At 47.6% G+C, this 139,260-nt stretch overlaps 8 protein-coding genes and 1 pseudogene across 14 annotated transcripts; 5 read left to right on the forward strand and 4 right to left on the reverse strand.

Moving 5' to 3' along the window:
• Positions 1-654: 654 nt before the first annotated feature.
• On the reverse strand, positions 655-1,187 carry PMIS2 (PMIS2 transmembrane protein). Its single transcript, XM_066350214.1, has 2 exons — positions 960-1,187; positions 655-783 (listed from the first exon to the last, which is right to left on the reverse strand). The coding sequence occupies exons 1-2, from the start codon at positions 1,185-1,187 to the stop codon at positions 655-657; spliced, it is 357 nt and encodes a 118-aa protein (XP_066206311.1).
• Positions 1,188-28,514: 27,327 nt separating this feature from the next.
• ATP4A (ATPase H+/K+ transporting subunit alpha) lies at positions 28,515-41,952 on the forward strand. The gene is made up of 22 exons (XM_066348360.1): positions 28,515-28,543; positions 28,644-28,784; positions 28,872-28,931; positions 29,373-29,576; positions 30,715-30,828; positions 31,067-31,319; positions 31,611-31,879; positions 32,477-32,675; positions 33,090-33,199; positions 33,279-33,413; positions 33,889-34,081; positions 35,313-35,488; positions 36,595-36,731; positions 36,807-36,957; positions 37,043-37,211; positions 37,302-37,456; positions 38,603-38,726; positions 39,181-39,326; positions 40,585-40,718; positions 41,124-41,225; positions 41,315-41,406; positions 41,564-41,952. Exons 1-22 carry the CDS (start codon positions 28,532-28,534, stop codon positions 41,590-41,592), a joined length of 3,105 nt encoding a protein of 1,034 aa, XP_066204457.1. The 5' UTR covers positions 28,515-28,531; the 3' UTR covers positions 41,593-41,952.
• Positions 41,953-44,912: 2,960 nt separating this feature from the next.
• On the reverse strand, positions 44,913-46,526 carry TMEM147 (transmembrane protein 147). Its single transcript, XM_066349078.1, has 7 exons — positions 46,330-46,526; positions 46,185-46,254; positions 45,828-45,887; positions 45,606-45,742; positions 45,403-45,487; positions 45,192-45,313; positions 44,913-45,108 (listed from the first exon to the last, which is right to left on the reverse strand). Exons 1-7 carry the CDS (start codon positions 46,404-46,406, stop codon positions 44,985-44,987), a joined length of 675 nt encoding a protein of 224 aa, XP_066205175.1. The 5' UTR covers positions 46,407-46,526; the 3' UTR covers positions 44,913-44,984.
• Positions 46,527-46,701: 175 nt separating this feature from the next.
• Positions 46,702-58,111, reverse strand: GAPDHS (glyceraldehyde-3-phosphate dehydrogenase, spermatogenic). The gene is made up of 11 exons (XM_066349080.1): positions 57,240-58,111; positions 54,619-54,781; positions 53,020-53,116; positions 52,777-52,883; positions 49,805-49,895; positions 49,593-49,711; positions 49,118-49,199; positions 48,680-48,831; positions 48,360-48,522; positions 47,006-47,103; positions 46,702-46,922 (listed from the first exon to the last, which is right to left on the reverse strand). The coding sequence occupies exons 1-11, from the start codon at positions 57,304-57,306 to the stop codon at positions 46,850-46,852; spliced, it is 1,212 nt and encodes a 403-aa protein (XP_066205177.1). The 5' UTR covers positions 57,307-58,111; the 3' UTR covers positions 46,702-46,849.
• Positions 57,699-57,811, forward strand: LOC136381568 (U2 spliceosomal RNA; annotated as a pseudogene).
• A 3,193-nt stretch (positions 58,112-61,304) lies between the features above and the next one.
• SBSN (suprabasin) lies at positions 61,305-65,789 on the forward strand. 2 transcript variants are annotated; one of them, XM_066349313.1, is made up of 5 exons: positions 61,306-61,713; positions 62,845-63,090; positions 64,471-64,536; positions 64,644-64,688; positions 65,613-65,789. In XM_066349313.1, the coding sequence occupies exons 1-5, from the start codon at positions 61,348-61,350 to the stop codon at positions 65,634-65,636; spliced, it is 747 nt and encodes a 248-aa protein (XP_066205410.1). In that variant the 5' UTR covers positions 61,306-61,347; the 3' UTR covers positions 65,637-65,789. The 2 variants fall into 2 exon arrangements, with proteins under 2 accessions (XP_066205409.1, XP_066205410.1); XM_066349312.1 differs by having other exon boundaries at positions 61,305-63,090.
• Positions 65,790-73,681: 7,892 nt separating this feature from the next.
• Positions 73,682-89,812, forward strand: DMKN (dermokine). Of its 3 annotated transcripts, none has more exons than XM_066348559.1 (20): positions 73,682-74,273; positions 74,550-74,765; positions 74,875-74,934; positions 75,224-75,274; positions 75,427-75,705; positions 76,860-76,922; positions 77,151-77,201; positions 78,505-78,549; positions 79,225-79,278; positions 80,132-80,182; positions 80,303-80,350; positions 80,549-80,596; positions 83,607-83,663; positions 84,395-84,442; positions 86,454-86,504; positions 86,618-86,659; positions 86,989-87,060; positions 88,069-88,092; positions 88,201-88,248; positions 89,504-89,812. In XM_066348559.1, exons 1-19 carry the CDS (start codon positions 73,872-73,874, stop codon positions 88,246-88,248), a joined length of 1,710 nt encoding a protein of 569 aa, XP_066204656.1. In that variant the 5' UTR covers positions 73,682-73,871; the 3' UTR covers positions 89,504-89,812. The 3 variants fall into 3 exon arrangements, with proteins under 3 accessions (XP_066204656.1, XP_066204657.1, XP_066204658.1); XM_066348560.1 differs by having other exon boundaries at positions 88,201-88,244; XM_066348561.1 differs by lacking the exon at positions 88,069-88,092.
• Positions 89,813-98,811: 8,999 nt separating this feature from the next.
• KRTDAP (keratinocyte differentiation associated protein) lies at positions 98,812-102,023 on the forward strand. 2 transcript variants are annotated; one of them, XM_066349231.1, is made up of 6 exons: positions 98,812-98,937; positions 100,291-100,329; positions 100,431-100,472; positions 100,824-100,868; positions 101,551-101,598; positions 101,866-102,023. In XM_066349231.1, the coding sequence occupies exons 1-6, from the start codon at positions 98,851-98,853 to the stop codon at positions 101,902-101,904; spliced, it is 300 nt and encodes a 99-aa protein (XP_066205328.1). In that variant the 5' UTR covers positions 98,812-98,850; the 3' UTR covers positions 101,905-102,023. The 2 variants fall into 2 exon arrangements, with proteins under 2 accessions (XP_066205328.1, XP_066205329.1); XM_066349232.1 differs by lacking the exon at positions 100,431-100,472.
• Positions 102,024-127,890: 25,867 nt separating this feature from the next.
• Positions 127,891-130,863, reverse strand: FFAR2 (free fatty acid receptor 2). 3 transcript variants are annotated; one of them, XM_066348594.1, is made up of 2 exons: positions 130,765-130,863; positions 127,891-129,815 (listed from the first exon to the last, which is right to left on the reverse strand). In XM_066348594.1, exon 2 carries the CDS (start codon positions 129,806-129,808, stop codon positions 128,840-128,842), a length of 969 nt encoding a protein of 322 aa, XP_066204691.1. In that variant the 5' UTR covers positions 129,809-129,815; positions 130,765-130,863; the 3' UTR covers positions 127,891-128,839. The 3 variants fall into 3 exon arrangements, with proteins under 3 accessions (XP_066204691.1, XP_066204693.1, XP_066204690.1); XM_066348596.1 differs by lacking the exon at positions 130,765-130,863 and adding an exon at positions 130,102-130,279; XM_066348593.1 differs by lacking the exon at positions 130,765-130,863 and adding an exon at positions 130,102-130,277 and having other exon boundaries at positions 127,891-129,971.
• Between the last annotated feature and the right edge of the window lie 8,397 nt (positions 130,864-139,260).

Here is a 139,260-nt window from a genome sequence, read left to right on the forward strand (position 1 = left end):
GAGACAGCAGAATTTCAGCTCAAATTGAGGAAATGCCTGGAGAGCAGTAATTCAAGTTTCTAAGTATCACCTCACATTGGCAATGCATATGTATATTTTACAGATAAAGGAACCAGGCTCAAGAAAATTATCTTTTTAAGGATACAGTTTTTAAGTGTTAGAGGTAAGATGCAAATCCACAATCTGCCTGATTTCTATGTCCCTGACTTCACCATTAGGATATTCTGATTATCATATGGTATAGTAAACAGGTAATCCCAGTGAAACACAGATACTGACTCAGAAACACACACACACACTCACATGTGTCTACATAAAAAGCTGAAACATTCCCTTTGATTTTATTGGTTTATTTTTTTTTGTTGTTCTGAAAAAGCAATCCAGTATCAAGGAGCTAAGAGCATTAAGGGTGTGAAAGTGAGGACCCCCCCCCCCCCCCAGGTAGATGGAAACAGCTCTGGAGGCCAAGAGGATGAAGTAGTTTGGTGTTACTGGGCTATTAAATTGCTTAGATGTTGAGTTCCTTGGCTGGTGGCTTTCCAGGATAGGGGTGTCTCAGTAGTTGGTCTCTTGCACTGTGGATGATTTGGCTTATTAATGTCTTGGTGGTGGGTCTTGTTGGGAGGTGGACCCATAGGCTACTGGGCCTGGTCTTCATGAAAATAGAAGAGCGTAATAAATGATGCCTAAACCGATGAGTATGGCGAATACATTCAGCCAACCAGTTCGGCCTGAGTTGACGTAAGCTGCTTCCCAACTGCTCTGCTTGTTATCCTGCATGGTCTGTAAGGGTAGGAGCTTTAGAGGTGGGTTTCTGAATTCAGCTTTGTGAAAACCACTGGGGAATGGCTGGAGACTTGCTGTCACTGAGGGAAAACCCCTTCCTAGGTCCCAGGATGGGAGTAGATGCCTGGGGCAAGTAGAGGACAAGATGGGTCATGGTTTAGGAATTATTTTACCTTGTAACTGAAGTATGCAGCTACTAATCCCAGGGGAAAGAAAAGAATTACGGCCAGGATGGTCAGACATAAGTACTCTGGTGCGTAAAATGCTAGTTCTTCAGGTGTCTGTTTAGTCTCTTGCCAGAATTCAATCACCTCAGGTGGGGTTTTGGTGGTGGGTGGGGCATCTAGGGCGTCTGGGGCGTCTGGGGCGGCTGGAGCACCTGGGTCCTGTTTCGGGGGCATGATCTTTCCACCCAGGCAAAGACAGACCTTGCGTGTCTTGAAATCAGAGAGCCAAACCCACTAAGCCTCCCCTTGTTCTAGCCAGAATCTCAAGACCCAAACCGTCAAAAGCCAGTTTTTCACAATGGAGAAAGCAACACCTCGAGTCCTGATTGGCTGCCCCCATAAGGGGGCGTGGTCCTGCGGTTCTCAGCTCCTCCCAGACTCAGAGCATGGAGCCAGGCTCCTCTCTCCATCCGGACATTGACTCCGCCCACCCTAGTAGCGATTGGTTGGAAGCCGTAAAGTTGGATCCTGGCTCTTTCCTCTTCCCTTGTCCCCGCCCCACATGCAGGTGGGACTGAAAGGCAGTACCAGGGACGGCTCCCAGAGACGCAGGAGAGACAAAGTAGACAAAACCAATAAGAAAAAACTATGGTAATAGGGCCCTGGCCGGTTGGTTGCTCAGTCCATTAGAGCGTCATCCCGAGAAACACCAAGATCAGGGCACACAAGGGAAGCAAGCGATCACTGAGTGCACGATTAAGTGGAACAAGTGAATGCTCCCCCCCATAGCTATCAAATAAATAAGAAATTTACAGAGGGAAGAAATGAATTATGTCGGTAGATTATGAAATGTTAAAAAATAATTCTTTCGTCTATTCTGCCAGAAAGAACAGAGAAAGGTAAAAAGGGGGAAGGTTTTTAATCTTAAAGTAGAATGTCATCTAATAAATGTGAATGGAATGATGCAAATGGTTATCACATTGTGGTAGGCATAATTCTAAGATAGTCTCAAGATTTCTACTTCCTGGTACACACACCTTCTCCCAGTTAGTCACGTAAGTACTAATATATGTGCAGCTGTGAAGGGATTTTGCAGATGTACAAAGGTTCTAAATCAGTTAACTTTAAGAAAAAGAGGGTATCCTCAGTGGGCCTAACCTAATCAGAGGAGTTCTTAAATAGGACTGGGTCCAACTGACAAAAAAGATTTAAAGCATAAGACAGATTGCAGGCAAGGAAGTTTCTCCATTGCTGGCTTGAAGATGAAGGGGGCTATGTGGCAAGAAATGCAGGCAGCCTCTTGCTGAGAGTGGTTCCCAGCTGACAGCAAGGCAATGGGGACATTAGTTCTACAACAATAAAGATCTGAATCCTGCCTGACCTATGGTGGCACAGTGGATAAAGTGTTGACCTGGAATGGTGAGGTCACGGGTTCAAAAAAACCCTGGGCTTGCCTGGTCAAGGTACATACAGGAAGCAACTACTATGAGTTGATGCTTCCTGACTCCCCCTAAAAATCAATAATAATAATAATAAAAGATCTAAATCCTGACATAACCATATTTTTTTGGAAGAGGATTCTAACTCCAAATGAGAATGCAGGCTGGCCAACACCTTGATTTCAGCCTTTTGAGATCCTGAGCAGAGAACCCAGCCATTCTGACATACAACTGTGACTTAACAACTAATTTTGTGGGAATTTGTTATGTGTTATTAGAAAACTAACAAACATTTCAAATACTGTAGTAATTAGTGGTTCAGGTAAGAATCATTAGTGGATGCTAATACCACTGGGTTTTAGGTGGCAGATCCCTAAAGCTAGAGGTTTTAGGGGAATGGAGAGTGTGAGGGCCAAATTTGCAGGGAGTTGTAAGTGAGTAGGAGGTGACACAAAGAAGTCCACAAATACAGACTCCAGTGTGGTTTGCCAAAGATCCAACTGCATTTAAGCACAAAGACCTTTTTCACCCAGCCCCCAGTTCTCTTTCCTTCTGACAGCTGCCAGTCTATTCCCTGTCTCTATGAGTCTGTTTCTATTTTGTTTATTAGTTTATTTTGTTCATTTGATTCCACATATAAGTGAAATCATATGGTACTTGTCTTTGACTGGCTTATTTAATTTAGCATAATGCTCTCCAGGAGTATCCATGCTGTTGTAAAACATAATATTTCCTATTTTTCTATGGCTGAATAGTATTCCATTGTGTAAATGTACCACAGCTTTTTTATCCACTCACCTACTGATGGGCACTTGAGCTGCTTCCAAATATTGGCTATTGTAAATAATGCTGCAATGAACATAGGGGTGCATATATAATATATTCTTTCAGATTAGTGTTTAGAGTTTCTTTGGAAATATTTCCAGAAGTGGAATCACTGAGTCATAAGGCAGTTCAATTTTTATTTTTTTTGAAGTAACTAAAAAAACTGCTTCCCACAGTGGCCTCACCAATTGGCATTCCCACCAGAAGTACATGATATCTTTACCAACACCTGTTTATTGATTTATTGATGATAGCCATTTTGACAGGCATAAGGTGATATCTCATTGTGGTTTTAATTTGTATTTCTCTGCTAATTAGTGGCATTGAGCATTATTTCACATGTCTATTACCACCTGTACATCCTCTTTGGAGAAGTGTCTATTTAGGTTCTTTGCCCATTTTTTTTAAAATTTATTCATTTTAGAGAGGAGGGGGAGAGAGAGAGAGAGAGAGAGAGAGAGAGAGAGAGAGAGAGAGAAGGGGGAAGAGCAGGAAGCATCAACTCCCATATGTGCCTTGACTAGGCAAGCTGGGGTTTTGAACTGGCAACCTCAGTGTTTCCAGGTTGACACTTTATCCACTGCGCCACCACAGGTCAGGCCTTTGCCCATTTTTAATTGGATTGTTTGTTTTCTTGGTGTCGAGTTGTATAAGTTCTTTATAAATTTCTGATATTAACCCCTTATAAAATGTATCATTGACAAATATGTTCTCCCACTCAGTGTGTTGTGTTTCATTTTGTTGATTGTTTCCTTTGCTGTACAAAAGTTTTTTAATTTTTGTTTGTTTTTGTAGCAAGAGATGGGTGAGGGACAGGAAAAGAGAGAGATTAGAAGCATCAGCTCAGAGTTGTGACACTTTAGTTGTTCATTGATTGCTTCTTATATGTGTCTTGACCTGGGGCCTCCAAGTGAGCCAGTGACCCCTTGCTCAAGCCAGCAACCTGGGGGTCAAGCTAGCAACCTTGGGCTTCAATCAGTCAACCATGGGATCATGTCTATAATCCCATGCTCAAGCCAGCAACCCCATGCTCAAGCCAAATGAGCCCATGCTCAAGCTGGTGACCTTGGGGTTTTGAACCTCGGAGCTCAGTGTCCCAGGTCGATGCTTTATCAACTGTGCCACCACTACTAGTCAGGCAGCTTTTTAGTTTGATGTAGTCCCATATATATATATATATATATATATATATATATATATTTTTTTTTTTTTTTTCTTTTGTTTCCCTTGCCCTTAGAAAAAATATTGCCAAGAAAAGTGTCTGAAATTTTACTGCCTATGTTTTCTTTTAAAATTTTTATGGTTTTGAGACATATTTAATCCATTTGGAGTTTATTGTATATGTTTTAAGGAGGTGGTCTAGTTTCATTTTTTTTTGCATACATCTGTCCACTTTTTCTAACATCATTTATTGAATAGACTGTCTTTATACCGTGGTATGTTCTTGCCTTCTTTTTTTTTTTTTTTTTTTTTTTTTTTGTATTTTTCTGAAGCTGGAAATGGGGAGAGACAGTCAGACAGACTCCCGCATGCGCCCGACTGGGATCCACCCGGCACGCCCACCAGGGGGCGACGCTCTGCCCACCAGGGGGCGATGCTCTGCCCCTCCGGGGTGTCGCTCTGCTGCGACCAGAGCCACTCTAGCACCTGGGGCAGAGGCCAAGGAGCCATCCCCAGTGCCCGGGCCATCTTTGCTCCAATGGAGCTTCGGCTGTGGGAGGGGAAGAGAGAGACAGAGAGGAAGGAGAGGGGGAGGGGTGGAGAAGCAGATGGGCGCTTCTCCTGTGTGCCCTGGCCGGGAATCGAACCCGGGACCTCTGCACGCCAAGCCGACGCTCTACCACTGAGCCAACCGGCCAGGGCTGTTGCTGTTCTTACCATCTTTGTCAAATATTAAATAACCATAAAGGTGTGGGTTTATTCTGGGCTCTCTATTCTGTTCCATTGATTTATATGTCTGTTTTTATGTCAGTGCCATGCTGTTCTGCTCACTACAGCCTTGTAGTGTAGTTTGATACCAGGTAGCACGAGTCCGTCACCTGTTCTTTCTTAAGATTCCTGAGGCTATTCAGGATCTTTGTGATTCCATATGAATTTTTATGCCATTGAATTTTAATAAGAATTGTGTTGAGTCTATAGATTGCTTTAGGTAGTATGGACATTTTAATGAAATTATTTTCCTAAACATGGCATATGCTTCCACTTATTTATATCTTCCTCAATTTGTTTCTCTAGTATCTTGTATTTTTCCAAATACAATCTTTTTACCTTCTTGGTTAAATTTATTACTAGGTATTTTATTTTATTTTTTAGTGCATTTGTAAAGGGGATTGTTTTCTTAGTTTCTCTTTCTAATAGTTTACTATTGGTGTATATAAATGTCATAAATTTCTGAATATTAATTTTGTATCCTGCTATTTTACTGAATTTATTTATCAGTTCTAGTAGTTTTCTGGTAGAGTCTTTAGGGTTTTCTATATACATTATCATGTCATCTGCAAATAATGACAATTTTACATCTTCCTTTCCAAGTAGATCCCTTTCATTTCTTCTTATCTGATTGCTATGACTAGACCTCTTAGAACTATGTTGAATAAGAGTGGAGAAAGCAAACACCTCTGTATTTTTTTAAATCAGTTTTTATTTTTCAATTACAGCTGACACACAATATTATATTAGTTTCAGGTGTACACCCCAGTAATTAGACATTACATAACCTACTAAGTGATCATCCCAATAAATCTCACACCCATCTGACACCATACATCAGGGGTCCCCAAACTATGGCCCGCGGGCCGCATGTGGCCCCCTGAGGCCATTTATTCGGCCCCCACTGCACTTCCGGAAGGGGTACCTCTTTCATTGGTGGTCAGTGAGAGGAGCACAGTATGTGGCGGCACTGCAAAGTGGGCATCGCTCACGTACAGTACTACTTCCGGTGACGCGGGACGCACCCATCACAGCTCTGGAAGCACATCACGGCTCTGGAAGCGTGTCATATCACTTGTTACGGCTAGCAGTGACAAATATGGAACCGGACATTGACCATCTCATTAGCCAAAAGCAAGCTCATAGTTCCCATTGAAATACTGGTCAGTTGTTGATTTAAATTTACTTGTTCTTTATTTTAAATATTGTATTTGTTTCCGTTTTGTTTTTTTACTTTAAAATAAGATATGTGCAGTGTGCATAGGGATTTGTTCATAGTTTTTTTTATAGTCCGGCCCTCTAGTGGTCTGAGGGACAGTGAACTGGCCCCCTGTGTAAAAAGTTTGGGGACCCCTGTCATACATAATTATTAGAATATTATTGACTATATTCCTTATGCTGTCTGTACTTTACAACCCCATGACTATTTTGTAAGTACCAATTCATACTTCTCTTTTTTTATATATATTAATTGAGAGGCAGGGGGCAGGGAGACAGTGACAGACGCCCATATGCACCCTGACCAGGATTCACCCAGCAAGCTCCCTACAGGGGGATGCTTTGCTCATCTGGGGTGGCTGCTCTGTTGCTTAGCAACTGAGCTATTTTAGCACCTGAGGAGAGGCCATGGAGATACCCTCAGTGCCCAGGACCAATTTGCTTGAATCATTCACGTCGTGGCTGCAGGAGGAGAGGAGAGAGAAAGAGGGAGGAGGTTGGAGAAGTGGAGAAGCAGATGGTCACTTCTCCTGTGTGCCCTGACTGGGAATTGAACCCAGGACTTCCATATACCAGGCTGATGCTCTACTGCTGAGCCAACCAGCCAGGGCCCAATTTATACTTAATTTTTTCCCCTTTTTCACCCATTCCTCCTAGCCCCCTCTCATCTGGCAACCATCAAATTGTTCTCTGTATCTATGAGCTGTTTTTGCTCTGCTTGTTCATTTATTTATTTTTAAAAATTTATTTATTGATTTTAGAGAGAGAGGAAGGGAGAGAGAGACAGAAACACCTATCTGTTTCTGTAATGTGCCCTGACCAAAGATCAAACCTGCAGCCTCTGTGTATTAATATGATGCTCTAACCCAGTGGTCCCCAACCTTTTTTGGGCCACGGACTGGTTTAATGTCAGAAAATATTTTCACGGACCAGCCTTTAGGGTGGGATGGATAAATGCACAAAATAAAATTATGCAACCGGCATAAAAACTGTCATATTTTTAAATATAATTGTCGAACTTACGAGACAAGCGTCAAGAGTGAGTCTCAGATGGATATAACAGAGGGAATCTGGTCATTTTTTAAAAATAAAACATCGTTCAGACTTAAATATAAATAAAACGGAAATAATATAAGTTATTTACTCTTTCTCTGCGGACCGGTACCAAATGGCCCACGGACCGGTACCGGTCTGCGGCCCAGGGGGTTGGGGACCACTGCTCTAACCAACTGAGCAATCTGGCCAGGGCTTATTTTATTTTTTAGATTCAATTGTTTATTGATATGTATTGCTATTTTATTTATGTTTTTAATCTTTTTTCTCCTTTTTAAAGAAAACCTTTAACATTTGATGTAAAATCAAATGGTTGGTGTTTTGGTGGTGATGAACTTTTAGCTTTTTCTTGTCTGGGAAGCTTTTATCTGTCCTTCAATTCTAAATGATGGCTTTGCTGGGTAGAGTTATTTCAGTTATAGGTCCTTGCTTTTCATCACTTTGAATGTTAATTGCCACTTTTATTTTGGCCTGCAAAGCTTCTGCTCTGAAATCAGCTAACAGTTTTATGGGGGCTCCCTTGTAGGTAAATAACTGCTTTCCTCTTTCTGCTTTTAAGAGTCTCTCTTTTCTTTAATCTTTTGCATTTTAATTATGATGTGTCTTGGTTGGGCTTCTTTGGGTTTATCTTGTTAAGGAAGTTTTCTGTCATTATTTTTCAGATAAATTTTTAATTGCTTGCTCTGTCTCTTCTCCTGGCACCCTCATGATGTGAACATTGCTACCCTTGAAGTTGTCCCAGAGGCTCCTTATACTACCTTAATTTTAGGGGATTCTTTTTTTACTTTTTGCTGTTCTGATTGGATAATTTATTATTATTATTATTATTATTAAGTGAGAGGCAGGGGGCAGGGAGACAGAGACAGACGCCCATATGCACCCTGACCAGGATTTGTCCATCTGGGGCGTTGCTCAGTTGCTCAGCAGCTGAGCTATTTCAGCACCTGATGAGAGGGCATGGAGCCATCCTCAGTGCCTGGGGCCAAATTGCTGGAAGCATTCGAGCCATGGCTGCAGGAAAGGAGGAGAAAGAGAGAGAGAAGGAAGAAGGGTGGAGAAGCAGATGGTTGCTTCTCCTGTGTGCCCTGACTGGGAATCACATTTCGGACTTCCACACACCCAGCTGACGCTCTACTGCTGAGTCAATCGGTCAGGGCCTGATTGGGTGATTTTTTGCTTCCTTGTATTCCAAATCACTACTACTGTTGATTCCCTTTAAGTTACTCTTCATTTTAGTTAATGTATCTTTCATTTCTGACTGGTTCTTTTTTATGGTTTCTGTGTTGTTGTTCTTTATTTATGCTGTTGAAGTTCTAAATTCATGATTATTAAAGAAGTGGGATCTGAATAAGACCCCCAATAACTATGAGGCTGGTGAACAAACAGTTGCTGGCACCCACAGAGCCCACTGAGCTCACTGCTTTCTCACCATCCTGGAGTTTGAAGGTAACTATCCTCTAGAATGCTGAGCTTTAAGACTTTATTCAGGATCTGTTCAAGGACTTCATTTATTTGTTTTGTTAAAGAGGTGCCACCTGTGCTAGAGCGCATGATACCCAACCTAGACATAATACTTGACCTAACTACAGTTTTAACATTCACTGGAATTGTAATCTTAATAAGCCACTCTGGAACTTTCTGGTCAACACCAGTGAGGTACTCTTTTATGTAGGTGCTCTTCATTCTCCATAGCAAGAAGTCATCTGCATGATAAAACCCTTGCAATTACTCCCCCATCCCTACCCCCAAAGAGTATGTCCTGGTATAAAAATTTATTCATTCATTCATCTATTTATTTATTTATTTTACTAATAACCCCCTTGCTTCACCCTTCTGATTATAAAAACTTACATTTTGTACAACTCCTTAGAGGGCGTTTTTGTTGCTAGATGGGATGCTGTCTGATTCATGAATTACTTAATAAAGCCAATTGGACCTTCAAATTTACTCAGTCGAATTTTGTTCTTTAACAATTTAAAGGTTTTATCCTTTTGAGACAGCATAGAAACCTGGGCCCAGAACCGAAGGACACTAGGTAAAAAAAACAAACAAACAAACCTCAGAGCTGGTGCACCCTGTTAGTCCTTATTGGGATCCCAATAATTCCAAATGACCTGGAAAAGAACACACTAGATAAGTCCAACACAAAATACAATCACCCCTCCACTCCCAACAAAATAATGTCTTATCTCCCTTTTAACTATTTGCTTCCTGACAGATATTAAAGCCACCACTGCATGTGGTTAAACAAAAGGGCAAGAACAGGGATTGTTACCAAGCAACCCAACAGAATAAAAGTTCACGTAAGTCCTCCCCTCCCTCACCAATGGTAGCCAAGTAGTTGCCTGTTTTCAGAGGCAAGAGGAAGAAAGATGGCTTTATCATACCAGTTATACAGCTCCCTTCCCAATTCCTGGGAAGGTGGATATAGGCCCTGTTCCGCAGATCCAGTCAAGTCGATGTGGTGCTATCCAGTGTCCGCCTTGCTGGGGTTATGCCAGGCTCCACCTGACTCTGGGAACCTGGCCAATGGATTTTTTTCTCTGTCTAAAGGTGGCATTATAATACTATTGGCCAAGGAAAGTTAAATCCCCAACTGATTCAATGAAATTTCCTCCATCTCTGGCCAAGCAATATTGTTCTATAATAGTACGTTTTTTATTATTAATTTTAATGGGGTGACATTAGTAAATCAGGGTACATATGTTCAAAGAAAACATCTCCAGGTTATCCTGTCATTCAATTATGTTGCATACCCGTCACCCAAAGTCAAATTGTCCTTCATCACCTTCTATCTGGTTTTCTTTCTTTTTTTTTTTGTATTTTTCTGAAGCTGGAAACGGGGAGAGACAGTCAGACAGACTCCCGCATGCGCCCGACCGGGATCCACCCGGCATGCCCACCAGGGGGCGACGCTCTGCCCACCAGGGGGCGTCGCTCTGCCTCGACCAGAGCCACTCTAGCACCTGGGGCAGAGGCCAAGGAGCCATCCCCAGTGCCCGGGCCATCCTTGCTCCAATGGAGCCTTGACTGCAGGAGGGGAAGAGAGAGACAGAGAGGAAAAGGAGGGGGGGGGGTGGAGAAGCAAATGGGCGCTTCTCCTATGTGCCCTGGCCGGGAATTGAACCCGGGTCCCCCACACGCCAGGCCAACGCTCTACCACTGAGCCAACCGGCCAGGGCCCTATTTGGTTTTCTTTATGCCCCTCCCCTTGCCCCTCTCCCTCCCTCTCCTCCCCCCTTCCCCATTTTTTAACTGAATTGTTTACTTGTTTGTTGTTGAGCTTTGTGAGTTCTTTATAGATTTTGGATATTAACCCTTAACAGAGCTATTGTTTGTGAAAGTCATCTCCCATTTGATTGGCTGCTTTTTGTTTTGTTGTCAGTTTCTTCTGCTGTGCAGAAGCTTTTTAGTTTGATATAGTCCCATTCTTTTATTTTTGCCTTTACTTCCCTTGCTTTTGGGGTCAAATTCATAAAATGTTCTCTACAGCCCAGGTCTATAAGTTTAGGACTTCTGTTTTCTCTATGCAATTTATTGTTTCAGATCTTATATTTAGGTCTTTGATCCACTTTGAATTAATTTTTGTGCAAAGGGGCAAACTGTAGTCATTTCATTCTTTTGAATGTGGCTTTCCAATTTTCCCAGCATCATTTATTGAAAGAGGCTTTCTTTTCTCCATTGTGTATTTTTGGCTCCTTTGTCAAAGATTATTTGTCCATATATATGTGGTTTTATTTCTGGGCTCTTGATTCTATTTCATTGGTCTGTCTGTTTATATGCCAGTACCATGCTGTTTTGATTATTGTGGCCCTGTAGTATAATTTGAAGTCAGGTATTGTGATACCTCTGAATTCATTCTTTTTCCTCAGGATTGCTTGGGCTATTCAGGGTCTTTTATGGTTCCATACAGACATGGTGATTTTTGTTCTGTTTCTTTAAAAAATGACATTAGGCCTGACAGGTGGTAGCACAGTGCGTAGAGTGTTGACCTGGGATGCTGAGGTCCCAGGTTCAAAACCCTGTGGTCACTGGCTTGAGTGCAGGCTCACCAGCTTAAATGTGAGGTCACCGGCTTCAGCATGGGATCATTGGAATCACCCCATGATCGCTAGCTTGAGCCCAAAGGTTGTTGGTTTGAAGCCCAAGGTTGGTGGCTTGAAGTCACTGACTTAAGCAAGGGGTCACTGGGTCAGTTTGAGCCCCCTAGTCAAGGCATGTATGAGAATTAATCAATGAGCATTTAAAGTGATGCAATTACGAGTTGATGTTTCTCATCTCTCTCCCTTCTTCTTCTCTCTCTCTCCCTCTCCCCATCACACACACACACACACACACACACACACACACACACACACACACACAAATGACTTTAGGATTTTAATAGGGGTTATACTAAATTTGTGTAGTGCTTTGGGTAATATGGCCATTTTAAGGTTTTCTTATTGTTGTTTTACAAAACTACTAGAAATAATAAAGATGAAAGAAAATGTATATAAAGAGTAGGCAAAGAAAATAAGATATGTGTATTTAGTGAGAGAAAGTATGAGTAATAGAGATATACTTTTGAGAAGGAAAAGAAGTAATTTTGCCCTAAAGTAAAAAGATTGTTCTAGAATAAAAAAGGAAAAAGACAAAAGCTAATGGATATAAAAAGTTGCAGAAAAGAAAGAAGTCTTGAGAAAAAAAATTGTCTTATCTTCTCACCAATCTTAAAAGATTGTATAGAGGTCTTAACTGTTGCAGTCACAGATATAGTCCAGATAGTCTCAACATCACATTACTATCTCGAGGCTATGTCTTTGGGTAGGTCCTGTGGTGGGGAAGACAAGTGGGATGCACATGACAAGGATGGGGGTGGGGGCTGAGAACCCTCTAATTGTTTAGGTACAACTTAAGGGTCTTAACTAAGGTTAAAATTAAGATTTATTTTCGTAAAGACACCACTCTCCACGTTCATTGCAACATTAATTCACAGTGGCCAAGACATGGAAACAACCAAAGTGCCCTTCAATAGAGGATTGGATAAAGAAGATGTGGTACATCTATACAGTGAAATACTATGCAGCCATAAGAAATGATGACATAATATCATTTATGACAACATAGATGGACCTTAATAACATTATACTGAGTGAAATAAGTAAATCATAAAAAGCTAAAAACTGTATGATTCCACACATAGGTGGAATACAAAATTGAGACTCATGGACATAGATAAGAGTGCAGTGGTTACCAGGGGGAGAAGGATGGGGGGAGGGGGAAGGGGGTTAGGGAAAGGGTATAAAGAGGAAAAAATATAAGGTGACGGAGGATGATTTGACTTTGGTTGATGAATATACAACATAATCTATTGTCCATATAATGTGGAAATGTGTGCCCAAAATCTATGTACTCTTACCCTGTTAAATTTAATTAAAAAAATTAAGATTTAGCCTGACCTGTGGTTAAGCAGTGGATAAAGCATCAACCTGGAAACACAAAGGTCGCCAGTTCAAATCCCTGGGCTTGCCTGGTCAAGGCACATATGGGAGTTGATGCTCCCTGCTCCTCCTCCCTCCTCTCTCTCTCTCCTCTCTAAAATGAATAAATAAAAAAAAATTAAGATTTATTTAAATAAAATATAATATCAAAAGTACAGTGGTATAAAATTAGAATTTGATTTTATCTCATTAAATAGACAAAAATAAGAAATTATAAACGAAAAATTTTCTTTACTTTTAATGTAATCTGCTTAAAAACTAAAGACTGATTTTTCTTTAACAGGTCTTTTTTGTTGTTGTTAGGTGAGAGGAGGGGAGATAGTGAGGCATACTCCTGCATGCAACCCAACCAGGATCCACCTGGCAACCTCATCTTGGGCAGATGTTCAAATACCAAACTATTTTTAGCACCTGAGCTGATGCTCGTGGACCATCCTCAGCACCTGGGATGATGCTCAAACCAATCTAGCCACTGGCTGCAGGAGGGAAAGAAGGAGAGAAGGGCAAGAGGAAAGGGGTGAGAAGCAGATGGTTGCTTCTTCCATGTGCCTTGCCCAGAAATTGAACCTGGGACATCCACATGCTGGGCTGATGCTCTATCCACTGAGCCACTGGCCAGGGTCTTTTTAATAGGCCTTTTATTACTTAAGAAAACTGAGAGCTAAGTTTCTTTTCTCAATTATATAACTTTCTGTATTTTCCTGTGAAGTCTTATTACTATGGTTTAATGGAAAACTATTGTTTCACAGTGATCTATGATCCTATTTAATCAAATATTTTAAAACTTTGATTGTTTTTTAACAAACTTTCCCCAAATTAACTTTTAAGTAAAGTCTGTTGACCTTGGACTAACTTGGTATTTTTAGAGAATCCCTGGAACGTTTCAAATATTTAGTATTTTCTCCTTATAAAATAGTTTATTAAACTCATTAAGTTTATTTTATTTTATTTTATTATTATTATTTTTTTTCATTTTTCTGAAGCTGGAAACGGGGAGAAACAGTCAGACAGACTCCCGCATGCGCCCGACCGGGATCCACCCGGCACGCCCACCATGGGGCGATGCTCTGCCCATCAGGGGGCGATGCTCTGCCCATCCTGGGCGTCGCCATATTGCGACCAGAGCCACTCTAGCGCCTGGGGCAGAGGCCACAGAGCCATCCCCAGCGGCCGGGCCATCTTTGCTCCAATGGAGCCTTGGCTGTGGGAGGGGAAGAGAGAGACAGAGAGGAAAGTGCGGCGGAGGGGTGGAGAAGCAAATGGGCGCTTCTCCTGTGTGCCCTGGCCGGGAATCGAACCCGGGTCCTCCGCACGCTAGGCCGACGCTCTACCGCTGAGCCAACCGGCCAGGGCCTCATTAAGTTTATTTGATGTTTAAAAATACATGGGAAGCATTATCAAATAAGAAACGATGCCAAAATTTCTTTAGGAAATATTTTTATAAAAGTTATTAATATAAATGTTTCAGAAGTTATATAAAAATCCTAAATATCTGATACATCCTGATATAATGTTATCAGTCATGTTTTAAAATATATGTCACAAAAATAACCAAATTTACTTGTCAATTACATCTATTTTATTTTATTTTTTTCTTTTCCAAGTGAGAGTAGGGGAGATAGAGACAGACACCCGCATGCACCTTGACTGGGATCCACCTGGCAACCCCGGTCTGTGCTGATGTTGCCCATCTGGGGCCATGCTTGTAACTGAGTTACTTTTAGTGCCAGATCTTTTTTAATTTTTGAGAGAGAGACAGGAATGGAGAGATATGAGAAGTCTTAATTTGTAGTTGCTTCACTTTAGTTGTTCATTGATTGTTTCTCATATTGACTTGATGGGGTGGGGGTGAGGCTCAAGCTGAGCCAGTGATGCCTTGCTCAAGCCAGCAACCTTGGGCTTCAGGCCAGCAACCTTTAGGCTCAAATCAAGCCAGTGACCTTGGGATCATGTTGATGGTCCCGTGCTCAAGCCAGTGACCCCTCGCTCTAGCCAGTGACCTTGGGCTTCAAGCCAGTGGTCATGGGGTCATGTCTGTGATCCCACACTCAAACCAGCAACCCCATGCTTAAGCTGGTGAGCCTGTACTCAAGCCAGCAACCTCAGGGTTTCAAACCTGGGTCCTCTGCTTCCCAGGTGATGCCCTAGCCACTGCGCCACCACCTGGTTGGGCTCCAGGCAACATTTTATGCCTCTAAAATGTGAAAAAAAAATGCCCTGGCTGGATAGCTCAATTGGTTAGAGCATTGTTTCAAAGCACAGAGGTTGCTGGTTCGATCCCCAATCAAGGCACATACAGGAACAGCTTGATGTTCCTGTCTCTCTCTCCATCTCTCTCTCTCTCTCTCTTCCTTCCTCTCACTGAAATCAATAAATTAAAAAAAATTTAAATGTAAAGAAAAAGTAATTTAGGAAAATCCTTAATATATAAAGCATAGAGTTCTAAACAAAGAAATGCAAAGGAAGCAAAAGAGGGAGTGAAAGAGCAAATGAATATGAGAATGAATGATGCAGAAGGCAGAAAAGGATATATTTTTTAAAAGGACAATATAATACAGTACTAACTTTAGTTTGCCAAACATCTCAACTCATATACAGCTAGTGCTCAACTTACGACCATGATTGGTTCTGACAGACTGGTCGTAACATGGTTTGGTTGTAAGTTGAGTAGGCTATGTGTACAGTACTGTGAAATGATGTTATAAAAATCTTTAAGTCATATTTTATCATAATTTTCTTTCATTATTGTTATGTATCATAATTTTCTTTGTTCATTTTATGCCATTTGTATCATCTCTACACCATTTTGTTTCTTATTTTTATATTTGTCAGGTTTAAGTAAAACACTGCATTACCAGTACAACTGGTTTAATATTTGCAAAGATAATTTCCTCCTGGTAGACATCTTGGGAGGGGTTTGATGAAAAATATCCAAGACACAAAACACAAATTGCTGTACCGCGTCTGGGATAACAGTTGAAATGGTGCACGTGAAGATGGTAGTGCTGCCAGAAGTTGGTCCACACTGTCGTACGCCCAGCTGGGCAACGCTTGCGCTGCCAGACGCAGAGCAGTCGTGGCTAGCGATTGTGGTCGTAAAGTCGAATGGTTGTAAGTTGCATAGGTCGTAAGTTGATCAATATTTGTATTTAGCTTTGTCCTTGGTTTTGTTTTACTCTAGGTTGCTAGTAATTTACGCCCTTAATTTCTGAATAAATTTCTTGTATAATTTCTTTGATAATTTCTGGTACTTCTCTCTTTTTTTCCTTTCTGCAATTCCTATTCCTCCTGGGATGATTTTCTAATGTTCTTAGATATTCCTTACTCCCTGCCTTTCTTGTTCCATTTTCTGGGAAATATTTTCAACCATTTTCCAAAATTCCTTCTTGAAAATTTTATTTCTGCTATCATATTTATCATTCCACTGAGATCTTCTTGTTTCTGTGTGTTCCATTTCTATGGCCTCCTATTTTTTATTCATGAATGCAATATCGGCTCTTCCTTTTTTGAGAATACAGTATAAAAATCTTGGTCCTAATCCCAGCTTCATTACCTATTTTTAACAAGTTCTGGTGTTTGTATTTGCTAAATGGAGTTAATAGTGCCTACTAATTCAACTTTTTCATCAAACCTTTGGTGATATTTACCAAAGGTCTTAAAAATATTCAGCTACTTTCACCAGAAATGTTTTTCTAGAATGTGTCAATTTCATTAGGAAACTCTTGGCTGCAAGAAAATGGTCTCAAAGCAGCTTAAACAAAAAGGAAATCTCTTCTGTCACAGAACAAGTTTTGAAATAGGGGGGCTCCCAGGAGACCACATCAGGGATCCAGCTCTGTTCTCATACATTTTCTGGGTTATGTCATTAGTTATGGCCTGGGTGCTGAACAACAGCCATTTTGTGTTTTTTTGTTATTTGTAGCTAAGCCTGATCTTAACTAGTCCTGACTCTGTCATAGCCTAGGAGTCTGACCCCAGGGTATGACTTCTGTACTCTCTAGAGAGGGTGACCCGTTGGACATGGACTTTCTGCAGTGAGACCTATATTCGTGTACATAGCTGGATCTTCCCAGCTAAACTTCAAAAGCATCCATAATTTTGAGGACTAGATATTTTATTGTCACTCTCATATGAGCTTGCAATGGGTGGATTGGGAGGAGGTGGCCCACGGATATCATAAACCATGAAATGAAAGGATAGCTGAGAACTAAACCTGGGGGCTCATGGATATTTCAAGGTATAAACAAAATAGATCTGTGGAAGACACTGGTGTGGGGCAGCTGGAGAGCAGAGAGAATAACCAGGTGGAACTGGCCATAATTTAATAGTACAGTTTTGTCTTTCCTGTATTTTTTTTTTTTTACAGAGACAGAGAGAGAGTCAGAGAGAGGGACAGATAGGGGCAGACAGGCAAGAATGGAGATGAGAAACATCAATCATCAGTTTTTCGTGGCGACACCTTAGTTGTTATTGATTCCTTTCTCATTTGTGCCTTGACTGTGGGCCTTCAGCAGACTGAGTAACCCCTTGCTCAAGCCAGCGACCTTGGGTCCAAGCTGGTGAGCTTTGCTCAAACCAGATGAGCCCACGCTCAAACTGGCAACCTCGGGGTCTCAAATCTGGGTCTTCTGCATCCCAGTCTGATGCTCTATTCACTGCGCTACCGCCTGGTCAGGCTCCTGTATTTATTTTTATGGTTATTTTCTCTTTATGGCAAAAGATACTCCCCCCCCCCATTACTCAGTGCTTTAAAGTTCCCTTTAAAAAGCAATTTATTTAAGTTGTTTTAAAAAGTGAGTTAATTTAAAATAAAGAGATACTACAGTACATACATAATAGTTCAGATGGGAATAGTGTCAACTTAGACAAGATTGTTCTGCCCCATTCTATTGTCTGCATTAATCTGGCAAACACAAGCATTCATACCCAAATAAAGGCAGAAATAACCACAGTAGAAATAACAATGAAATCACAACAAGACACATTTTCCCCCACCACACCCACAGTGCGGCTACACACACACACACACACACACACTAAAGAAGTCAGGAAGTAGGTGTATTTAGTCAAAAACTTTCTTGATGTTTTTCTTAATCACCAGCCTTGTACTGTGGGGCCGCAGGAGCACAGAGCAGGGGAATGTGAAGGCCAAAGATGGAGGAAGACAAACCTGCAGGTGAGGAGTGACTAAGAGGTCAGGATGGTGACTGGGATGTCCCCCAGCAGGTGAGTCTCTTGAGTGTTGAATCCCTGGAGTCTTTAGTGTGGGCCAAGGCTGGAAAATCCCTTGGCTGGTCTGTGCCTTGGCTACACAGCCCTTTGTTATGCCCTCAGCTGGCAATCCAGGCATTAAGAGCATAACATGATAAGAAAATATAGACAGTGGCTATGTTCATAGTGACGGCAGCAAAAATAAAAGCCAGTGGCATCCTTGGTTTGTGGGAGTAAGAGGATAGAAATGGTTTCAGAATGTAGGGGGAAGGGGAAAGTCAGGGGTCTCCAGGGCTGGAGCCACTGAGGGAAAGCCACCTACCCCAAACTCAGTATATTATCTGATGAAGGGGGTGGGAAGAAAAGGGGGCAGGCAGCGGCTGGGCCTTGACACTTTCTAAACTTGAAAGTGAAGGGGTGCTTCCAGATCTTGGCTATTATAAATAGAGCTGCACTGAACATAGGGATGCATATAATCTTTCGAATCAGTGTTTCAGGTTTCTTTGGCTATATTCCCAGAAGTGGAATCACTGGGTCATAAGGCAGTTCCAGTTTTAATTTTTTGAGGTAACTCAGTACTGTATTTTCACAGTGGCTGCACCAGTCTGCATTCCCACCAACAGTGCACGAGGGTTCCTTTTTCTCCACATCTTCACCAACACTTGTTGTTTGTTGATTTATTGATGATAGCCATTCTGACAGGTGTGAGATAATATAATTTTATTAACCAATATTACTCCAATGAATTCAATAAAGAAAAAAAATTTAAAGGTATTCCCTTGAAAAACACTGCTTAGGTTGCTAGATGCTGTATAAAAAATTAATTAGGGAATTTTCAACCAAAAAAAGTATAGTAAAAATATATAGTATAAATGTATCAAGCGGCCTGAACAGGTGGTGGTGCAGTGGATAGAGCGTCAGACTGGGACACAGAGGATCCGGGTTCAAGACCCCGAGGTCACCAGCTTGAGTGCAGGCTCATCTGGTTTGATCAAGGCTCACTACCTTGAGCCCAAGGTTGCTGCCTTGAGCAAGAGGTCACTCCGTCTGCTGTAGCCCCCCAGTCAAGGCACATATGAGAAAGCAATCAATGAACAACTAAGGTGCTGCAACAAAGAGTTGATGATTCTCATCTCCCTTCCTGTCTGTCTGTCCCTATCTGTCTCTCTCTCTGACTCTCTGTCTCTGTCACACACACACAAAAAGTATCAAGCAGTTAATTAATATAATTATTTAAATTTTGGAGGGGAAAAAAAAGTGAAGCAGTGCTAGCATTCCAAAGGGGAGGAATGCAAGCAAAGAAAGCAAACACAGGCTGATGCGCTGCCAATTTCTCAAAATCGTATTCAGGATCTCTGGAGGTGCCTGTGTCTGTGGAGGTGGTTTGGTGCCACTTCCCAAACCTAGAATCCCCTCCCTGCAAGGCTCCATGCCCCAGACACCTGGCGGCTTCCATACTCTCCAAGGTCCAGCTTGGACCCAGGAAAAATAAAGCCCTTCCCCCACTTCTGCTCCTGGTTGGCTAGAGAGCCAAGGGGGTGTGCCTAGCAATTTCCTCTGGCTATAGATGCTGGTCCAGCCCCATCATTTTACTTTCTTGTCATGATTGGCTGACAGTGCACAAACTGTGTCCTGGTTGGTCCTGCCATCCTGATTATGCAGGCCTGCCCCACCTCTCTTCTCTTTACCAATTGGCTGACAGTCGGTAGGGTCCATCTTACTTTTTCTGTTAGGCTGGTTCAGTCACACTTATTGACTGTCCTCTTCTAATTGGCAGGAAGTTGGAAGAAGCCTTGACTGAAGAAGTCCCATCCTCCCACTCACACCTCACCCAAAATTTCAGCTCCCAGACTGGATGACTGGATCAAGAGGCCTACCCCTCAACCTTGGTTTTTGAACCCCATTCTGAATCTGCATACTCTTCCATCCCAGAATACTTTTTTCCAACGCTCCGATTTTATCAAGCCTCCTTGTCAGGGTTGAGAAATGAGGTGTCAGCCTGCCCTATGAACAAATGCTGCCCTTGAGTTCTCATTGTTTGTATGAAAAATCTATGTGGGTTTTGCCTTTGACTCCTCCATCCGTACCTTCATTCAGCAAATATGGAACTATGTGCTGTGTGTCGTGCACTCTGCTGGGCACTGGGGGCATTCAGAACGCGGGGCACTGCTGAACCTGCCCTCCTTCACGAGGCTTCCTTTTTCTCTGCATCCAGAGCCACCCTGGGTGCCTCTTGATTCTCTTCACACCTCTAACTGTACTTTCATGTTTAACAGTGTGACTTCCAGCGCTGTGTCCTGGTCCTGCCCTTACCTGCTTGTTCTCCTCACTCTTGACAGAGGCTGTTTCAGACTCCTGTCGCTTCACTTGAACTTTCTGCACTGACAAGGGCCTCATCTCAGTTCCCGGTTCCAGCCTTTCCTGTAAGATCCAAGCCCCAGTTGTCCCACAGTCTTCTGGCTGTCTGCAAGTCCCTTGGTTCCTACAGTGGCCTCAGAACTCCCTCAGACCTGCCTCTCTTCTACGGTCTTATGTCAGGAGAAGTCTCACTACCCCCAGGCTGAAGTCCTGGGTCTCCCCTGGGTACCTCCTCCCCCAGCCTATGTCCTCATGAGATCAGACAGTATGTACTCTTTCCAGCTCTGCTCCTCCTCTCCCGGAGGTCCCTTTTCCAATCTCCTCCCTGGGTTTCTAATCTAAGTCTCTTCTGATCCACCCTCCTGTGGCTGCCAGGGGCATCTTCCTAAAGCTCAGTACTGACTATGCCCGTGTCCTGATCAAATCTCAAATGCTTTCAGTTGCTCTTAGACTGAAATCCTAACCCTTTACCCTGGCCTACAAGGCCCAGCACAAACTCCTGTCCTCAACTTCTGTCACCTTTCTCTCACTAACCTTACCCCAGCCTCTTGCCCTCCCACACGCCAACCCTGACGCAGCTTATCCTGCATCCACCAAAGGCCGTTTGCTCCTTCTTCATCTATATCATTCCTGCTGTCTTCTCATCTTTAAAGACCCAGCTCAAATGTTCCTCCCTCAAACATTCTCCTCTGATGATACCTCACTCCTCATTCAGGATCCTCCCCTCTGCCTTTCTCCTCAAGTTTCCTGTTATTTTTCTTCACCTTCTTCTCACAATTTGCAATTAAATATTCATTTCTCTGATTACTTAGTAATGCCTGTCTCTCTCCCTAGCATGCAAGCACTGTGGGTAGGACCATGACTGTTTTGTTCACTGCAAATCCCAGTGTTCAGTACAAAGCTTGGCACATAATAGATGCTCAATAAACATTCAGTAAATAATTAAATGAAGGACAGTTTTAATGAGGAACCTGTTTGTCAAATAGTGCCTGGTGTGAGCCAGTGTATCCAAAGGTTTGTGAGGACTCCCTAGCCAGGTTGCATTGCTTCCAATCCTGGCTCTGCCACTTATTAGCTATGTAATCTTGGGCAAGTTATTTAACTTCTCTGAACCTGTTTCTTCACAGTGAAACAGAAATAAAAACAGTACCTTTCTTGTGAGGTTATTGTAAGGATGAAACATGCTCAGACATATAAAGCATGGAAGACAGGAGTTTTATGCATGAGCACGAGGAGTTTTAATGAGTGTCAGCTGTTATCATCAGTTTCTTGTCATTTTATCTGTCCCTCTATTTATGTTGGGGTTGTGTTGGACAAAGAACATCATTCCAAGTTAGGGCCATATGTTCATATTAGTTTTTTTGTGGCCATGAGAGCTGCTGCATGCTGTTGAGTGTCTCAGGGACCCTGAGGTTTATCCAGTCAACAAAAGTTTATTAAGCACTTACTATTTGCCATTTTAGGCAATAGGGATACATCAGTCCAAAAACCAAAAACAAACAAAATAATCACACAACATCCCTGCCCTCATGGAGTTCACATTCTATTGGGGATTCAGAAAATATACAAGCAATTCAATAAGAAAAAGCATATAGTAAGTCAGAGGGTGGTAAGTGTTATAGGAGGCAAGTGAAGAAGGTAATGGAGATGGATAGAGTTGGAGGGGGATTGTGGGCTACAGTTTTAATTAGTCAAGGAGGTCTCACTAGGAAGGCAACTTTTGTGCAAAGACCTGATAGAGGAAGAGAAGGAACCATGGAGATATCTGGAGGAAGAACATTCCAGGGAGAGGAAAAAGCATATGCAAAAGCCAGGAGGCAGGAGGCTGTTTGCTATGTCTGCGGCACAGCAGGGAGCCAGTGTGGCTGGAAAGGAACTGGTCAAATGAAGATTGGGATGGGAGGTTAGGGAGGCAACTGGGCAGACCACTAAGAAGTCAGGCAACAATGTGGGGACTTAGCTTTTACCAGGAGTGAGTTGTAGCCCAGAGGGCCCTGACCTGATTCTGCATTCATAAGCTACCTCTGTCTTCATATGGGGAGCAGACTGTGAGTACAGGGACTAGAGAAGGAGACTGGGGAGGAGGCAAGCTGCAATATCCATGAGAGAGAGGATGGAGGTTATATCAGAGTGGGAACAGAGGCAAAGGAGAGATGGTTGCATTCTGGATATGATTTTAAGATCCTAGTCTGACCAGGCAGTGGCACAGTGGATAGAGCGTCAAACTGGGATGCAGAAGACCCAGGTTCAAAACTCCAAGGTCGCTGGCTTGAGTGTGGGCTCATCCGGCTTGAGCACAGGCTCACCAGCTTGAGTGTAGGATTGCTGGCTTGAGCGTGGAATCATAGACATGACCCCATGGTCGCTGTCGTGAGCCCAAAGGTCACTGACTTGAGCAAGGGGTCATTTGCTCTGCTGTAGCCCCTCGGTCAAGGCACATATGAGAAAGCAGTTAATGAAAACTAAGGTGCCACAACGAAGAACTGATGCTTCTCATCTCTCTCCCTTCCTGTCTGTCTGTCCCTATCTTTTCCTCTCTCTTTCTCTCTCTCTGTTTCTGTCACAAATAATGACAATAATAATAATTATTATTTTAAGATCCTAGATAAGGACAGCCTGGCAATTTTCTAAGAGTAGTTGACCTTTCAGCATCTGAACAAAAGTGGGAGAGGAACAGAACACAGGAGACCTGGCTGCCAGCTTAGCTAGGCTGGGGCTAGACGTTGCCCCCACTTGTCAACCCCTTGTCTGCTCCTATGCTAGCTTAAGGAGGAGGAAAAAGGTCCCTGCTTGCCCAGCCACTAGCTTCAGTCTTCTCAACATATGGGGGTGTGGTGGGGGTGACCTGCCCAGGAGGTGAAGGGCACTGTTAACTCCACTATCTTATCAGAGAAACCAAACACATACCAAAACTCACGTCACAATGAGTTCTTTTACCCAGCAAACACTCCCTAAGGACAGCCTGGGCAATGCAGGGCACTGTGGGAACTGAGACATCCTGGATCCTGTCCTCATGAGTCCAAGCAGGAGCTGTAATGTCACCAAATAGTGACAGCCAGAGTGGTCAGGCTTGTGATGGAGAAATTATAGATTAGAGAGGTCAGAGCTGGGATGGGGAACCTGGGGTCTGTAACAGCCCAGGGGAGGTACCCGATCCAGCCCAGTGGGTGGTCCGAGAAGGCTTCCTGGAGGAAGGAACATCTGCACTAGAACAGGAAAGAGGGGGAGCAGCTGAACATGGAGAGGGTGCAGGGTGAATGTTTCAGGCAGAGGAAACTGCATGTGCCAAGGTCTTGACATGCTATTTTTGACAAGCACAAAGCCTGGGTGGGCGGGGGTACACTGAGGCTTACAGCATGAAAGGGAAACGTTGCGTCAGGTCTTCTAGGGGCTGAATCCCTAAAGTATGTTTCATCATGATTGCAGGAGACTTGTTCAAATTCCCCTGAAAACCCACTCAATGCTAACCTCTTAATAACATGTCTTCTGCCTTATCTATCTTAGGAAAAAATTAAAAAAATTGTTTTTGACTGTTGTTCTCAAAAGTCTCCAGTGAGCCATGTGGCCTGGCTCAGAGAAATCTTGCAGTACTGTGCTAAATGGGTCAAGTCACACTTACAACGTTCTTGCGAGAAGCCTCTGGCCCCAGGTCATTTGGCCCGAAACTACATGATACATTCTACCCAGGTTCCACTGCAGAGTGCCAAAGACGTTGGCGCCCCCCCTCCCCATTTTACCCAGGTCCTGCCTGTGGGCAATAGCCTATGTCGACCCCCAGACATAGCTTAGGATTGTTTGGACACATAATGAAAGAATGAATGCACAGGGGTCCTGGCTGGTTAGCTCAGTCGGTCGGTTAAGAGCGCTGTTCCAAAACAATAAGGTTGTGGGTTCGATCACCGGTCAGGGCACATATGGGAAGCAACCAAAAAAAAAAGTACAACTCAGTAGAACAACAAATGTTTCCCCTTCCTCTCCCCTCTCTCTCCCTTCCTCTTTCTGTCTCTCTAAAAATAAATAAAAATTAAGCCCTGCCCGGATAGCATGGTTGGTTGGAGCATCCTCCCGAAGTGTGGAGATTGCCAGTTTGACTTCCCGGTCAGGGCCCATACAGGAGCAACTCGATGTTCCGATGTGCCTGTCTCTTTCCCTCTCTCTCCCTGCCTCTCAAAAGAAAAAAAAAAGGAACTCACAGGAAAATAAATCCCCCACCCCAAAGACACAGAACTTGAGGAGCATCAAAGGCTGTGTAATCAAAGGGGCTGGTAAAAATATCTAACCGTCAACAGGGCTGGGCACTGACCAGTCAGAATGGACAAGGCTGTGGGGCTGGCGCAGGGTCGAGCTGGGCCAGCAGCCTCTTGAGGTGGTCAGGTGAGGGGGTCTGGGGGCTCAGGCAGTAGCTATTTCCTTTACTTTAATCATCAGTACAGCTGAGTGGCAGCATGGCTGTGACAATATTTTCAATAGAAAATAAAGAGATCATAGAATAGCCCTCTGGTCATTCCCTAAGCCTCTTGATATCCCCAAATGTCCACCTTCTTCCAAACTCAAAAATGAGGTTTGTCCTAACAAGATGCTCTGTGAAGGGTTCAGGGGTCTCCAAACTTTTTACACAGGGGGCCAGTTCACTGTCCCTCAGACCATTGGAGGGCTGCCAAATACAGTGGTCCTCTCACTGATCACCAATGAAAGAGGTGCCCCTTCCAGAAGTGCAGTGGGGGCCGGATAAATGGCCTCAGGGGGCCGCATTGCGGCCCGCGGGCCGTAGTTTGGGGACGCCTGGTACATCATGGTACGTTCTGGCCAAAAGTGCACAACCTGAATCTCATCACGAGGAATCATCAACAGACCCCAACTGAGGGAAATTCTACATAATAACCGATACTCTTTCAAAATGTCAAGGTCATAAAAGACAGGAATGACTGAGAAAATCACAGATTGGAGGAGACTCAGGAGACATGACAACTAAATGCAAAGTGCAATCCTGGATTGGATGCTGGGCCAAGAAAAGAACCTGAGTGGGAAACATGGTAAATTCAAATAAATTCTCTAGATTCGTTAGTCATGTCATATCAATGTTAATTTCTGAATTTGGTCATTGGACTGTGGTTATGTAAGGAGCGTCTTTATTCACCAGAGATACATGCCAAAGTATTTATGGATAAGCATCCTGTCTCCAACTTGCTCTCAAATGATTCAGCCAAAACTTAAAATCATCCTATCTATCTATCTATCTATCTATCTATCTATCTATCTATCTATCATCTATCTATCTATCTATCTATCTATCATCCAGTGTAAATGTAGCAAAATCATTAAATTTAGGTGAAGGGTAGGTAAGTAGTCATTTTACTATTTCTGTAAATTGTAGATTTGAAATATTTAAAATAAAAGGATGGAAATTAAAATAATAAAACCGAGAAATGAAAACAAATGAGGCAGAGCCCAGAGAAGGGCAGTCCCTGAGTTTTTTTTTTTTTTAAGATTTTATTTATTCATTATAGAGAGGAGAGAGAGAGAGAGAGAGAGAAAGAAAGGGGGAGGAGCAGGAAGCATCAACTCTCATATGTGCCTTGACCAGGCAAGCCCAGGGTTTCGAACCGGCAACCTCAGCGTTTCCAGGTTGACGCTTTATCCACTGCGCCACCACAGGTCAGGCCCAGTCCCTGAGTTTTGACAAAGGTTTGCACAATATTGCAGGTCAGCCATCTGCTGCCAGTGACAGTGCCTCAGTCTCTGCACCTGTGATGTAGGTCATGTGGTCCTTAATCTGTGCAGACATATCCCCATATCTGCCCCAGGCCCTGGATACTCTGAGGGGTAGTGGGCTAGGGTGGGAGGATTGGAGACAGTTAGGGGTGCCTGAGGAATTCCCCAATAACTAAGACTTCCTGAAGGCTTTCCCAGTGGACTAGGGAGAAATGATGAAATTCCCCACCAATGATAGAGCCTGTCCAACACTCAAGAATGTTTATGGAGCATCTACTGTGTGTCTGGGGCAATATTCTGGGTGCTAAGCAGACATCAGTAAACACAGCCTAGTCTCAGTCTTCCTTCTAGTGCAACAAGATTGTCACCAAACAAAAATCGAATACAATGTCACATTGGGATAAGGGGTGTTAGTAAAGCAGGGCCAGTGAATGGACTCTGATGGGGTGCATTATACAGTTGAGGACTTTCTGAAGAGGTAACATTTGAGCTGAGACCTGGAGGTAAGAGAGCCATGCAGATATCTAAGGAAGAGAGTACTAGGCAGAAAAAGCTGCAAGTGCAAAAGCCCTGGGGCATGAAGGACTATGGTCTATACAAAGCACAGCAAGGAGGCCAGAAGAGGCCAGTGCTAGTGGGACCATAGTAGAAACTGAACCAGGAGAGGTGAGCTGGAAAGAGATCTTGCAGGGATGATTGTGGTGTTTATTCTGAGGAAAAAAGAGAAGGCCCCAGAGGGTTATAAGCAGAGAAGTGACACAAGCTAGTTTACATGTGTGAGCCAGAGAGATGAAATCCCAGTGAACAAGTGGACACATTGTAAGGGCAGTCTGTGACTGCGGCCCCACCTGCCTCTCTTTTGGGGTTTCCTGTAACAGGCAGGGGATGACCAGCTGGGTGGCCTGTGCGGAGGAGCTGGGACTACTCACATGCTTTGACTTTCCCAGGTGGCCTGCCCCACAGGAGAAGGACATCACCAAGGCAATTATCTTATCAGATATACCCACACCTGCTCCTGGAGACATGTCCACCCTTGAGGCCCAAGCAGGAAATAGCAAGGTCCCCCTATTCCACCAGTGCAGCCACTCACTGCTGCCTGCAGAGGCACCATCCCCCTTGACTGTGGGATTGGGATGAGGCCCCCAGACCTCAAACCCAGCACCAAGCACCAAGTACCAAGATTGAGCCAGGACCCTTGGACACACCTTTTCCCTACTTTGTACCTTGGTTTCCCCATCTGGGCAGGTTGGGGTGGAGACAGGGGAGTGATTGAGAGTTGTGATGGCTATAGCTGGATGTATGGAGTACCTCTAGGAATCCTCCTTGAACCTCTCTAAGCCTCAGTATTCCCTTCTGCACAATGGGAATGATAGTGCCACCCTCACAGGGTTTTGTTGCAAGGATCCATGAGGTTATATACGTGCAGTACCTGGACATACTTGGCACTGCAGCTGTGACGTGTTGGGTTTTCTATTGGTGAGCCCTTATGAGAGCCAGGCTCCTAGGTCCAACCTGGGCTGGAATCCTGCCCCTGATGCTTGTTCATTACAACCTTAGGCAATGTTCTTAACCTAGCTGTGCCTCAGTTTCCTCATTTGTAGTGGAACATCACTTTACAGGGATGTTATGAGGAGCTAATGAGATATTTTCACAAAGCACACAGGGAAGACCCAGCACGTGGCAAGTACCCCTTAAACACTGGCCGTTCCAGCGACTGTGGGGAGCGCCCTCCCTCTCCCTCCCCCTCTCCCCCTCTCCCCTCCCTCCCCCTCCCCCTCCCTCCCTCCCCCTCTCCCCTCCCTCCCCCTCCCTCTCCCTCTCCCCTCCCTCCCCCTCCCCCTCCCTCCCCCTCCCCCTCCCCCTCCCTCTCCCTTTCCGGGTGCGGCATGTGCAGTGTGGTCTAAAAATGGACACTCTGCAGCCAACCCAGCCGGTTCTGAGTTTTGACTCTTTCACATCCTATCTTGGGGGCATGAGCAAGTGACTGCACCTCTTTGTGCCTCAGTTTCTCCATCTGTAAGGCAAGGCAAGGACAGTAGTCACCTCAAAGGGTTGCTGTGAGGTTCTATACGTTAACACATGGACATTCTCAGCACAGTGCCTAGCACATAATGGCACATGTTTACCTCTTTTCTTGTTTCTATGGGTAGTGCCACCTGTTCCCTCCTAGGTTGCAATGGGGTCTGGGCAGGTTGGGTAGACCAGTCAGGAATGCCTAAGCTGCCCAGCCCTAGAGGTCATCCCAAGGAGCCATGTAATCAGCTATAATCAGGCCAGTCCCGCCCCACCTCCTCTTCCCTGGGTATATCAGGGCTGGTCCAGACAAAGGAGGGAAGCTGCGCTGGGAACCATGGGGAAGGCAGTGAGTATAGCCTGGGGCCACGGGTTAGGGGGAGGGAGATTGGAGGTTGGAGCAGGGGTTCCGGTGGGATGTGATGCCTTTCCTCTACCCCTGTCCCCAGGAGAATTACGAGCTGTACTCAGTGGAGCTGGGTCCTGGGCCTGGTGGGGACATGGCAGCCAAGCTGAGCAAGAAGAAGGCAGGCTCTGGAGGGGGCAAGAGGAAGGATAAGCTGGAGAACATGAAGAAGGAGATGGAGATTGTGAGCTTGGGGCTGGGGGGCTTGGTGGGGGGCAGGGTGGGAACCAGCGAGAGCTGGACAGTGAATGTCCTGCCCCCCTCCCCACAGAATGACCACCAGCTGTCAGTGTCGGAGCTGGAACAGAAATACCAGACCAGTGTGACCAAGGTGAGCTCTGGGCAGAGGGAAAAGTGGTAGACAGAGGGAAAAGGTGGTGAGGGGTGAGGGGTGAGGGGGGGAAGGCGGGAAACGCATTAGAGAGAAAGGGCCAAGCACACACACAAAGACAGAGATGGAGGGAGGAGGAAGGAAGAGGGAGGAAAAGAAGAGAGGCAGATAGAAACAGAAAGAGAGGCAGGGAGATGGGCAAGAAATAGGGGCAGAGACAACAGGAAGACAGAGATAGAAAGATAAGAGAGAAGAATGGAAGGGGGAAGGGGCAGGAACAGAGACAAAGACGGAGAAAGAAATGAAGAGGCGCAAGACAGATGGGGGAGCAGAGAGAGAAAGAAAGGGGGAGAGACAGGAAAGTACCCCAAACCCCCAAGGAGTGTATCAGGAGAGGAAAGCCCTTAGCAGCCACCGACACCCACCCCACTCTGTCCCCAGGGCCTGTCTGCCAGCTTGGCTGCGGAACTGCTGCTGCGGGATGGGCCCAATGCTCTGCGGCCACCCAAGGGTACCCCGGAGTATGTCAAGTTTGCACGGCAGTTGGCAGGTGGTCTGCAGTGCCTCATGTGGGTAGCTGCTGCCATCTGCCTCATTGCGTTTGGCATCCAGGCCAGTGAGGATGACCTCACCACCAATGACAATGTGAGTGGTGGGTATTGGAGGACAGACACAGGTATCTGGAGTGCAGAGAAAATTAAGCATGGGGATTCAAGATACCAGGAACATAGGGTGGGGATACAGAGACACAAAACTGCAGTTCCAAGACATGGTCATGGGGGGGGGGGTGAAGGACATTTGGATAGGAACAGACTCAAGGTCACAGGAGACACTGGAGAATGTATCGCCACCTGGAGATACAAAGACAAATAAATGCAATACTTAAGATATGAGACTTGGGCAGCAGAGGACACGGGGCAGATCAAGGACAGAGGGCACAGGGGACATTGAGACTCAGGCATGGGACACAAGGGGATAGGGACATAAGGTACACAGAACTCAGGACACAGTGCATGGAGAGAAATAAGACATTAGACACAGAGCATAGAGACACAGAAAATATCAAGGGGCAGGAAAGAGGGCATTAGATGTATAACAGAGGTCAGACAAGAGACATGGGGACTAAGGGACATTTGACATTGAATGTGACATAGAGTGGGGACTCAGAAGTACATAGACATGGAAGACACAGGGACTTGTAATTTGGAACCTGAGACACTGATCATGGAGATCACAGAATATGAAGCATAATAAGATCAACAGCGTATAGATAAATGGAAATGGGGACACGAGGGCACAGGAACTATTGGGGACACAGAGAAAGGCAGGCAAATTATGAAAACAGAATATGAAACTCGGAGCACAGGAAATATAGGACATGGGAACACGAGGAGACAAATGGCAGTGGACACGTGGAAACCAAGACTTGGAGGACACAGGAAAAGGGAACACATATGGATCAAGATGCATGGTGGCATGGGGCACAAGTCGGGATATGAGAATATGGGAGACCTAGGATTAGGGGCCAGAGAATATGTGATACAGGGACACAAGGACACAGACTCTTGAGAATACAGTGCAGTTGAATGTGGGATATGAAGACTATAAGGATAGGAGACGAAGGCCACAGGGAATAGTGCATGAAGCTTCTTAGTAGAGTGGGGAAAATTATGGTGGAAGTTTAACCCTGAGAATATCAGGGGACTAGGAAGCAGGCAGGTGGCCGTATACAGGGAGTTTCCAGCCTGTACTCACCAGCCATCCTCCACCTATCTGCCCCCAGCTGTACCTGGCAGTGGCCCTAATTGCAGTGGTTGTGGTCACTGGTTGCTTTGGCTACTATCAGGAATTTAAGAGCACCAACATCATTGCCAGCTTCAAGAATCTTGTGCCCCAGGTGGGTCCTCCAGTACCCCACTTCAGATCCAGAGACCCCATACCAGCTCAGGCAGGCTCCTGGCATCTCTGTGTGGCCCCCTCCGTTCAGGCCGAGCCTGCCCTTTGTCCTTGGCCTCCATCTCTCCCCTCAGGTCCTCAGCTTGTCTCCCTGTCCACCTCCCCACATCCCCATTGCACTTAGCAACTTCCGCGCCCCACCTGCTGCCCACCTCAACTCAGTTGTCCCTGCCCCACAGCAAGCAACTGTGATCCGAGACGGGGACAAGTTCCAGATCAATGCAGATCAGCTTGTGGTGGGTGACCTGGTGGAGATGAAAGGTGGGGATCGCGTGCCGGCCGACATCCGCATCCTCCAGGCCCAGGGCTGCAAGGTGGACAACTCCTCGCTGACTGGAGAGTCTGAGCCACAGACCCGCTCACCTGAGTGTACACACGAGAGCCCACTGGAGACCCGCAACATCGCCTTCTTCTCTACCATGTGCCTTGAGGGTCTGTGAGGCCCCTGTCTGCCCACCCAGCTGACCCCACTGCCTCAGCACTTACCATCTCTGCCTCCGCTGACCCTCTTCTGCTACATTCTGAGACACAGTGCCTCCACTGCACATGACTGCCACTTATTTAGGTCATACTACCTCTCTAGCTCCTGTTATTGCTACCCTCTTCCCAGGTCACACTGCCTCCACTGTCTCACCTTACTGTGTGCCCCTTCCGTTCACACTGCTGTGCACATCCCCTCTACTGCCCTTCCAGCTCTGAGTCACCCTTTTGGCCCCACTGCAGGCACAGCACAGGGCCTGGTGGTGAGCACAGGTGACCGCACCATCATCGGGCGCATCGCATCACTGGCATCTGGAGTAGAAAATGAGAAAACACCCATTGCTATCGAGATTGAACATTTTGTGGACATCATCGCAGGCCTGGCTATCCTCTTTGGTGCCACATTTTTTGTGGTGGCCATGTGTATCGGCTACACCTTCCTGCGGGCCATGGTCTTCTTCATGGCCATTGTGGTAGCCTATGTGCCCGAGGGGCTGCTGGCCACTGTCACAGTGAGTTGGAAAGGTAGAAGAGGGGTGGAAAAAGCTTATAGGGCTGTCCATCTGCACATTCATCCAGGCTTCCCTCCACCCTCTATCTGTCCATCCCCTCCTCCTACCCACCTTCTCAATGTCCCTCTTTCACCCCCACTCCCATCTCTCCATCTGCTAAGCAAACATTCACTGAGGCTACTGTGGGCCATGGTCTGTGCTGCATGCTGAGGACGCAGATGAACAGGCAGGGTCCTTGACTGGAGGAGGCTGAGGCTTGATGGTGTGGACAACCTTCAATTACCAGCTCAGAGGAGGCTGAGGGAATGTTGATTTTTTTCATTTTGATTCTGTTGATAGGAGAATTTACAGAACCTCAGCTAGGCAGATTAGAGAGGTGCCCGGCTATGTTTATCTCGGTGAATTGAGGAGGCATCCCAAGTAGAAAGCTCAGTCTGGACAAAAGCATAGACGCAAGAAAAAGCCTGGGTTTTGTGAAGAAATGCTGCATACTCAGTTCTGTGTGGCTGGGGTTAAGATTTCCAACGCTGAGCGGAGGGAGATGGAACTGAAAGCAAGGGGTGGTCCCTGCGTTGGTTTTTCTCTCCCTTTCCCCAGGTCTGTCTGTCTCTGACAGCCAAGAGGCTGGCCAGTAAGAACTGTGTAGTCAAGAACCTGGAAGCAGTGGAGACCCTCGGCTCCACATCAGTGATCTGCTCTGACAAGACGGGAACCCTCACTCAGAACCGCATGACTGTGTCCCATCTATGGTTTGACAACCACATCCACTCAGCTGACACTACGGAAGATCAGTCAGGTTTGGAAGTGGGAGGAGACAGGGGCTGCTGCAGAAACTGGTAGATGGTGGAGTATTAGATGGGAGCTCAGGGGCTACAGAAGGGAATCTGGGGAAGGCTTTGCATTAATGGAGAGGAACTCCATCCTCTAGGTCCAGGGTCCAGGGTCCAGGGAGGGGGCTAAGATCTAGGTTTGTAAAGGACTTGGTATGGAGTCTCGTAGGACCCTCATAGCAGACTCAATAGTGGGTCTGGAGAGCAGGCTCTGTCTCGGGGTATGAAGCAAGGGTTTAGGTTCCACTCAAGTCTGGGGAGGGGAATCCTGCCCCAAATCTAGGCGGAGGGGCTCAGTTGTGGTGTGGTTAAACTGCCGCTCTGGGTCTAGTGCAGAGTCTAGTCCCCTCGCGGGCCCAGCATGGACGTCTGTTCTCCAGGGCAGACATTTGACCAGTCCTCAGAGACATGGAGGGCGCTGTGCCGCGTGCTCACCCTGTGCAACCGTGCTGCCTTCAAGTCGGGCCAGGACGCGGTGCCCGTGCCAAAGGTGAGAGTCGAGGGAACACGGCGGATACCCGGAGCCTGGTGCAGCCCGGCTCGCACCTGACACCAGCCCCCGCTTCCAGCGCATCGTGATCGGGGACGCATCTGAGACAGCGCTGCTAAAATTCTCGGAGCTGACGCTGGGCAACGCTATGGGCTACCGGGAGCGCTTCCCCAAAGTCTGCGAGATCCCTTTCAACTCCACCAACAAGTTCCAGGTGTGAGCCCCGCCCGGCCCGGCTCAGCCCGAGGCCCGGTCCCGCCCACAGCAAGCCCCTCACTGTAGGCCCCGCCCACAGCAAGCCCCTCACTGTAGGTCCCGCCCACAGCAAGCCCCTCACTGTAGGCCCCGCCCACATCCGGGCACGCCTGCCGCGGGGCTTCGCTCCTTAGCGTCCTCTGTCTCACCCACTTCTCGGGCCTCGCCCACAGCCCCTTACTCCTTACTTCACAGCCTCTTCTGCTCTCGGCTGTCAGATCTGCGGTGGGTGGTAGCTCGCAATTCAAATCCCAACCCCCGCGTTAATTCGGTCCATTCCCCGTGTCCAGGCCCCTAACTACAGCCCAGCCCCAAACCTCGGCCCCCAGCGAGGACCTGCCCGACCCCAACCTTATGCTCCCAAGACTCTTCCTGCGTCAGCCCGCCCCTTCGCGTGACCTCCCCCACAACACCGTCCGCTACCCCGCCCACAGCTGTCCATTCACACCCTGGAGGATCCGCGGGATCCGCGGCACGTGCTGGTGATGAAGGGCGCCCCCGAGCGCGTGCTGGAGCGCTGTAGCTCCATCCTCATCAAGGGCCAGGAGCTGCCCCTGGACGAGCAATGGCGTGAGGCCTTTCAGACTGCCTATCTCAGCCTGGGAGGCCTGGGCGAGCGCGTGCTGGGTGAGAACCCTAGGGCGGGGCAGCGGGTAAACCGGTGTGGGAGGAGGAGCTAGAGCAGACCGAGGCCGTCCTTCTGGGACAGCCCTGACCCGCCCTTCCCCATCCCTGATTGACAGCTGACCTGCCCCAATCTACACACTCACCTTTGTCTTTCCCTATCTCACTCCTGACCCCTGTCTATTTTCAGTTCCACCTTTACCCATTCTCTTCAGACCTGTCCTCCTCACCTGGACCTTACCTATCGTGACCTGACCTATGACCCCTTGGTTTTCCCAACTCTTGTCCCAGTTGATGCCCTACCTTTGCGTTCACCTCCAACTTTCAGTCTTCCTCTTTTATTTATTTATTTATTTATTTATTTTCATTTTTCTGAAGCTGGAAACAGGGAGAGACAGACAGACTCCCGCATGCGCCCGACCGGGATCCACCCGGCACGCCCACCAGGGGTGACGCTCTGCCCACCAGGGGGCGATGCTCTGCCCATCCTGGGCATCGCCATGTTGCGACCAGAGCCACTCTAGCGCCTGGGGCAGAGGCCACAGAGCCATCCCCAGCGCCCGGGCCATCTTTGCTCCAATGGAGCCTTGGCTGCGGGAGGGGAAGAGAGAGACAGAGAGGGAAAGCGCGGCGGAGGGGTGGAGAAGCAAATGGGCGCTTCTCCTGTGTGCCCTGGCCGGAATCGAACCCGGGTCCTCCGCATGCTAGGCCGATTCTCTACCGCTGAGCCAACCGGCCAGGGCTCAGTCTTCCTCTTGACTCTTTGACCTTCCGCAATCCCTGCCTCAAGACTTTCCTTAATCCTTGTCCTGACTGCTGACCTCCTCCAATTTTGTCTTGACTCCTTAAACTTCCCTAACCCCTGCCTCAATTATGGAAGGCACAGACCTGTGGTTCAGTTCTGGAGTTGTCATTTTACTTGCTGTGTGACCACTGGCAAGAACTGTCCACTCTCTAAGCCTCAGGTTTTTCATCTGTAAGGTGAGGATACTAGTAGGTTCATAGAGTGGGTGTGAGGATGAATTCAGATAATATGAATGAAGGATTCAGCACAGGGTTAGGCATCCACGGGTGCTTGGTGCAAGGGACCTGGTTATTTTGCTCAATACCTGGCCTTGCTAGCGAAGGGTACACCCAGGGTTCCTCTCTGACTTTCCTGTTTTGTGTGTGTGTGTGTGTGTGTGTGTGTGTTTTGTTTTGTTTTTTGTTTGTTTGTTTGTTTGTTTTTTGTCAGGCTTCTGCCAGCTCTACCTGAGTGAGAAGGACTACCCACCCGGCTATGCCTTTGACGTGGATGCCATGAACTTTCCAACTAGCGGCCTGTGCTTTGCAGGACTTGTATCCATGATAGATCCACCCCGGGCCACCGTCCCTGATGCTGTGCTCAAGTGCCGTACAGCGGGCATCCGGGTATGCCACTTGGGAAAGGACCAGGCAGGGGCGAGAACAGAGAACGGAAGTATTTGGGGATGAGGAACCCTGTGATATCTGAAAATAGCTTGAGCCAAAAAGGGAACATATTGGTTCATGAAAATAAGGTTATGAGGAATGAAGCTTCAGATAAAGCTAGATCCCAGTGTTCATTGTCATTAAGAATTTGCCTTTCTTCATGTGTCAGCTCTGTTTTTCTCTCTGCTGGCTTTATTCTCAAGCATTCCCTCCATTTTGGTAGACAAAGGTGACCACCACCCAGCAGCTCCAACTTACCTGTTTAGCCACCCACAGAAAGAGTGCCTCTTTTGCAGTTACACTAGACTGGGTCACATGTTTATCCTTGAACCAGTTGCTGTGGCTAGTGGATGAAATACCTTGTGTAGCCAGGTCTGGGCTTACTTGCCCACTCTTGGCCGGGGACTTCAACTTCAAGCCTGTCGGAGGGGTGATTCCCCAAAGACAAAAATAAGGGTTGAGGACCCAGTGCTGAGTAAGCATTACCCAAGTCTTTCCAATGGCCTGTAAGACCCTATAAGATCTGGGCACCGTTACTTTTCTAAGCTCAGTCCTTAGCCCTCTACCTCTTGTTCACTCCTCTCCAGTTATGTTGGTCTGCCCGCTGTTCCTCCAATAGTTCAGGCACATTCTCACCCCTCTCATTTTGCACTGGCTGTTTCTTCTGTCAGGAACACTCTTCCTCCAGATTTCCATGTGGCCAACTCTCACCTTTCAGGTGTCTGCTCACATGTCACCTTCTTGAAGAGGCTTTCTCTGAACATAATTAAAATTGAACTATCACTTTTTTTAAAATCTAATACTTGCATCCCCTATACCCAGTTTAATTTTCCCCTTCCTTCTAACATGCTATATCATTCATTTCTAATTTAAAATTTTTTCTGTTTCCCACATCAGAATGTCATCTCCATGATCACAGGAATTTTTATCCGTTTTGTCCCAGCTATTTCCTAGGCACATAGAAGGTGGTCACAATTGGTTGAATAAATGAATGAGTGTATCACCAGGGAAGACTGGGAGATTGGGCTGATCCAAAGGGGTCAAAGGTCTGCTGGTCCTCCGCACAGGTGATCATGGTGACAGGTGACCATCCCATCACTGCCAAGGCCATTGCGGCCAGCGTGGGCATCATCTCAGAAGGCAGTGAGACAGTGGAGGACATTGCTGCCCGCCTCCGTGTGCCCGTGGACCAGGTTAATCGGAAGTAAGCCACCTTCAGCCTTCCCCATGGTTCCTCCCATAGCTTATGCAGACTATGCCCTCCCATCTTCTTCCCCAGGGATGCCCGTGCCTGCGTGATCAATGGCATGCAGTTGAAGGACATGGACCCATCAGAGCTGGTCGAGGTGCTGCGCACCCACCCTGAGATGGTGTTTGCTCGCACCAGTCCCCAGCAGAAGCTAGTGATTGTGGAGAGCTGCCAGCGACTGGTGCGACCCTGCTGATGAAGATGGGCAGATGGGCTGGGCTGGGCTGGCCCGGGGATGGCCTTTCACTTACCACCATTCCCTGCAGGGTGCAATAGTGGCTGTGACAGGGGATGGTGTGAATGACTCCCCAGCCCTGAAGAAGGCAGACATTGGCGTGGCCATGGGCATTGCTGGCTCGGATGCTGCCAAAAATGCAGCTGACATGATCCTGCTGGATGACAACTTCGCCTCCATTGTGACGGGCGTGGAGCAGGGTCTGGGCTGGGTCAGAGACAGGGGCAGGCAGTGTGGGTACAGAGGAAGTGGGCTGTGAGGAGGCTAAGGTGCCTGCTGTATTCCCATAGGCCGACTGATCTTTGACAACCTGAAGAAGTCCATTGCCTACACACTGACCAAGAACATTCCTGAACTAACGCCATACCTCATTTACATCACTGTCAGTGTGCCTTTGCCCCTCGGGTGCATCACCATCCTCTTCATAGAACTCTGCACTGACATTGTGAGTCTATAGTCCCAATGCCCCCACCCACACATGCCCATAGGCAGTGCACATAGACAGAAACCACCATGGGTACTCTTGGACACAGGTCAACAGATAAGATATGTATAACAGATGTGGAAGCACAGGCAAGCAGACAGGTAGACACAGAACTATGGACGTGGATACACGGATGGACACTCGGGTATGGATAAAACCCATGGATTCAGATAAACAAAGATATTACCAGATACAGATGTCTGGCTATACTTGGAGTAAGACAGACATCTCTCAAAGGGTAAAACAAATAGATACCATCAGATAGACCCCAAAGCAGACAGATGGGAAATAGCCACAGATACAGGCACCAACGTAGCCAATGCTGGCCATGTTGACATGTTTATTCAACAACTTACACAATGCATAGTCTGGGCCAGGCACACATTAATTTGTGTACTTTTGTCCTTATAACCACTCGGTGTCATGGGCTTTATTTATCATCTTTATTTCACTCATGAGCTCATTGAGGCATAGGTAGGTTGAGTAGTTTGCCCCAGGACACAGCTAATAAGTGGCACAGCTGGGATTTGAGGCCAGGCAATCAGATGGCCCAGAGCTTGTGCTCTCCATCAGTACACTCTGCTGCCACTCCGTAGTCACATACACACAGGGTGGGAGGTGGGGGAGAATATAGAGAGACAGAAGGGATACGGAGAACCAGAGATGGTGACAGAGACGTACAGACAGGGATAAAGACACAAAAGCAGAGACACTGTCACAGAGAAAGAGGCCAGAGGTAGACAAAGAAACAAAGGGAGAGAAAGAGAAGGGCCAAGACCAGAGTACTCCAGAGAAAGACAGGGAGGAGGAAGTGCAGGAGGCAGCAACAAGGAAGAGACAGGGAGAGAACATGCAGTAGTGTAGATAAATGCAGATGTTCTGATGGACCTGGACACCAGGACAGATGTGGAGTAGATATGACAACACCACTGATAGGCCAGCTGGACCCAGGCTGTCCAGGCAGGTGTAGCTGTGTGGTCCCTGTATGTCCTGCCTCCTAGCCTCAGCCCTATCCCTGCCCACTGGCAGTAGAGAGGAGAGATCTGGAGAGTAGGGGATAGGAGCCCAGGCAAACGCTTAACCCAGGCTCCTTCCACTCCTGGCAAGTTCCCATCTGTGTCCCTGGCATATGAGAAGGCTGAGAGTGACATCATGCACCTGCGTCCACGAAACCCGAAGCGTGACCGATTGGTCAATGAGCCCCTGGCTGCCTATTCCTACTTCCAGATCGGTGAGTGTTCATGGGAAGCTTGTGGCTCTCCTGCAGGGCTGCTCATCTGCCTTGAGGGTCTCTAACTGGGGCTCTAGCTTGTTCAGGATCTTAAGTGTCTGCATTTGATCCTGAGTCTCTGTCATTCTGAGTCCTAATGTGCACATAATGGTCTCTATGGTCCCCTGTGTTCTTTCTCCGTTTCTGACTCTGTTATCCGTGATCCTGTCTCTGAGTTATTGCCTTCCATCATTCTTAAGTTCTCCAGGTGTCTCTGTCACTCTCTGTGCCTGTTGTTTGTGTCACCAGTCTCTCTTGGGGCCCTTGTCTGTCTCTCCCTGTCTGCCACTATGTTTCTGTCATTGTTATGTCACCATTTCTGTGTCCCTCTCTGCTTATGTCTGTCTTTCCATGTGCCCACTTCTCTCCCCGTGTCCCTGTTTGTCTTCCATTTTTGTCTCCCTGCTTCTTCCAGGTGCCATCCAGTCATTTGCCGGCTTCACTGACTACTTCACAGCCATGGCCCAGGAGGGCTGGTTCCCACTGCTGTGTGTGGGGCTGCGGCCGCAATGGGAGAACCACCACCTACAAGATCTGCAGGACAGCTATGGTCAAGAGTGGGTGAGTTCCAGGACTCCCTCATTTCTAATGCCGCCTATCTAGTGTGTGGTATGCATGCAACTGAGCTCAGCCAGAGCATCCCGGACACCAAATTCTCTGCCAGTTCTGGGGTAAAAGTCCTTTCCCATAAATGTATCAAGCTCTAAACTCCTGATTCTGATGACCCTAGCTATAAATGGGTCCTCTCCCTGCCCTGATAGTAACACAACATCTCAGATGTGGAACCAGGCTGTACTCTGTTATTTTTCCTGCATCACCTCAAAATACATGCATGTGTGGCCAACTGTAATGAAGGTTTGTAGCACAGAGAGGCCAGAGCTGGTTTGCAGGCCCTGTAGAGTTACAGATCAGGATATTCCCCTTAAACCTTTACTGTCATGGTGAAGAATGTAGACCTTGGAGCCAGACTGCCTTGGATTCATGGTGTGCTATTGTTCCTCACTGTTGTGTAACTGGGCAAGTCGCTTTGCCTCACTGTGCCTCACCTGTAGAGAGTGCACTGATGTCTATCTCAGTGACGTTCAGGTGGCCCTCAGACCAGCAGCATCAGCATCACATTGGAACTTATTTGATTGATGCATATTCTCAGTCCCCACCCCAGAGCTCTGCGGTAAGAAACTCTGAGGGTGGGGCCTGAAATCTGTGTTTTAACAAGCCCTTCTGGGGTTCTGACGCACACGAAGTTTGGCTATCACCAATCTACCCCTTGGGAATATTGGGAGGGTTAAGTAAGATAATACATGTGAAGCACTTGGTAGCTGGAACATAGGAAGAGTTCCCTACACAATTAGCTGGTATTAAAAATAGCTACAATAAAGAAATGGACTGAATAGTGACTACCCTTTCAAGTGCCCTGTTCCCTCATATGCCCACTTGGTCCACTTATTTTTGCCATCTGCCTGTGTCCTGGAGCCACTGGACTTTGCAAATCCTGCTTTGGGATTCCAGTTCCTTTTTCCCAGGTCCCTTCTTTTGGATGCCCAGGAAAGTCTACCTCCCTTCTTTCACTGTGAAAGCGACTGGCCCGACCTGTCATTTACCCATGCACTGACATCCAAGCTCTGCTAGACCAAGGTTTCTGGGCCTCACCTTGTGGGGTCCCACAAACTGGTGGATCCCGTACGTCTCATTTCCCCCCACCCTAGACTCTGATGTAGGAGAAAGAGCATTAAGGGTTCCTGGCCCCAGGCCCTGAGTGCCCAGCTGGCTAGAGGCTCTCCGCCTGGGCTCAGGCTGCTTTGTTTCCTCTGGCCCACAGACGTTTGGGCAGCGCTTGTACCAGCAGTACACTTGCTACACGGTGTTCTTCATCAGCATCGAGATGTGCCAGATCGCTGACGTTCTCATTCGCAAGACGCGCCGCCTCTCTACCTTCCAGCAGGGCTTCTTCAGGTGTCCCCAGCTGGCCCGGGCCCTGCCCTCAAGCCCTAGTCCCAAATCCCACTAGGTCCTGACTAGGGCTTCCTGCAGCCAGCAAACACCAGCACCGAATGCGCAATGTGCCAGTGCCAGGTGCTAACATCGATAATATTGGTAGATGGTCAGTAGCTTCCCCCACATGCCTCTCAGCTGGCCCTCCCATGTTTCATTACTAAAGGGGCGACGCTGACAGGGCCAGCAGCCACTGTTGCAGAGGTGCGGGCCACTCTGGTGCTAAATGTTTATTTAGACCATCTCTCTGCTGCTAATGACTGACCTCCTCTGACCCAGTACCTTATTTCTATCAGGCCCCCACTTCCTGGTGGCTTTGTCCTGAGCCTGGCAGTCTGAACCTGTTCCACCCTGTCCCACCTGCAGGAACAAGATACTGGTGACTGCCATTGTGTTCCAGGTCTGCATCGGCTGCTTCCTGTGCTACTGCCCTGGAATGCCCAACATCTTCAACTTCATGCCTATTCGGTAAGGCATGAGGCCTGAGTAGAGGGATGGGCATGCAGGACACAGATCTGGAGATAGCCTTCACCATGCCATCTCCCTTGTGCCTTCAGGTTCCAGTGGTGGCTGGTCCCCATGCCTTTTGGCCTCCTCATCTTCGTCTATGATGAGCTCCGGAAACTTGGAGTTCGCTGTTGCCCAGGGAGTGAGTGTGGAGACTGGGGGCCTGAAATGTTCTCAGAGCAGCTGTCCTGACCTTTGTTTGATCTTCAACACTGGACCTCCAAATCAAACTGCCATAACCTCTGAGCCCCTGCCCCCTCCAACCCCCCAGTACTGAGTCTTTGTTTTCTCTCCGCCAGGCTGGTGGGACAAGGAGCTCTATTATTAGAGGGACTGCTGCTTTTAAGTCATCCCTGCCTCTACCACAGCCAGGTATGAACAAGACTCATCGTGTCTGGACAGCCACCAAGACATCTGAGCAACCGAGTCCTAGCCTGACCTGTGTCTGCTCCTGTAGACCATGGCACCCGAATCTTGGAGGGACCCTCTGTACTCCCCTTCCCATCCAAAGGGGCCAACTTCCTGGAGCAGTCCTTAGGCCCAGTCCTCTGTGCTGGACTGGGGAAGCCCCCACCCGCAGGGGGGTTTTGATGGGGAGTAGAAGCTACAGCCCCCTGTGAGGTGGGGTGCCTGGGGGCTCTTTTTGAAACACACTTGTGTCTGCGTAACAGTAATAAACCAGCTCACAGTGACTGCTTTTTAATTTGGTGTGGCACCATCTTAATTGGTTTTCATGAGCCCCTTTGGTCCTATATTCCTGACTTAGGGACTAATTTGTTCAGGACTACTATCTCCAGTTCCTAAAATACACCGTGGTACATAGTAGGCACTCAAAATCTCTCCTTGGGGGAATGAATTCCCATTTCTTTCCCTAGGGTTACAGCATTTAAAGGCAACATGGAGGTGATCATAGGCAACCTCCAGAGCACTGCTTTAATCACTACCCTACCCTCTGGGCTCTCTCCTTCCTCAGCACCCATTCATTCTCTTGCTAGGTCCTTGACACAGCTGTCAAAAATCTTTTCCACCTCAGACAGTCGCACCTTCCACCCTTCACAGAGTCTCCACTCTTTTACTTGTTCATTCCTTTGCCCCAGTAATGGGCATCCCAGACAACTCCTGGAAATCACCCACAGACTCGTTACACCCTTACCTGAAAAGCTTCCAACTGCTAGAAACTCCCTGTCCCTGGGCCTACTTCCCTCTGATCACAGCGTTTCCTTACATTCTTTCTTGTCTCCCCTTTTCTTTCATGAGTCTGGCTGGGCCCCTGGCTTCTCCCTCCTCTTCACCACAGTACCTCCTGTGCCACCTCAGTTCTCTGCAGTTATACCATGTCTCCAGCCTGCTCAGGAACATCCACAGGGACCCACACTGGTCTCTGCACTGTTCTCAAACCTGCTCCCACCCACTGTTCCATCAATGGGTTTCTTTTCCCTGGAAAATGTCTTTGGGAAGGGCTGACTCCTTCCTCACCTGTCATCTCCCCAGTGTTCCCACCCCCTGGGGGAAATAAAACAGCCTAATGGTCACTACCATCTCTACTCTGCTTATAGCTACTCTCCTCCTACTTCCACCACCCTTGTCCTGGTCCAGTCCTGGTCTTCCAGCCTGTCTCCCCACCCACAGTGATCTTCCCAGTCAAACTGGACCCTATCTTTCCCCTACCTAGAACTCTCTGTGGTTCTCCACTGCTCCTGGTCAGCTCCTCAGCCCAACCCTCAGAGCCTTCTGGGATCCAGCACCTGCTGACATCTGTCTTACAAGCCCCCTTGAACTTGTTCTAACCAGTTTTGCTGAAAAGGGAAGGCCCTGACTTCAAGGCCCTTATACAGGCTTGACTCCTGCTCTTTTCCTTTCTGCCCCACTAACTCATCTTTCAGGTCTCAGCTCATACATCTCTCTTCCAGGGAGTCTAGCCTGCCCCCCAGTCTGGGTCACCTGGTTCCTCCGGGCCACCACAGCCCGAATCATTGTAGTCCTATCACTGACCAGGCTTCACCCATCACATCCCTGGTCCCTGTGGCCTGTGTTTCCTGTGCCCCTTACTCCTGCCCCTGCCACCCCACCTCAGCCCCAACCACTCTGGTCTGTCTGTCCATGTCCCATGGGGTTAGTTCACAGACAGTTGGCTACCAGCAAGGGGCCTGGATCAGAGTCCCTGCTCAGCAAGCAGTTGTTGAATAATTTCTGACTTCACTTGTCCCAGTATGTATCAAGAACTAGGTGGTGGCCCTGGCTGGGCGGCTCAGTGGATAAGATGATGTCTCAGTGGATAAGAGGTTCAATCCCCAGTTAGGGCACATATGAGAAGCAATCAATGAATGCACAAATAAAGGAGTTGATTCCTCTCTCTAATCAATGGAAAAAAAACCCCAACTAGGTGGTACATGGGACAGGGGTATGGGAGAAAAAGACTCCATTCCATATTCACCCACCTGGGCTGGGGAAGTGTCTGCTCTAACCCCTTTCAAGTCAAAGTCAAGACACCTGGGGAACCTGTCTTCACTAGGGGCAAGGAAGGGGAGGGCTGGATGGGGTTGTACGTTCCCTCTGAAAACACCAAACTGGCATAGCAGAGCTGTGCATAGTGCTTTTCTAGGCCTGCAGTTTAATAACATTAGGACAGGACCTAATGTTGCAGAGTGAGGCCTATCCCAGGCCCTAGGGCAGTGGTCGGCAAACTCATTAGTCAACAGAGCCAAATATCAACAGTACAATTGAAATTCCTTTTGAGAGCCACATTTTTTAAACTTAAACTAGGTAGGTACATTGTTATTAACTTAACTAGGGCACTCCTAAGCTGGCCAAAGAGATGCACTCAAGGGGCCAAAGAGCCGCATGTGGCTCGTGAGCCGCGGTTTGCCGACCACTGCCCTAGGGGTACCACTGGGAATAGCACGGCTGGGGAACACTTTCCTGGGTGGGAAGGATTTGTATCAAGGTGGAGCTTAAACATGACAGTCAAAGCCCTGCTTCTGACATCCCTTCCAAGGAGGGGAAGGAAATGGGGTAGGGAGGTGGGCCAAGGAAGGGTTGGGGAGGGGAGGGTGCCATCTGGGACAATATCCAAACTGAGGGGCTCAAATGCTCTATTTGGCTGCAGCTGTATCTTAACTCTACCCTAAGGAGATTCAGCCAGGATGTGATCTGAGAACTATATAGAACTGAGTCAAAGCACAGGAGCTCAGAATCATAGAAGTCTTCCTCAAGGGTCCAGTGTGCAATAGGAGCCCTAGATGGTTGTAAGGAGGGTGAATAGACTGGGGTTTCAAATAGACCCCCTTGGCTGCCATATAAAGGATGGGTCAAAGGAGATTAGAAACATATGTCTAGAAAGTCACCAGCCAGTGAAGGGTCCATGGGGGAGAGTGTCAGGTTAAGGCTGTGAGAACCCTCTCTTGCATTCCAGCTCCCCTCTACCACCTGTTCCCCTATTTGCCACTGCTTAAAGATCATATACTTCAAGCCCTCAGTCTACTCTGGGGAAATAATAAAAATAGCAGCTGAGGAACTGCTCTAGAACACAGGACAAATTAGGACCAGCCAGTTTGCAAGCCTGTCTGCCTAGCTCCAAAGGCAGAGGGCCTCTGGGACACAGGTAAGCATGGTACTGGTAGACAGGTCCAGAGAGATATAGGCGGAAACAACTTTCCAAATACCGTTTACTTCACTAAAATCTGGAGACAGGAAAAAGGTGTGTGAATGCCTGGGACAAGCCTAGGAGTGTACGCTGACAACGGCGACATACAAGGCCAGGGTGCTGAGGGCCAGCAGCCCAGTCACTACTGCTCGGGCCAGAAGTGCCATCCAGCTGCCCAGGGAACAAAGGTGGACGATGGTCCTGTGGGGAAACGTTACAATGAGACAAGGAAAACAAATAACCCATCCCCATTTGGAACCGGCTTTGACCACCACCCAGCTCACTCCATGACAAAGGCCTTATAGACGCTGAGGAACATCAGCAGGAGGACAGCCGGCCGGAAAGTGTGGTAGAGGTCATAGCGTGTTATCATCCACACTTGGGCAGATGTGACGATGTAATGAACCTGAAGGGAGGCAGGAAGTCAGGGTTAGGTCTTGGGGAGTACTGCCACCAGCAGTGGGAAACAACGTGTGGGAAAGCAGGACTGCATACCAGACTGATGTTGGAGTCAATGCTCATCTGAATGTATTTCCAGTCAAATTCAATGCCCCGGGCTCCAACCCAGAGTGGGATGCAACTGAAGAAAGCAAAGAGAGATTCTCCGGTACCCAGAATTGGAGCCCCCACCCTTCAGGACCTCCCTGAAACCCAGGTATCCTTTCTCAGGGATCAGGGCTCCAGGCCGCTGCACACACCGGGACATAATGAGCTCCGCGGTGGCCCAGCCCATGGCAGCAACCATGATCTTGTACTCCCCTTTGCCGGCATTTCGGGACATGACAAGGTTTAGGCCTACTAGGTCTGCCACATCCACGCTGGCCTTCATGAATTCCTGTGGGTCGGGTTGAGGCTCGAATAAGCACAGGTGCCAGGGACCTCACTTCTGCACTCCCTACTCCCACCCTTGCTCCACTCACCCCAATGAAGTCATAGATGCCGCCTTCCCAGGTGGGAAAGAAAGTGGCCAGGAACAACATCTGAGAACAGAAAACAGAGATCACCTCAAAGTGAGGTGGATGAATTATGCGGTTTTGTGGGCAGTTAGTACGTACATGGTTCTGGGGTACCCATGTGGAGAGGGACCGAGTTTTCTCAATTTTACAGAAATAGCTATGCAAAAGTTGCTTGGAGGCCTCTCCTCAGGTTCCACCCTTCCAGAGTCCGTCTTCTATGTGGAGTGCTGAGGACCATCCCACACAAGCGGAATCCGAGCAGCAGGGAGCCCTGGGTCTGGCCAGCCTGGGGGCCAGACGCGAGGCTCCGGGCGCCCTCACCTTGCACAGCTGAACGAAGAGGTAGGTGACCCCAGCCTGGACACACTTCCAGAAGGCGTTGTACTCGGACCTGCAGGAGCGGGCGGTGAGGGCTCGTCCGGGCCCGCGCCCCCCGCCCCCCGCCCCGCGGCCTCCCGGTACTCACAGGCCGCTGCACTTGTAGGTGATGAAGTAGGGGAAGTAGGCCAGGGCGAAGCAGTTCCCAAAGTGAAACAAGGTCATAGCGCCGGCCTCCGGCCCGCCGGAGCGCAAGTCCCTACCTCGCCCTCCTGGCGCCCGAGCCCGGGCCTGGCGCCCCTGCCTCCGCCGCGGCCCGCGCGGCCCGCTGGGAGTGGAGTCCACGGCGCCGGCGCGCTGACGTCACGAACTCCGCGCCGCTGAGCGCGGTGGCTGGAGCCGACGCGGGTAGTCCCCGGCAAGGGGGCGGTGACGGGCCGGTAGGCGCGAGCCGCTGGAGGAAGTGTGGACTGACCCCGCCGGGAACGGTGCAGAGAGACACGGGACGCAGCTGTGAGCACTCGGTTTTTATTAAACCAGCAGACCTGCGGCGCCGGGCCCTTTGGCGCAGAGCGCCCTTCTTCCCCTGGGGAGCCAAGGGAGGGAAGGGGAGGTAGAGGTTCTGGACCCGGGGGAGCACAGGGAAGCAGAGGAAGGGCTGTCCTAGTTCACTTGTCACGACTAAACATATAACAGAGGAGATCCACCACCCGGTGACTATAGCCGTATTCGTTGTCGTACCTGGAGAGGGCGGGAAGGAAGTTAGGGCATCCTTCCCGATCACCGCAGCCTCCCGCCACGTTCTCTGACCCTTTCCCCTTTACCAAGAAATGAGCTTCACGAAGTTGTCGTTGAGCGCGATGCCGGCTTTAGCATCGAAGATGGACGAGTGGGTATCGCTGACGAAGTCCGTAGAGACAACCTGGGTGTCAGAATTTTGAAGGTGAGTGTGGGTCACAGAGGAAGACCTCCTCCAGGAGTCCAGATTCTGATTTGAGCATATTGACCATCCATTCATCTACGATATTTGGTGGAATCCTATTGTGTCCAGGCTCTGGGGGTGGGATATGAAGAAAGCAAAGGGGGGCTTTGCTTGTGGGGTCTGGCCAAAGGACACCAACTGCAAACACCTTGAGGCTACACCATTATCATTTCCTGGGAGTAATGCAGGCACTTGGAATGGGCTGGCATAGAGGCGCCCGAGTGGAGGCAGCAAGGCTGGATCTGGATGACTAGGAGTCTGGTCAGCTCAGTATCTGAGGTGGAAGGAGCTGTGGCATAGAGGCTCTGAGGATTTTGGCCCTGGTCTGGTAGAAGGCCACAGGAAGGTTTTCAGCAGTTGGGGATGTAGGAGCAGAGGTGGATTTAATGGCAGGTGCACTGGGTATGTGGCATGGGCCCCAACTGCTGAAGGGCCCTGCAAAAACTCAACTTTACATTTTTTTCTAATGACACCAAGTTTGGTTTTGTATGTGCAATTTTAACATTAGTAGTACATAATATAATACTTTTTACTTATTTAAAAATATGGTTAACATGTATTTTTATTTCCCCTGTCTTTTTCTAAGGGGCCCGATATTTTCTTCTGTGCCCAGGGCCTCAACTGACCTTAATCAGCCTCTGTGTAGGAGAGTTTGATCTTATTTTTGTTAAAATAAGAGGTCCTTGTGGCTGTGTGAGGGTGGACCTGCAGGAGCTAAAGCAGGGAGAGATGGCACTACTGGGAACAAAGGGTACAATGACATTTGTTCCTCATCGGGAAGGCACCTGCCCATGGCCTGTACTGAGCAGGTGTTGAAAAATGGGATCTGTTGTTCACAGAGCATGTATTTAGCACCTGCTCTGTGCCAGCCCTGGGAAGATGGCTGAAGCTATGGAAGTGAAAATACCATCCCAAATCCTTGTTTTCTTGGAGTGTGTGTGCTGGCAGGACCAACAGTGAGTATGAGATGAAATTTCAGGTGAGGAAAAGGGCCACAGAAGAACATTGCGCTGAGGAGGGAGCTGAAGTATAAAGACTTGGAGGAGGCAAGGACAGAGGTATGGCCACCTGGGGAGATGTGACCCTCCCAGCCCTGCAGTTCCTATCCTGATACATTGAGAGCAGCTCTTTGGCAAGTGGGAAGTCACACTGTCCCCAGAGGGTTCTTCCCAGGGATTCTTCTCCTCTGTCCCTACCTCATCCTCAGTATAGGCAAGGATGCCAGCCATGGGCCCCTTGGCTGCCGCTTTTATGGCGTCCTTGATGGCTGAATATGGGGTAGGCTGGGCCAGGCGGCAGGTCAGGTCCACAACAGACACATCTGCGGTTGGCACCCGGAACGCCATTCCTGTCAGCTTCCTAGAGAATCCCATATTGGGATGGAGTCAGAACCGAGAGACTTTTTTGACCATCCTCCCCACTGCCCCCTTTTCCTCATCAGACACCTCAAAGATTGGGGCCAGTCCCGTCTTTCCAGACTGTGCCTCCTACCCTGTTACACCTCCTGCCCTCATACCCTTTGAGGTCTGGGATGACTTTGCCCACAGCCTTGGCAGCCCCTGTAGAGGCTGGGATGATGTTCTGGTGGGCTCCCCGTCCGTCTCTCCAGGCCTTCTTTGATGGTCCATCCACTGTCTTCTGGGTGGCCGTGTATGAATGAACTGTGGTCTTGGGGAAGAAGGGGGCTGAGGTGAACCCTTTTTTTTCCAGGCCTGGGGTGATGGGCCAGGTGTGGAGGTTGGTGGGGCCACCACCACAGACCACAGGAGGGAAACCTGCAGGCCAGGGCTCAGCCTTGCCTGAGAGTTACATGGTGCTTTAAAAGACTTTACCAATAGTGGGTCTTTCTTCTTGAAACCAGTTTCTTTTAACTTCACACACTAAGCAAATCCTGAGAGGAAAAGGTAGAGTTTCCCTGCCATCCATCCTGCCCCTAGCCCTCTCCCCAACTTACCATCAGTCCTTCCACGATCCCAAATCGCTCATGAATGACTTTGGCAAGAGGGGCCAGGCAGTTGGTGGTGCAGGATGCATTGCTGAAAAGCCCGGTGTGCAGGGCACTGTGAGGTGAGCGTCAGAGCCACCCTACCACCCTTACCTCACTTTGGGGGTATGCTCACAGGCTTGGTTTTATGAAAAGTCAGGATGGGGATGAGAGGGATTGTTGGGGATGACTGCACACTGAAGGAGGCAGCAGAGGTGCAGCTGGGGGAAGCTCTCCAAGCATGCTCTTAGAGTCGTGTATTTCTAACAGTTTTAGGGGAATGTTTATGTGGTGGCTTAAGAATTTGGGAAGGAGAAGCAGATGGATGTGAAAGAAGCACCAGTGGAAGTGGGGGTGGGGATACTGAGTCTGATCCCTCCCCATCAGGGGCTTCCATGTCCTCTGGGTACCACTCACACACTTCAGGATGATTCCTGCCCGTTACCTGACAATTTTCATTGAGCCAGGGTTATAGTCCTTTTCATTCACCCCCATGACAAACATAGGTGCGTCTGGTGAGGGCGCAGAGATGACTACACGCGAGGCACCTGCCTCAATGTGGTTCTAGGAAAGGAGGAAGGTGTAGTGAATTCATAAGGTGCTTTGAATGCCAAGTCACACCCACTGGCCATCCCTAGACACCCCTCCCCCACTTACAGAAGCTTCCTCTAAGGACAGGTACACGCCTGTGGACTCCACCACGAAGGGGCTCCCGACAGACTTCCAGGGGATATCTCTGGGCTGCTTGCTGTGGAGGAGTGGCAGTACTGTGCGTCAGTTTCCCTTGCATGGCCTTGCCTTCATAGTCCATGGTCTTTACTGTTGAAAGGCTGACGAGACACCTTCCCACCTGATGTGCAGCCCTCTGTTCTTCCCACCCCACACATACCTAGCTGTTCCAGATGGATTTGTTCCCGCTGGTCTTGCCTCTCACCCTAAACCCATTTTTCTTGACTGTCTCACCCCTGCTATGCCTTCCCTACGCAGGCCCCATTTACTCCCTATCCCCGGGGACCATCCCTGACTACTCCCAACCAGGTCAGTCCATTTCTACGGAAGCTGCATAGGATGTGGACCCCAGGAAGGTGAGGCCTGCCCCACTGCTCTAGTTCCCTGCCCTGGCAACCTCACCATGGCCCTTCCTGCCCCTTTTGTCTTTACCACCAGCTTCTGCAACAGGGAGCCTACTGTAGAGGCTGGGCAAGTCCCTGAAGACAGGCACTACTACATCCTGGGGGTCATGGGGGAGGGGGTGGGACTGAAGCCTGAGGCCACCGTGGGATCAGCAGTGTTTAGTAGTTTACATCAGAAAGGTAAAGAACTTTTTGGTTTTCTGTTCTATAAATTTACATTTTTACTTGATAGTTTGTCAAACATTTGCATTAAAAACATGTTAAACATTATTGCTGTTTTCTACTTGGCTTGTATATGAATCTTTTTCCTCACAGGGCTTATCACAACTGCAGTATTGCTTTTATAATTTTTTTGTTATCATCTGTCTCTTTTGGACCACTCTGTGGCAACAGGACTGGGTCCTTTTCCTTTGTCATTGAGCCTGCTCACCCCAGAGGGGCTCAGTCTGTTTGTGAGGTTATTTCGTATTAGCCATCCTGCACATGTTTACTGAACACCTGCCACGTACCATGTTCTAAGTGCTTCACCTTTACTGATTCGCTTAACCTTCACAACCCAAGGGTTAAAATGCCTTACTGGCATTCTTCAGAGAAGCCAGGGCAGAGGTGAAAGGGTAGGAAGCAGAGCTGGCTGGGAGCACAGGCAGACTGGCCCTCAGGTCTGTACTGGCTGCATGCCAGAATAAATGAACAAATGAGTAGCTTCTGCTTTTCTCCCTGGGCCACCACACATGCTTCTCTTTCCCTGATCATCTGCTCTGTCAGGTCACACTTTTCATCATCTGGCTCAACTAGCTCTTCTCTGACCCCCCGCCCATTTCCTGCCTTCCAAGTTGGGGAGGAGTGGGCTACTCAAACTCATCTGCAGCAGTTGAGTCAGCATGGGGCAAAGAGTTGGGACCTCCAGAGACCCCAGCCCTTTTCCCTAGGCTCTCGGGCTCTGCCTTCCTGCTCAGGGGCATGTTTGGAGGATTCTATTCATTCATTCTTCAAGGAAGTGCTGAGTCTACCTTATGGGCCAAAGGAACAGTGGTTACACAAACTGACAGGGCTGTTCCAGCAAGGAGGCTGTGGCCTTGTGGGAAAATGCCCTTCTCAGTTCTCCCCACACACCTGTTAACTTTGGCTGAGCTACCTGCTATGGATGTGCTGGATTTGATCATCAACCGTCAGTTATATGAGGAAGTAGACTCAAGGAAGTTCAGTTCCCTTGCCCAAGATCACCTGACTAGAAAAGGTAGAGCAGGGTAAAGTACACACAAAAGCAACATCACTTGTGCCTGGAGAACACCCACGGTGCAGTGACAGAGTACGTGGAGGGGGACACAAACCACTGAAGGCAACACGCGAGTAGGGGTGCACATTGAGAGGGAGAGTGCTGCAAGTGACAGCAATGATGGTGCCCAAGTTGAGGAAGAAAAGGACACGGTATGACTTTGTAATGACCTGTGTGCCAGAATTGTTTTTGGTATGATTTCAGACGGGTCCAGCAGCCTCTGCCATTCTCATGGATGCGCCAGTCCCCACCTGCACCCCCTCCCATCCCTGCACCCAGCCCTGACCATCTCATCACTAGCCTTCCTTGCCGTTTTCATCATTCACCCCTCCCCCCTTCCAAGTGAAAGAGCAGCCAGGAGTGGGCCTGCTGGAGAGCTCTGGGAAGGCATGTGCGCATGCGAGCACAGCACGTGTGAACTTGGCCAGCAGTGGTTCATAATTTACACTAGAAATATAAAGTAGGGTTACTATTTTCCACTTTATACATTTTTAGTTTTTTTTTATATCTTGAAAATGTTTTACTTGAAGCATATTAAACATCTAATACTGTGTTCAACTTACAGATTCTGAATATATCTTTAAGTGGAGAGGAGAATTAATATCAGTGAGAAGGATGTGAAATGGGCACTAAGAAGCATTGCTCAAGTGTTCTAGGGCTGGATCGAGGTCCCAAGAGGGGGGTGACCAGTGTGCTGAGGTCCCATGAGAAGGCTCAAGCATAGGGCTCATAGTGTTTGTGGGACCCTATCAGGAGCTGGGATTTTATTCTTGGGGTAATAGGAGGGTTCAAGTAGGGGAGTAACTGGGTCCAGTTGTTTTAAAAAGCCCTCTGTGGCTGCTGTATAGGAGCTGAGTAGAAGCAGTTGGCTAGATAGAGATCCTGTTTCCTGGGAAGGGAGATGAATAGGTTGGGGGTAGGGGAAGGAGAATCAAGAGGTGAGTTTTAGTCACTGAATTGATACACCTGAGAGAAAACTTGCAAATGTGCGTTAAATAAAAGTATGCTTGAGTACAGTGGGGCATCTTTCTAGATTAATGCTTCTTAACCATTTCAGTGGTCAGGGACCTCCTCTCCAAACCAGTACCGAGAGGCATGCACACACACACACAATGGGGGGGGGCTTATGAACCCATGTGAGAGTCTGGAATCCCATTATGGTCATCTGGATACCTCCTCCATTAATGTGTTGCAGGCGTGCATCAGACAGCTGCCCTTACCTCTGGAAGACACGGATCTCCTGGTTATCCACGACCAGCTGTCCATTCTTGTATTCCACAGTCCCTTTGTATCGGCCATGGGTGGAGTCATACTTAAACATGTACACCTGTAGGAGACAGAATGGCTTCTAGGGTGGCAGGGATTGGGGAGCTGGCATCCCTGAGGAGTACCTGCCATGGTGAAGGTTCCAGAGGGCTCCCCTGAGCCCCTTCCCCACCTCAATCCTACCCTTAGCTGCTCACCATGTATTCTGGGTCAATGAATGGATCATTCACTGCGACCACCTTAACACCTTTCGCCATGCAGGCGCGCAGCACCAGGCGACCGATGCGTCCAAATCTGTCCAGGAACAAGGGTTGTGGGGTTGTCTTCAGGATCCTTGGCCAGTAGACGGAGGGGGGTTGGGAGAGAAGGGAGTAACAGGAGGCTCCACAGGGACTAAGTAGGAGGGACTCCTCCGTCTAGACCAGGGGTAGTCAACCTTTTTATACCTACCGCCCACTTTTGTATCTCTGTTAGTAGTAAAATTTTCTAACTGCCCACTGGTTCCACAGTAATGGTGATTTATAAAGTAGGGAAGTAACTTTATAAAATTTATAGAGTTACAGCAAGTTAAAGCATATATACAATAATAATTATTTACCAAGTACTTTATGTCAGATTTTTGCTAAGTTTGGCAGAATAACTTTATAAAATAACTTCCTATAGTTAAATCTATCTTTTTTTTTTTTTTTTTTTTTGTATTTTTCTGAAGCTGGAAACGGGGAGAGACAGTCAGACAGACTCCCGCATGTGCCGGCACGCCCACCAGGGGCTATGCTCTGCCCCTCCGGGGCGTTGCTCTGCCACGACCAGAGCCACTCTAGCGCCTGGGGCAGAGGCCAAGGAGCTATCCCCAGCGCCCGGGCCATCTTTGCTCCAATGGAGCCTTGGCTGCGGGAGGGGAAGAGAGAGACAGAGAGGAAGGGGGGGGGGTGGAGAAGCAAATGGGCGCTTCTCCTATGTGCCCTGGCCGGGAATCGAACCCGGGTTCCCCGCATGCCAGGCCGACACTCTACCACTGAGCCAACCGGCCAGGGCCTTAAATCTATCTTTTTAGTTATACTTTGGTTGCTCCGCTACCGCCCACCATGAAAGCTGGAACACTCACTAGTGGGAGGTAGGGACCAGGTTGACTACCACTGGTTGAGGAAGAAGGCAACCAACCCTGTGTGGGCCACTGTCTTGCTCAGATGACCTTGCTATTCTTTTAAGTGATTTACCTACTTCCTCACCTGTCTGTCCTCTGCCCCATTCCGAACTGCATAGCTGGATGTGTTTTTGTAGAACTTCAGGTCATTATGTCTCTGGGACTGAAAACCTCCGCAACTCATCAGTAAAACCAGATCCAAACTCCTTACCGTAGCGTACCAGGCCCGTCTGCTTTTCACTGCTCTCCTTCCTCTTGCATCGTTGATGCACACCAGCACACTGAATTCCTGCCTATCCTTTGTACACTAAGCTGCCACTTCTGCCCCAGCTTGCTGCACAGCTGTCACTCAGGCCGCACCCCGGTGTTACCTCCCAGAGGTTTTCCCTGACGCCCCAGCTAACACTGGCCTCTCCAGTCTCATTATACTCCACTCTGTTCATACAAACATCACCAAACCAAATGTTCCTGATTTGATCATTCTCACCAGAATGTGAACTCTGAGGGGGCAAAGCCCTGTCTACCTTTCCTCAGTTTCTCCAGGGTGGACAGATGAAAACATTGATGATGAGAAATGTGAAGCCGCCCCATTCGTAACCAGAGGAAAGCCTTTTTGCCCTCAGCCTCCAGGAAGGGGCCAGGGATGACTCACCCATTGATGCCAACAGTCAGTACCCGTTCCATAGGAACCTTCTTAGGTGGAGGAGGTGGCGGAGGTGGGGGAGGTGGGGATTCCGCCTTGATGGGCTGTGGCGGTGGCGGTGGTGGTGGTGGTGCTTCAACTTTTGGCTCTGGCGGGGGTGGGGCTCTGATCACTGTCAAGGGAGTGAGGGTGGCAGTGAACTGCACCGTTACAGTGAGAGAGATAGAGCCATTTTTTCCACCCAGAACCTGCTGCTGGTTTCTGGCCCTTAGTGGCCAACCATCTGGCCCAGTGTTTCCCTAACCTACGTGATCCACAGAATGAGCAGCAGGTGGGTTTGCTTTAAAATATCAGTGCCAGGGCCTCTTCCCTGGAGATTCTAATTCAGTGGGTTCTATGTATTTTTAACATTTGCTTGGGGTGACATCCTCTGTGACTCAGTTTCCTCCTCTAAAATGCGGATAATAGTTCTCTCAGAGGGTCACTATGAGGATTAAATGAGGTACTATATCTAGTGCATATGACAGGAGTCTGGGAACATTGCACATACATTTGTATTTCAAAAATATTTTCCTGAATGGTCCGCAAACTTGCTGTAAGCATTATCCGGGAAGCCTCTCTTAGAGAAATCTGACTCAGTAGACCTGTTCTGAGGCTCAAGTATTTCTAACAAGCACTTCAGATGATTCTTATCCTCAGAGACGTTTAGGAAATATAGGTGTATCATAACATGAAATAAATAGAGATCCTTATTAGCTTCCACCTCTCTAAACACACACTCCCATCCCCATACTACATATTAAAACGCTTGTGCTTGGAGGTGTGCTACCGGAGCTGTCGTTGAAGGCTTGAGAGGAGGGGAGGTGTGAGCAGCAGTCAAGGAGCCTGCCTGGCAGGGTTCATGTGGGTATCGGGCCTGACTGTCAGGCCTGGCTCAGCCATCTGGTGTCTGTGTGGCCTTAGGGAAGTTAATGAACTTCTGGGCTGTTTCCTGTCATCACATCTGACCCTCCAGTTGGGGGCTTCTGTAAGGACTCTGATATCTCAATGCCCAGAGGATTTTAATTTTAATAGGGGGAAGTTAATAGAAGTATTCATGTGGAAAGGGAAAGAGAAGTGTTTGGAGGGAGGTTGGAGGGTGAAGGTGGGATTTGCATTTGGCACTAGAATCAAAAGACCCTGGGAGGTGGTGGGGCTAGGAGCCAGGGGCCAACTGGCCTGTTGTCTTCCTGACCTCTCTGGGCTGCCACAGACCTTGTGGCCTGAGGCTGCACTGTGGGTGTTTATGGTAGCAATACAAGTTCACAAAAATATTGGTGTTTATTGGTGGCAGAGACCCTGTGATTATTGGTGACCTTAAAGATGTTTGCATTCCTTAGAGTTCTGTTTCTGCTATCACGAAAGTTGATTTGTCTATCTGGGTTAAGAGTAGGGATGCTTCCCCTTGGCGACCTGTCAAAGAAAACTCGGTGGTCCTCCCCTCCCAAATTCCCCTATCCTTCCCCTCCCCTCCACTCTAGGGATGGGGTATGTGGGCCAGAGGAAAGCTGCTGCACTGGGGAGGGGGAGCTCAGAGGAACTTCACTGATGAACAATCACCTGGCAGGAGAAACAGGTACAGGAGCGCCCTCCTAATTACAATGACCCTCCCATTTCCTGGGTATCACCATGGGCTAGTAGTGGTGCTGAGCTCACCATGCATTATTAGCTCACAGAATCCTGTGAGGCATGCAGAGGGGAAACCAAGGCCCGAAGTCACAGAGCAAGTGACAACAGGGAGGGTGTACAAGGCCCATAGCTGGTCTTACCTGTCTGCTGCTGCATCTCGCAGTCTCCCCCACCCTGGAGCTGCGCCTGAGGCCCCCCCCCTCTGCCATGCGCACCCCTGGGGACTGAGCTTCCCAACTCCTACCCCACCCACCTACCCACCTCTGTCAGTGAGGAGCATGGGAGAAGGGGGTGGAGCGAGAGAGAGTGCAGGTGAGGTAAGGTTGCCCAGTGGTTTTGAGCAGGGACTCCAGAGTCCCAACTCTATTCTGGTGTGAGAGATTAGGAAAGTGGTTTGCTCCCTGCGAAAAGGGAACAGTAAATCACTGACATCTCAAGGTGGTTGTGAGGCTTCAGTGAGCGCAGGCTTGTAAAGTGCTTGTCACAGCTCTGGCAGGTGCAAGCGACCTCATTTTGTGCAATGCAGGAAGGGACAAAGCCCACCAACTTCCTAGCGACTCTTCTGTTCTGGTAGACGGGAGCATCAATTTAGAGTGAAAGCCAGCTCCCCAAGGTTCCTAACTCCAGCGGCTGCCCTCAGAGATGTCCCCTCGTAATCTAGGCTCCAGTACCCGCCCTGGCCCCTGCTTCTATCCTTTCACCGCGCTCAGGGTGGGGGGCCCTGTCCCGTCCACCATCGCGCCATAGAAACCCCTTTGCCAGCAAACTCAGACGGCTGGCGGGGGTGGGTGGGGAGATCGGCAGGAGGATGGGAGGAAAGCGGCCCAGGATAATTGAGCCAGTGCCTCCTGTTCCCTTGCCCTTGCGGACACTCGTGTAGGGGGACTCCGTCCGACCCGGCGAATGCTGCTCCCTGACCACCCTCTCTTCCCCTCCGCCGGGGCTCTCCATTTCTCCCTCACCGGGGCACGGCTGTCGAAGCAGCTGGACAACGGTGACATTGGTGAGGACGATATCGCGTTTCGACATGGTCTCCTAAGGTTTCATAGCCTAGCCCTGCCCAGGTACCCGCCAGAGATGTTACTGCGACTCGGGCGCCACGGCTGATGGGGCGCGAGATTCCTGCCATGACGTCACAGTCCAGTGATGTCACAGAGGCGGCGGCACGAAGGACTGATCCCATTGGAGGGATGTGCGGCCCTCGCGCTGGGTACTACCTAGGAATCCAACGTTTTACGTTGGTCCTCAAAGCCCTTCCCCCTCTCTCCCTAAACACTCTGGCTCCCTGCTGTTCCTTGACACATACGCCACCCCCATAGTTACCCTCGCTGTTATTTTATGCTTGGGATGCCTGGCAAGAGCTTTCCTCAGCTGGCTGCCTCTTGGTTTCCCTCAGGTGTTACCTTTTAAGAGGTTCTCCCATCGTTTCTTGGCCTTTTGGCTGTGATCAAGTGTAGTATGTGTCTGTTCTTATCAGTTTGAAAGAGGTCCTTCGGACTCCCCATCTAGTTTTCTCCTTTTTCAGTCACTACCTGCCATCCTCCTCCCCCACTCAATGTACCCACCTTTCAGGAAGCCTTGTCTGACTTCCCATCCTGGGTTAGATGTTCCAATGTGCAAAACCACTCCAGCGTTACACACTATTATTTTTCTGTTCCTCACAGCATATGTCTCTCTCTCTGAAAAATCATCTTTATTCATTTGTTTTCTTACCAATTGTCTCTGCCCACTAGACCAAGCTCTGGGAGGGAAGAGTACTTGTCTACCTTGTCAGTTTTATGCCAATCAACTAGAAGAATGTTTGTTACTTAGAAGGCACCCATTCAGTAAATAATACCAGAATAAATAAATGTCACCTCCTCAGGTTTTTTCTGATCCCTAATCTTAAAGGAACCTTTAAGGCATATCATCTCATAGAACTCATTCTTTTTCTTGTGGCTTTCATGCATTTTAACATGATCTAGTTATGATTTACTTGTTCACTTCTGTCCCACAAGGCATGCATTCTTGTTTGTTTTATTCACTGCTGGACCTCCAGCGCCTAGAAGTGTGCCTGACACAAAGCAAGCTCCCCTTAACGTTTGGGGAGGAACAAAGGGACAGATGGCTCCCTTCCCCTAAAGGACTAGGGGTGGGGGCTTGCTTGCATGTCTGTTACTCACAGGCAGGCACCTTCACCTGCAGGGCCAGTTGACACACAGCTGTGACCAAGTTTTAGAGGTATGGGGTTTGGGCCAGGAAGGAGTCACCATCCCAGATGTGTGGAAGTAAGAAGGGGCAGAATGATGTAATCTCCTCCCCAGACCTCCATGAGAACTCAGTCTGCTAAGCACCTGCCAGGAGCCTGGGTGAGAGTGAAGCCTTACCGCTTGGATGGCCTGGGAGAGCTGGAACTGAAACTAAATTGGGTGTATATACAAATGGGGAGATTTCAATCGACCAGTCATAAAAAGATAGTAATTAAACAAAGGGGAACAAACTTTACATGTATGATCAAGGGAGGGAGGGAAGACCACACAAATAAAACCAGGATTGAAAAAGGAACAATTTTGTACACCTTTACAATAATAAATATGAAAATCTCAGTGAAATTAAGATATTTCTTAGAGAATATAAAGGATCAAAACTGGTACAAAGAGAAATGGCAAATCTGAGTAGACCAATAACAAGAGACAAAAGTTGAGATCTATTCTCCCAAAGCCCGATTCAGATCCCTATAGGAAGTGTTGCAGTTCCTAACTAGAACTGGAGAGCCTGTGGCAGCTCCTGTGTGGTGAGGCTCTCGCAGTGCGCGTGCTCAGAGGCCTGTGGATTGGCAAGCACACTGTGACTACTTTCATGGCAAACTTCTTACGAATGTCTTGGGTGAGCTGTGATGGCTCGGGGTCTGAAAGCTCCCCCACTTGCTCTAGGAAGGCTGCACAGCTGCGTTACCCAAACCAGCAGAGGATGGCAGGCCAACCTCACAGGGACAGATGCCAAAGTCCGGAACCAAACAGTGGCCAATGGGAATGGAACACTGGGGAGGGGGACTGAGGCTGACCGAAGACGCTAAGCTGGTACAGAGAGAGGGATGGAAAGAGATAGAAGAAACCCCACCTGTCAACCTCAGGGAGGGTTAGGATTCTGGAGCTCCCCACCCAGCAATATCCTGGCATGAGAAACTCCCTAATTTAGACACTGGACAGGGCAGAAAAGCCACTCCTGAGGTTGCCCAGGGACTTGGCTTGGTCCTGGGAGCATGAAACTGGGAAATAGATTTGATGAGCTCAAGCATGGAGAGGTGATACAATTAGTCACTCTCTGTAAGCAGAGCCCAGAGAAATCAGAAGCTCCTGGGCCTCTGGGTCGGGATGCCTGGTTCTGGGTAGAGCCAAGTGTCCAGGATCTGGGGTAGAACCCTGGGTCCTCCAAGGGGAGTGGGCCTTGTTGTCCTTGTTTGAGCAAAGCCCGAAAACACAGGCAGATTCTCACCACACCTGGGCACCCACACACATAACTCTGCCACCCCCACTTGCTCACACCCTGCACATTCCTTCCTGCCCGGCCTGCCCACTAGCAATCCCACCTCCACCCCCTCTCTCAGGGGGTGGCACCCAGACCCACATATCTTTCACCCCTGCACCCAACTGTACCCACCCACTGGCTCTTGTCCTTCTGGTCTCTGTCCCCTCCCCCAAACTAGCTTCTGATAGATTTTCTGCCACAGATATACCAACCACTGCCTGCCCTTCCTCTTGGTGCCCCGCTTCAAACCTAGGCCAAACTAGGTTTCCCCTTCCACTGTTTCCCCTTCCAACCCATGCTTCTGTAGCAGCACCTGGAGCTTCAGGTTGGGACTTAGGAGTCTCTAGTCGGAGGAGGTCAGGAAGAATGAGCTCCTGGCCCCCAGCCCAGGTTCTGGCTGACAGTCTCCTGCTGCTCTGGGTCTTCAGCCCCTCCCCATGGCTGCCTAACCGGCTTTTCAGGAGACACTGCGTCCTGTCCCAGCTCATGTCAATCAGCCCCCTGCCCTTGCCCAAGGGCTGGGAGGCAGGAGGCTAGGGTTCTGTGATAAGAATGTGATCCTGGCTTCCCTTCCCAAAGGACCCTAGGCACCCATTCCCTCAGACCCCCTGAGACGCAGGCTCAGGCCTAGCCTCTCTTCTCTTGCCTTCTCCTAACCATCCATTTGTTCAATCTATAAATGTTTATGGAACTTCAGGCAATGTTCTAAAAGTTGGGGATATAGCAGTAATCAACGAAGACAAAGTCCCTGTCCTCTGGATGTTTATAATCTGATAGGTGAGGCAGACAATAAAAAAGATAATTTTGGGTTGTGGTAAGTGCTATAAAAACCAAAGGATGATATTACAAAGTATACCTGAGGGATGGCCAGCGAAAGTTTTCTGAGGTGACTTTTGAGCCAAAAACAGAATGAGGAGCAACCTGCCATGTGAAGATCTGAGTTCTGCATAGCAGATAGAGAAAACAGCAAGTGCAAAGGCCCTGGGGTAGGAATGACCTTGGTATTTTTGAGGACCAGGCAGAAATCCTGTATGGCTGGAGGGGGGGGATTCCCAAGAACAATACGAACAAAGTCTGATGATTCCCTCAACTCCCTGAGAGTGCTCCCCTCCTCCTTGGCTGCATTTTCTATCTTTCTAGAATCTCACTGCTGGGAAGCTAGATCCTGGATCCCCTGAGAGGAGTGAAGATGCTTAGGAACCAGGGATGGGGGTAATTGAAGGTGGAGTTGGGAGAGAGAAGGCCTGGTTAGTGGGTGAGGAATGAAAAGAGGAGGTGGTTGGAAGGGCAGACATCTAGGCTTTGGGGGTGGAAGGCTGAAGCTGTGCAAGGAGCAAAGATGCCATGTGTGTGTTCTCCATTCATGACTCACCTTCTCTTCCTCCTCCTCTTTGTTGCTCAACCCCAAATCTCCCTGGAAAATACCTTCTTGACTGAGGACCAAGTCAGTGCCTCACAGGGGTAATTGAGTCATGAGGGGTGGAGAAGAGGGAGGGAGCAGAGGATAAATAGCAGCTTGGCTTTGCTGGTTCCTCTCTGCATCCTTCTCAGTCTCCCAACAATATGCATCTTGCCAGTTTGGTCAGTTCCTGCTCCTTCCTACTGCTACTGGGGGCCCTGCCTGGATGGGCTGCCAAGGATGACCCCATTGAGAAGGTCATTGAAGGAATCAACCGAGGCCTGAGCAATGCAGAGAGAGAGGTGGGCAAGGCCCTGGAAGGCATCAATAATGGAATCACTCAAGCTGGAAGGGAAGTGGAGAAAGTTTTTAACGGACTTAGCAACATGGGGACCCAGGCCGGCAAGGAGCTGGACAAGGGGCTCAACCACGGCTTGGACAAGTTAGCCCATGGGATCAACAATGGCATCGGACAACCAGGAAAGGAAGCAGAGAAGCTTGCCCATGGGGTCAACAACGCTGCTGGACAGGTTGGGAAGGAGGCAGACAAAGTGATTCAGGGGGTCCATCATGGGGTCAACCAGGCGGGAAGTGAGGCAGGAAGATTTGGCCAGGGGCTCCACCATGCTGCTGGGCAGGCTGGGAATGAGGCGGGGAGGTTTGGCCAGGGGATCCACCATGCCACTGGGCAGGCTGGGAATGAGGCGGGGAGGTTTGGCCAGGGGATCCACCATGCCACTGGGCAGGCTGGGAATGAGGCGGGGAGGTTTGGCCAGGGGATCCACCATGCTGCTGGGCAGGCTGGGAATGAGGCGGGGAGGTTTGGCCAGGGGATCCACCATGCTGCTGGGCAGGCTGGGAAGGAGTTAGACAAGTTTGGTCAGGGGATCCACCATGCTGCTGGGCAGGCTGGGAAGGAGGCAGAGAAGTTTGGCCATGGGATCCACCATGGGCTTAATGAGGCCTGGAAGGAAGGAGAGACATTTGGTCAGGGGGTCCACCATGCCGCTGGGCAGGCTGGGAAGGAGGCAGAGAAGTTTGGTCATGGGATTCACCACGGGATTGATGAGGCCTGGAAGGAAGCAGAGAAGTTGGGTCACGGAGTCCACCATGCCGCTGGGCAGGCTGGGAAAGGAGATAAAATAGTCCAAGGGATCCATCATGGAGTCAACCAGGCTGGGAAGGAGGTGGAGCCGTTTGGCCGGGATATTCACTATGCTGCAGGGCAGGCTGGAAAAGAGGGAGACAGAATAGTCCAAGGTGTCCATCCTGGGGTTAACCAGGCTGGGAAGGAGGTGGAGCCGTTTGGCCGGGATATTCACTATGCTGCAGGGCAGGCTGGAAAGGAGGCAGACAAAATAGTCCAAGGTGTCCATCCTGGGGTCAACCAGGCTGGGAAGGAGGTGGAGCATTTTGGCCAGGGAGTTCACTATGCTGCAGGGCAGGCTGGAAAGGAGGCAGACAAAATAGTCCAAGGTGTCCATCCTGGGGTCAACCAGGCTGGGAAGGAGGTGAAGCCATTTGGACAGGATGTTCACTATGCTGCAGGGCAGGCTGGAAAGGAGGCAGACAAAATAGTCCAAGGTGTCCATCCTGGGGTCAACCAGGCTGGGAAGGAGGTGGAGCATTTTGGCCAGGGAGTTCACCATGCCGTTGAACAGGCCGGAAAGGAGGCAGACAAAGTGGTCCATGGGGTCTACGATGGGGTCAACCAGGCCGGGAAGGAGGCAGAGAAATTTGGCCAAGGGGTCAACCACGCTGCTGGCCAGGCTGGAAAGGAAGCGGAGAAACTTGGCCAAGGTGTCCACCATGCTGCTGGCCAGGCCGGGAAGGAGTTGGACAGGTTGCAGCAGAATGTTCATAATGGGGTCAACCAAGACGGCAAGGAGGCCAACCAGCTGCTGAATGTAGGTGAACAGGGGTGGGGAAATGGGGAGAAGGGGGCTGGGGAGGGAGAGGTTAAACCCTTGAGACATTTGGGAGCCCAGGTGGCCTTCACATGGTGAAAGAAGCTTAGACAGCTATGTAACCAAATCCTCCGTCTTTCTCTACTGGTCGGATGGATCAAGCCAACTTAACTTCAAAGCTTTATACCAGACAGTGTGAATGTGACCCAGCCCCACCTTAGGGAGCTGCCCTCCTAGTTAAGGAGGTCCAGAGAGGAACATGAAGTCTGTCCTGGGGAACAGGAAAACAGGAAACAGTTACCGAGCCAAAATCTGTTACAGTGGGAGCAGAATGAGTGCTGAGACAAGAACAGAACATCATAGTGTGAGCACAAGGAATAGCTTTGGAGTTAAGCCCTTTTCTGTTTAATTTTCATAACGAGCTTTTGAGGTAGTCAGGGTGAGGAGGCTGACTTGACTCCCTGATTCTCAGATAAGGAAACCAGAGCTGAGTGAGGTTTAAGGGAATTTGCTAAGGCTATGTGGCTAGCACATAGCCTTGGCAAATCGCAGGTCCAGGGTCTTTCTCTTCCCCCACATTGCCCCATTAGAGCAGGTCTCCTGGAGGATTTTTGACCTCCATTTATGTAGAGGGAACAGAAACTGAAGGGCAGGAGAGGCAAGCAGCACCGTGCACAGGCACCAAGCCGGGGGCTTGGCAATGGAAGGCTAACTCCTGCCTGCCTCAATTCTACACTCTCTAATCTCCATGAGGAGTCTTTGGGACACCATCTTGAGGACTGGCCCAGGCCTCAAAGCCCATAGCTACACTGGCAGCCAGGCAGGGAGCCAGAGATGGTGAGTGGGGGAAGGGACTATACAGAAAGCATGCACAGTAGGGAAAGGGCTCTGAGACAGACGGCAGGATTCACCATGTAGAGGACAGAAGAGGGAGGTTTGTCATAGGACTCCAGCTGGCAGCAGCAGTCGGGTGGCATTGCTGAGTGTCTGGGGATAGGATTAAAGATGGAGACCAACCTGAGTTAGGGGTCAGGCTCAGTGTGTGTGGAAGGGGTAGAGTTGAGGTCAGGGCTGAGGTAGTTGAATGATTCCACTGGGATTCCTTTCTAGTCATCAGTCCCCTTCTCTGACAGGCCCATCTCATCAACTAAAATAAAAGGGAATTGGGGGAAGACTAGTCAATAAGGGCAGATATTCTTCCTGGCTTTTCTTCTCATCTCCCACAGAATTACCATGGCAACATGGCCTTTGGGGTTCTTTCTGAACAGTGAAAGGAAAGGGGGGTAGTCACCCTAGAGGGAAGCAGGTAGCTGGGAAGGGGAACTTGGGAGACCCTCAAGGGCTGAGGGATTATAATGTTGGTCTGGGCTTTGTCCACAGGGCGGTCGTCCAGGCGGATCCACCGGCCATCACGGAGGGGGCGCAACCACAACATTAACATCTGGAGTAAGTGTCCCGAACAAAGCAAGGACTTGGAGGTGGGGGAGTGGAGGCCCTCCTAGGATGGTGGGGGATGCATGCTGGACACTGACCCTCTTGTCCTTGAATTCCAGGCTTCGGTCAACAAGCCCTTCATCAACTTTTCAGCTCTGTGGAGGGTGAGTGTCCACACGGTCTCAGATGTGTGCTCTCCGTCGTGGGAGATATTTGTATACCCCTCCCCACTGCCTATTCCTGGACAGCTTCACTGTGGACAGACTCTCAGCCTTTCAAAGACCATCTAACCCATTCCCTAGCTCTGCTTGTCTCTGTCTTCACCTGCTCCTTGCCCTTCACACCCTGCTTTCATCTTTTGGATGCTTTTCATTGCCATTGAGGCAAACACAAGCTTGCAAGAGAGACCTCCAGAGGCGTATGTGAATCTGTGAGCCAGGGAGAGAGCGGCCGCTGAACCCATCCCTCCATGTGCCCACCATCTCCCTTATCACCCCCCGAATAACTCCCCCTACCTCAAATCACCGCACAGACACACCCCTGCTGCCCACCCTGCCTCAGTATGCTCGTGGTGGGAACTGGTAGCTTTGTCCTTTTCCTGGTTGACACCTCCCACCCTACCTGCAGTATAGGTTCCTGTGGGATCCTGGCCCTCACTCTGGGACCAAAATAAACGCCCAGCTCTACTCTTTGGATTGAATACCTCTGCTACCTAAGGCTGGGGCAGGAGGGTGAGGAGGTGTAATAGCTCTTTAAACTGCTCCTGGAACCTGAAGGCATGCCTTATTGATTCCTGGGCTGTGGGGGTGGCGGGATCCTCTGAGGTAAAGCAGCCAAGGCTTCTCAGTTCTTATGCCCTCCACCCAGTAGCTCTGGTATTAGGGTATAGGTTGTATTGACTTCCTAGTCATTTTCAATCTAGGTGCTACCTTCCTTAAAATATTCCCCAGACATAGATAATTACTGGGCCAAAATAGCCAGTCTCCCTCTAATTTCTCGGGGGAGGGGGCAGTACGTGAGAGCCGGGATCTTAGTGCCCTCATGACTGCATACCCTGCATTCACTCTCTATCTCCTCCTCTCTTCCAGAGCGTCGCCAACATCATTCCCTAAATTGATGCACTGACTTTGCTGAGCAGATTGACATTCCTGCTGCCAGATCAGCTGAAATGACTCCGAGGAGCTGGGGATGGGGTGATAGATTTCGGGGTCCCTTAAGGGAACTGTACTGAGATTTGTGAATAAATATGATATAATATACTCTCATCATGGCCCACATGCTCCCTAAGGAGGGGTGTTGGGCGGGGGGCTTGTCTTTTCTCTTCTTGCTTCTTTGTTGAGGGAACTGGGGTCTGATGTACAGGATGGGTTGAGCTGATCAGATCTAAGAAGGCACTTACAGGGATAAACCGCGTTTCATTAGTGTGTAAGGTCCGTGGCCAGCACTGGGAGGAGCAATATGCAGGGAAAGCCTTTTCAGGCCAGCAGCAGGGGCAAAAACACCAGGGAAGGGATGGCAGGGACCTAGGGAAAGCCAAAGGAGTTAGCATCCTCATTCAGGGCATGTTACATCAAAGGAATAACAATGACCTCTTGAATTTATTGTGCAATTTAAGCCTGCTAAGCTCCTGGACAGGTGCTTTATGTGCATGACATCACTGAAACCTCCCAACCACCTAGTTAGGTAAGAGGTACTGTTATTACCCCATTTTATTGAGAAGCTTGCAGAAGCTCGCACAGGGTAAGAGACAGGACCAAGGTCACATAGTATTTGGAGGGAGGAACAGCCAAAGAGCTACAAGGGATATTCTGAAAACAAAGAGGTCTTTCCTTATTTGGCATCAGTAGGTATGGGAATCAGTGAATACAGAGAGAAGAAAGAGATACATTCGGGAGATCCTCTCATGGGGAGGAGGACCATGATGACAGTGGCACACTGATGACAGTGGTGACAGGAGGGAGAGCTTCTTTACAAAGACAGGAATGGTGATTCAGGAAGCCCAGTTTTTAGATCTGCGAGTGACTTAAAGCCTGGTGGAACCATCATAGCAACTACTAGGACCTGAGCACTGTGTTCCAGGTCCTATGTGAAGAGCTGTTCATTCTCTGTAACCGCTAAAACCTCCCCCACCCTAAAGGCAGAAGTCCTCTAATGATCCCCATTGCATGGGTGAAGAAACAGGCTCAGAGGGGTCAGGGTACTTGCCCGGGTGCCCTGTGAGAAAGCAGCAAGCCTTTCTGCTGCCAGAGCCTGATCTTTCATAGCTGCCTATAACATTTCTAGAACACTTGCCAAGCACTAGCTTGGTTGCTGGGGGACCTGCATTCCAATCAGGACCGTGTGCCTGTAGGCAGCTTACTTCCCCTCTAGGGGCCAGTTTCCTCCTATATAAAGCAGGGACTCGTGTCTGCAGGAGAGGACTATAAATATGGCTTCCAGCTTCAAAATTCCATCAATTATGGGACCAAATATAAGAGACAGTGTCCTTGCCTTTGAGGAATTTACAAGCTTCCTGAAGAGACAAGGCATATAAACAGAACATGAAAACAAATACAAGGCAATGCATCAGTAAGAACTAAATGACACACCAGGGAGGGGAGGGGCCTGCATACTCATGATAAAGGTGCTGTTCCAGACACTTTATATTCATTGCATTTTTCCTTATTCATAGATTACCATCATTTTCATCCCTTATGTTCCTTTTCCTACCCTGCAGTATTTTGTTTATTTTTTTAAGTGAGAGAAGGGGAGATAGAGAGACAGACTACTGCATGAGCCCAGGCTGGGATCCATTTGGCAATCCCCATCTAGGGCCGATGCTCGGACTAACTGAGCTATCCTCAGCGCCTGAGGCCGATGCTCAGACCAACCAAGCAACTGCTGCGAGAGGAGAAGAGACAGAGAAGGGGGAGAGAAAGAGGAAAAGAAGCAGATGGCCACTTCTCATGTGTGCCCTGACCAGGGATTGAACCTGGGACGTCTGCACATGAGGCTGATGCTCTATCCACTGAGCAAACCATCCAGGGCTGGAATATTTTATTTTGAAAATATTTCAAACTTAGCACAAAGGTGAAGAACTTTAGAGTGGATGCCTGGATACCCACTATTTAGATTCTACCACTAACATTTTAACTATGTTTGCTTTGTCATACATCCGTTCATCATACACATCTATCCATCTAGCCATGTATCAATACATTTTTGATGCATTTCAAAGTAAATTTTAGACATCTGTTTTTTGCATTAAAGAAAAAGTAGCATTCATTCATAGCACACATTATTGAAAGTCTACTCAGTGCTGGGCACTGTTTTATATGAACTGGAGGATTCCCTTCTGAAAGGTGAATATTCAAGGGAATCATATTTTCACAAAGTAAAAGCTTTCACTGATTTTATCTGTATGCACATTTTCTTGCTGGATTTGCTTTCCAAAGAAATATAGAATAAATCAATATGTACTGGGAATCAATCCTGGGAGGCTTCTGGAAAAAAAGGGCTTAGCCGGTTTTAAAGAGTAAAAGAAGCACGGTACACGATTGCCTCAAGGCCTGCACACCATTCCCTCTGCTAGGATTGTACTCTATACGCCCCCCTTTTAATGAAAGTATATGGTTGACCATTCGCAACAACATGGATGGACCTAGAGAGTACTATGCTAAGTGAAGTAAGTCAGACAGAAAAACAAATACGGTATGATTTCACTACATGTGGAATCTAAAAAGCAAAACAAAAAAACAAAACAGAAACATACATAGATACAAAGAACAAATTGATAGTTGCCAGAAGAGGAGCGGGGTGGGAAGATAGGGAAAAAAAAATGGGGAATCAGAGCTACAAACCTCCCTATCCTTATCGTCCCCATGTTGGCTTCAGGTCGACCACCCAATCTAAACAAAGGGCCATCTTTGTTATTCTCTCTCATGGCATGCTGATTTTTTTCTTTATAGTGTTTGTGACAATTTATAGTTATAGATTTACTTGTTTCATATCCATTTCCCCTCTAGACCAAGAGGTTCCAAAGGAGAGGTCGAGGCCAGGCACAAATAGCTGGCAACTGGTCCAGGGGAAGCTTGAGCAGACTTGGGAAGAGCCTTGGAATAAGTGCGAGCAAGAACGAGACTCCTGAGGCAGATAGGTGGAGCCAGGCCAGGGAGTAACAAAGACAGGAGGGGCCAGTTTCTGCAGATGTGGAAGAACAGGGAGAGGAATCTGGGTGGACCTGCACAGCCATCTTTATTGGGCGCTTACTATGTCTGTGCTAAGCACTTACAGACATGATTCATCCCATCCTCACAACCTCCCCATGAGGCAGGTACCATGATTATTCCCCTTACAGATGGATAAAGTTAAGGTTCAGAGAAGGCAGACAGTTGCCTGAGGCCACCCAGCTAGGAAGTGGTGATGGCTGGGGCTCTATTCAAGAACAAGTCCCTGCTGGTGATCTCTGCTAGTGAGGTAGCATGCTTCTCTGGGGCCCTTGGGAACCAGGGTGCTTCAAAATTCAGTGGTCCCTCCTCTATCGTGGGGGTTAGGTTCCAGAACCCCCTGCGATAGGCGAAAATCTGCGAAGTAGCAACCTTATATTTATTTTATTATTTATATATATTTTAAGGCTTTATAAACCCTCCCTACATTCTTTTTTTTTTTTTTTTTTCTTTTTCTTTCTGAAGCTGGAAACGGGGAGAGACAGACAGACTCACGCATGCGCCCGACTGGGATCCACCCGGCACGCCCACCAGGGACAACGCTCTGCCCACCAGGGGGCGATGCTCTGCCCCTCTGGGGCGTCGCTCTGCCGTGACCAGAGCCACTCTAGCGCCTGGGGCAGAGGCCAAGGAGCCATCCCCAGCGCCTGGGCCATCTTTGCTCCAATAGAGCCTTGGCTGTGGGAGGGGAAGAGAGAGACAGAGAGGAAGGAGGGGGTGGGGGGTGGAGAGGCAAATGGGCGCTTCTCCTATGTGCCCAGCCGTGAATCGAACCCGGGTCCCCCCGCACACCAGGCCGACGCTCTACCGCTGAGCCAACCGGCCAGGGCAACCCTCCCTGCATTCTTATAAACCTTTCCCACACTGTTATTAACCTTTCTCACACTCTTATAAACATTTCCTATGTTCTTAAACACTTTCTACACTCTAGAAAATACTCATTTTACCACAAAATAACTAAAATAATAAATATATAAAAAATACCTATATACCGCAAAATCCCACAATATAGTGAAAAATCCGTGATACACAATTAGATATATACAATTTAAAAATCCGCGATACAGTGAGGCTGTGAAAAGTGAACCATGTTATGGCGAGGGACGACTGTAAGTCCTCTTTAAAAAATAAGGTTATGCTTTTGGCTTTTTCATGAAATGCATGTGTATCTCTTAAAATTAAACAACTGCTGAGAAAGCATTCCAACAACATTAATGGCCCAACACAAGCAAGAGCATATATTGAGTGCTTCTGTGTGCCCAGCACTGCTCTAAGCTCTTTGCATTATTATCTCATTTAACCCTCACATTCACCTCTTACAGATAATTAAACTGCTGTACAGATGATTAAAGTCATGGCTAGTAAGTGATGGAGGTAAGATTTCAACCCAGACTTCAAGATAAACTCTGTGAACACGGTGATCCAGTAGATTCTAGTTTGAGGCCCAAGGCCGCATCGGAGGGAGCAGAGACACTTCCCAGACTCAAGGCCTCATCTCCTCTTTTTTTTGAGTCCAGCTTTAGACCCCACCTGCAAGCCTCCTCCTTGATCTCTGTACCTCCCTCTCTTTGCATCAGTCGGTTCCCCAGAGGAACCCTGTTACCACCTGGATCAGATCATAGCCTTCCTGAACCCTTGGCTGGTTCCACCTCATGCAGAGTAAAAGTTGAGGTCTTCACAATGATTACCTCTTTGATTTCAACTCCTCCCCTTCCCCCTTGATCTAGCCTCAGAGCCCTTGCACTACCATTCCCTTGCTAGAATACTCTATTCTCAGACATCCCCATGGCTCAATCTCTTTGGGTCTCATTTCATAGGTCGTGTGAAGCAGACCTTTCCTGACCACTCTATTTAAAATACCCCCTCCATCTTCTCTATTTCCTCACTTCACCGTGTGTTTTTTGTTTTGTTTTAGCAAGTGAGAAAAAGAAACAGACAGACAGAAAGGGAGAGAGATAAGAAGCATCAATTCTTCGTTGCTGCACCTTAGTTGTTCATTGATTGCTTTCTCATATATGCCTTGACCAGGGGGCTACAGCTGAGCCAGTGACCTCTTGCTCAAGCCAGCAACCGTGGGCTTCAAGACAGCAACCTTTGGGCTCAAGCCAGCGATCATGGGATCATGTCTATGATCCCATGCTCAATCCAGCGACTCCGTGCTCAAGCTGAAATCTGGGTCCTCTGCATCCCAAGTTGACACTATATCCACTGCACCACTGCCTGGTCAGGCTCCACTGTGTTTTCTTCATAGTGCTCATCACCGCCTGATATGTTTATCATCCAGCTTACCCCACAGTGAACATGAGCTCCCTAGGAAAGAGATTTTGATGATTTTGTTCTATGTGGTATCACCAGTGCCTAGAACAGGCATGGCACAGGGTATGTGTTCAATAAATATTTGTTGAATGAATAAAAACTGAAATCAGAGGGCCTTGAACATCACGTGGGCATGGCAGATTCGTATATGCAATCATGTGCAAAACAAGGGAAGTGTTATGATGTTTGGAGTCAAGACAGACTTGGATCAAATTCTGACAACTTCATTTTACTATAATCTTTTCATGTATGATCTTGTGTATGTATTAACACTCTAGGCCTCAGTTGCCTCATCTGTATATATCTACCTCTTGAGGTTGTAATAAGGATTAAATGAGATCATGCCTATGAAAGTAACCCATCTTCTACTGAGTTGACGATGGGTACTTAATAGCTATGCCTTAAGACAGAAATGACGTGATGGTGACCTCTCAGGTCCAGAGATATCTGAAGGCAGTTTTTCTCAGAAAAGTAGAACATGGGACTTCTGGTGGTAGGGGAGAACTTAGGGGTCTGTGAATATGGCTTTAAATAATTTTAAACCACCCAATGAGAGAAACTCTTTCCTCAGTTTTCTTTGAAGCTTTCTGATTATGTTAAACAGGAGGACTGGATTTCCCTGTTGGTATGCCTTGAACATCTCTCTCATACTTGCTAATCTCCCTTTTTAATAAACAGGAGGCAGAACCTGCAACCATCTAGAATGATACCATTGTTTGCTTCTCACTAGGTTCTTCTGGTACTTTCTATTGATGGTGATTTTGGCTTTCCACTTCCAACAGCAATAGAAAATATTCTCTTAAACATATTAAGAAAATAAGCTAAAGAAAAAATATTAGTAATAGAGAAGGGAGAGGGCAGATACATGCCACAGTGAAGGCGGTGTCCCGAGGGGGAAGTGTGGGAAGAAGTCTGAGTCGGCCAGCGCTCTGCCTCCTGCCTGCGACCCTGCCCTGCGGTAGCGGGAAGCAGCCGGCTCAGGCGCGAGGGTCTCCATCACCAATCCTGGGGGCTCAGGGTTACTCCTGCTCCCTGCCCACCACCAGGTGCCAGGGAAAAACCAAAACCAATTCTATCCAGAGAAGAATAAGGGCATTGAAAAGTAGGGAGAGGTCTGAGACACTGAGGTGACAGAAAATGCTGGGCGTTGAGGCTTAGGAGTGAGGTAGGCTGGGCTCGGGCTTCGACTCTACCGCACATTCACACGGCCTCTCTGAACTCCAGGCTCACTGTCTCTAAATGGACTAATAATAAGACCGATCTCCAGAGCTGTCTGAGCCTTACATTGCTTAGTCCTGTACTGGATACACAGAAAGCCCGTGGTAGACAAGAGCTGCAGTCATTATTATTATTATTACTACCACCATTTATTATCATCATTAGAGAGCCAGAAATGGAATAACAGGGAGGTAGGAGCTGCTGAGGACAGACAGGGATTGTGTTTACAAGGTAAGAGGTGTTGAATGTTACAAGTTGGGGTGTGGATATTGGGGTGGAGAGAGAGACTAACTGGGAGATATTGAGAAAGGCTGATGGAAACTGGTCCCTCCTAGCTGGGTGATGAATGGCAGTGATATGGGACCATGGCAAGTGGGAGGGTCTGGGACTCCCGAGAGTACAGGGGCAGCCATGCTCACTAAGCATGGATGAGACTTGAGGAGGATGCCAGGGTTCTACATCCTGAGCGGGGACCCGAGAGAGTATCGTGCTGCTGACTTAGGGCTCCCCCCCTTGTGCTGACCCTGCCTCCCTTGTGAGTGCCATCCTGGCCCCTGGGGGAGGCTGGGGGGTGGGTGGGGTGAGCTGCTGCAGTCCCAGCCCTCCCAGGAGGCCATGAACTCACATGAGTGTCCCCTCTACGATGGGTAAACAGGATGGGTGCCTGGGTGAGCCGCTCCCTTCCTAGGTCTTTTCCTCCCACACATCCCTGGGGGTGGCTGGCCCACCCAGCTCCCCTGCTCCACACCCAGCTTTTTCAGCCAAGAGCCACCAGGATGCTAACTGCAAAACTCTGATGACCACTCTCGGGGCCATGGCCGTTTCTTTCCTGGACACCTGGGGTCCCTACTGAGACCTGAGGCCAGTCTCACGGCTCCCAGGCTCCCTGTGAGCTGGAGGGTGTGGAAGAGAGTGAGGCAGTCACCTTTATGTAGCAGCATGGAAGAGGAGAGAAATGGGAGGAGCAAAGGCCAATTGAAACTTAGAGAAAAGACCAAAAAGGGGACCTGAATCCCATTCTGGTCCCCCCAAGTTAGGCTGGCTGATACCTAGGGTGGGTCCTGTTCCACTGGGTTACCTACCCCTGCCCTGCTGGCAGGGCTCAGCCTGTGATTCCCCTCCATCTGCCACCGGGAGGAGACACCAACAGCCTATCTCCTGAGATGCCCCCATCCCCACCCTGTGCCCCAAATTCCTGGGGTTGGGAAATTAGAACACTTTTGCACCCATCTCATTCCATTTCTCCCTTCCTCCCTGATACACGGGCTCCCTCTCTGTTTCAACACAGACTTTGAGACTCACAATTACAGCTCATTACCCTATCGGAGCTGGCCCTGAGTCACTGGGGGAGGGACTCGGGGATGCCCATCCCTGTCGCCTTTTCCTAAGCTACAGTATAAGGAGTAGTGGCAGGGAGGAGGACTCTGGGAAAGTAGGGGAGTCAGGGAAAGGAGAGAGAAGCCTGCAGACCTAGAGGGAGGGAGAACAAGAAGTGAGAAGGAAGAAGAGAACAAAAGAGGCACACAGACACAGAGGAAGAGAAAGAGTCAATAGAAAAAAACTTGGGTGGGAAGAAGACACTCAGGAGAGAGAAGGAGCGAGGCAGAGATGAAATTACAGGGGTCCCTGGCCTGCCTCCTGCTGGCCCTATACCTGGGCAGTGGGGAGGCTGGCCCATTGCTAAGTGGAGGGGCAAGTGCTGAAGCAGGTATTGGGGAGGCCATTGGACATGGCGTGGGAGATGCCATTAGCTATGGAATCGAGAAGGCTATTGGCCAAGGGGCTGGAGAGGCAGCCAACTCTGGAATCAGGGAGGCTATGGGCCCGGGAGTGAGGGATACCTTTAGCCATAGGGTTGGAGAGGCCGTCCGCCAGGGGGCTGATGAAGCAGCCCATGCTCTTGGAAACACTGGGAGTGAGTATGGCAGACAGGCTGAGAATATTATTCGACATGGAATAGATGCTGCCCACAGCTCCTGGCAGGGGATGCCTGGCAACGGTGATGCTTGGGTGAGTGGCTAGAAGTTGGGTGTGGAAATGGGAGGCTGTGGGCAGCTGGGTTGAGAATCTTGGGGATTGGTTGAGAGGATGAAGGGGTCTCTGACTTGTGGCTATCTGGGGAAGTTTGCTCCCATGTTATGCATCCTTCCCCCACCACCTTGGGGTCTCACCTGCCTCTCCTTATACCCTGCCCTGGCTCCTCTCGATCTTAATTGCTCTGCTTGTCCTCCACCATCACAGAGTGAGAGGTCACATACACTAAGTGTCTGTATATTGTCTTTGCAGGGAACCAATGGCCAGCCTCCATCTGGAGGCCATGGCACCTTTGGTTCTCAGGGTGGCTTTGGAGCTCACAGCCAGGGCTATCCTGAAGGGCCAGGTGCTCCCTGGAACCATGGACCCTCTGGAGGCTCAGATGGCAGCTTTGGAACCAACTCTCAGGGGAGCTCCTGGGGCCAAGGAGGCAATGGGGGGCCATACAACTTGGGGCCCAATGCTCAGGTAAGTAAGCACCCCAACTCTGGTCTTGCGACCGTCCCGCCCTCAAGCCCACACCCTCCATGACTCCCTCCTCCTTTGGATCCCCTACTCAGTCTCACCCTCCCTGCAGGGAGCTGTGGCCCAACCCGGTTATGGCTCAGTGAGGGGCAACAGCAACCCAAATACAGAGGTAAGAGGAAGAGTCTGGGGAAAAAGAGGGTGTCCGGGTGCTTGTGACAGAATGTGGGAGAGACAAAGAGGGAAAAAAGATGGAGGGCAGGGCTTGGGGTAAGAGGAAGGCGGCCGGGGAAGAGCGAGGGGTGGGGGGAGGAGGCAGGGGAGGGAGGGATGCAAGTGAGATGGGGACGGGGGAGAGACATGTAGGGAAAGAACGCCAAGCTCTAAGAGGAAGGAGACCTGGCCTATGGCGATGGCTCTAACTGAAATCTCAAAAGTCACCTGTCCTCTTTGCTCTGCAGTGCACCAACCCCCCGCCCTCTGGCTCAAGCGGAAGCTCTGGCAACTCTTGGGTAAGAGGACAGGCGACCTGAGGCCTTTGGCACAGGGAGCAAACAGAAGCTCTGCTCCCGCAGACTGGGCAAGCAAGAGAGGGAGGGGTGGAGGGAGGCAATCTTGGCGTTCTCATCTTTAGTCCTCACTCTGGTCCCTTCCTGCCCCTCAGGGAAGCAGCGGCAGTGGCGGCGACGGCAGCAGCAGTGGCAGTGGCAGTGGTGGCAGCAGCAGCAGTGGCAGCGGCGGCGGCAATGGCAGAGGCGGCAGCAATGGCAGCGGCAGCGGCGGCCGTGGCAGCAGCTATGGCAGCGGCAGCAGTGGTGGAAGCAGCTATGGCAGCGGCAGCAGTGGCAATAGCAATGGCAGCAGTGGTAGCGGTGGCAATGGCAGCGGCGGTAGCGGTGGCGGTGGCAGTGGCAGCAGCGGCAGCAATTCTGGGGGCAACTGGGTGAGAGTTCTGGTCCTTTGTTGAAGGCAAAGATGGGGCTGAGGCTCCTGGGGGCCCCTGCTGAGAAGACACACTCCAAGGTCTTCCTGGACGTGCCAGCTCCAGGGTGGGTGGCATCACCAGCAGTTGTCACCCTGTGGCTCCTTCAGCGTCAGTCCCCCATCTTCCCAGCCCCACCAAGCAGGGTGCCTTAGATATGCACCCCCATTTTCCCAGAAGAAGTGTCCTCCCTACTTCTGCTCACTCTCCCTCCTCTCTGCTCTGCCATGGGGGTGGTTTCTGTCTCCACTCTAACCCCTGTTCCTGTGGTCGTGCCCACTTGGCAAATCTGACTACAGCTGGGGGTGAACAGCTGAGAGGTGGGCACAGAAAAACACGACACTGGTTAGGGCAGCTCCCAGGAGAATGGGGGCAAGTCCTCACACGTGGAGACTTAAGGCCATTTACAGAGCTGTGGTTTGGAAGAACTAATACAGTGCACACATGAAGCCCCTCCGCATGGATGAAAAGGCCAGGAAGGGACCACAACCTGGCCGCTGGATGGGGGAGGAGGGCTCCAAGAGGAAGGCCTGAGAGAGAGAAAGCACTGCTGGCTTCCTTGGGCGGCGGGGGGTCAGGGAAACTTGTCGGGCAAGAGGAGGGAAGCAACTAGAACAGCTAGATAACATAAGCTGCTTTAGTTTACTGCTCCTTGGACTACCTGCTTTTACCCCATCTACGAGCAACCCTTAGAAAATCTAGGAATTTTGATCAGGTGACCCTTCTAGTGACCCCTCCCCCATTCCAGGTTCCAGGAGAGGGTGAGGGGAGAGGACAGTCAGGGGCAGGACAGAACAAGCCTCAGCCTGCCTTCAGATGTTAGCATCATGTCTTTCGTGAAGTTAGGCTACAGATGCCTCGCCCTCAACCCAGCAGGTGGTGGGATGTGGGGAGCAGCAGCTCAGAATCCCAAAATAATCCCACATTTCCAAATACACGCAGCCACACTGGGCCTTCTCTGTGTTCCGAATAACTTCCCTCCTTGAATGACTAGCTGGTAGTATTATACTAATGTCCACACAGATCACCTGAAGATGGGAATGTATTGAGGTTGGGGACTGTTTGATCCCTTCCAAGTCCTTTAAGACACCAGGTGGACTCACTTTCCCTTACAGGAACACAATGCCAGCTCTTCCTCAGGTAGCACAGGAGGAAGTGGTGGTGGAAATAAACCTGAGGTGAGTATTTAGTGTCCACACCTGCACAGATCTCCCTCAAACTGCGGGTAGGAGAGTAAGAGGCCCCTCAGACATTGGGAGAGCGACAGCTTCTGCTGGGAAAGGGGTGGACTGTTGCTGAGGCGGGCTGACGAGGGTTAGCTGCGGGTGAGAAAGCTCCCGTTTGAGGGTGGGGATTGGTGTCTGGGTAGGGCCTGGAAGCAAGTCTTCTCTTTCTTTCTCCCACAGTGTGACAACCCAGGGAATGAAGTCCGAGTGTCTGGAGGCTCTGGGGGTCAGGTGAGAGCCACACCGGTGTGGGTACTGCGGTTCATCACTGCAGCTGTGCCCATTCCTTGTAACCCGGCCCTGCTCAGCCCCCTGCTAACGCTGACCTCCATCCCAGCCCTGTCTGTGCGGAGTTTACAATTTAGGGGAAGAAACAAAGCTCATGAAATTACTAACAGTCTCCAAAGTAATAATTAATTGTAAATCCTTAAGTGACATACCCACTTTATAACACAGATGGGGCTGTGAAAAATCGTATGAAAACCAGTCCTTTTAGAAACATAATTGTTTCAAATGTACTATACCTGGCCAGTGAAGAGAATTCAGTGACCTCTTTGACATCGTTTTGAAATCATACATTGCCCTCTAGTTATTCTGGAAGTTTGAGTATTTTGTCAGCACCTGCAATGCTGACAGAGGAAATGTTACGCTAATGTCCACACAAATCACCTAGAGGTCTTGTGAAGACATAGCTCTGATTCAGCAGCTCCGGGGTGGGGCTGAGATTCTGGCTCTGCCAAGGTCTGGGTGAGGCCGATGCTGCCACTCTGTGCCTCTGTGCGAGGGCCACCCTCAGGACAAGGGGCATGACCCTGTGGTGCTCCATTGACAAGGCTCTCTGAAGAGCCCCCTACAATATTGGCGATACTAACCTTGTATGGGTAGATGGGTTTTAAGAAAACCTCTCCCGGTTTGTAACTCTATCTTTAGTTTTTCACATACCAAAGTCTCTTTTTCTATGGTTTCTGCTCTTGAAAATTAAGGCCTTTATTTTCTTCTAGATCTACTAATACTTGTTTTAATTTCATTGTTAAATTTAACTCTTTAATCCATCCGGGCTTTATTTTGCTGTGCATTGTCTAAAAACAGAAGGGAGGAAACTGCTAAGGTATAAATAAGTTTTCCCTCAAAAAACTTAACTGGCATTCCCAGTCCTGTGTATTGAATTATTTCCACCACTAATTTAAAACATCACTTATAAATAACTTAATGTTTGGGGAAAGCTTCTGGGAGTTCTAATTTGTTAAATCGGTTCATTTCCTCCGGGACATTACCACACCACTTATCCACGAAAACGTTAATGGTGCACTAATAGCCGCCAGGACAAGTCCTGCCTGCTGCTTGTCATTTCCAGTGTTTTCTTGCCTATTCTTGCACATGATTCTTCCAAATGAACTTCAAGATGAGTCTGACAAGTTCCAAAAGAGAATTCCATTAGGATTTTAAGAGGAATCATATTAAATCATACATACATTTTCAGGGATGGACCTAGGATCTAAAACAATGATCTGTATTTTATTGTCTCATCCCTCAGGGCTTCAGAGGACCCAGAGGCCCCAGTAGCTCTGGCGACATAAGGGTAAGGCGATGACAGGTCTTGAGAGTAGGGACAGTGGCAGCAGTGTGTGGGATGGAGGTCGACTCTCCAGAAACAATACTAACAGAGCAGACAGTTCCCCATCCCCACCTGGTCTAGATTTTAGCTCTGGGAGTAGAAGAAGTGCCGATGGGCCTGGGATCCACACCAACATTGAAAGCGGGACTCAAGAGGAGCTGACCTCTAACGTAGGAGGAGACTAGGCCATCTACTTCTGCACCACCTCAGCTCCCACTGACTCTCCAGCTAGCATCACCTTTGTGACCAATGCAAAACATCAACCCACCTGGGGTTCTGCAGTTTGAATTAATTCAGTACAACAGCCTGGCTGGTTCCTGCTTTGATGCCAGGGGAGAATTCTTTGGTACAAAGGCCCTTTCCATTGAATTGTGGACAGCTTGCAGACATGAATAGAAACAGAGATGGTAACAGTACCAATGAGCGTCATAAATGAGCAATAACCCGATCCACAAGGGGATGAAACAAGGCTTGCCAGGGAAGATGGAGACACCCAGAGAGAAGGGCCTCTCTTAGGGTCAGGCATGTCCTCGGCCGTGCTCTTGTTTCAGTCCCCTGATTCAGGAGTCCGCCGCCTACATCTCACCCTGCATACTGCCTGCCTTCTCGCCAACTCGTCCCCATTTTCTTTCTCCTCAGGAAATAAGCAAGGAGGGAAGTCGCCTCGTTGGGGGCGCCCAAGGCAATTATCAGGTGAGAGAAACGGCTTTAGGTCTTAGGAGAAGGGGTGGTAAAATGTGGGGATAGAATGCAAAGGGCCTGGGAAAAGAGACAGAACTATCAGTGTCTTCTCGCTAGCTGCTCTGAATCTGTGTTGGGTGGCTAGTAGGAGACCAAGTGAGGCTCGGGCTCCCTGTCGTCCTCCCTCACTCCTTCCTCCTTCCAGCTGCACCTGTGCCATGTTAACTCTGTGAGGGGGAAACAGCAGACACAACTAGCAGAATGGCCACGGGGATAGTTTTAAAAATCACAGTTGAGAAGTAGTGTTGAGAAGTAGAAAGGAAGTGAACTTTGAATGAGATAGAGGGGTTCCAATGCCAGCTGGGCTACTTGTCATGGTGCATCTTCAGGCAGGTCAGTTGACCTCGAAGAGCCTGGCCTTCCTGTTGGGTAAAAGGGGCACAGTGAAGCCCCACTTTTCCACACCCACAGTTACTGCAGTTTTCTGCAGCATAACCTGACCGAGGCACTCAGGGTCCAGACACTGAAGTCTGACATGGAGACAGAGCCTGATGCCAGCTGCTGGACAGCTCTAAGTTTCAGCTCCCTCCACAAAGGAACAGCAGGACAAGGCCCAGTGCTCAGCGCATAGTGGGACTGTACTGCAGGGAGTGGGCAGGGTGATTCTAGGAAGCAAATAACGAGCCATTCCAGGAAGGCTTTCTGGAGTGGGGGCCTTAGGTGCTGTGTAAGAAGAGAGGTGGCTTTACAGAGGGCACCTGGTGCTTGAGCAAAGGCGAAGACGAGTGGGCCAAGAGCAGGCTGATCGGTGGTATGCATGACAAGGTGTAAGCCTTGAACAGCAGTCCTCCTTTTCCCCATCCAGGGGCAAGGGTTCCGTGGGGAAGGGGAAGCTGTCAATGGAATCAATAACTTGGTGAGTGGAGGCATCATCCCACCTTGGGCCGGGTCCCTCTGGATAGCCATGGCTCCCGCCCCTGCCTTCTGCTTACAGAGTGGGTTCTTACTCTCATCCTATTTCTCATTGGTTCCTTAGAACTCTCAGCCATATACTGAGCTCTTCAACTTTGACACTTTCTGGAAGGTGAGTTCAGCAAGACTGCTCTGTTCATTCTCTTTTGGAAAACCAAAACCTTGTCCCTTGACCCCAGAAGATGAAGTCCTCTTTCTATAACAACTATCAGCGATGGCCCTTGACCTCTTTCATCCTGGGGCCCTGAGCTAATTACATTATGATTCGATTTGGCTAAGTCTCCTTTTTGTTCTCCCTTTTTTTCTCCAGAACTTAAAATCCAAGCTGGGTTTCATCAACTGGGATGCCATAAACAAGGTAAGGGCTGAGGGCCATGCTATTTGATCTTTGTGGGAGAGGGATATAGAGAAGAAAGCCAAACCTCTGCTTGGTGATGATGGCCGCTAAAAGCATTTGAGCCAGAGCTAAAAAAACCCCCAAAACCAAAAACCAGAAACAAGGAGAAAGGGACAGCAAAGATTTGAAAAGAGGGAGATTTTGCAAATAGTTGGGAGTTGGAGATGAGAAATGAATGGGGCTCTTTCATATCTTAATGTGCATATGAATAAATCTGAACCTCAGTTTTCCCTTTGAGACCTGGAGATGAATGGGAGAGAATAAGTAGGCATAATCCTCAGGGAATCAGAGAGACAGCAGAGGCGGGGCGGGCGGTGGGCTGAATAGTAAGGTGGAGCTAACGGGCCACATGAGGACTGGCAGAGAGAGGAGGGAAAGAGGAAACAAATATCTGCTGAGTGCCTGATGGGTGACCCGTATGTATACAATCTTATGGGACACTTGGGGCCCAGGATCCCTTTCTTCTCCTCCTTGTCCAGCCCTTTCTCTTGCAGGGGAACCTCTAGACAGGCTGATATGACATTAGAGTAGTAGAGGGCATGGACTGGAAGGAGACAATGAAGGCAGACAAAAACCCCACACAAATACCAAAGGCAGAAGTTGCAGTTGGCAGCCCAATGATGTGTTTTGTTTGATCCATTAAAAACAAAGCAAAACAACATGGCCTGACCAGTGGTGGCACAGTGCATAGAGCGTTGACCTGGGACACCGAGGTCCCAGGTTCGAAAACCCAAGGTTGCCAGCTTGAGCACAGGTTCATCGGCTTGAGTGTGGGATCATAGACATGATCCCAGGGTCACTGGCTTGAGCCCAAAGGTCACTGGCAATACAGACATCTCCCAGGGGGCCAGGTCAGACAACCAAGTGTTTTCGCATATCTCGAAGGTAGTAAAGTGAGTGCTTGTAGTTAGGCAGGATTCATTTAGGGTAGCTTCCTGGAGGAGCAGATCTCAGTAGAGGGGCAGGACAGAGTTGGGCAGAGAAGACAACAGCAGCCTCATTTCCTCATGGTGGGGGCTGAGGGGCTGAGGACTTCCTCCAGAGCGAGGAGTGAAGACAGGGGGACTATACAGAATATTCCTGGCAAGGAATGGGCTTTATCAAGCCCAAGCTGGAATATCTGGGTTTGACTGGCTGACAGCCATGGGCAAAAAGGTCCCTGCAGATTTCTGGAGCAGGCGTCTAATCTAACCTGGACTTGGCCCATTAATTCCTGAAGGTTGCTAGTTTGAGCCCAAAGTTGCTGGCTTCAGCAAGGGGTCACTGGCTCAGCTGGAGCCCCCCAGTCAAGGCACGTATGAGAAGTAATCAATGAACAACTAAAGTGCCACAACAACGAGTTGATGCTTCTCATCTCTCCCTTTCTGTCTGTCTGTCTGTCTCTCTCTTGCAAAACAAACAAATAAACACCTCTCCAAATATGAATTAGTTGCCAAAGTTTAAAAGTTTGTAGACTTCACAAAATGACTTGGATTTCTGACTTCTCTTGCAAAATTTGGCAATGGGACCCCTTTCCACAGGCTACGATAAACTAAAGCTGAGTAGCAGCTGCATCTTGTCATAGGGGCTTACTCTCCAGTGGCCAAACTCCCCCTGCTCATCATAGCCATTCTAGCCATCTGACTGCTCCAGTGTGCAGTTGAGTTTCTAACCCCTAACTTAAAAGAATGAAGACGAGGATCCTGCCCTCGAAAACTTGTGGGGTAAGGGGGTGGTGGTAGAGGGAGGCAAAGAGGCAACCCAAACCACAGGAAGGTCGAAGTCTGCCCTTTGGGGATAAGGGAGAGTGGAAGATAGGAAATCCAGATGTTCCCATATACATCACAGGTCTGGTTTGCATGAAATAAATGAACAAAATAGACTGTTTCTGTTTTAGAGAGAACAACCTCTGGCAGGGTAAGACTCCTTACTGTGAAGCACAGGAAGGCTGGACCCCTGAGCATGGGGAACTTTGATTCTGATGAGAGAACCAGTGCAAATACAGACATCTCCCAGGGGGCCAGGTCAGACAGCGAAGTGTTTTCACATATCTAGAGGGCAGTAAATAAAGTGAGTGCTTGTAGTTAGGCAGGATTCATTTAGGGTAGCTTCCTGGAGGAGCAGATCTCAGTAGAGGGGCAGGACAGAGTTGGGCAGAGAAGACAACAGCAGCCTCATCTCCTCTCGGTGGGGGTTGAGGGGCTGAGGACTTCCTCCAGAGCGAGGAGTGAAGACAGGGGGACTATACAGAATATTCCTGGCAGGAATGGGCTTTATCAAGCCCAAGCTGGAATATCTGGGTTTGACTGGCTGACAGCCATGGGCAAAAAGGTCCCTGCAGATTTCTGGAGCAGGCGTCTAATCTAACCTGGACTTGGCCCATTAACTCCTGAAGTCCCATTCCTTGAGCTGCCTCTTAGAACCTATTTCTTTGCCCAGGACCAGAGAAGCTTTCTCATCCAGTGACCTCCAGACCAGGAGTTCCCAGATGGGAGCCCCCACCCCTTCCTAAAACAACACTATCTCATCACTAATCTCAACCTTTGCTCTTGAAATAAACCTTAGCTGCCCCACAGTCCTGGCCACTGCTCCTTTCTTACATCCCCACTGTTATCCCAGGGAAACTTGGAAGGGGTGACCCCACCCCCGCAGCTTTGGGAACTGGGCTAGTGGTGACATGGGAGGGGGAAGGGCAGGCCTTCGTCCTGAGGCTTTGCTGCAGCTGTGTTCATCCCGAGGAAGGGAAATGCTGTGGAGAAGAACCCTGTAGTGCCAGGGGCAGGGAGGATGGTGAATGGCTTCAGAGATCCAGCTTTTCTCTCTTCCTCTGCTTCCAAAAATAGTTTTCTGGTCCCTAAAGATACCCAGCTTCCCCCCAAACCTTGGTCACAGTGCAGTTCTGAACACTGAGCAATGGTGGCAGTGGGAGTAGGGACTGATGTGACCGGGGGTGAGGCTCGCTGCTGACCTGCTGTTCGCCTTTCACCCACAGGGCCAAGGCCCGGCCCCCAGCACGCGGGCTCTCCTCTACTTCAGCCGGCTCTGGGAGGTAGGACAGTGCTCGTTGTTTGAAGAACTGGGATTCTGGTCATCCTGTCTCTCTCTCCCCCTCCCTCAAGGCAGCCAACCCCCAATTCCAGCCTACCTGTCATGAAACTCCCCTTCTTTATTTTTTTTAAGTGGGTAATGTCACCTAAATATTATCACTAATACCATCAGAAATTCTAACACTCCTAATAAGCTTATCTTCATCTAACCTCAACCACACCCTGCTCCAAAATGCATTCTTTTTTTTTTTAATTATTGAATTTATTAGGGTGATACTAGTTAACATAATTATATAGGTTTCAGGTGCCCTATACACATCTCTGTACACTGTATTGGGTGTTCACCCCCACCCCGCATCAAGTCCTCATCCATCACCATTTATACTCCATACCCTCCTCTGCCCCCCTCCTTCCAGCCATCACCACACTGTTGTGTCCATGCGTTTATTTATTTTTTTGTCCTCTTTTGCTCTATCCCTCCATCTCCCTCACCCAACCCCCACGCCTGACAGTTGTCTGTCTGCTCTCTGTGTGGGAGCTTGTCTCTGTTTTGCTTGTTAGATCATTTTGTTCCTTAGATTCCACATCTGAGTGAAATCATATGGTACTTGTCTTTCTCTGACTGGCTTATTATTTCTTGTACGCGATCTCGAACCTTTTCCAATGAGCTGCCACACTTCACTCCCTGAATCCCATCTCCCTGTGGCCCACTTATCTCTCCTTCTTCCTCCAGGATTTCAAACATAACACTCCCTTCTTGAACTGGAAAGCAATTATTGAGGTAAGGGTGGCAGGACTTCTTGTTTTGGGGTCAGGAAACTCAGCTCTGGGGACATGGGGTTCTGGTTCCTTGGCTTTCAGATTCTGTCCCAGTTCCTTATCCTCTCTGCTGTGGGAAGGTCCCTTCCTCCCTTCCCGAGTGGGGGTGGGGTGGGAGAGAGAAGCTGTGAGTCACTGAGTAAGGAGCAGGGTGGCAGGTCCTCCCTAGGATAAAAGCCCAGGCCAAGGGTTGAGGCCCTCAGTCACGGGAACATGAAGCTGGCCACCGTCTCCTCTCTGCTGCTGCTCCTGCTGGGCATGGCCTGGCTCCGGGGGAGCCACGCTTGGGTGGGTACTGCATGGTGAGCAGGTGGTGCGGCCAGGAGGTGGGGAAAAGGGAGGGACCTCAGGGCTGCAAAGGAGGACACTAGGGAAGAAAGCTGAAGGGAAACAGCAGGTTTGGGGGAGGGGATCAGGTCACTGTCAAGTGCAGGCAGGTGTACTGGGTCTGAATATCTGGGTTCTGGGAAGGATGGACTTGGTCTTCGGGTCTTCCAGAAAGCCATAGCTTGATTCTGCATGCCAGCAGCCTTTGGGAATCATCCCTTAGGCACCGAGGTTAGGATTGCCCATTCACTCATCTGCATGGACCAGGCACCAAGGCTGGGCAGGCAAGCCAGGCGAGGGGAAGGGCAAGGCCTCCCAGGTGGGTGTTGTCATGTACCCATGCGGCACTAACATGGTCACGTCACCGGATTCTTCAAGAAAAATTAGAAATCTGATTTTTCATTGTACTCCACTGAATTAATTTAAAAAGTACAAACCAAGTAAAAAATGTCTGGAGGCCTCTGGTCAACCAGTTTGTGACCTCAGTGTTAGGGCTAATAGTGGAGTTAAAACTCAGTGTCAGGTGAGGATAAGGTAGAGAGTTAAGCCAGTGAAGAACATTTTTTATTTTTTATTTTTTTAATTTATTTTTTCATTTTTTTTTTTCAAAGCTGGAAACGGGGAGGCAGTCAGACAGACTCCCGCATGTGCCTGACCGGGATCCACCCAGCACGCCCACCAGGGGGCGATGCTCTGCCCACCAGGGGCGTCGCTCTGTTGTGACCAGAGCTAGTCTAGCGCCTGAGGCAGAGGCCACAGAGCCATCCCCAGTGCCCGGCCATCTTTGCTCCAATGGAGCCTTGTTGCGGGAGGGGAAGAGAGAGACAGAGAGGAAGGAGAGGGGGAGGGGTGGAGAAGCAGATGTGTGCTTCTCCTGTGTGCCCTGGCTGGGAATCGAACCCGGGACTCCTGCACACCAGGCCGACGCTCTACCGCTGAGCCAACCGGCCAGGGTGAAGAACATTTTAACCCTGTGTGCATGTGAGGTGGTGCTCCTAGCAGAGAAGGGATGATGGAAGGAATGAAACTCCCCTCCCACTGCTCTGAAGCTTCCTCTTGCTCAGTTGGGGGAGGGAGGTGGCATGTGCTTCCCCTGCATGCTTTAAGTCGCTTTGTCTGATTCCGGTGTTTCTCCCTTTTCCTTCTCTTTGATCAGGAGCTAACATTATACCCTTCACTTTATCTCTGTGGGAACAGCGTTTGTGAACAGGGATAGAAGGTTCCATGAGGGGAGCAGGGTTTGGTGTCAGCAAAAGGTGGGCTGGGGCTGAGGGACTTGGGTCTGCCCCACAGGGCTTCCGTGGGCACCACACACTTGTCATTCTAGCTCGGTCTTAGGCCAGCCTGCCAGCCTTCCAGCAGCCGGGGTGGGGATGCTATTGCTAAACCCAGGTCTCTAGCCTTGCTCCCCAACACTGGGTGTAGGAATCTGCCTGCATCTATCTGGGCCATCAGTTTCATCCGGGCTCATTGCCTTCTCTGCAGGCAGCACTTACGGACCACTAAGAGGGTGGGCAGGGTGGGTGGGATGCCGGTGCTCCGAAAGGGGGGCAGGGCCTAGGCAGCAGGAGGCTGGAGTCCCGCAAGTCTGGCGAGGCCCTGAGGACTGTGGAGACACCCGCACTGTGGCTCCTTCTTCCATACAGGGTCCCAACCCATCATCATCACTTCAGAAGAGGGCTGGCGGTGCTGGTCAGGTAAGTCTCTGCCCTCAGACTGACCTTGGAGGCCCTTGGTGGCTCTCAGTCTTGTTTCTCCTGGTCAATCTCAAATTCTCCTCCTTCACTCCTCTGTTCTGTAATTTTCTCAGCCTGGTGCAGGATGGGCAGACGTACCTGCTGTAACTTCTAAGGTAAGATATCTGCCGTGCGATCACCTGAGTTAGAACCTCACTCCTCTTCTTGGTCTCCTTCCCTCATCTCCCAAGTAACACTTGAATTGGGACAGGGAAGAAGGCTGGGCCATTTGGGCTAGGATCATAAAGAGGGGAGGGTGTGGGCTGTGGATGGCTGAAGGAGAGTCTAGAAGAGAAAACACATGATGTCAGCAGGGGAGAAGGCAGCAGCTTTGAGAAAGGTCCAGTCAGGGCCGGGAGGTGGGATGTTTATTCCAGAGCAAAATGCCTTCATCTCTTCTGTGCTGCCGCCCCCCACGACCCACCGCCCCTGCTTTCTTCCACAGAACTACAATTATAACCAGCAGGCACACTCTGGTGCTTCTGGTGGGCAGAACTCAGCCAAGATTCCCGCTAAGGTGAGACTTTCTACTGCCCTGCTTTCCTGTTGGGGTCTCTGCATGGAGGAGAGGGAGGGAGGCTTTCACAGCCAGGCTCCTCGACGGGGGTTAGCTGAGGCCACATCCTGTTTGCTCTGAAAGGCATGTCTCTCTACACCTTCTACCTTCCACTTGCAAACTGCTTTTAGGGACTCTCAGGGAGCTCATCAGAAAAGATGACAAGGGAGCACTGGTTACATCACATGCCATGGAGGGAAAACTTGGAACTCCTATCCTCTCAAAGAGGAATATGTGCTCCTCAAAAAGGTCACACAAAACCTGGCAGAACAAATAGCCTTCCTGTGCAGTATCTGCTTTCTACGTCTAACTGCTGACCTTCTGGGGCGGTGGGGGTCAAGCGGGAGGAGGACAGGAGAAGCTAGCCCAGGAACTCTTCATTGGTGGGAAATAAATGCTTCATTCCACAAAGGAAATAAAAGGAAAAACATTTGAGAATTTTGTTGCATTCAGCTGCAAAGAAAGCAATCTTATAAATCCAGTAAATAAATGTGCTAAATACTAACTGAGCTGGTGAAGCACAAACAGGCGGTATTCCCTTCACCTCTCAGAATAATCAAGCCCTGCCCGCAGGGGGTGGCCTTCCGCTGAGAGAGCAGGGACTCCACTGACAGAAGGCAAAGAGGCAGTTCATACTACCTGTGGGCATCCGCTTTGCCAGTTATGTGACCAGTGTCCATCCACCTTGCAGGCAGAGGGAGGCCCACCTGTTCTCACTCCCTCCCTGTGGTCAGTGTGTGCTAAGGGACTGCATTCAGTAGCACCTTGGGTAAAATGTACTTAGGATGATAAGTTCTGCTGTGAAAAAAAGTCCATGGGCTGAATGTCCACAGTCAGACCGAAGGACCTTTAAGGCAGCCTGGTCTGAGCCTGTCCCTTTACTGGGCCTTCCTGAGCCCTGAGGACATGGCAGAGTCCAGAGAGGCCACTGTAGCCCCCACATCTCCTCCTCTGATCTTCTCTTCACAGGGGGGAGTCACAGTTGTTTCTTCGGTAAGTACTGGGGCAAAGAAAATCCGGCTTGTGAGAGAAGGGGACTGAAGCCAGAGGTTGTGCAGGAGTCAGTGCAATGTCTACTCTGACATTCTCCTTGTCCTGCAGGCTTCTCGGGCGCAACCTGGCCTGCTGCAGTGGGTGAAGTTTTGGTAGGTGAGTGTGCTGGAGTGAGACATGCTCGGCTATACCCAGGAGCTGAGGCACCATCACCCAGGGGCAGGGCTGGGGTTGTGGTATTTCCTTTCCTCTGGGTGGATGTTCTGAAGGTACTGAGGAGGTGAGTCCAGAGTGCGGCATGGAAAAAAAAAGCCATAAGGTATGCCCTACTCAGAAACCACCTCTGAGCGCTGAGTGAAGGCCTGGTGGAGAGGGGACAGGGACCATGCAGGGACAGGGATGAGGAGGACAAGGAGGAGAAGAACGAGGGACAGGGATGAGGAGGAGAAAGAGAACAGCACACCAGGTGAAGGAGAGGGACCAGGATGGGAGCTGTGCAGGGGAACCGTAGAGAGCCGAGCTTTCAGGTGTAAAGGGTCAGAGGCAGGAAGAAGAAGTGAGTCCCCAGTGGAGGAGAGGTAATAGATTAACTTGACAGAACCACACAACCGATGGTGGGACTCAAATAAGTTAACAACCAGGTCTCTGCCCTAATGACTGTTTTAAATATAAAAAACTGATATATTGAAAGGTAGTTTATTATTTCATGCACTTAAATAAGAACAATAAAAGAGGTACACAAAACTGGATTATAAGAAAGAGTTTTAAAATATTAATGAAAAAATATTAAATACGTGACAAAAAACAATAAAACTGTTATTTAAGATATTTTCAGTGACAGTCTGTCACACCCCCTCCCCCCGTTGTTTGGCACTTTTTCTCTTCACGTAATGTTTGTTTACTGAAGTAACAAACACAAGGGAATGAAAATGTAGTATTTCATCAAAGGTATAATGAGTTTTATGACATGAATAAATAAATATTACAAGCATAGTTCCAACAAATTTTTTTCACCTGTGGACGGAATAAATATTACTACGGGTGCTTAGAATACACTGTTGCGCAGATGAACGTTAAAAAAGAGTAAGGAACGTAAATTTGTGGTTTCCACATTGGGTGGCTGCCCAGGCGCCCACCTTAGAGAGAACCCTGATTACAAGTGCTATTTTAACAACCGGTTCATCGAACTCAACAAAAAATTAGGTATTGGTTCTGCCAAACCAGTGCAAACCAGCTGAATCCCACCACTGCATACAACCTTTTTTAGGAGATAGCAAAAGTGAGGAGGTAGCCGGTAGAATAGGTAGACAGGTAGAACTATGGCAGCTCAGAAGCTGGTTGAAAGAATGCCTACTTTCAACAGATATGGGAGTAGTCACATTCTACCATTTGCTCTTTTCTTTTCTTCTAGAAAATTCCTCCCAATCATGCCTGAGGCCCTGAAAAAGTCAGTCATTAAGGAGGCCGACTGCACCCTGTCCCCAGCTCTCCCGCCGTGCCGGGCCTGGTCTGGGTGTTGACATCTGCTCTTTCTAGGTTGGGGACCCGGTCTGTCCTTTGTCTCTTCCCACCCCATGTGGCGTCTCCTTGACCACCAGCCTCATCGAGTGAACCAGCCACTGTCTCTGCCTATTCCGTTTGTGACCTGAAGTCACCGAGAACCCTTCAGGAGGAGCTTCCCGCTTTTGAGTTTCTCTGTGGAAATAAAACATGAATCTTGTTTCTCTAAGACTCGAACCTTTTATTCTTCAATACTATACGGGTGGCCTGGATCAGGGAGGATGGAGGAGTGATTTAGGGGCAGATAATCTGCCTTCCTCTTGAGAATAATATACAAAGTGATGGGTTGAGAGAGGTACAACCTAGGTAATCTTAACAAGAAGTAGCTACCTGGGCTCACTGGGCCTCAGTTTCTTTATTTGTCAGAAGTGATCTTTGCCCAACCTCTATCTGAATCCTGCATTTGCTGCCCCTGAAGCAGGCACAGGCATTTTGCTAGCCTGAAAAAGCAATGAGGGGCTATTTTCACATCAGAAAGTGGGAGTTGGCCCTGGCTGGTAGAAGCGTCGGCCTGGCGTGCAGAAGTCCTGGGTTCGATTCCCGGCCAGGGCACATAGGAGAAGCGCCCATTTGCTTCTCCACCCCTCCCCCTCTCCTTCCTCTCTGTCTCTCTCTTCCTCTCCCGCAGCAGAGGCTCCATTGGAGCAAAGATGGCCCGGGCGCTGGGGATGGCTCCTTGGCCTTTGCCCCAGGCGCTAGAGTGGCTCTGGTTGCAACAGAGCCACGCCCCGGAGGGGCAGAGCGTTGCTCCTGGTGGGCGTGCCGGGTGGATCCCGATCGGGCGCATGCGGGAGTCTGTCTGACTGTCTCTCCCCGTTTCTAGCTTCAGAAAAATACAAAAAAAAAAAAAAAAAGAAAAAAAAAAGAAAAAAGAAAGTGGGAGTGAAGAGCCTGTTCAAAGAGAGACCCGTCCCAGACGGTGAGGGAGGGGCTGGAATAAGAGCCAGGGGTGCGCTGCAGAACATGCCTCTAAGGGCACTGGAGGGCGGCGGAGGGTGCGGCGGGCTGCCACGCTCGGGAAGACGGGCAGCGGCTCCCCTCCAGCATCTTCTCACACGCAGCGGCCCTGTGTCTCCAGGATGCGGAGGGACAGCAGAACACCTGTACTCCAGTAGAGCACCAGTACAACAGGCAGAGTCCTGAGCACGGGCTGAGCCCAGACTTAACATCAGCCCAGGAGCCCTAAGGACAGGGCTGGAGAGTCTCCACTGGAGAGTCTGTGAGCCAAAGTCCCGCCAAGGCCACACTGAGTGTCCAAAATTAAGGAGCCTCCACTACTCACCCCTTACATTCCTTCCGGGACCCAGGGAGTAAAAGGAGGACCTGAAACAAGTGACTCCCTCTGAGACTGTAAGCTTTTGAGGGCATGACTTGTCTGCTTTGGTCACTGCTCCAAACTCAGTGCTTAGCTTGGGCCTGAGACAGGGTAGGGTAGGCCTCAAATATGATGACTAAATCAAAGACACCTGCCCCAAAATGGACTTGGGGAAACTGACTTGATTAAAGCCGCCTGAATTGAAGAACAAGGACTACTTCTTTGCTCCTCGTTTCCTTCTCATTTACCTCCCTGAATTGGGGCTGCTGCTTTCTATTTGTCTTGGGTTTCAACTGTACAGGGACAGCCTTGCAGTACCTCCTTGTGGCCATGGCGGGGAGAACACAGCTGTCCCGGGGCCAGCACTCAGTTCTTCCCGCTGACGGACAGCTAGCTTCCTGGAGAATGGGTGAGATTTCAGAAACAGCCGGAACTCAGGTCTGCTGGAGCCAGTCCCGGAGAGGCTGAGAGAGAGGCTGAGAGAGAGGCTGAGAGAGAGGGTGAGAGAGAGGGTGAGAGAGAGGCTGAGAGAGAGGCTGAGAGAGAGGGTGAGAGAGAGGCTGAGAGAGAGGCTGAGAGAGAGGGTGAGAGAGAGGGTGAGAGAGAGGGTGAGAGACAGGGTGAGAGAGAGGCTGAGAGAGAGGGTGAGAGAGAGGGTGAGAGACAGGGTGAGAGAGAGGCTGAGAGAGAGGCTGAGAGAGAGGGTGAGAGAGAGGGTGAGAGACAGGGTGAGAGAGAGGCTGAGAGAGAGGGTGAGAGAGAGGGTGAGAGAGAGGGTGAGAGACAGGGTGAGAGAGAGGCTGAGAGAGAGGCTGAGAGAGAGGGTGAGAGAGAGGGTGAGAGACAGGGTGAGAGAGAGGGTGAGAGAGAGGGTGAGAGAGAGGGTGAGAGAGAGGGAGAGAGAGGGTGAGAGAGAGGGTGAGAGAGAGGGTGAGAGAGAGGTTGAGAGAGAGGGTGAGAGAGAGGATGAGAGAGAGGCTGAGAGAGAGGGTGAGAGAGAGGGTGAGAGACAGGGTGAGAGAGAGGGTGAGAGAGAGGGAGAGAGAGAGGGTGAGAGAGAGGGTGAGAGGGTGAGAGAGAGGGTGAGAGAGAGGGAGAGAGAGAGGGTGAGAGAGAGGGAGAGAGAGGGTGAGAGAGAGGGTGAGAGAGAGGGTGAGAGAGAGGGAGAGAGAGGGTGAGAGACAGGGTGAGAGAGAGGGTGAGAGAGAGGGTGAGAGAGAGGGTGAGAGAGAGGGAGAGAGAGGGTGAGAGAGAGGGTGAGAGAGAGGCTGAGAGACAGGGTGAGAGAGAGGGTGAGAGAGAGGCTGAGAGACAGGGTGAGAGAGAGGCTGAGAGACAGGGTGAGAGAGAGGGTGAGAGAGAAGGTGAGAGAGAGGGTGAGAGAGAGGGTGAGAGAGAGGGTGAGAGAGAGGGTGAGAGAGAGGCTGAGAGAGAGGGTGAGAGAGAGGGTGAGAGAGAGGCTGAGAGAGAGGCTGAGAGAGAGGGTGAGAGAGAGGGTGAGAGAGAGGCTAGAGAGAGGGTGAGAGAGAGGCTGAGAGAGAGGGTGAGAGAGAGGGTGAGAGAGGCTGAGAGAGAGGATGAGAGAGAGGGTGAGAGAGAGGGTGAGAGAGAGGCTAGAGAGAGGGTGAGAGAGAGGCTGAGAGAGAGGGTGAGAGAGAGGGTGAGAGAGAGGGAGAGAGAGGGTGAGAGAGAGGGTGAGAGAGAGGGTGAGAGAGAGGGAGAGAGAGGGTGAGAGAGAGGGTGAGAGAGAGGGTGAGAGAGAGGGTGAGAGAGAGGGAGAGAGAGGGTGAGAGACAGGGTGAGAGAGAGGGTGAGAGAGAGGGTGAGAGAGAGGGAGAGAGAGGGTGAGAGAGAGGGTGAGAGAGAGGCTGAGAGACAGGGTGAGAGAGAGGGTGAGAGAGAAGGTGAGAGAGAGGGTGAGAGAGAGGGTGAGAGAGAGGCTGAGAGAGAGGGTGAGAGAGAGGCTGAGAGAGAGGCTGAGAGAGAGGGTGAGAGAGAGGGTGAGAGAGAGGCTAGAGAGAGGGTGAGAGAGAGGCTGAGAGAGAGGGTGAGAGAGAGGGTGAGAGAGAGGGAGAGAGAGGGTGAGAGAGAGGGTGAGAGAGAGGGTGAGAGAGAGGGTGAGAGAGAGGGAGAGAGAGGGTGAGAGAGAGGGTGAGAGAGAGGGTGAGAGAGAGGCTGAGAGAGAGGGTGAGAGAGAGGGTGAGAGAGAGGGTGAGAGAGAGGGAGAGAGAGGGTGAGAGACAGGGTGAGAGAGAGGGTGAGAGAGAGGGTGAGAGAGAGGGTGAGAGAGAGGGAGAGAGAGGGTGAGAGAGAGGGTGAGAGACAGGGTGAGAGAGAGGCTGAGAGACAGGGTGAGAGAGAGGGTGAGAGAGAGGGTGAGAGAGAGGGTGAGAGAGAGGGTGAGAGAGAGGGAGAGAGAGAGGGTGAGAGAGAGGGAGAGAGAGGGTGAGAGAGAGGGTGAGAGAGAGGGTGAGAGAGAGGGAGAGAGAGAGGGTGAGAGAGAGGGTGAGAGAGAGGGAGAGAGAGGGTGAGAGAGAGGCTGAGAGAGAGGGTGAGAGAGAGGCTGAGAGAGAGGGTGAGAGAGAAGGTGAGAGAGAGGGTGAGAGAGAGGGTGAGAGAGAGGGTGAGAGAGAGGGTGAGAGAGAGGGAGAGAGAGGCTGAGAGAGAGGGTGAGAGAGAGGCTGAGAGAGAGGGTGAGAGAGAAGGTGAGAGAGAGGGTGAGAGAGAGGCTGAGAGAGAGGGTGAGAGAGAGGCTGAGAGAGAGGGTGAGAGAGAAGGTGAGAGAGAGGGTGAGAGAGAGGGTGAGAGAGAGGGTGAGAGAGAGGGAGAGAGAGAGGGTGAGAGAGAGGGAGAGAGAGGGTGAGAGAGAGGCTGAGAGAGAGGGTGAGAGAGAGGGTGAGAGAGAAGGTGAGAGAGAGGGTGAGAGAGAAGGTGAGAGAGAGGGTGAGAGAGAAGGTGAGAGAGAGGGTGAGAGAGAGGGTGAGAGAGAGGGAGAGAGAGGGTGAGAGAGAGGCTGAGAGAGAGGGTGAGAGAGAGGCTGAGAGAGAGGCTGAGAGAGAGGGTGAGAGAGAGGGTGAGAGAGAGGGTGAGAGAGAGGCTAGAGAGAGGGTGAGAGAGAGGCTGAGAGAGAGGGTGAGAGAGAGGGTGAGAGAGGCTGAGAGAGAGGATGAGAGAGAGGGTGAGAGAGAGGCTGAGAGAGAGGCTGAGAGAGAGGGTGAGAGAGAGGGTGAGAGAGAGGGTGAGAGAGGCTGAGAGAGAGGATGAGAGAGAGGGTGAGAGAGAGGCTGAGAGAGAGGCTGAGGTGGTCACATGGTTCTGGACTCTTGGGGCTGAAAGCAGCGCTTTAGAGTGTAAAGTGCCACCTTAAGCAGATTAAGGCCCTCTTGTGTAAGGACTGTAATAAAAGGGCACACTTTCTCCTGCCTGGACCTCTGAAACCACTTCACAATGTCCTTGTCGTCTTTCTCTAAAATCCCTTCTCTATGACAGCCAGGTAGAATCCTCAGCCCAGAATCTCCCACCAGCTTTTCACTAGCCCTGGAATAAAATCCCAACATCTCACCACGGCTCAGGGTGACCTGGCTCTGGCTCCCTCTAGGTGTCATCTAGACCTGGGAGAGGCCCTTGGGGAACACTGCTGTTATCCTCCCCTGAACCTCAGAGCTTCAGAAGTTTGGAGCTTTAGGTCTAAATTCAGATGTCCTTCCCCGAGCCAGCTTAGCCAAGGATACCTACATAATCACTCGCACATCACCCGATGTTACCCTCTTCACAGAATTTGTCGTTCTCTGAAATTATCTTGTTTCCTAATTTTTTGGTAGATTATGATCTGTTTCCTCCACCAGAACATAAACTCCGCAGGGCAGGGACCACACCCATGTTCAGTTCCCAGCACCAAGAGCCGGAGTGACTGTTCAATAAATATTCGTGAGTTAGAGAACAATCAGAATTGAGTTGGATTAGTCCAGGAAGTCTTTCCGAGAGGAGTGTAAGTGAAGGGTACATAGGGACAGAGGGCAGTGGCTAAGGAAGAAACCAGACCGGCTGGGCAATGCGGCTGCTTTCCTGGGTGTTATAATTTATAACACTGGCAGAGGGGAAAAGGATGGGACAGGGATGCCCTGAGCTCTGCCTCCCAACACCCCACATACCCTAATCCCCCGAACCCTGGCCCCCCTTCTCTCCAAGGCTTGTCACCTGGGTGTTCAGCAAGGCCCTGCAGCCCCAGTGTGCATCCCTTCAAAGCCCCCATTCCGTCCCTGAACCCAGGCCAGTTCCCATCCGCTAGGTGTGTCTGTAATGTAGCAATCAGGGCTGGGCCTCACCTCCTACCCACACTCCAGTTCTGGCAGATCGGAGGTGGGGTAGGGGCAGGCCTGTGGGAAAACAAGGGTTCACTGATATGTTCGGAGAGGGAACTAGGAGATCAACCAGACTTGGAAATGGGTTGATGCAGAGCCAGCTCCATGGCTCTGCCTGTTAACCCGATGTGACATATCCAAAGTGATACTGGATCCCAGTCCAAGTCTCCTTCCAGCCATTCCCCAGACTGCTGAGACCTTCCCCCAGTGAGGACCCCTACCCGCCTGACCACCGGACACTCAGGAAACAGACTCACTGAGGCAGTGTAGATGGGGGAGGGGCAAGGAGCCTGGAGAGTAACAGTAGTTAGCACTCACAGCATAATTCATGTAAAGCCAAAGTTGTCCTTGAAATTCCATCAGGAAGATACTAAATTGAAACAAATTCTAAGTCTAGCATAGCCCGTTTTTTTCCCCAGCACAGGAACTAATTTTCTTTGGTTGCGCCTATGAAGTAGCTGGCTTATATTCAGAGGGATTATAAAAAAGTACCTATCTCTAAATACCAAAATTTTAAGCACTAGAATTAGAACTAAAAATGTCTTTAAATACATAGTTGGTGTGGCAAGACGCTCATAATTGACGAGGCACCTGGAGCCTGAGGGGCTGCGGGCTCATTCTGGGGCAGATGCTCATCGGTGCCGCTAGTCTCTTAGCTCTGTTTTCGTTTTGCCAAGAGTGTACAGATTAATTAATTAAAATTAATACTCATATGCTCAGAGCTGCCACCTCTGGCTGTGCAGGCTGCATACCACAAAGGACACCTGGTCAGGAGGGCTAGTGGGGACTAAGTGCAGCCTGCCCCCGCTCTCAGGGCATGGGTCTAATTCACACAAGGTGTGCACGGGCCAGCTGAGGACACAACTCCACCGTACAGCAAAGAGACAATACGACGCAGGCTCTGGAATCCTGGGGTTTGAGCGCTGGCCTTGCCACATACTGTCTGTGTGACCGTGAGTAAATTACTTGACCTCTATATGCTGTGGTTTCCTTACCTAAAGAACATGGATAATTATAGTACCTACCTCACAGAATCACTGTGACATTTCAATGGGATCATGCGTTCAGAGCACTTAGAGCAAGGCCTGACATATAGTAAGACATCAATAAATTGGCTAACATTATTAGCAGCATTAGTATTAGGTGGAGAGGGAGAATAGGGAAGTCAGTTTGTTGTTTATGGACCCTAGAGCCAAATAGAAGATGGCATTTGAAGGTGTTTGGACCATCTGTTGCTTTAGATGCCGAAGTGTTCCTGCGTTAGCATGCCAAGTTAGAGTGGATTTCACATTAGTTGTTCTCTTTTGTTGATTCTTCATTCATTTTGTTCCTGGATTGGACTCTGCTGACAGAATGATGGTTAATGAGCTCCTTTAGTCACTTTTAATTTTTTAAAAAATTTTAAATGTTTTTATTTAGAACTTAAATTTGATGGAGTGTTAACTAATTAGTAAGAATTCATTACACATGAAAAACTTAGGTCCTCCGGAAAACCTTTTGGGAGGTGCTCCACCCACTGCGGTCACTTTTTTTTTTTTTTTGTATTTTTTCTGAAGCTGGAAACGGGGAGAGACAGTCAGACAGACTCCCGCATGCGCCCGACCAGGATCCACCCGGCACGCCCACCAGGGGCGAAGCTCTGCCCACCAGGGGGCGATGCTCTGCCCCTCCGGGGCGTCGCTCTGCCTCAAGCAGAGCCACTCTAGCGCCTGGGGCAGAGGCCAAGGAGCCATCCCCAGTGCCCGGGCCATCTTTGCTCCAGTGGAGCCTTGGCTGCGGGAGGGGAAGAGAGAGAGACAGAGAGGAAAGAGAGGGGGAGGGGTGGAGAAGCAAATGGGCGCTTCTCCTATGTGCCCTGGCTGGGAATCGAACCTGGGTCCCCCGCACGCCAGGCCGATGCTCTACCGCTGAGCCAACCGGCCAGGGCCTGTGGTCACTTTTTTACTTGTCCCCTCCAGTAGCACCAGCTGCCCATGACATCTATTGTCACAGGTCACCTATGCTTAGTGAGTGTCCCTCAAGCATTGTCTCTTCAGGTAGCTCTGAAAAGAGAGAGACACCATTATAAAAACAGAAGTGGCTTCCTAAGAGGAATAAGACGTCAGGGACTGGGGTGCGGGGGCAGCAGAGGAATTGAACTTAAGTGCTTCTGGGGTGCATAAAGATTGCTCACGAATGATTGTAGCTCTCCCACTCCAGGCCTGCTATCTGGGTACATTGCATCAGGTTGGGTAAAGAGACCAACTCTTAAATAAGGTCTTGCTTTGTCCTGACAGTACTAGTCTATGTTCCAGCACCTCCCTGTTACACCAGGAACCGGTTGGGCCACCTGAACTTCATTGTGGAGAAGGCTGCTTGATTAAGATGTTTTGTCACTTTGAGGTAATACAACACCTAAGCTGGGGGAGAGGAATGAGGGGTGGGATAAGTCAATGAAATGGAGGAGGAACTCAAAGCTCAGGACTTAAATCCCATCTCCAATTGGTCAGCTTTAAGACCCGTTTTTTATTTTTTTCTATTCCTTGTCTTAAGTCAAAACAATCGTCTCTCTGAAGACCCAAGAGTAAAAGATGAGCAGTTTAGATAATGGGAGGGATCCATCTCCAAAGGAGGAAAGTGTACCATTTGGTGGAAGGATGCTTGAATTCTAAGATATCCAGTCTAACAAATGTTGGCTCCACCTGTACTCTGTGTAAGGCACAGTGCCTGGGGAATATAAAGGTGATTAAGATATAGTTCCTGACCTCAGGAACTTCATATCCTAAAGAGAAATAAGAACGTAAGTTACTCTAGGTGCAAGGTCGGAGAGATACACATAAATTGATACACCGATTCTAAGCAGGGCAAAGTGTGCAGGGACGGAGGGGCGGGGGGCGATGGGAAAAACCAAGGAAGCTTTATCTAACATGGCTGTTGGATTCGGAGAATTGGAGATGAGAGAAGGGCATTTAGGAACAAGGAACAGCCTGGAAAGATGCTTGGAGGAGGAAAAAGAAGGGTCTATTTGGTATGGAGTCTAGTTTGGCCAGAATGTGAGGACATGCAAAGGCAGTACAAGAAGAATGAGTTAGAAAGTTAGAAAGGCAGGATGAGACCAGAGCCTGAAAGGTCTTTACTGCCAGTCTAAGGAGGTTAGACAAAACTGGGTAGGGTAAAAAAAAAGTCTGAATTATAAAAGAGGAATGAAAAATATAAAGGAAAGAGAATCAAAAGAAGAGGCTGCTTAGGTGCCACTGGCAGTCCCTTGGAGGGACAGGTCCAACCTGTCTCCATCCTAGCTCCATTTGCATGAGGAAGCCCATTGCCATCTCCTTCCTACTGCCTAGGGCAGAGTGTGAATTGAGAAATCCCAGGTAAGTGAGGAACAGTCCACACCTCCCCTCCCAGAGCCCCAGGAGTGGGCGACGGGATCTGGGGCTGAGTCAGTGGGGTGGGGACCCCATTTCTGCTCACATCTGCCTCCCTGGGAATATAAAGGGCAAGCAGCGAGGCCCCGCCTCAGAGCACCCCAAACTTGACACCATGAAGATCCCAGTTCTTCCTGCTGTGGTTCTTCTCTCGCTTCTGGCGCTCCACTCCGCTCAGGGGGCTGCCCTGGGGGGTTCTGAGGTGAGCACATCCCCTGGATTCTCTTTCTCTTATACCTATTACCTCACTCTTCAATTTCTCTACCATCCATCCATTACTGGATAAGTGGTTCTTATTTTTTAATATTATCAAGGGTTGAACGAGAAGCTGGAGCTCTGAGAAAGGGAAGAAAGGAAGAAGGAAACAAAATATTCCTAAAAAGACCCGTAGGGATGGAGATGCTTGTATTTCTGGAAGGGATGGTGGAGTATGGGGTGGGGGCTGGGCAACTGAATCCTGGAGGCAGGGGCTCAGGCTGGCTGGCTGGCTGGGTTCAGCTTCACCTTTGGTTCATGTGTGTCCCTGGGGATGGCTTCCGGATGACTGGAAGCTCCCTCCCACCTCTGAAGTCCTCAGAGCCAGTCTCTAGCCAGGAGGAATCCTGAGGCCTTTCTACCTCTATCTTATCCCAAGGTTGGGGGAGAATGAGCGTCCTGGGTTTATAAGTCTATGAGAGGGTCACAAACTCAATTGCTCAGGATCCAAGCAAGGGATGTCGGTAAACAAGAGAGCGGATGGGGCCGCAGGGGAGGTGGTGTGAACTTGCCCTATCTAAAAGGGGACAGTCTGTATTTTCTCTCTGGCTGTTGCTAAGGAAGAAAATGTACCCCGTGTGGCCAGAGTTTAAAATTTTTCAGGAGAAACTGTGTATCTGATTTATGAATATTTACTAATTAAAACTGTTTAATTAAAAATAAAAAAAACCCAGCTAAACTGCATCTGGGTCTAGCCTGTAGGTTACCTGAGCGCCACCTCTATTGTGGGAAGGAGGGAATAAGGGACCGTGGAGCTGGGCGAGAAGGGAGCGGGACACCACAGGCTGCGCTGAGGTCTGAGGAGTTACAGACGGAGGCGGGAAAACAGGGACTTGGACTTGGTGGCAATAAAGTCACAAAGCAAGCCAACCTCAATCCATTCAAGGCAGGCAGGGCACTTCAGCAGCTTGGCCTCTGCTGGCATGCTAATCTCCCCCACCCAGCTCTCTGGGACAAGTGTGGGTGTCTCAGGAACACCCCAAGTCAACTGCAGAACAACACTGGCTTGTTTTTTAGGGGGAGGAGTCTTCTTTCTCTACCCTTTCTACCTAATGCAGGTCTGGCTGTTTGACTTTTCTGTCTTCCGTATCTGTCTTCCGTGTGCCTTTCTCTTCACCTTGTCCATCTGTCAGCCTTCTGATTTGCTGGAATTGACTGGGTTAACTGAGGCCCATGGTGGAGAGCGGGCTATGTGCTTGGGGGCTGGGCTGTGGAGGAAGGCAGAGCGGTTGAGAGGGTTTGGGAAGATGGATTTGTTGTCATGTGATCATTTGGCTCCTTTCTCCCCTTCACTTTCTAGGAAAAAACCACCATCGGTAATTATGCAGCAGGACCGGAGGTAAACGCCCATTTTCCCCCGCACTCCAGCCGTGAGCTTGTCCCCATCGCTTCCTCTTCATGCTCCTTAGCAACTTTTCTAACACCCTGCTCTTTGCCTAGGCCTTTAACTCTCAGTTCCTGAACCTTGACAAGTTGAGATCTGTAAGTACAATTCCCTAGTGCTGCCCCCACGAATATCCACATCAGAAAGGAGAGCAAGGCCTTGGTAGCAAGCTTGCGTGCTGCCCCCACGAGTATACACATCAGAAAGGAGAGCAAGGCCTTGGTAGCAAGCTTGCAGAGCTGCCCCCACGAGTATCCACATCAGAAAGGAGACCGAGGCCTTGGTAGCGAGCTTGCGTGCTGCCCCCACGAGTATACACATCCGAAAGGAGAGCAAGGCCTTGGTAGCAAGCTTGCAGAGCTGCCGTGCTCCCTTCTCCCTTTCCGGCGGGCTAGGGGCTAAGCTCTGTCCTCCTGGAACTGACCCTCTTCTGGGCTCTCTCTGCGCAGGCTTTTAAGAACGACGAATTCCTGAACTGGCATGCCCTCTTTGAGGTAAGTGCCTGGGTACCCCTTATTCTCCTCCAATGTTCGCAGTCTGGCCAGGGTCGAGGCAGCACCCGCTAGTGCTAGCCCTCTGGGTTCTTTCCGGAGTTCTAGGAGGCAGTAACTGGCACGGCTGGATGCTGTTCAGCAAAGAACGTTTCCCCAGGAGGCTGTCATGGGTATTCCTTATTTTCCTAACATGGCAGCGGAGGAGCAGGGCCACAAAGACAATTTCAGAAAAGGAAGAACTTTATCAGTTAACAGTTTATCTGAATCCCCTCATCCTCTTTGAAGAAACTGAGGCTGTGAGTCGGTGGCTTACCCAAACTTAGAAGGCTAAGTCAGTGACAATGCGGGCCTAGAGCTTGTACCGCGTGGCTCCACACATACGTGTTCTGTGCCCCCATGCAAATGTCTTCAGTCCTCCCAGCCTCAGTTTCCTCATTTGCGATGTGGGGACAGTGACAGCACCTACCTCAAAAGGCTGCTGTGAAGACCAAATGAAATCATGCCTGTAAAGCAGTTCGTACAAGGCAGACACAGAACAAGGGCACAGAAAATATTAGTTCTCACTAATTATAAAAAACACCACCGCCGCCACTACAGAGAACTGATTCAGTGCGTGCTTACTGATCCATGCTCACCAGACCTGTAACACGTCTCTCATTCATTTTTTTTTTTTCTATTTTAGACTATCAAAAGGAAGCTTCCTTTCCTCAACTGGGATGCCTTTCCTAAGGTAAGAAGTAGTGAGCATTAGGAGGATAAGGAGGTTGGGGGTGTGGGAAGGAGCAGAGGATCTGGGAGGGACTGGGGACAGCGAAAGGAGAACAAACCTTCCCATCAAAGTTAAGGGAAATCTCAGCTACAATAGAAGATGGGGATTTATTCTAGGGCGAAGATTCCTTTTCATCAATGCCCCACTCTATCTTGGGTTTCCTTATGGAAGACTCCAGCTTCCTGCACCTGAGGGTCCCCAATCTGACTGTACCCTCTCTCCCTCTAGCTGAAAGGATTGAGGAGTGCCACTCCTGATGCCCAGTGACCATTCCCTTCAAGACCCAGCCCTGCCGACACCCACCGGAAAAGGGGGCTAAAGTAGGATCTGAGCTCCATCCTACAACCACTCTTTCCTGGCTCAATAACTTCAATAAAATGTTTTGCAACCAAATAGCTCCTGTATCTATATCTCTGTCCTTATCCTACTGGGCTCTAGAAAGCACTTAAGATGGAGTGGGCTCCAAGGCTGATAGACAAAAATCTCGAGTTCTGAGAAGGTAATAAACACTAAGCTGGGAGGAAGTCGGGAGGGCATATCAAGATGGCAAGAGACCACTGTGTCCTGGTTCCTTAATGCTGGCTGGCATCTTTGAGAAGCATGAAGCTGTGAGTCGCTTGGTAAGATGCCCAAGGAATTGAACTTTCTCCAAAACTACTAGTACCCTCCCCCTCCTGCTTTTTGAGAACCTGATTTCTTTGGTGCTGGTGATTTGGTATAACAGAGAAATCTGGAATCCAAGGCTAAGTAAGGACCCAGCTTAAATCATATAAGTCCATCTGAAATCTTTTTTTTCTTCCTTTCTAAATTAGGTAGGTTATAAATTAAAAAAAAAAAACACAAACAAACCTAGTGGTGTGACCCTAGGCCATTTTAAGCAATAATTTTTTTCTCTGTAGTAAGACCTTGTGGTATTATTATGAAGGTCAAATGAGATAAGGTGTGTGAAGCCCTTTGCACAGGCCAGGTATGAAAGTACTCAACAACTGATTGTTCCCTCCGCTCCCTCAAAGAGCTGCCGCAATGACCCAGAATCATTATCTACTCATTCACTCACCCACTCAATTGTCCACCCACCATCCATCCCTCCATTCACTGCAAAGTTCTTGAAGTATGAAATTGATTCCGTTTTAGTTCCTGCAGGTGCATTCTGCATGGAATCTCTGTGTACTCCATGTGCCTGCTCTGTCTTACATGTTGAATTAATTTGGGTTATTTTTTATTTCTCCTCAAAACTAGGAAAATCAGAAAATAATGGAACTGTGATTGATTTATATCTGAGTAATAGCTGTCCTCTTAATGTAGGACATGGCCGCCAGATCAGGAAAGTTGCACCTGGCAAGTTTCACTTATTTAATTTGCCTTTTGGCCTCTGTAAGTGACTGACTTTGCAAACTGTCGCCTGTAGCTAACTTGTTGAAGTAGACTGACTACAAAGAGAAATTAAATTTGTGTAGAGGCAGGAAAAACTTTCTATTACTGTCTAAGTTCTGTGGCTGGTTTAAGAATTAAACTGACATAAGACAGCCTGACTAGGCAGTGGTGCAGTGGATAGACTGTCGGCCTGGGACATGAGAACCTTGGTTCAAGACCCTCAGGTTGCCGACATGAGTGAGGGCTCACCAGCTTGAGTGTTGCTGGCTTGAGTGTGGGATCATTGACATGATTCCATGGTTGCTAGCTTGAGCTCAAGATCACTGACTTGAGTAAGGGGTCACTGGCTCAGCTGGAGCCCCCAGGTCAAGGCACATATGTGAAAGCAATCAATGAACAACTAAGGTGGTGCAATGAAGAATTGATGCTTCTCATTTTTCTTCCTTCCTGCCTGTCTGTCCCTGTCTGTCTGTCTGAATGTATCTCTCAAACAAATAAATAAATAAATATGTAAGACAGAAGAAAAGCATACAAATTTATTTATTTAATATTTTAATATGTTCATTGGAGTTTTCAGAAGGAAAATAAAGACTCAAAGAAGCCATGAGGTTCAAAAGCTTATATAGATTTTTATGCAAAAAACAACAACACAAAGGGACTCAGACTGGGAACAATAAGCTGATACATGACTAGGAAATAAATAGGGAAAGGTAATGAAGGATCAGGGTTATTTTAGTAGATTTGTTTGTACAGACTGGAGTTGACTCCCACACTCTGTTGATGAGATTGTCCTTCTCTTCTTGGTGTAGGGAAGGCACTTTTCTCATGGAAAATGTTATGACTTGCTTTTGGAAAAAGGGGGTAGACAGAGAGCCTTTCCTGCATCCTCTATGTCTCAAGTGCCTTCAACCCAAAATCATCAGTTTGCCAAAGTGGTCCATATTCTGTACACCTTCACTTCATCCCTGCTTTCTAAGAGTTTACAGACTAGATGAATAAAATTGGTAAATGTTGCTCATACTCTTCCTTCTGGCTAGCTTATAATAATAGACACATACATGCACATGCACACACACACACACACACACACACACACGAAGCAACTTATAAATGGGATCATCAACAGAAAAGAAAAAGATGAAGACTGGTCAAATGTCACAATCAATTCAAATATTTAACAAAGATTGAATGCTCATAAACTGGGTGATAGAAAATAAGAGGGGAAGTCCTTAAGGCACATTTATTAAGTGTCTAGGTTTTTTTATGTTTTTGTTTTTGTTATTTTAGAGAGAGAGAGAGAGAGAGGAAGAGAGAGATAAGAAGCATCAACTCTTAGTTACGGCACTTTTAGTTGTTCATTGATTGCTTTTTCATATGTGCCTTGACCAGAGGGCTTCAGTTGAGCCAGTAACCCTTTGCTCAAGCTAGTGACCTGAGCTCAATCCAGTGTCCTGGGATTTCAAGCCCTTTGGGCTCAAGAAGCCATAGACCTTTGGACTTAAGCAATGACCATGGGGTCATATCTATGATTCCATGCCCAAGCTGGCAACCTCAGTGTTTCGAACCTGGGTCCTCAGCATTCCAGACCAACGCTCTATCCATTGCATCACCGCCTGGTCAAGTGTGGTTAGGTTTTAAGGAGGGACAAGAGTCATCACACATAAGCCAAGACTATCTTTGAGGTATAGTAGTAGTTCTCAAAGTGTAGTCCTGGGATTATCGGCAGTGCCACATGGAAATTTACAAGACCTACTGATTCAGAAACCGTGGGACACAACAGTCTGTGCTTTAACAAGCCCTCTAGGTGATTCAGATGCACCAGAGCCCAGAGCCACTGAGAAAAGGAAAGTCAGAGAGTGACTAAGGCAACACGCAGGATAGTAGTTACCCCATGTGCGGGGGAGAGGGGAGGGGCAAATGGAGGAGGAGGTGGAGGAGGCAGGTGACAGAAGGCTTCTGCTATTAGTGTTTTTATTTTTTCCTTAAATATATTGTAGGAGAGGGGAAAAGTATCTTTTCCTTCTACCCTCCTAGGTTCTTAGCTGCTCCTCTGTAACAAAAGACAGATTAACAAGAGAAAAACATACAAATTTATTATAAGTGTTATGGGACATAGGCACCGTCATAAAGAAATGAAGACCTAGGATTTAAACCTGTATGTTTTCATGCTATGATTGATGAAGAGGGGAAAGTCGTAGTAAAATGTAATAGGAACAAGGGGTATGAGCTCAGTGTAGTAAACTGTGGGAAACTTAGCATAGTCCGTCCTTTCACATTCTTCTTGGGAGTCCTTCAGTCTTCTAGATAAGGATGATTCTTTCCTCAGGGTGTAGGGAGGACACTTCTTACATGAGAGTCTTATGATCTGCAGGGGAAGGCCAGAGAGTAATTCCTGCATCTATTTTCTCCAACTCCTTCAGTCTGAAATACTCAATATGCCAGGGCATCATATTTTGGGATAGTGTGTCTTGTACATAGTCAGTGTACATTTTATACACACTTATGTGTATCCACAACAATATTATTAAAATGAGAGAATGTCTTTGAGTATCTTGTGAGTGCTGAGGGAATAGAAAGTAAAGAAATAGAGAGTCTTAGGGAGACTAGAATCTGAAGGAAAAAAAAGGGTAGACATGCTTGTGTAAATGAGTAATGGATGTATGTATTATAGATCAAATGAAACTGACAAAAATGTACCAACATGAGCCAGGTAATTCAGAGAATTGAAAGAATGAAAGACAAAATACCTGTTCTCTCTGGGAAATGTGTAGGATGAGGAAGAAGCCAAGAAGTAGTCAAACTTCCCTGTATATTTAATAAAAACAACCAATATATCTTTGTGGACACTATGCTGCCCATTAATCAAGATGTAGAGATATAGGTTGAGACATAGAACAATCTCTAAGATACAGTAAAATGAAAAAAAAAAAAAGATACAGTAAAATGAAATAAAGTGGCAGAGCAGTGTGAATAATATGTTTAAAGAAGAGAGATGGTACAAATACAGTATATGCTCTTATATGTATAAAATGTCTCTAGAATAAAACTCAAGAAGTAACACTGATCACTTCTGGGGACTGATGTACTTTCACTGGGTCTTCTTTTAGATTTTATGAAAAAAAATTTTTTTAACTATGTATACTATTATATTTTCAAAAGAATAAATTTAAAGAATAAAACTCTACACCTGAAGCTAATACAACTCATATAATACTGTATATCAACTATACTTAAAAATAAAAAATGAAACTCTCATGAAACACACAGATCCTTTGCATTTTAAGGTGGCAGAGCCTGCCTGACCTGTGGTGGTGCAATGGAGCACGTGGAGACCTGGAACGCTGAGGTTGCTGGTTTGAAACCCTGGGCTTGCCTGGTTAAGGCACATGGGGGAGTTGATGCTTCCTGCTCCTCCCCCCTACTCTCTCTCTTTCTCTCCTCTCTCTAAAATGAATAAATAAAATCTTTTTTAAAAATTAAAAAAGAAAGAGGAAAAAAAAAAAAGGTGGCAGGGCCTAACCCATGAACTGGCCCAGAACAAGCACTTCTAACTGAATGAATGAAATAGATTTTTCATATTTAAAGTGTGGTCCCTGAACCAGCAGCATCAGCAACACCCGAGCTTGAGAGAAATGTAGACGCTAGGCTCACCCCAGAGACAGTGAATCAGAATATGCATTTTAACTAGCTCTGTATCCCGACCCAGCCTGGACGCATATGCACAATGAGGTCTGAGAAGGCTACCGGAAACATTATGTTAAGTCAGGGGTCCCCAAACTACGGCCCATGGGCTGCATACGGCCCCCTGAGGCCATTTATCTGGCCCCTGCCACACTTCCGGAAGGGGCACCTCTTTCATTGGTTGGCGGATGAATCCTGTGCTCCTGGAGTACTGTATGTAGCGGCACCGCAAAGCGCTGCATCGCTCACGTACAGCACTACTCTCGGTGACGTGGGATGCACACCTCATGGCTCCGGAAGTGCATCATATCACTTGTTACGGCTGGCATTGACAAATGTGGAACTGGACACTGACCATCTCATTAGCCAAAAGCAGGCCCATAGTTCCCATTGAAATACTGGTCAGTTTGTTGATTTAAATTTACTTGTTCTTTATTTTAAATATTGTATTTGTTCCTGTTTTTTTTTTTTTTTTTTTTTTTTTTTTTTTTTTTTTTTTTTTTTTACTTTAAAATAAGATATGTGCAGTGTGCATAGGGATTTGTTCATAGTTTTTTTTATAGTCCGGCCCTCCAACAGTCTGAGGGACAGTGAACTGGCCCCCTGTGTAAAAAGTTTGGGGACCCCTGTGTTAAGTGCTGGGCAGACTGCCTTCAAGACGCCTAAGAGCCCCCTGAAGGCAAAGGAAGTACAGCAGGCAGAGTGCCTACTACTAGAAAAGACATGTTGAAATTAAATTTAGCAGAAGGGAGAAATTCCTTTAGAGTCAGGGTAAGAAAACTAGGGGAAGTAGTTTTTGAGCTGGGTACTGAAGAATTCCTAATGGTACTAAAAAACAACAAACTCCTTGGTACCTTTAGAGGCTGCTGGGAACCAATTCATTTTTTATTTATTTTTATTAATTTTAATGGGGTAACATTGATAAGCCAGGGTACATATGTTCAGAGAAAATATCTCCAGGTTATTTTGACACTTGATTATGTTGCATACCCATCACTCAAAGTCAAATTGTCTTCTGTCACCCAGTTCATTATTTTGAAAGTTGATACATAGAGGAAAGGGATCCAGCATTTATTCTCTTTCCTGTATTAATTGTACCCCAGGGCAAACAAAAAGCTTTTCTTTATGCAAGGATTTGAAGCTAATAAATACAGATGGATTAATAAAATAATAATATTACTATTATGCACAACTTGAAAAATAATGGATCTAGGTTAGCATCAACGACTGCTAATACTGTTACATGAAACACTGACAAGGAACTCAGTGGTGGACCAGGCTGACAATCTGAACCCATGGATCTATCCAACACTAAACAGATAAGGAGGCCTGCCTTGTAGGTCTGATACAAGACAAGGCAAGATCACTACCTATGAAATATTCTTGTCAAAAGTCAACTCCAGGCCCTGGCCAGTTGGCTCAGTGGTAGAGCGTTGGCCTGGCGTGCGGGAGTCCCAGGTTTGATTCCCGGCCAGGGCACGCAGGAGAAGCACCCATCTGCTTCTCCACCCCTCCCCCTCTCCTTCCTCTCTGTCTCTCTCTTCCCCTCCCGCAGCTAAGGCTCCATTGGAGCAAAGTTTGCTCGGGCACTGAGGATGGCTCTGTGGCCTCTGCCTCAGGCGCTAGAATGGCTCTGATTGTGCAGAGCGACGCCCCAGATGGGCAGAGCATCACCCCCTGGTGGGCATGCCAGGTGGATCCTGGTCAGGCGCATGCAGGAGTCTGTCTGACTGCCTCCCCGTTTCCAACTTCGGAAAAATACAAAAAAAAAAAAAAAAAAGTCAACTCCAAATCTGGTTAAAATTCTAGAATCTAGATTTAACTACCAGTTTACAGGGAGGAAAAAGTACAGAGAAACCTAATAAAGAGTTCCAGAGAGAAGAAATTATCAACACCCTCCTTGATATTTTCCATGAGAAATTCTAGGGAACTAATGGTCCAGTTTCTTCAACAACAACAACAACAAAAATGTGGGAGAGAAAGAGAAGTGGGTAGGAACTTAAAGATAAGAGCAAATTTAAGGATTATACCACTTAAATGCAATGTATAGACCCTGTCTGGATCCTGATTTGAACAAATCAACTAAAAAAGGTTTATGAAGTGATGAAGAAAATTTGAACACTGATAGATTGACATTAAATATGGTCATTTTTTTAAAGATGTGAAAATGATACTGTAGTTATGTTTTTACCAAAGAGTCTCTATGTTAGAGATACAAATGATGTATTTGTACAGATGAAATGACCAACTGTTCAGGATTTACTTGGAAATAATCTAGTGGGGTGAGTAGATTGGGTATATGTAAGAAATAAGTACAGTCATTACTAAAGTGATGTGATAGAGGGTTATTTATACTAGCTTTTTACTTCTGTATATTTAAAATTTTTTCATAATAAACATTTTAAATAATATTTTTTAAGACATACTTTCATAATTGTGGAACAAGGGAGAGGTTAAAGGGGGTCCGCCCAGTGGGCAGAGCCTGAATGCAGAACTGGTAGTACAGATACTAGATTGGGACCTAAGTCAGCCTGACTACAGTGTAGGTGTTGAAGGCTAGAAGTGCAGGTTTGGTCAGATGATGGAGGGCTGTGAACACAAGGCTGAGAAATTTCCATTGCATCCTGTGGTCAGTGAAGAGAGTCCCGAAGGTGCTAACAATGACAGCCACAATTGCAACAGCAGCTACTCTTATTTGGTTCTTATCACAATCCAGGCTTTATATCAAGTGCTTTGCATACATTATCTTAATTGATCTACATAACAATCTTATTAGATTGGTATCATTATCCTCATCTTACAAGTGAAGAAACTTAAGCTTAGAGACATGAAGCAATTTGTTTAGGCTCACAGAGCCAGGATTAAACCAGCACATATCTATGCCACTACTCCCATTTTAATGGAATAATTCTAACTTCATTTGCATTATAAACTGCGGTTCCCTATACAATTTTGTTGGAAAAAATGCTTCTATCTTTTAAAAACGATTTGGAAACCATTGCTGAGAATTATGGGTAGCTGCTGAAGTCATAAAGGTAGTATAGAGTACTGGTTAGAACACAAGTTTTAAATCAGTCAAACCTGGATTCAAATTCTGTTCCTACCACTTTATTAATTATGTGGCTTCTGGGTGGTCACTCCGTCAGGGCCTCAGTTTCATCATTTGTAAAGTGAGAATAATACCAAAACTTCATAGGAGTTAGAAAAAAATAAATGCTAGCCTACATTTATTCATATTAACTAATGGTGGTCGTCATAGCATGTTATAAACTCCAACCAGATCATGACCTAGACAGATTCTTTCTTAAGTACATATATTCACAATGGCACTCATTACTCTCTTCTGCTTTTCCTTCTTCTTCCTCTCCTTCTCTTCTTCCTCCTCCTCCTCCTTCTTCTTTCTTCTTCTTTTTGTTCTCTCCTAATAGACAAGGAAACTGAAGCTCAGAAAAGTGAGGTGACTTCCCCAAGGGCACTCAGAGAGGAAGCAGCAGAGCTAGGTTGCACACCCAGTTTCTGTTACACTCTAAAGCCCAAGCTTTTAGCCATTTTACTTTCTTATCTCCATAAGACATAAAAGCTCCCAAGTATTGAGTACCTACTGTGTGTAAGATATTGTGTTCGCTACTTTACATTCATGTTCTTATTTAATTCTTACACCTTTGTGAAGTAGGTACTATTATCGTGTTCATTTTACAGAAAGAAAAATAAAACTCAAAGGGGCAAAGCATGGCTAGCTTTAATTTTCTGTCACTTAAATTTCTCATCAGGGTCCTGAATGATAAAATCAGGATTGAAGTACAAAATTGTGGATACGTGTACCCCAGCAACTACTGTCCTAGAATACACTAGAAACTCTTGGCTGTATACACAGAGGTAGATACAATGATATTCACAGCAGCAATGCTTGTGATGGCTCATAGGTGGAAACCAACCATCTACGTGTCCATCAATCAGAGAATGCAAAAATAGAACATGGTACATCCATTCAGTGACATGGTTGGTATCCAGCAGGGATAATGAAATAGAGTTACATGTATCAACCAGACCGAGTCTGGAAAACACAATGTTAAGTGAAAAAACCAAGTCACAAAATGATTCCCATAGTGTGAAACCATTTACATAAAGCTTAAAAACATGTAAAAACAATACTATATGTATGTGGGTACATCCATTTGCAGAAAAGTGTAGAAACATGGATGGGAAAAAAAAATCCTTCACCAACTTGAGGATTGTGCTGCCTCTGGAAAGGGAAGGAAACAGGGTGGAGAAAGGGCTGACTAGGGCTTCCGTCCTATCTCTAATGCTTTTAGTTCTTAAAACAAGCCTGAAACAAATAGGTCAAAATGTTAAGATGAATAATGTTGGGGGATGTATAGAGTAGGCTTTGCTAGTATGGTTTCTCATATTTTTATTTATGCTTGAAATATTTGATAACAAAATATTGATATTTTAAAGCAACAATAGTAAAGACACTTTCATTTTAACCCGCCCAAAGCCATTCAGCCACAAGGGAATTCTGTGGCTGACACAGCACTCCTCAGCTGCCACCGAAACACAGTCCTTCCTGACAGCCTGGTTCATGCCATTACAAACAAGGGCACTGTGGAGGCAGCCCAAGACCTGCCACAGAAGAAACATTCTCAGATGCTCCTGTGAACACAACACACTGCCCTTGATGGCTACCTGCCTATTAAAACCTCCCCCTGCATTTTCTGACACCCCACACACAAACCTACTACGACATTCTTGGGTGCTCCTCCCCAAACCAATGACAACCCAGACAAATAAAAAGTCCTCAGTCCTCTTCCACTAACAGACCCCTCTCATTCCTTGTTCTTCATGGAAATCTGAGTCTCCCCACCATCTGTGACTTGAGGTGATGTTCCTCGGTGCCCTTGACTGCAACCGGTCGTTTTCACATCTACCCTCCCACCAGACCCTCCATCACCCATGGGTACCTAGTCATGTCCTAGGACCCCGGAAAACTCCCTTTTTATGTTAAACCAGATTATGCCATCTTTGCACTCTTGAACCTTCAATAATTTCCAATTACTTCTGGAATAAAACCCTTACGTCATCTCCTACCTTCCTCAATGACCTTGCCGACTTTGGTTCAGCCACCCAGCCTCCTCGGGGATCCTCAAACAGCCCAAACCTGCCCTCTGCCTGCACGACTCATTCTTCCTTCCTTTGCTCCCTTACTTCCTTCAGATCTCTTGAGATGACACCTCCCCAGTGAGGCCTTCCCAGTCTGACCACCTGGCCTAGAGCATCACCTGCCCTTTTGATTGTCTAACCCTGCTTTGTCTTTTGTTATAGCATTTATCACTACCAGAAACATCTCAATGAATTTGTTATCTTCATAGCACTCTAGAGCGGCACTGTCCCGTACAGTAGCCACGAGCCACATGTGCCTTTGGGCACCGGAAATGGGACTAATCATAACAGATATGGCGTAAGTATAAAACACACACCGCATTTTAAAGGCATTACAAAAATATAAATAAAACAGCATATAAATACCTCACTAATATCTTTACATTAAATTTTAAAATAATATATATTTTGGCTATATTGGGATAAATAGAATATATTATATTAAAATTTTAAAATAATTTCACCAGTTTCTTTTCTTTTTCTTCAAAATTTGGCTATTGGAAAATTTTAAATTCTATATGCGGTTCCCATTTCATTTTTATTAGATACAGCTGGTCCAGAAGGTCAGCCCTATGAAAATGGAAACCCTTTTGTTTCCCACTGTATCCCTAGTACATACTGCCTGACACGGAGCAGGCACTCCATAAACATTTGAGAATTGAATGAAGGACCAGCCCCTCATCCATGCCTAAGCTTCATCTGGGCATGGACGATCAAGCCTACATCAGAGACTGCTAAACAATCACTCCCCTTCAGAGAGCCCCTTCTCCAAGGTATCACACAACCTTAGCCCTACAGTAACAGTTCCAACGTCTCCCATAGCATGAACTGCCTTTCATATTATTTTCCAAAAGGCAAATAACTCTATCTTAAAATCCCCCAGCTTCTCTCACCTCATGCTCCGCAATCCTGATGTGATTGATGTGTGGTCATAAGATCACTGTGACGGTCTCAACCAGAAGCCCTCCCTCCACAACAAACCTCACTCCCTACATACAGGGCCTCTCTTTCTCATCCTCCACGTAGCATCAGGGATCAGTGTCTCTCCAGCACTGGTGACCTGGCGAAAGATCTCTCTAGATTTCCATTTGTTACTGATCCCCCGTACAGCTTATTCTCAGGGTAGCTTTCCTCACTAATTCCCAATAGAACATCTGGGGTCCTTCCCTTATGGAAGCAGGAGCTAGGATAACTAACTTTTAACTCCTTAGATTATCTTTAATTGGGATTAAAAAAATTTTTTTTAAAGATTTTATTTATTCATTTTAGAGAAGAGAGAGAAAGAGAAAGAGGAGAGAGAGAAAGAAGGTAGGAGGAGCAGGAAGCATCAACTTCCACATGTGCCTTGACCAGACAAGCCCAGGGTTTCAAGCCAGAGATCTCGGTGTTCCAGGTGGATGCTTTATCCGTTGCACCACCACAGGTCAGGCCTTCAACTGGGATTTTTCAGAGAGTTACAGAGGCAGACTGGATTGAGAGATCAAGATCTCATTCACTGTGAAATTTAAAAATTGCATCCTATTACCAGGCCACCCACCTCGTTATTTCTTGTAAATCAAATTGTCTGCCAAACCATATTGTCCTGGATATGTTATTTTAAAAAACTTTTAATGTAAACCTTTTAAACATGGCACAAGTTTTGTAACATACAGAATGGGGCAAAAGTAGGTTTACAGTTGTTCACATAGAAAATAATAACTAATAAATAACAATACAAGAATAAACTCTGTTTCACATACAACTATAAATCTACTTTTGCCACACTGTGTATTTTCCTTTGACAATTTATCAATATATGTCAAAGAAACCTCCCAAGGTCTCTCCTGACCTCAAAGAAGCCCTGGCCACCTTCCTCCTCACAAAGACCCTGACCAGGAATAAATCCTCCTCTAAAGGGTTTATATCATCCTTTAGGCCTAAAGGTCTTATATCATCAATGGAGAAGTCAATTTCCAGTTCCAACTTGACTTCAAACACCAGCGCTAACTCCTCTTCTGGTTCTCGTAGCTCAACGTCCTGGGCAGGTTGTCCAGCTTTGAGCTTCGTGATATGGCTCCACTGGCTTCTCCTCCAGAGGGTCACCTGTGCCTCCAGCCCTGGCTTCTCCTCCACTGGCTCCACTGGCTTCTCCTCCAGAGGGTCACCTGTGCCTCCAGCCCTGGCTTCTCCTCCACTGGCTCCACTGGCTTCTCCTCCGGAGGGTCACCTGTGCCTCCAGCCCTGGCTTCTCCTCCACTGGCTCCACTGGCTTCTCCTCCGGAGGGTCACCTGTGCCTCCAGCCCTGGCGCATGTCATTTCCCATCTTTCCTCACGCATTTGGGGCAGAGCTAACCTGCGCATGCTCCCTGGTTCTGGAGTTTCTTCTGGTTTAGACCCCTGCTGACTCACCTCTCATCACATCTGTTTTATTTATTTTTATTTTTTATTATTTACTTATTTACTTTTAGTAAGCAAGAGAGAGAGAGAGAGAGAGGGAGAGAGAGAGGGACAGACAAGAACAGACAGATGGGAAAGGAGAGAGAGGAGAAGCATCAATTCATAGTTGTGACACCTTACTTGTTCATTGATTTCTTTCTCATATGTGCCTTGACCCCTTGCTCAAGCCAGCAACCTTGGGCTCAAGCCAGAGGCCTTGGGCTTCAAGCCAATGACCATGGGGTCGTGTCTATGATCCCACACTCAAGCCAGGGACCCCACGCTCAAGCCTATAATGTTGAGGTTTCGAACCTGTGTCCCCAGCATCCCAGGTCAATATTCTATCCACTGTGCCACCACCTGGTCAGGCTCATCATATCTGTTTTAATCAGTCCTTTAACCAAGAAGGACTTTTAAGTTCTCACTGGAGGACAGTCTCCAGCTTGCAACCCAGCTCCTGATGGGCACATGCTGACAGAAACATACAGAAAAGGCAGGAAGGCTGAGCCACAGTTTAGGGGACACTGAGGCAGGAGTGGGCCTGAGTGAAAGCCTGTGAATCCCAAACTTTGAGGCAGTATTGAGCTCCTCGAGATGCAGAAGTCAGACAGAAGGGATTGAAGGAAGTATAAAATAAATTAATAAAATAAAATGTCTTTTTTAAAACCAATTAATGAGAAGATAATACTTTAAATAGGTTGGAGGTAAATAAAATATATTGTTAATGTGAATTTCATCTGTTTCTGTTTACTTTTTTAAAAGTGGTTTTTAGAAAATTTAAAATGGTTTATATTTCCATTATACAGCTCTGGGGGTGATAGAAGGCTACATTGCAAAGCTCTTAGCCCAGTGATTGTCACAAAATAAATGTCTGATAACTTCTCCAAATAGACTTTTACAGATTGCTTTCCTGTGAAAAGCTTTCTGCTGCTTATTGAGCATTCAGCTCTGAATAAAATAGACCTTCCCCATGGTATGTCAGAGGGAAGGCACACAATAAGCAAGTGAACACAGAAGTAAATGCTGTAAGAGAAATAAAACAGGCAGTGGAACAGCAGGTATTGGCAGTGTGTGTATATTTAGGTGGCTGGGAGGGCCTCTCTGAGCTGGCAGCATTTGAACTGAGATCTGAATGACTAACAGAGGGAGCTGGCCCTAGAAGGCCTGGGAACAGGGGTTCCAGAAAGAAGGAACAACTTTTGCAAAAGTCCGGAAGCAGGAATGAGGCTTCTATAAATGAGGAACAGAAGAGAGCTCATGTGTTCAGGAAAAGGTTAATAGAATATAAGCCAGCAGAAGTGGAGGTGTGGTGGTTGGTAGGTCATAAGGGCCGAGTAGGTTATGGTCATTTATAGTTGAAATATGACAGGAAACTTTTTTTTCAAATTTTTAATTTAATTTTATTTTTTTAGAGAGACAGAGAGAGAGTCAGAGAGGGATATGGAGAGAGATGAGAAGCATCAATCATCAGTTTTTTGTGGCGACACCTTAATTGTTCATTGATTGCTTTCTCATATGTGCCTTGACTGTGGGCCTTTAGCAGACTGAGTAACCCCTTGCTCGAGCCAACGACCTTAGGTCCAAGCTGGTGAGCTTTGTTCAAACCAGATGAGCCCACGTTCAAGCTGGTGACCTCAGGGTCTTGAACCTGGGTCCTCTGCATCCAAGTCCGATGCTCTATCCACTGTGCCACCGCCTGGTCAGGCAACAGGAAACTTTTGGAGCCCATTCTACCCAGCTCTTGGGAAGAATTAAGTCCTAACACTTTAAGGAATCCATTGCATGTAATGAATTAGGTCATCTTCTATTATATTAGAGAGAGATTGGTATTAGCTAGTATTGTCTTTAGGAAAAGGAAGAAGACAGTCACTCATACCATTCTTTTTTTTCTTTTTCTTTTTTTTTTAAAGCTGGAAACGGGGAGAGACAGTCAGACAGACTCCCGCATGCGCCCGACCGGGATCCACCCGGCACGCCCACCAGGGACAACGCTCTGCCCACCAGGGGGCAATGCTCTGCCCCTCCGGGGCGTCGCTCTGCTGCGACCAGAGCCACTCTAGCGCCTGGGGCAAAGGCCAAGGAGCCATCCCCAGCACCCGGGCCATCTTTGCTCCAATGGAGCCTTGGCTGTGGGAGGGGAAGAGAGAGACAGAGAGGAAGGAGGGGGGGGTGGAGAAGCAAATGGGCGCTTCTCCTATGTGCCCTGGCCGGGAATTGAACCCGGGTCCCCCGCATGCCAGGCCGACGCTCCACCGCTGAGCCAACCGGCCAGGGCCATTCTTTTTTTTTTTTTTAAGGGATAGAGAGAGAGAGTCAGAGAGAGGGATAGACAGACAGGGACAGACAGGAACGGAGAGATGAGAAGCATCAATCATTAGTTCTTTGTTGCGACACCTTAGTTGTTCATTGATTGCTTTCTCATATGTGCTTTGACCATCAGCCTTCAGCAGATGGAGTAACCCCTTGCTCGAGCCAGCGACCTTGGGTCCAAGCTGGTGAGCTTTTGCTCAAACCAGATGAGCCCGCGCTCAAGCCGGCGACCTCAGGGTCTCGAACCTGGGTCCTTCCGCATCCCAGTCCAACGATCTATCCACTGCGCCACTGCCTGGTCAGGCCATACCATTCTTTGTATAGCTCAATTCTCTCTGAAGAAAGGCTGAATGAGAGAATATTTAGCAAGAGGTCTGAAATAGACCACATCGACTGCGCTATAGAGAGTGGATGGGGTAGAGGTCAAGAGGCAGGAATGGAAGCATGCAGTTTGGTGAGGAATCCTTCACAGTGGCCCAGATGAGAGAGAGTGGTAGCTTCCACTGGGCTGCAGTAGCTGGATAGTGAGAAATGAGTATGTATTTTGGTAACTGGAACCAAATGGAACTGATGAATTAAACATGAAGAGAAAAAGGAAAGAGACGAAGGAGTCAAGAATAACTACTGAATTTTTGGTCTGAGCAACTGGGTGGAGGCCAGTGCCATGTTTGGTGACTTGACCAAATTCTACTCCTAATTCTGCTGGCTGGACTTGGGCAAATAAGTGACTTCGTCATTGCTGAGCCTCCGTTTCTTAATTTGTAGCACAGAGATTGCTATGGGGATCTGATGAACTCACACAGGCCTGGCACATGGAAAGTACTTAAACTTCTGTTATTAGCATTGTGATCATTCTTGCAAAATCATTCCTGGCATACTAACGTAGATAATATCATAATATCATGGGCTCTAAAACCAGTCAGACCTGAGCTGTGTTCCTGCATTGTTATGTGACCTTGATGAAGTCAACTGACATCTTTGAGCCTCAGGTTCTTCTGTAAAGAGGGCTAATAAGACTACCTCCCTCCTCCATACATGGTTGTGAGGAGTCAGTGAAGTCTTGAATGAGAAGTGCTTAGCGCCAAATGAAGTACTGTATATGAAACTGCTCAGTAAACAGGGCCTAAATGCTAGAGTAATTTGAGTTGTCTGTGTGTGTGTTTGCGGAGCAGAATTATTACTTAAAATAAGTCTTTATATTTTATTGTGAAATAATACATGCTCATTGGAAAAATGTAAACAGTAGAGAATTATGTAAAGTGGAAGTTGACCTACTTCTTCTTCCTCTAACTCCCTAAATAACCACTGTTGACATGCCTGCATACACACGTTATGCTCTTCTTGGGGTGGCAGTAATGGTTGAGAGTTCAGACTCCAGAGTCATACAGACCCAGGTTCTAGTCCTACCCCTGTCATATTTGTTATGAGATAATTGGGCAAATTATTTAACAATCACTCTAAGTCTCAATCTCCCTTTTTTGTAAAAAGAAAAGTCATGACAGTACCAACATTGTGCTTTGGTAGGGCCATTCAAGTGTACATGCAGAAGGATTAGCACTGTGTCCGCATGTCAAAGATTTATACTTATTTTAACATTATAGACAGTACTGTTTTCTTTATGCTCTCTTGCAACTGTTTTGTAGCTTAATAAGATGTCCTGAGCCTCATTCCACATCAAGCCTCATCTTTATTTGATGCAACTTTAAGTAGGTGAACCCCTTGCCAACTCCTCATCCTTAAAGTTTCTGCTTCTGAGAAATTCCTGGTTGCGAGTGAGTAACAAAGGCCATATAGCCTCTGTGGTGCCTGGGCCCCCAGGCTTTGGCAGCAGTAATGACCTTATCTCCCCACGAGGTGGCAGGCAGATTCCAAGGGAAGACAGCAGATAGCACTAGGAAACTGCTGGGCCCTTTACAGCCTTTTGTTTCTGTGACCTATGCCCTTGAGACTTCCTGTGATTTTTGAGGTCATGCCTTATTTTCCTCAAGGGGATCGTGCACCCTGCTTTCACTTTTCACTGGGAGACTTCAGGCAGAATTTAGACCAAGCTTGTCTTAGATTCTAAGATCTTGATGTCATTGTTTTATGGAACCTGCTGTCTAGCAGGGGTCTCCAAACTTTTTACACAGGGGGCCAGTTCACTGTCCCTCAGACCATTGGAGGGCTGCCAAATACAGTGGTCCTCTCACTGACCACCAATGAAAGAGGTGCCCCTTCCAGAAGTGCAGTGGGGGCTGGATAAATGGCCTCAGGGGGCCGCATTGCGGCCCGCGGGCCGTAGTTTGGGGACGCCTGGAACTGGCTTTATGATTATATTATAGTTTTTCCTTTAATTCTGTTGAAAGAGTCTGCTGATTATGAAAGTGGGTTATTTTGATCCCGCCTCTCTCCCCATTATGCGCAGATTGCTCTTCAGTTCTGGGACTTGTTCCCCCTCCTTCCAGGATCTAAGCCCCCTCCCAGTACCAACCTCTTCTCTACGTTCTACTAATTTGACCTGTCCTATCTGTCTTTTTTTCTTCTCCAACTATATGAAACTCAGATATTCTCTTTGCTCAAAGGCTCTTGTATTACTTATCCACGTCGTTCCTGTTTTCCTCTTTATGGGAGAGCTGGTCTTGGACTTTTTTTTTTTTTACCCAAAGTCAAATTGTCTTCCATCACTTTCTATCTAGTTTTCTTTGTGCCCCTCCCCTCCCCCCACCCCCTCTCTCTCCTCCCTCCCTCGTTACCATCACATTCTTGTCCATGTCTCTGAGTCTCATTTTTATGTCCCATCTATGTATGGATTCATATAGTTCTTAGTTTTTTCTGATTTACTTATTTCACTCAGTATAATGTTATTAGGTCTTGGACTCTTGAGGACTATGTCTTTGAGGGATGACAAGCCTTAAAAGTCCCATTTTCAGAGGAAGTGATGTGAGCGGCAAGATAAAGGTCAGTGGCCTAGGATGAAAGATCAGGAACAAGGTTGGTGATTCCTTTGGCACAGGATAGTTCTCGGCGAGGATCATAACTACATTAGGGCCAATAATAATTATTTTCTTATCTGGCCCATGGGCTGTTGTCAGGATCAAATAAGACAAAATCCTGAAACCACTTTGTAACATGTAAAGCACTTTATAATTTGTTAGGTATCATTAGTTAGCAAAATCACCCGCACCCCACCCTGTGGAAGGAAGGGCACTGAATGGAAACTCAGGAGACCTGAGCCTGCTACCAATTTGTTGATGGTGAATAGCAAGTTTCCTTTGCCAGCAAATTGATTCAGTCATTTGTTGAATTGTTCTAGGTGCTGTGGTTGTATAGGTAAACAAAATAGAAAAGTTATCCTGGTACCTACATTCAAGAGAGGAAGACAGACAACAAGTACATAAACAAACAAATTATAATAAAGAAGAAATACTTGAGGCTAATGAATTGACTACACCCATCTCCTTTGTCTCCTTCCTGAAATCACATTAAAATGACAGTAAAGAGATTATTTAGAAGGCACTAAACCCATAAAGATAGGGAGAAGAACAAAAGAGAATGCTAAACCACCAAAAGTTTGGAAGCTGGAAAGCACATAAAAGAGAGGTAACTGGTGATTGACTTGGAAGACCTATGAAAGTTGAATCTTAAGCCGGCAGTAAGCCAAGATTCAATCGGGTTTTTACTGCAGGGTCCACATAAGGTTCATGAGACAACAAGCACCTCTGGAAATGAGGGTGGAGGGCAAGCTACCATATGGAAGATTGGTTGAAAGCTTATTTGAAAAGAATCCCCAGATCTCTTCCCCAATCTCCTGTTGTGAGACGATGGCTCCTCACCCAGGAAAAGATTGAAGTTCTATTCTTTAGAGAGGATAACACAAAGGATCTTTGGAATGTGGGTTACCAGACACAGTTGGAAGAGGAAGCAACGTAATAGAAATAAAATATTAAAGGATGCTGGTTGCTGAGACCCCCCCCCCCCCCCCCCACACACACACACACACTCAGCTTTCTTTTCCATTTGGCTTCTAAACTTCTGGCATCCAACTTTCACTCTCCAGAAGAGAGTGAAAGAGAATTTTTTCTCTGGGAAATTTAATCAGCCCGAGAATAAACTCCCTAAGTACTGACAATGGAGGTTCCTACAACTAAATGACCCAGCTGAATCACCCTGCAGTGGAGTCTAATCATGTGCTCACAGCTGTCATTCATCATTTAGTACCAATGAGGGGCAACCTCCAGGATGGCCTCAGCAATCCCACCTCCTTGTATTCACTCTCTTGTATAACTCATTCTCTCAGCGAGAATGGGCTGAGCAAAAACAATAGAAGATCACTTTGAAGATTAGGTTTATAAAAAATAACTACCTTCATCTTGTCCTCTCTTGCCGTATTGCTCTGGTGGAAGCCAGCTACCCTATGAAGAAGCCCACATGGTAAGGAACTGAAGGAGGCCTCCAGCTCACAGCCAGTGAGGAGCTGAGGCCCTCAGTTAACAGCCCCCAAGGAATTGAAGCCTGCCAACAACCACATTTTTGTTGTGAATATTTTCAAATATCAAAAGTAGAGGAAATAGTGCAATAGAACTTAATTCATTTATTACCCAGATTTAAGTTTTTGAGATTTTCCATATTTCTATTACTTTCCTTTTCTTTTCTGCCTTTAAAGCAAACCCTAGACATTACATCATTTTACCTCCATATACTTTTATATACCTAAAAAAAAAGTCTACTTCCTTCTTTTCTTTCTTTCTTTCTTTCTTTCTTTCTTTCTTTCTTTCTTTCTTTCTTTCTTTCTTTCTTTCTCTCTCTCTCTCTCTCTCTCTCTCTTTATTCTCTTTCTTTCTTTCTTTTTTTCTTTTTAGAGAGGTATAGGCAGACAGGAACAGATAGATGAGAAGCATCAACTTGTAATTGTGGCACCATAGTTGTTCTTTGATTGCTCTCTCATATGGACCTTGACCAGGGGGATCTAGCTAATCCAATGACCCCTTGCTCAACCTTGCCAGTAACCCTCTAGCCAGCGACCTTGGGTTCAAGCCAGTGACCTTTGGGCTCAAGCCAGCAACCATGGAGTCATGTCTATGATCCCACGCTCAAGCCAGTGACCCCGTGCTTGAGCTGGGAGCCCACATCAAAGCAGATGAACCCATGCTCAAGCTGGTAACCTCGGGGTTTCGAACCTGGGTCTTCAGTGTCCCAGGCTGACACTATCCACTGTGCCATCGCCTAGTCAGGCTCTCTATCCTTCTTTTCAAGATGATCAACCAAGGATTACCAGATATCTGATGACAGCTTGTAACATAAAGGATAGAGACCAAAAAAAAAAAGGCAGCTCAGAGCAGGGAGACAAACATTCTTCAGAGAGACTGAATGGATATTACGACCAAAAAAACAAGATTGATAACAAAAGAAATTGAGTAGAAATAAAAGTTAATAGCAAAAATGAAAAATTAAATAAAAGAATTGGCATATAAGCTTGAGGCAGTCTCACAAAAAATAGAGCAAAAGGATTGAGAGATAGAAAATACAAGCCTGACCTGTGGTGGTGCAGTGGATAAAGCATTGACCTGGAACACTGAGGTCACCGGATTGAATCCCTGTGCTTGCCTGGTCAAGGCACATATGGGAATTGATGCTCCCTGCTCCTTCCTTCTTCTCTCTCTCTCTCTCTCTTCTTTCTAAAATGAATAAAGTCTTTTTTTTAAAAAAAGGAATGAAAATGAGAAAGAAGAGAAAATTAATGGGCTGGTCTAGAAGGTCCAATATCTCAGAGAGAAAATAAAGAAAAGGAAATAACTATAAAATGGTTTAAGAGAATTTCTCCAAACTGAAAGATATCATTTTACAGATTGAGAGTCCATCGAGTGCTTTGCACAATGGATAAAATTTCAGAATACTTGCAAGAAAGGTAAAGACCCCTCAAGCTTCCAGTGAGACAAATATAGGCCACATATGAAGGAATAAAAAATCAGAATATATTGGGAATTTTTAACAAGACTGGAAGCTAGAAGACAATGTAACTATATCTTTAAAATTCTGGAAAAAAAAAAAAAGATTTCCAATCTAGACTTCATATAACCCAACACAAGTTAAATAGGTAGGCAGAATAAAGACATTTTCTGATATACAGAGTCTTGAAATACTTTCCAAAGAAGCTGCTAGAGAATATACACCAAAGAAGGGAACCAAGAACAGAGAAGCAAAAAGCCTCCCAAGAGTGTCCAGGGGCCAGCTGGACATCTGGCATAAACTGCCACCAGTTTCGAAGCAGCTCAGAAAGTTCTGGAAGAGATTTCATTAGGAAGATGAAATCTTTATCCTACTAACACCTCTGAAGTTTTAAGAGGAAATAATACAATTGGCACAGACTTTGGAGAGGAATTAGTGATAAGTATGTAGAAAACTAAGCTAATAAAAATTCCAGAGATGGAGAGAAAACTTGTCAAGGGTAGAAAAAATGACTACAGTTTACTATAGAGCCCACCCCCCATTTACATAGTCACAATAATATAAACATTGAATATTGTTCTAATACAATTATAGTGTAAGTATGTATTTTAGGAAGATACAGAGTGACAGGGGGCATGTGTTTATGTACGGGAGAGAGCTAAATCCTCACTACCTTTCCAGACATTCAAAACTTTGCCAGGTGGATTACTGGATGACTACTTCTGAGGGCTTGGAGATCTTTGACCCAATTTCCTGGTTGAATGTGCAATTTGTAGATGAGAAATGTCCTCATTTCCTGTGACTAGAGAAAAATAATGAAAAGAAAAAAAAATGGGGCCAAATATTTAACCACAGGAGGTAGAGAAAGCTGAAGAGAGAGAGAGAGAACTACCAGAAACCTGCAGCTAAGGGGCAAGGAGGTTAAAGGGAGAGGATTTGGAATCTTGTTCGTGTGTTTTACTTCCAAACCTGTCCAGGCTGGTCCACCCCTGCCTTCTGTGACCACAGTGATCACCGCAAACCCACACTACACGTGAACTCTGGCTGTGTGGTCAGACGAGAATTTCTGAGGAAGGGGCGCAGTAGCATCTTTGCTAAAAGGAGAAGTGAAGTAGTTAAGGCAGGTTCCCCTTCCCTAGGTCAGGCTGAACCAGATCTCTCCACCCCTGTTTCCTGGTAGTGACTCTACACTGCTGTCTGTGTTATTCATTAACCAGACGCTAATATTTCTGTTTACCCATCTGCCATCCTGCAGGGGATTCACAGGAGTCCTGCAATCTAACCAGACATCAGATTCTCTTGGACCAGGCCCAGCCAGCCGCATTTAGCTAGTGTTTATTGTACCAGAGCTGTGAACTAAATGTAGCCAGGCAGAGAGAAAGTTTTCTCAAGTAGGATGTGATTTGCCTGCCAGTCGAGCATATGTGCTGAGACTGTATCTAGTGATGTGTTTGAGTTGGCTTGCAAGAGCTGATTATTAGCATCTCTTGCCAAACCCATGGTCAGTGTCTTCATGTTGGTAGAAATTGGCTTTGGTGGAGTGTGTCTGCCACAGAAATTGATAAGTTAATAACTCAGGGCCTTTCTTAACCTCCACGCCTGTGCTCCCCACCCCCTCTTATCCCAGGAGCTGGTTACAAAACACTTTCTAGCACACTGCTGGGGATAACTATTTATTAAGTATATGCATAACTTGTATTCTAATGAAAGAGGAAACAGCCTGATGAAAACCCTGCGTGTTTGCTATAGTACTTTATGGTTTCTTAACTCTGTCATGCACATTATCTCCTTAACCTAACAACCATTTCCCTTCGGTGGTAGGCACAGAGGCCAGAATGATTGTCTTAAAATGGAATTAGATCATTCTACTTTCTCACCTAGAACCCTCTAATGACTTTAAAAACTCTTAGAACAAATTCAAGCTCCTCTGTGGCCTAAAAAACTTTGCATGGTCTGGTTTCTGCTGACCTCCTTGGGTAATCTTCCATTGCTAACTCTCCTCAGTTCACAATATTCTGGCCCAGTGGTTCTCCAATGTGGTCTCTAAAGCACCAGCCTCAGTGTCACCTGAGATTGTTAGCACTGCAAACTCTTGGGTTCCAGCCCAGACCTGCTGATTCTGAAACTGTGGGGAGGGAAGACAGAATCCATGCTTCAGCAAACTCTCCCTGTGATTCTAATACATGTTTAAGTTTACAAATCACTGCTCTAGCCCCACACTGGCCTTGAGATGCTAAGGTTTTCTTTCCCTTCTTAGGGCCTTTGCACTAGCAGATCCTGTTTCTAGGATGCTTTCCCCATGGGCCTTTGTGTGGTAACTCCTCCTTATTCAGGTCTCAGCTGAACACCACGGACTCAGGAGACTTTTCTAAACTCCCTCAAACCCCTTAGTGTACTTTCTCCTATAGCCCATATCTGTTTATAAAAACCATTTGTCGCTTTCTGAAGTCACCTTGGTTGTTTATTTGTTTACTTGTTCATTACCTATTTGTTCCCACTAGAATGAAAGCCCCAAAGACAGACACCTTGTCTGCTCATACACTTTGCATCCCCAGCCCCTTATCGATCCCAGGTTGCAGTAGGCTATTGATACATATTTGTTGAACAAATGAATTACTAATTTCCCAGTGAAGAAATGTGATATGTATCAAATACTTGTTGAAGTGTTTGATGAAGATGAAAGTCTCAGGGTGGTCCAGAGATTTTCTTGCACTTTCCTGCTTAGCAGAAGCAGGCATGTCCCTAAAACCCTGGGAATCTCAAATTGGAAGGGGTTTGTTGTTACTTGTTCAGATGCATAAATTTCCTCAACGTCCTAAGATGGGTGTTTTCTATCTTCTCCTTTGATGTTCCTGGAGACTGGGAGTGACTGCTTTGTTGAGGTAGTCAGTTCCATTCCAAACAGCCTTGACTCTTGAAAAGTATCTCCTTGCCTCTTTGCCCATGACCTTTGTTCTTCCCTGTGGGGCTGCATAGACTGCACCTTTCGCACAGTGAAACTTACCTTAGTCCAGTCACGTATCCAGCATTCTCTTACTTGCTTCTCATGTGTCAGTGAAAAAAGCAGGGACTTTCGAGTCAGGAAGACCTGGATTCAACCCCCTCTCGATTATTGACCTTGAAAAGTTCCCTTTATCATGTTAGGCTCCTTCTCTAGAACAGTACATGGCACTTAATGTGCTGTTGTTATTTTGTTATTATTACCACATTTTAAGTCTCCAAAATATTTTGGTTAATTTTTCTGATTAACCAAGTTATTATCCTTTGGCCCTTTGAGTTAATGTCCTTTATAAAATGTGTTGCTTGGTACTGAACATGCTACTGAATAGCCCTCAGTGAAGTAAGATGATGAACTTGTTTAGACTCTGTTTTTTTTAAATATCACCCAAAATCAAACTAGTTTTTTTTAGAAGGTGTAATACATCTGAAAACCCCAGATTTTTTCCCTTGCAAATCACTATCAAACTATCCTATATAGCCCTGGCCGGTTGGCTCAGCGGTAGAGCGTCGGCCTAGCGTGCGGAGGACCCGGGTTCGATTCCCGGCCAGGGCACACAGGAGAAGCGCCCATTTGCTTCTCCACCCCTCCGCCGCACTTTCCTCTCTGTCTCTCTCTTCCCCTCCCGCAGCCAAGGCTCCATTGGAGCAAAGATGGCCCGGGCGCTGGGGATGGCTCCTCGGCCTCTGCCCCAGGCGCTAGAGTGGCTCTGGTCGCAATATGGCGACGCCCAGGATGGGCAGAGCATCGCCCCCTGGTGGGCAGAGCGTCGCCCCATGGTGGGCGTGCCGGGTGGATCCCGGTCGGGCGCATGCGGGAGTCTGTCTGACTGTCTCTCCCCATTTCCAGCTTCAGAAAAATGAAAAAAACAAAAACAAAAAACAACAACAACAAAAAAAAACTATCCTATATAGTTGGCTATCTAATATATTATTTTCTTCATCTAAAATTTCTACTTTACTATATTTCAATAAATGGGGGTCTCTTTGTGCTTCAGTTGCTATCTTAGAGCTAAATAATACTTTATAATTTTTCAGCAATTTTATACATGCAGTCTCATTTAAATGATCAGAATGACCCCCGAGGCATACATCACCCTCATTATTATGATTTGGACATGGGGGCCGGAGGTGTGACTTGTTCAAGGTCATCTAGTTAGTAAACAGAACCAACTCTGAAGTCAGGGCTCTTATGAAACGAGTCCAGTGTTGTTTTGAGGAAGGAGAACAGAAAATGAGCTCTCAGCTGGGTGCAAATAATAAGGGAAGTCTTTCTCAAGAAAGTAAATAGTGAGTGAGATTTTATAAAAAAAAAAAAAAAAAGAAAAGAAAAGCAAGCAATCAGAAGGTGGGGGTGCATGGGGTTGGGTAAGAAGGACTCATAGGAGGAAAGGGTTCTGGGAAGAGTAGTATCTTGGACACATTGGGTCCCGGAACTAGGCCAGTGATTCCTAATTGAGCTGTCTGTCAGAATTGCCTGGGGAGCTTTTTAAAGCTCACCTGCTGCCTCCTCCCTTCCCCACCCTGAGATTCTGAGTCAGTAGATTTGAGGTATTTTTCTATATCTCTACATGTAATTTGGATGTAGCCTCTGTTGCAAACCACTAGGCTAGAGTCTGGAGGGTCAGTTCCCTAGAGAGAGTAGTCTACGTGTCCTTTTTGTGGAGAAACAAGTTAGGCAGATGGAATTGGGAAGGGAAAGAGAATACAAAGCAGGCAATGGAATAATATGATACCAGTTCCCAAGAGGAACACTTTTGATGATAAAGCTCTGTAGGTTTCTAAGCAGGAGAGTAGCATGTTTTAAGCCCCCTGTGGTACACTGATAACTTTGAGTCAGAACTCAGTTCACATGCGCTTTCTAAATCCAGTCTGTTCATCGATCTAAACAGAATTACATCAGTCCTTTCACTTAATCCTTTCATTGCATCTTTACCTTAAATCAGGGGTCCCCAAACTTTTTACACAGGGGGCCAGTTCACTGTCCCTCAGACCGTTGGAGGGCCGGACTATAAAAAAAACTATGAACAAATTCCTATGCACACTGCATATATCTTATTTTAAAGTAAAAAAACAAAACAGGAACAAATACAATATTTAAAATAAAGAACAAGTAAATTTAAATCAACAAACTGACCAATATTTCATTGGGAACTATGCTCCTCTCACTGACCACCAATGAAAGAGGTACCCCTTCCAGAAGTGCGGCGGGGCCGGATAAATGGCCTCAGGGGGCCGCAGGTGTTTTGGGGACCCCTGCCTTAAATGTTTCTGGGTTTCAGATGCATAACCTTCTCCCTTTGCTGCTGAGTCTGGTTCTCCCTCCCATTTTTGCCCTCCCGCTGCTTGCAGAAATGTTACAAAAATTGTGGACACTTGCTTCAGAGTTTTATAATCTTTATTTTCAATCTGCCAGATCAAGCTGTCTACTCCTTTGCTAGTCGGTCCCGAGCTCTGAGTGATGGGTGCTGAACTGTATCCTGAACTGTGCAAGGTGCCATGGAGTGAGAGGACAAGATCCAGACCTCAGGAAGTTCCCCGTTTACTGGGGGAGACAAGATACACATGTGGACATTACTGGAGTATACTTACAAAGATGATACACCCGTGGACATTACTGGAGTATACTTACAAAGATGATACAGCCGTGGACATTACTGGAGTATACTTACAAAGACGATACACCCATGGACATTACTGGAGTATACTTACAAAGATGATACACCCGTGGACATTACTGAAGTATACTTACTTACAAAGGTGATACACACATGGACATTACTGGACAATACTTACAAAGATGATACACATGTGGACTTACAAAGCAGCAGGTCCGACTGAGACAGTGCAAATCTAGAGCTTTAGAGACTTAAGCCCTCAGCCCCACCTCCTTCTTCCCTTGGCTCAGAACTTTCCTGAGTCCTCTTTGACCTCATTTACTCTTTCTCTTCCATCTCTTTCCCACTGGCTTCTTTCCAGCATCTAGGTGTTGTTTCCAAGTTTGTGACAAGATTGCTTTAGGATTCTCTGCTTCACCGTGATCATCCCCAGTGACCGACCTGCTCACAAGGACTGAATTCTTACCAGCTACACTGCTTCTAAAACTTGGCCTATAATGATTCTATACCTATTTCTTTTTTTTTCTCAGGGAGCTATGTTCTTTTGGGAAGGAAAATTCAGTCAGGAACGGATACTAAGTTGGTGAAAGAGATTTTTGCAGTCCCAGCAGGGGTTTGAGTCTGAGGGTTCCTGAACCTGGACCCTCATGTTCGCTCTCCCTCTCCCAGCCACACTTGACCCATAGTAGCCCCCAGTGCCTCCGAAGGTCCAAGGACACCTCTACTCTGTGGTGAAGTCAGAACTTGGTGCTTGACTCACACCCTTATCCACATTAGTCACATCTGCTCTCTCTTTGCTTCTGCGTCCTAACAGAGAGGAGCTCTGATGCCGCAGTATCTGTAGGCCTTTCCCGAAGGCTCTGCGTACGTCTGAGGAAGAGAAATAGAAAAGCAGGGGGTCCAGACTGGCGTTGAGGGAACTCATCACCACAGCTTCTGCTCGCCATTTGGGGCTTTTCTTTGTGTGAAATCCCACCAGGTGGGATATGTTATAAGGTCCGAAGCATACCAGGAAATTAAGGAGTGTCACGACAGCCAGCCCCACAGCTCGGCGCCGCCTCTGGGCCCCCACATGAGGCTGGGTGAGCATGATCCACACAAAGCGCCAGTAGCAGAAGATGGTGATCACCATAGGGACGAAGAAAAGGACAAGGCACAGCTCCAGCCGTACAGGAAGCACCACATCCAGTTGCTGTTGGGTGAAATTCTCATAGCAGGCATTTGTGGCCGTATGGGTTGAGTTCAAGTACTGGGCGATGATCACAATGGTGCAGTGACCAAAGGACATGATCCAGGCAACCAGAGCAGCTATCACTCCATACAAAGGCCGGCGGGACAGCTTGTACTGCACGGGGAAAGCCACTCCCAGGTAGCGCTCGATGCTGATGCCTGCCAGGAGCCATGTGCTGCAGTAGATGCTGCTGTAGAAGCCGAAGCCCGTGAGGGCACAGACTATCTCGGGCAGAAGCCATTCGAAGTCATACGCAGCCTCAAGGATCTTGAAGGGCAGCAGCAGCAGCAGCAGGAGGTCCGCCAACGTCAGGCTGAGCAGGAGGATGTGGACAGGTGCAGGGTGGGGCTGGCGGACCCGGCCCACAAAGGCCCGCAGGGCCAGCAGGTTGGCAGGGAGACCTGTGAGGAAGATAATGACGTAGGCCGCGAGGATCAAGGAGCTCTTCAGGCTTGTCATGACTATTCTGGAAGAGAATGAGAAAGGGCAGGGTCAGGAGTCCCCACTCACAGTGTGCAGACCTGCCTTCGGTTCAGGATGAGGACATCCTCTCTGTCACTCTCCCCTTCCCGGGCCAACACTTGCTGCTGCCACCACTGCTTGCTCACACCACCTGCCAGAACTGCCCAGAGCAATTATTGACTTTGCCTGGGGCGGGATATTAACTAGGAGTTATTAGGTTTGCCGTCATGTGTCTCTGGGGAAGACCAACCCTTGGCTTCCCAAGGGAATTCCCCCTCCGGTTTCAGAACCTTTCTCCTGCTCTCCTCAGTTTCCAACTTTCCTTCAGTTCCTTCCTCGGTCAGAGATGTTCAGAGACAAAAGGCAAGCCTTCTCACACAGAGAACGTGTGCTGTAAGAACCAGGCGCCCCGCCCAGTGCTGGCTCTCCCCAGGACCCCTCCACATGCCCAGGAAACAGGCGCCCAGCCCCCAGCCCATCTCCCGACCTCGTCTTCCTCTCCTCTACCTTTCCCTCTCCTGTCCAATACCAGACTCTGGGGCTGTATGAAAAAAGGGAAGCTAGTCAAGTTGTGTGTGGGGGGCCGGGGGAGGAGGAGGAAGAGTGAGCCAGCACTATTTTGGGGGGCTTGTCTCCCCAAAGCCTCCAGAGAATATTTAGAAAAGCCCACAAGCAGTCACTGGTTCCTGAGCCTGGTATTTTGACTATAAACACAAGAACTCTTCTTAACTGTGTAACTCAATTTCCACTTGGTCTGTAACCCTCACCACCCACACAGCCTGTCCCCTCCATCCTCCTCCCCAGCTTGAGGTCCCAGTCTGCGTTTCCTTGCCTCCCACACTGGCTCCTGGCTCCAGATATGATCCTTCCATTCCATCTCTGACAGACTTCCTCCAGCCCCCCCGCCCCCCAGCACCTTCCGCAGAGCCCAAGCACTCAGCTAGCTGCCTTGCCTTCTCTCCGGATAGATGGCTTCTTGGAAAGGAAGGTCTGAAAGCTTCTGAGAAAGACGAACAGAGATTCAGCCACTGCTACCGCCCATTTCACACAGGAAAATATTGTAAGGAACCTGGCTGGTAGAAAGCTTTTATACCAGCATAAGTCATGTGACTAGAGAGAGGAAGGTCAGTAATTGAGCGCTGTCTCCTCTCCAACCGAAGGAAAAGGCGCCCGCATCTTTCTTCTCATCCTAGAGATCTTCACTCCGACTTCCAAACCCAGTTCCTGAGTTTCTTCAATCCTAGGCATTTTTCCCCCATTTCGCAAGTCAGATTCTCGTCCTTTTCTAGGCAATTTCTTCTGTAATTCTGCTGATTCTCAGAAAAAGAAAGGATTTCTTCTCCCTTTAATTCTTCAATTTTTTTCCTTTCTATATGGTCTCCTGTCCTATGCCCCTGGTAAGTAAGTTCCTTTTACCGTCTCAGTTGAAACAGATTGGTTTCTCTTAACCTGTCTCTTGTTTTGGAAGAAGTAGCATGGAATTTAGGGTCACACACCTCAGGGCTCAATCTAAGTCCCTTCATTGTGACTTTGGGGCAGATAAATTTTCTGAAGTTTAGTTTCCTTTTCAGGCAAGTGAGGGTAGGAATACTTACACCTCAAGATTTCTGTGAAGAGTCAGTTAGATAGCGTATGTAAAGCGTACGGTCCAGTGTTTAGCACTCTATGGATGCCCACAGTAGAAGTGGCCCCTCCTCTCAGGCCTGGTAGATAGCTTCAGAGACAGCAGGCCGCTTGGTAAAATACTCAGAGGCTGAGGACACGGAGAGTCCTCTGACTTGGGAGAGTGTCAGGGGTTCAGCGTCAGGGCCCAGCGTGCCTGTGTGGCTCTTTCTAGCTCAGGCTTCATTCCTTTCCCCTATGTATTCTCGCTCCTTTTAGCTGGGCCCAACTTCTGAGCCATTCTGTTCTTTTCTCACTATTTTACCTATGTAGGTCCAGGTTAGAAGCTCCTCAAAGTCCTGTTGAAACCCACGCCCAAGGAAACAGAGTCACTACACGGTTTCCTCTTGATCTAAGGAATGGGTTTCTGTTTTGCCTGACCCTTGCTCACAGAATCTCCAGTCTTTCTCAAAGACACACTTATTTCTTATTGCTTGTTCATTCATTCATGAATTCAGTCATATTGTGACCTACAACCCCAGGGTTCAAGTACCATATTTCTCCATATATAAGACATCCTTGTTTGAAAAACTTGGGGTCTAAAAAATGGGTGCATCTTATACAGTGGTTGTAGCTGTTTTCTTTTTCACTTGCATTTCCCACTTTTTGTGCTTGTTTTTGTGCTTATTGTTGTAGACAGTTTGACACCAGCAGGAAAAGTGAAGAAATCACTACAAGAGAAGTTTGTACCTGGGTGAAAAGACCCTGGGATAATATCAAGATTGAGATCATTATCAGGTCATTTAAGAAGTGTGGCATTTCAAATGCCATCGATGGAACCGAAGATGAGGCAATATCTGAAGACAGTGATTTGTCATCAGACACAGATGAGGACAAGTTAATGGATGGGAGTTTTGATAGTCATGAGGAGTTGTATGAATTTTATGATGAATAAAACTTGAGTTCAATAACTTTATATACTACATTTTTTTTCCAGTTTTGGGCCCCAAAATTAAGATGTGTCTTATACGTGGGAAGGTCTTATACATGGGGAATATGGTAGCTTTTTTTTTTTTTTTTTTTTTAAGAGAGATAGAGAAGAGACAGGACCGGAGAGGGATGAGAATCATTAAGTCGTAGTTGGGGCACTTCAGTTATTCATTGATTACTTTCTCACATGTGTCTTAACCAGGAGACTCCAGCTGAGCCAGTGAACCTTTGCTCAAGCCAACAATGTTGAGCTTCAAGCCAGAGACCTGGACTCAACCCAGCAACCTTTGGGCTCAAGCTACTGACCGTGGAATCATGTTGATAATCTCATGCTCAATCCGGTGAGTCCATGCTCAAGCTAGTGAGCCTGCCCTCAAATTGGATGACCTCAGGCGCTCAAGCCTGAGACCTCAGAGTTTCAAACTTGGGACCTCAGTATCCCAGATACTGTACCACCACTGGTCAGGCCCAAGGATCTTTTTTTTTTTTTTTTTTTTTTTTTTTACAGAGGCAGAGATAGACAGGGACAGACAGACAGGAACGGAGAGAGATGAGAAGCATCAATCATCAGTTTTTCGTTGCGCGTCGCGACTTCTTAATTGTTCATTGATTGCTTTCTCATATGTGCCTTGACTGCGGGCCTTCGGCAGACCGAGTGATCCCTTGCTGGAGCCAGTGACCTTGGGTCCAAGCTGGTGAGCTTTTTTTTGCTCAAGCCAGATGAGCCCGCGCTCAAGCTGGCGACCTCGGGGTCTCGAACCTGGGTCCTTTTGCATCCCAGTCCGATGCTCTATCCACTGCGCCACCGCCTGGTCAGGCAGGCCCAAGGATCTTAATATTTAGCTTTCCTTTTTCCTCAGCTCTCTCCTCTTATAGAACCAAGGAGTTCTAACTTTTTATTTATTCCTTTCCCTCAGCACACACATGCACTTCCCAGATAAACAGGGAAACTAAGGAAGAGACCATTCTGTGTTGCTTGCTACCAAATTTATATATGTCATTTGCTTTTATGATTTTCTACAAATATTTATGGGGATCTGGATTTAACTGCAAAGTGGAAACTTACTGGAAAACAGAGGTTAAGGAGTAGGACTAATTTTTTATTCCTGCCTGTTTTCCCCTCACATCAGCCCTTCTCATATCACTGTTGTGTGTAACCTATGTTGAAGGCTCCCTATTGAACCCCCTTCTCCATATTTATGGTAGTTATGAAGATAACAGAATAAAGGAAACTTTTGAACTCATGATTCATAATGCCCACCTATGTCACAGGAAAAGGAAATGCAACCTCTCAGGCTAATTCAAGAGCTGAGCTTTCACAAAAGCAGTATCTTTCACAATCTCTTTAAGTTCGGTTTTCTTTCATCATCATTATAACTCAGCTTATTGTGCTAAGAAGTTGAACTCATTATCTAAATATATAATCACTGTCTATACTTCCTTATTCCTCCATCACCCTTCAGTGTACTCTAATCTGGGTTACACCCCTATTTTTCCATAGGATCTGTTCTTCAGGTTGGAAGTGACTTCTATGTTACTAAATTCAGTGGATATTTTCTTATTACTTTATTAGCATTCAACACAGTTTCCACATCCATCTTGAAATCTTTCCATGAATTCTGATACGTTATGCTCTTCTGATTTCCCTGCTTTTTCTTTGGTCACATCTTAATTTCCTTTGCTTCCACATCCTCTAAATGTTGGAGTTCCTTAAGTCTAGGGTTTTTTGTTTTTTATTTTTTGTTTTTTAGTTTTTTAGAGAGAGCGGGGTTGGGGAGAGAGGCAGACAGACAGACAGGAAGGGAGAGAGATGAGAAGCATCAACTCATAGTTGCAGCACCTTAGTTGTTCATTGATTGCTTTCTCATATGTGCCTTGACTGGGGGATTGAGGGGAGGGCTCTAGCTGAGCCAGTGACCCCTTGCTAAAGCCAGTGACCTTGAGCTCAAGCCAGTGACCTTTGGGCTGAAGCCAGTGACCATGGGGTCATGTCTATGATCCCATACTCAAGCCAGCGACCCCAATCTCAAACTGCTCGTGAGCCCATGCTTAAACCAAATGAGCCCGTGTTCAAGCCGGCAACCTCAGGGCTTCAAACCTGGATCCTCAGTGTCCCAGGTTGATGCTCTACCCACTTCACCACTGCTTGGTCAGGTGGTTGTAGATTCTTTACTATCTTCATCCTGTGCTCTGACTCTAGTCTACCACTTCCATTTCTGCAACTTCAATGACCATCTTCATAACACCCAATTTTGAATCTGTATCCTGGGCTTTTGTGAGCTTTCACATCTACATGCCCACCTGCCTAGTAGACACTGTTACGTGGATGTCTCCCAGGCATCTCAAATCCGGTGTGTCCAGAGTTGACTTTAGACCTTCTCCACTAAACTAAGAATGAATGGCTGTGAGGGAGCTGGTTATGGCTCCTGTCGAAATCCTGGTAACAACTGTTGGTAGCTTATGTTGGGGTTTAGCTAGATTCCTTTATTATATGTTCTCATAGTATCATTTCTATTGCTGAATAATATTCTGTTTTATGAATATTTTGTATTTTATTTATCCATTGACCTGTTGATAAACCTTTTTTTTTCCTTCAGTTTTTAGCTTGTATCAACAGAACTGCTATATCCATTGTTATTTAGGTGTGAACATGTGTTTTCAGTTCTGTTGGGCCAGCACCTATTAGTATATTTGCTAAGTTGTTTGTTAAACTTTTCATTCAACATTTTAAGAAACTGCTATTTCTTAAAAATGTTCTTGGTATTTGCTAGTCTTAAGTTTAGGCATTCTAATTAGTGTGTTGTGGCATCTCACTGTGGTTTTAATTTGCATTTCTCTAATGACTTCTGATGTTGAGCATCTTTTCAAGTACTTATTGGTCCTTTATATATCTTCTTTTGTGAAGTGTCTTTTCAAGTCTTTTGGTCATTTTTTAAAAAAATTTGGATTATTTTCACCCTTTTGGTTTTGAGAGGTTTTATTAATGTTCTGAGTACTAGTCATCTGTTAGATATGTGTACAGTCATCCCTCACCATATTGTGGTTCACTTTTCACAGTTTTACTGTATTGTGGATTTTAAAATTGTATATATCTAATTTTGTATTGTGGATTTTTCACTATATTGTGAGATTTTATGGTATATAGGTATTTTTATATATTTATTATTTTAATTATATTTGTGGTAAAATAAGCAGAATAAGTATGGGAGAGGTTAATAATAGTGTGGGGAAGGTTTATAAGAGTGTGGGGAGGGTTTATAAAGCCTTAAAATATATCTAAATAGTAAAATAAATATAAGGTCACTACTTCGTGGATGTTTGCCTATCACGGAGGTTCTGTAACCTAACCCCCACGGTAGACGAGGGACCACTGTATTATAAATATTTTCTTCTGCTCTGTGACTTGCCTTTTCATTTTCCTGGTTGTCTCCTGAAGAACAAAAATCTCAAATTTTGATAAAGTGTGATTTATGGTTTGTGTTTTTATGTCTTAAGAAATCTTTACATACCTATCCAATTCTAGATTTGACCTTCCCTATTGAATTGCCTTGGCATCTTTATTAAAAATGAATTGATGTCTGACCAGGTTGAACTGGGACATAGAGGACTCAGGTTCAAAACCCTGAGGTCGTCAGCTTGAGCACAGGCTCATCCGGCTTGAGTGGGGACTCACCAGCTTGAGCAAGGGGTTGCTGGCTTGAGCATGGGATCATAGACATAACTCCATGGTCACTGGCTTGAGCCCAAAGTCACTGACTTGAGCAAGGGGTCACTTGCTCTGCTGTAGCCCCTGGTCAAGGCACATACAAGAAAGCAATCAATGAACAACTAAGATGCCAGAACGAAGAACTGATGCTTCTCGTCTCTCTCCCTTGCTGCCTGTCTGTCTCTATCTGTCTCTCTCTGTCTCAGTCACAAAAAAAATGAATTGATATTGATTGGGTCTATTTCTGGAATCTCTTTTCTGATCTGGTGATTTTCATATTTTTCCTTTAACCATTACTACAAAGTCTTGATTGCTGCAGTGTTATAATCAATCTTGGAAGCAGACAGTGTAAGTTCTCCAATTTATTCTTTCTCTTTTAAGTTGCTTTAGCTTTTCTAAGTCGTTTTTTATTTTCAGATAAATTATTTTCTACAATAAAGTCTGCTGGAATTTTGATTGAAATTATGTTGAATCTATAGGTCAATCTGAGACCATCAACACTGGAACAATATTGAGCTGTCCAATCTACAAACATAATATATCTCCCTTATTTACTTAGGAGTTTCACTTCTCTCAACAGTGCTTTCTAGTGTTCATTTTCAGCATAGAGGTTTTTACATCTTTTCTTGATTTCTAAGTATTTTCGGTGCTATTGACGATTTAATTTTTAATTAATTAATTATTTATTTTTAGGTGACAGGAGATTGCCAGGCAGACTCCCACATGCACCCCGATTGGCATCTATCCAGCAACCCCATCTGGGCCAATGCTCAAATGCTGAGGTATTTTTATTGCCTGAGACTGACAAGCTACAATGCAGCAATCCTCAGTGGCTGGAACCAACTTTGCTTGAACCATCTGAGCCATGGTTGTGGGAGAGGAAGAGAGAGAGAAGGGGGAGAGTGAAGGGGAAAGAAGCAGATGGTCACTTCTCTTGTTGCCCTGACTGGGAATCAAACCTGAGATGTTCATATGCCAGGCTGACAGTCTATCCAATGAGCCACTGGCCAGGGCTGAGATTTAATTTTTTAAAATTTCCTTTTCTCGTTATTTGTTGTTCTCATAGCATCTTTGACTATTTCTTCCTAGCACATTATTTATAATAATACATTTATTTGTGTGCGAATTTGCTTGACATCCATCTCCCTTACAATGAGGGCAGGGAACATGCCTAATTTTCTCACCATTGTATCCTCACAGCCTGGCAAAAAGCCTGGTGTATAGTAGACACTTGATAATTATTCCCTGGTTGATGTGTGGATGGATAAGTTAAAGAAGTGGAATGGAGAGAAGTCAATTTTCAGAAACTCAGAGATATTAGTACTCAGGTGCCTCATTATATCTTCTTCTGGGACCATCATAAGAAATCCCAGCCAGTGATCACTTGAGAGCTCTCTTATAGATTAAAGGCACTCCCAATACATTTTTTTTTTAAGAGAGAGAGAGAGAGAGAGAGACAGGGACAGACAGACAGGAATGGAGAGATGAGAAGCATCAATCATTAGTTTTTTGTTGCGCATTGCAACACCTTAGTTGTTCATTGATTGCTTTCTCATATGTGCCTTGACCACGGGCCTTCAGCAGACCGAGTAACCCCTTGCTTGAGCCAGCGACCTTGGGTCCAAGCTGGTGAGCTTTTGCTTAAACCAGATGAGCCCGCGCTTAAGCTGGCAACCTCTGGGTCTCGAACCTGGGTCTTCCGCATCCCAGTCTGACGCTCTATCCACTGCGCCACCGCCTGGTCCGGCACTCCCAATACTTTTGTTGGAAGCTGCAGGGATTTTTTTCTCAGGGTGAGTATTGATAATTCAGGTTAATCTACCTTTATTATGTAGATACTGCTTAGCAGATATGAAGAAGGTATAGATATAAAATACAAAGTGAACGGGGATGCAGGATTTCACCAGTAGCAGTACTAACAATAATAATAATAAAAAAGAGCCGTTGTTTCATTCATCCATTCAGTTAACAAACATGTATCTACTCCCTAGGAGATGGTAAGATCTGCATCAAGTACCAGGGCTATCCGAGTAAAAAAAAAAAAAAAACAGCTGTGCTCTCGCACTCATAGAGGGTACACTCTGATGAAGGGAAATAGACAATAACAAGGACGTATGGCTACAGGAGTAATTACGGAGACATTATGGAGGAAATGAAGCAGGGTGATGAGAGGGAGAGTGGTCAGGGAGCGGCAGAGGCTTCTTAGTTCAAGAGTTCAAAGAAGCCATCTCTGAGGTTACTGCTGAGCTGACGCTTGAGAAATTGAGTTGAACTCTGAGAAGGAGCTGTGTGAAGCTCTTGCTGAGGAGTGGTCTAGGCAGAGGCACTGGCAAGTGCAAGACAGAAATCACCTTTGTGTTGGGGGGACAGAAAAGCCAGTGTGATTCGAACATGGTGAGCCGGGGCAGTTACAGTGGGAGATGGGACTGTGGCAGGGCCTTATGCTGATTACAGTAAAGAGCTGGAATTCCATTTGTAAGCAGTGGGAAGTCACTTGAGGGCCATAAAAGGAGAGAGCCATGATGAGATTTTTTTATTTGACAAGATCATGATGGCTGCTGTGTGAAGAATGGTCTCCAGAGGGAGTAAGTTGGAAGCTGAGAGAACAAGGAAAGTACACTGCAGTCATTCAGGGGAGGGCCGATGACGGCGTGGATGTGGGAGAACACGGCAATGGGGGGAAAGCGGGTCAGCTGGGATTTGGGGTGTGTGCCTTTAAGTAAATAACAATAAACGAAGAATTGCAAGATGCCAGAGAGAACTGGAACTCTTCTGGGAGTAAGAGGGCAGATGGTTCTACACCAGCGCATCCAAATGGACATTGAGATTTCATTGCTCTCCTGTGCCAGTGTGGTTCAGCCTACTTCCATTACCCTTTGAGCCCTTACTGTGGCCTTATGAAGGCATGAGTGACAGTTTATGTCCTTTCCTGCTTGGATCTCCTCTTTTAGTTGTCACTTGTCTAGCCTTTCCTCTGTCATTCCAATAGTGGTATCCTCCTATTTGTAGCCTTTACACCCATCCCCAGTACTGGTGAACCACTAGAGGAGAGATATAAGGGGCAGCTCAGGACTAGCATCTTCAGACCCCGTCTCTGTTGGTCTCTGTAATGGGCATTGTAGGTTTTTGTCACCCACTAATGGTAGACGTA

This window comes from Saccopteryx leptura, chromosome 9 (genome assembly GCF_036850995.1).
Source record: "Saccopteryx leptura isolate mSacLep1 chromosome 9, mSacLep1_pri_phased_curated, whole genome shotgun sequence".
NCBI classification, from domain to species: Eukaryota; Metazoa; Chordata; class Mammalia; order Chiroptera; family Emballonuridae; genus Saccopteryx; species Saccopteryx leptura.

Bases quoted from the DNA above. Each gene is read 5' to 3' on its own strand.
- DMKN (XM_066348559.1), top strand. From the start codon at position 73,872: ATGAAATTACAGGGGTCCCTGGCCTGCCTCCTGCTGGCCCTATACCTG. The intron at 79,279-80,131 runs GTGAGAGAAACG...TTCCCCATCCAG, and splicing joins GCGCCCAAGGCAATTATCAG to GGGCAAGGGTTCCGTGGGGA. The intron at 84,443-86,453 runs GTAAGGGTGGCA...TCTTCCATACAG, and splicing joins ACTGGAAAGCAATTATTGAG to GGTCCCAACCCATCATCATC.
- SBSN (XM_066349312.1), top strand. From the start codon at position 61,348: ATGCATCTTGCCAGTTTGGTCAGTTCCTGCTCCTTCCTACTGCTACTG. The intron at 64,537-64,643 runs GTAAGTGTCCCG...CTTGAATTCCAG, and splicing joins CCACAACATTAACATCTGGA to GCTTCGGTCAACAAGCCCTT. The intron at 64,689-65,612 runs GTGAGTGTCCAC...CCTCTCTTCCAG, and splicing joins ACTTTTCAGCTCTGTGGAGG to AGCGTCGCCAACATCATTCC.
- PMIS2 (XM_066350214.1), bottom strand. From the start codon at position 1,187: ATGCCCCCGAAACAGGACCCAGGTGCTCCAGCCGCCCCAGACGCCCCA. The intron at 784-959 runs GTAAAATAATTC...CTACCCTTACAG, and splicing joins CTGCATACTTCAGTTACAAG to ACCATGCAGGATAACAAGCA.
- GAPDHS (XM_066349080.1), bottom strand. From the start codon at position 57,306: ATGTCGAAACGCGATATCGTCCTCACCAATGTCACCGTTGTCCAGCTG. The intron at 49,200-49,592 runs GTAACGGGCAGG...CGGGCTTTTCAG, and splicing joins GGCTCAATGAAAATTGTCAG to CAATGCATCCTGCACCACCA. The intron at 47,104-48,359 runs GTAGGGACAGAG...TCTGACACCCAG, and splicing joins TTGCCTATACTGAGGATGAG to GTTGTCTCTACGGACTTCGT.
- ATP4A (XM_066348360.1), top strand. The intron at 36,958-37,042 runs GTGCGACCCTGC...CATTCCCTGCAG, and splicing joins TGGAGAGCTGCCAGCGACTG to GGTGCAATAGTGGCTGTGAC. The intron at 37,212-37,301 runs GTCTGGGCTGGG...GTATTCCCATAG, and splicing joins TGTGACGGGCGTGGAGCAGG to GCCGACTGATCTTTGACAAC.
- TMEM147 (XM_066349078.1), bottom strand. From the start codon at position 46,406: ATGACCTTGTTTCACTTTGGGAACTGCTTCGCCCTGGCCTACTTCCCC. The intron at 45,888-46,184 runs GTGAGGGCGCCC...TTCTGTTCTCAG, and splicing joins TCTTCGTTCAGCTGTGCAAG to ATGTTGTTCCTGGCCACTTT. The intron at 45,109-45,191 runs GTGAGCTGGGTG...GTTTCCCCACAG, and splicing joins TATAAGGCCTTTGTCATGGA to GACCATCGTCCACCTTTGTT.
- KRTDAP (XM_066349231.1), top strand. From the start codon at position 98,851: ATGAAGATCCCAGTTCTTCCTGCTGTGGTTCTTCTCTCGCTTCTGGCG. The intron at 98,938-100,290 runs GTGAGCACATCC...TTCACTTTCTAG, and splicing joins CTGCCCTGGGGGGTTCTGAG to GAAAAAACCACCATCGGTAA. The intron at 100,330-100,430 runs GTAAACGCCCAT...CTCTTTGCCTAG, and splicing joins ATTATGCAGCAGGACCGGAG to GCCTTTAACTCTCAGTTCCT.
- FFAR2 (XM_066348594.1), bottom strand. From the start codon at position 129,808: ATGACAAGCCTGAAGAGCTCCTTGATCCTCGCGGCCTACGTCATTATC.